Source organism: Amblyomma mixtum, chromosome 3 (assembly GCF_055824585.1).
Source record: "Amblyomma mixtum isolate Tamu chromosome 3, ASM5582458v1, whole genome shotgun sequence".
Taxonomy (NCBI): domain Eukaryota; kingdom Metazoa; phylum Arthropoda; class Arachnida; order Ixodida; family Ixodidae; genus Amblyomma; species Amblyomma mixtum.
In genome coordinates this window covers 62,241,523-62,380,947 of record NC_143014.1, presented here as the reverse complement: position 1 = coordinate 62,380,947, position 139,425 = coordinate 62,241,523, and the positions used below count along the sequence as shown (strand labels likewise).

General features: G+C 47.8%; 1 protein-coding gene across 1 annotated transcript; it reads right to left on the bottom strand.

Annotated features, from left to right (window-relative positions):
* Nucleotides 1–26,113: 26,113 nt before the first annotated feature.
* LOC149350399 (uncharacterized) lies at nt 26,114–129,275 on the bottom strand. The gene is made up of 11 exons (XM_089575527.1): nt 128,578–129,275; nt 127,693–127,835; nt 123,188–123,307; nt 121,901–122,039; nt 120,046–120,240; nt 119,497–119,708; nt 117,947–118,128; nt 114,394–114,560; nt 102,956–103,669; nt 29,999–30,236; nt 26,114–26,131 (listed from the first exon to the last, which is right to left on the bottom strand). Exons 1-11 carry the CDS (start codon nt 129,273–129,275, stop codon nt 26,114–26,116), a joined length of 2,826 nt encoding a protein of 941 aa, XP_089431653.1.
* Between the last annotated feature and the right edge of the window lie 10,150 nt (nt 129,276–139,425).

The window sequence follows — 139,425 nt, the reverse complement described above, 5'->3', positions numbered from 1 at the left end:
GCAGAGGCTGATTTTCTGGTGCACGGAAGGTTTGACTCAGGACCCACCTTTCTGTCAGCGAAGGGTCTTCTGGCAGGTACACAGCTTCTGCAAGGGATCCCCGCATGTCAGTTTTGGCGTGAGATGCGCGTGGCTCTTCGTCGGGTGTCTCTTTTCCATGCACGTGCCTTTCTGTTCGTTTCTCCTGGTAATGACGATTTCTCTCGTTGAACGACCGGGTGTTAGACCGGGTGTTGTCCGAAAGGAGGGACTCGTTTGAACTTTGATCTTCTGTGTATGCAGACTCGTGACTCTGGCTTCGTTCATGCGCCGTGTGCACAAGTCGTGCAGCGTGGATTCCGCAATTGCCACGAGTGTGTTCTTCAGCCTCCACCACATCTCGTGCATGTGGAGAATTGTTCTCATTTGTCCATCGCGGATCGTAATTTAAGCCTCTCGCATGACTGCGGCGTAAAGTCTCTTCCGCCCACTCATCACGACTGCAGCTGCTGCTGCTGCCGCTAGAGTGGTGGTTTACGAAGCGGCTGGGCCGTCTGTGCCCTTGCGGTGTTGAGTGCGCTGCAGGGCGATGCCTGCTGTCGTAGTCAAGCGGGGGAAACTCGGCAGCAGCGGCGACGGAAGCGCTCCTGCAGGGCGCCTCCACGCGGCTGGTGCACGTTCCGCGAGGCTGTTGAAGTCGCTGGAAGAGAAGAGACTCCATTGGCGTGCGCTTGGCGGCAGACACTTTGTGTTAACCTTACCCTTAGCATATCTGGCTCCCTTCGCGCGAGGTGGGCATGGTAGGCCGCCTGTATCAGCGTCGCCGCGGCATCCTGCGATTTTAGAGATTTTAGAGATCTCCGAATTTTAACGTGGTACACGGAGCGTGCTTCATGCATTCACCGTAGTTGGTAATTAAATGCGTGCATGGCTATGTCTGCCCGTGTGCAACAATCTTGCAGACTTAGCACCACCTCCTTGAAAGGCTTTCAGAGGCCCAGAATTTAGCTGAAATAATGAAAAGCAGCCTTTCAGAAAAGCGTACTTTGAGAAAGTTTTCCTGTTCCATTCATGTGTCGTCGCGGAAATGACAAATGAAACTCGCGCCTTTTGCTGTTTGGACAAAGCTAATCACGTTTAGAGGCTCCGGAAATCGGCAGGGTGCGTAGTTCCTCCCACGCGAAACACTTAAGGTTGCCAGCTAAACCTGGGTGGTAAAATGCGTTTCAATATGTCCAGCATGTATATCTCCAGCACCTTTGAATTGGGTGTCGTAAAACCTGGATCGTCGTTAACTAGGTGACGGTAAAGAGGAAAGCCACGGCGTAATGGACAGCCCCGGATTTCGACTGCATTGGGTTCTCACATATAATTGGTACACCACCTGCAAACGTGGCGCAGCGAAATCTCACCACACGAAGAATCTCTTTTTTATTGCAATGCGGGCATTGTCACCCAGCTCAAACCCGTGAAACCTAGAGCTCATTTAGCAGAACGCCAGAGGACAGCCACTGAACCACCGCGACGTATATGAGATGTCTTAGATAAACGGATAGAAATTGGAGAATATTAATCGCGCGAATACGATTGACATTCTGGCAAAATCATTTCTCGAAGAGCATGCATACTGATTTCGCAGCATTCTTCATGTCGGACGCTTCACTGTATGGGGCTGCGCAGCGGCGTTATGGCAACAGATAACCAAAGGCCCTGGCAAATTGCCCCAAATGCGTAGCGCTAAAATGACGAATGCCTTGCAGACCCCACCAGTCGCACAGGTAAAATATAGGGGCTGGCATCTCGAGGCGGAGTCATGGACAAAAGTTTGCGAGATGTGAGTTTCGAAAAAGATTATGTTTTTCCATGCAATCGAGCAAAGAATGTCAACACAAAACATTGAAGCACAAGGGCACAAGCGAGCTTTGTCCTAAAAAAGAATAATAAATGCCAGCAAACTGACCGCAGAGGCGACACAAAAATTAAGTTCCGTGACTCTGCATCCAGCAAACTTTTTTCTATGACTATGACCCTATAAAGTGCGCGTACATATCCAACTGCGAATTCCGGTCGCTGGCAGACTGCAGACAGCATGCTGCTTCAGTTACGTACGGCGTATGCTATGAGGGATTTTGGCGTCCTGAAGTTGCACACGGGCTATGAAAGGGAGTGCAACGGATTAATCCGACCACTGGCGTTTCTGAACAAGCAGCGATGTCGCTCAGTTCAGGGGTGTTCTTGCATTTCGCCTCCATCAAAATGCGGCCTCCGCGGTTTGGATTTCTCCTATACATCTTGTCTCTTACCTGATGCGGCTACTACCCGGCTAAGGTCTTGTAACGCGACTCTTTTGCCAGCCGCCATCTGATAACGAACGCGTCAAGGATGGCGCGATACCAACGGCATTTTTCCGCCGGAACCTTGCCACAGCAATATAAGCTAGCACTTAGTCGAAGCCTACACAGCGGAGACGAGATTCCTAGCTGCTCGCGGATGCTGTGGTTGTTGTTGCCTTAGTGATATGGCACATACCCATGACAGGGGATACGCCAAAGGTGTCATTGATGATGGCCAAAGGAAAAGGTCTAAAGATAATCGTTTTGCTTTTGATAATTATTCAGAATAATTAGATAAAAAAACAGAAAAAATAAAAACGGGAGAGAAGATCAGAGAATTGATTACATGAAAATTACTGAAAGATCTTTTAAAGGCGAAAATTTTGGACACAATTAGCAAGGGAATCAGCCGGTAGCTGTTATGTAATTGTGGACACATTCGCAAACTTGATGCAATGCTCTAGCGCTAGCACCAAAGGAGAGGCAGGACCGACAAAGTGAGTCCAAATTTTGTAATGAGAATTCCTAGATGCGTCCTTCTCTGATGTGCAAACCTCCGGATAGGGAGTAGGAAATGCTCCAATGTTTCTACTTCTCCGCAAGCCGCGCAAAGGTTTGTGGGACTGAACCCGCATCTACATGAATAAAGATTTAAGCGGGGGATCCTGCACTGCATGAGTTATCGCTACCTCACTCTGCCGGGATTTACACGCGCGAACCTTCCATGGGTACGTGAGATGTTGGTAGTCAACGGTAGAGCAAGAGATCGTTGCACATGGCGGTTATAAACTGAACATGCTGAATACGAGACATTCCGAAAAGGATGAGATAGAGACGCTACAGGCGACGGGTGCATTGGGAGTTGATTTTGCCAGGAAGGTGCTGCTTCATTTCGAAAAACATCGCAGTGTCCTGGAATCCAAACGAAGCGCACCTCATTCACCCATCCAGGAATAAAAGACTAGCGAGCGGCTTAAAATAGCGTCCCGTGTGGACTCCAGCGCCAACAACACCGAGAGACAATCTGAGAGGAACATCACCTGAGAAAATCTGGAAGAAATTTTCAAAGCAGCCGGCTCAAGAGCCATAAACTCCGCTAGAAATTTAGTAGTTCAATCCGGGTCTCGAACCGAAAAGCTCCAAGAGAGAGACTTTGAAAAATGATCAACCACTTCCTTCTGGCCGTAATGGACGATCTGTAGGAATCAGTGTGCTGCTTGAAATTTCCTAAATGGTCAAAGAGGAGACCAGTTAGTGCCCTGTCAGGCAGTTGCTTCGCATTAGGTGGCAAAATATAACCAAAAGCAATATCCACAGGGGATGTAGCGTAACCTACTCTACGTACAAAATTGAGATCCAGACCAATGTTCGATAAAAGGATCTAAGTAAAAATAACTTGAGGGAGGCGGAACCATGGCCAATGATGAGTGAGAAAGAGGGCTGGGTGGGAGGCAACAATATGTGCAGCCACACCGGGAGCAGACTCAGAGGTACGGAGGAGAGCCCGGGTAGTTAAAAGGTGTAAACGGGATTTAACGTCTGAAATACGAGCCTGCAGGTGCAGAACTGCGATGGAAACTGGTCGAGAGAGACCTGGGCAGAGCCGCATGCAGTAAGCGTCTTTCTAACAGCACCAACGGATGAAGGTTGCATTTCGGACCGCCAGAATAGGGCACGCAGCCAAATTCCAAAATGGGTCTCACATAGGCTTTGTAAAGAAGTAGGAGTGTGTCCCGGCGCGTGCCAAATTTCCTGTTACTTATTCGCAGTAGCCTACCAAGTGCCCGCTCACCTCTTTCAACGTTATGCTTGATGTGGGGCCGCCATTCTTTGCCAGCATACTAAATAACGCCTAGGTACCTAAAAGATTCCACCTGCGGTATGTTGTCCGAGCGATAGTTAACGATATACGGGTGTTTCGGCGAACACTTTCAAAAAATTTCGAAAATAGGCTTTACAAGTATGGCTTTTGTGGCATAGTATTAGCAGTGTTGGCGGGCGCTAGAAAACCGGTTGAGCGTCTTAACTATTAAGATGGTGAACTCATTTTTAATAGTTAACTTTTTAAGTATTAGTTTACGCGATTAGTTTCATTTAGAGATTAGTAGCCGGTCGTTACTTATAGCGTTATCAGTTGATAGAATTTCGATAACGACCTTACCCTCGCAGCTGTGGCTGGAGAAAATTCGGCTTTTTCGACAAGTTACGTGCATTGGATATGTTGCTTTGCCTGCATGCTTTCGAAAGCGCATGTATTTTCGTACGATGCAGCCATAGTTTGTCGAGTAACAGCGACGAGGGAGGGTAATCGCGTTTTCTAAATTCTGACAACTGATATGGCTCTTATTAACGACCGGCTACAACTCTCTAATTGCAACTAGGCACCGAAATCTACTAGTTAAAAAGTTAATTATTAAAACTTAGTTAACCAGCATACTACTGAAGACGATTAGCCAAGCCATATTTTTACCCAAGAAACCCTATTTATGAAAATTTTTGAAATTGTTCGCTGAAACACTGTATATTAAGGCATGTTGGGTTGGAAAACTAGCACACTGCGTTTGTGTCCATTTAATGTCAAGTAAATGCTATCCAGCCAAACCTCGAGTGCATTAAGGTAAACCCGGAGAGAACGATATAAAGCGTGAATGTCTGTGTCAAAGGCAAAGAAAGCTATGTTGTCTGCGTAAACATAAACTGTAACGTTAGGGTGTACAGGAGTGTCGCACATCAGCATACTGAAAAGAAGTGGCGAAAGCACAGAACCCTGCGGCACACCTCTGGTCTGGGCATAGGTGTCTGAAGTAAAGGAGCCGTCAGTACAAAAGAACTGCCGTCCTGCTAAAAATTCATGGAACCACGCATAAATGTAGAGTAGCGGGTGTAGTAATGCCAATCTGGTGCGAAGGATCAAATGTTGAACACTATCGTATGTTTTACCAGTGTCAAGCGTCACTAACGCTGAAACTGTTGTGTCGCATAGCAAGGAGGATTATGCTCTCTAAACCGACATGGGCAGACCATATTGAGCATCCGCGGTGAAAGCGAATCTGGGCTGTACACAGTGCGTTAGTTTCTGAAACATGCTTCGACAGGCAGCTGTGCACAATTCTTTCCACGAGCTTTAACAAATTGGATGTTAGAGCTATAGGCCGAAAGTTATCAAGATGGAATCCTTTTTTGAGTCTTGTAAGAGTAATTCTATTTTCGCCACCTTCCAGGGGTGCGGCAGCCATGCAGCTTCCAATGAAGCATTGACCAGATCGAAGAGGTCCTGAGTGAGCTCTTCAGCTAAGATTTTCAACACACCGACCGTGACACCATCCGAACCCGTAACCGAGGATTGTACCGAAGGAACTATAGTTAGTAGCTCTGCTTTGTCAACCGCAACATAGTCTGAGCAGGGGTAGGGGGCGAACAGAGGGACTCTACGCCGCTCCTTAAAACGAGATGCGAGCCCTTGTGCGATTCGCTCTCACACACCTTTTCCCTCATGTGGAGACAGCACAACCGAGCTTGTATTAAAATTCTGATAGTAGTCATCCTTTGCTGTTGCCATAGCTTTTCGAAACAAGGCCGAGAAAAATTTGTAGTTATCTAATTTTCAGGGCTCTTTTATGCGAAAGGCTCCTCCATGCTGCTTTAATGCGGCTGAAGGCTGTTTCACACGCACCGTTCCACCATGGGGTGGTATTTTATTACAAACAGCAGAGCGCACCGTAAACTGTGAACTCTCCGTAGTCATCAAAACTGAACACCCTCGCTGATCCTTGCCGCCCCTACATGAACAAGGATCAGATGTAAGGGAGGCGCGCAAAGAAGATTTGTAGGCTGCAAGATTAACTAGTTTTCGGTCAGATGCAGGATCTCGGAGCCGGCTCACCAAGGTGGTGAAAGTAATTGGCAAGTGGTCACTAGATGCACCAGAGTGAACTGTGGACCACGCCCCTTTGCCCATCCCTGCTGCTGCCAAGGACAAATCGAGAACTGAACGCGAATTTCTGCGGATGAAGGTTATGGCCCGATAATTGCAGCAACGCACTTCATTTTAGACATCCATGCCAATAACATCTGCTTATGTGAGCCAGTGTAGGTACCCCACACAACGTGATGTGACTTGAAGTCCCCTGCAATGATGACCCTATTATAGTTTGCAAGTAAGCTGTCTAGAATGTCCGTTCTTCATGCTCCGCCTGGAAAATAGACGTTAGCGACCGTGACAGTGGCGCATTGCGGTAAAGTGAGATCTACAGCGAAAAGCTCGAAGTCAGGAAGCATTAGTTTTTTTATTATTTGATTCCCGGTGGCACAGTTTCTAAGAAATCAGGGTCACTAACCCGCTGCCCCTACATTTATGCGGTCCGCTCGAAAAACAGGAAACCTTTTTAATGAAAATGACTTTACAGAGTAGAGCAAAGTTTCTTGTAAGATCACTATGTGTGGACTATGAGAAGATAAAAGTCTGGAAGAGAACATACAATAAAGCGGTAAATTCTGTTTGAGAACCTTTACACCTGCCATGATTACTATTCGAGAAAAGAAGCTCTAACAGCCCCTGGTAGCATACGAGGGGGTACCCAAAAGAAACCGGAATAATTTTTTGAATCGGCACAGCTTCTGTGGTACCGCGTTTTGCCGCTAGGAGTGCATAGAACGAACATTTCAGAGTCAGTAAGCCGAGTGCCGTCGCTGAAGGAGGTCAGACTAGTTTAGGCAGAGTTTTAGAGTGACGACTGTTTTGTGTGAGCGTCGTTTTTGTAATGGCTGATTTTCGAGAACAGCGTGCGCCGGTGAAATTCTGATTTTTTCTCTACAAAAGTGGAACGGAAACTCTTGAAATATTCAGAAAGACGTTCAAGGACGATGCTATGGGGACAACTCAAGTGTTCCTGAATTAAATCCTGAATCAAAGCAACAGTCATGCCAATGCAAAACTTCAAATTCACCTCGCCTCAAGAAAGCTCGTCAGGTGAAATCAAACCTCAAAACAATGCTGATTTGTTTTTTCGACGTGAGAGGAGTCGTCCATTCAGAATTTGTTCCTCAGGGTCAGACAGTTAACCAGGCTTTCGGCTTGTATGTTTTGAAAAGATTGGGCAACAGTGTTCGGTGGAAACGGCCTGATTTGTGGCAGACGGGTGACTGGTTTTTCCACCACGGCAATGCCGCTGCTCACACAGCCCTGTCTCTACGATAAATTCGGACCAAAATGGCATGACGTCTGTTCCTCAACTCTCATACTCACCCGACCTTGCCACGTGCTACTTTCTTTGTTTCGTAGAATGAAAAGACAGGTGAATGGAAAGCGTTTCGCTGATGTTGCTGAGGTGAAGCAAAAAACGACGGAGGGACTGTCAAGCACCACAAAAGATGAATTTAAACAATGTTTTGAAAAATGGAATGAAAGATTCGACAAACGTATCATTGTAAGTGGAGAGTACTTTGAAGGATTTTGAAGGTCTGTGCTGAAAATGTGAAAAAATAAGTTCGAACAAAAATAAGTCTGGTTTCTTTTGGGTACCCCCTCGTATCAGACTTCAAGAGACTTTAGAAGACCCCGTTTTAGTCTTGGCCAGGGGAACGGAGGATTTAGAGGGAGAGGTGGAAGCACGACGCTTCTGCATAGGGCAAGTCATTTCCACAGCAATAGTACAAACACTGTTGCGAGAAAGACTGACGGGTACGCTATCGAGAGTCGGCACGTGAGACGGCACTTTGAGTGATGACGTGCCAATTAAACATTCAGCGCAGGCTTGGAGTGAAGCTGATGCTGGTGGCACTGCAGGGTGTGATTGACAAACTACCTGACTCGCAACAACATCAGACAACTCCTGAGTGAAGCTGCTAAGCACACTTTTGAAAGAGCTTTTTCGACGCTTGACACGATTAAGGCAAAGAATGTGGCCTCGAGGTCAGGAGCAGTAGAGTGCACAAGGCTTGCGTAAGCGTATTTTTTTTTTTGCGATTAAGGAGTGCATCAGCGGCTGCTCGGCAGCAGAGATTCTGTTCAAGTAATTCCAATAAACCTTGCCCCTGTGACCCTTTTTACAAGTGGCATCATCGGCGCTTTGGACGTTACTGCATGAGCAACAGCTTGGCTGCCCAGCGGTGCAGCTGTCGGAAGAGTAGCCTTCAACACACAACCGGCTTCTAGGCGCCGACTTACAGGCTCCACCACTGTGTCCGAATCGCCAACAGTTGGCACATTGCAGAGGGCGAGGATGCAGTGGGTACACGGGATAGACAATTTGTCAGATTTTCAATTCCGAGGGGCATGTGCGACCAGCAAAAGTTGTTATAACTGACCCCGTCGCAACAGGCACGCCAGCAACCTCGCGAGAGCAGCGGTATACAGAAATTACACCCGCTCCGGCATCCTGAGTCCACTCTACGTATAACGGCTTTAGCACACGCAAGCTATTCTGGAATGAAGGCTTCAACCGGAATAGAAATGAATGTATTTCACTGGAGCAGATCCGACACACCCAATGCTTGCAGATTTGCGAACAATACCGCCACTTCCGAAAGGTTGCACTTCAGAGGTGTCTAAAGAGTGATTCGTTAGACTCTTGAGTTGTTGCTGCATCGTTTTAGGATTCTTCATTTTCAGCATTCCATCGACTAACGGCACAAACGCCACCGGAATTGTATGGATACCATTCTTTCGAAATGAAATTAGAGGCAAGCTTTCGACTGGCAGGCTGGCAAGCCAAGCTGCCGAGCCCCCTCCCGGGGAGGTGAAAGACGTGCCTACAAACAGCGCGATGGCAAGCTTACATCACCCAAGTCAGCAGAGCTACCCCGAAACCAGTCCAAAAACCCCGAAACGTAGAATGGCCTCACCAGAAAGAGACACCGGACAGTAGCAGGCGCCGGAGCTGACAGGCGGCGACGAGCAGGATCCCTGGCTCAAGGCGGCTCAAGGCAGCGAAAGGCGGCGAAAGGCGGCGAAAGGCGACGAAAGGCTCAAGGCGGCGATGCAGTGGGCCTTTGAAATTAGGGATTGTTTGCCGCTCAATTCACGCGACCTGCGCAATCGCGTGACCATCTTCCTCTTCGGTGCCCATGGATGCTGCCGCGTGCAGCGATTTTTTTTATAGCGATGCTTATTGCCTCAGGCCATCAAAGGGTATGTAATTATGGATGTCGAGGATGCTTCAATAAATGAAGAAAGGTTTCCTGATATAATGAAGTCGACGAGTAAACGATGATGTGGTCCCTGCATCCAAGCGATACGCGAATCAGGATTGTTCGGCGAGAGACCCGCTGCCGCCAAGTGCCGAATTCTTGTCGGGTTCAGCGCCAACAAAACCCACAGCAGGTGATGAAATTCAGCCTGAGTATTTCTACAGCCATGTCTTTTCTGCTATTGAAACTGCAGCGGTTCTATATCGCTCTGTAGAATTTAATTAGGGCGAGGGAAAACTGATATTACACTAAAAAAGAGCCGTGAATGATGCGATGTGTAAAAAGTGATTAAAGGTAACGGTACAATGATGCTGCTGCTGATGATTCTAGAGCGCTGTTGAGGTTCTAGGCGCACACAACGGACGTCTGTGGTTTAATTTTGACTATGTGGTGAGAGAATGCGCCCTCTCATTGCATGTAAGGTTCGTGGAGGATAACCCACCAAAAAGAAAAAAAGAATGTATAAGTAAAGCGCCAGCGCCAGTCCTGTTGTCTTGTGTTCGTCCTCGTCTATTCGCGCTGCTTCTTTTTATTATGCATTCTTACAAACAGGCCCAAATCAAGACTCTAGAAAAAGGAAACCTAGATCTTTTCGCTTCTGACTGGCACGTGTCTCGGAGGATGTGATGAAACTCATATCGAGAAAACACGCAGCATGAAGGGCTGGGACGGAGCGAGCGTCGGCACGACAGCACACCAACTCGCTGTCTTGACATGATTGGAATTTATGCTGGGGCTTCAGGACGAGACAAAACATGAAGGGCAATGAGGCGCTCCGTCCCGTCGTTCCGGCCTTGCGTCACCCTCGCGCCTTTTAACCATCAGAGGCGCGTAAGTTTGGTGCTTACAGAACTTGCAGGGACTGATGGCGGAATACCACTCAGGAGACATAAAGCCGTCGATAACCAACAGCAATCAAGCATGATCGGCCGTGATGAAAGGGCCGTACATAGGCTTCGTAAGAAAGCGATGTCGGGACGCTAGCAGCTAAGGCAGTGCGCGGAATGTGCACTAGGCATCGATGGGTGTTAGCTAGAGTGAAATCAACCAGAGGCCACTCAACGATCACATCAACCCCACTGTAAACGACGGGGATGGTGACGTCACTGCGGAGGGGTGAAGCTGGACGCGAGAGATAACACGACTGCAGTCTCAGCTTTGGCTGGCAAGAACAGTGAGTCAAACATGAGTGAAAACTTATCTCTGCAGTGTAAGTAAAGCTAGGAATGAAGACTTCTGGCATAATGCTAGTAATGTTGAATGCAGTCACACGCTTTATGAATATCGCGAACTGTTGCTCCGTCTCTGTTTCGGCTTCTCCATGCGGAGTGCTAGCGAACGCACAATTAAAAACCTGTGCTTCGCTACTGAACGCGCTTCAGTGGGTCTGTATGCTCTTGCCTGCTCCTTCGGCCAATTGGCTCACTTATACAATTATAACTCGCAAACTGCGAATAGTGGAGCCATTGATGGGCGGTCACAAAAAGATCTCGTGAACATTGTTGCAGTTACTGCCGTCACTTTCTATTCGTTTCTGGAAGCATAAATTGTTTCAACACTCTTTTTCCGAAGAAGCGTGTTTATCAAAGCTAGCTTCCGCCACTGCAGGCGGAGGTTGAGCTCGGTACCGAGGCGACGCTCTTCGAATGAACTAATGAACTAAGTCCCTGACGGATGCCTTGGACCTTGGCTACAAGGTAACCAAAGTAGCTAGCGTCGATGTCTCCTCCAGATCTGCGACCTAGCACAATGTTTGAAACTCCAAAATGTAATAGTCTTTAAACATTGCCGTCTCTGTTAGTGAACATCGATCTGTGAACACAGCCGAAGGTGTCATTTCTGAATACGATTTCTTGACCCTCAACGAGGAGGAAATGTTGGAAGGTCTTAAAGAACAAAGCACTACTGAAGTCCACCGAATAAACATCCGCAAAGGTGACAAGGAAATGCCCACAAAACACATGTATTGTCCTGACTTTTGCCTCCAGCCAGCTCCCAGAAATCATAGAATTAGATTGTCTGAAAGTAACTTTACGACCCTTTGTTCAGCTGTAAAAAATTCGGCCATGGCTCTCAGAGCTGTAGCGGCCGCAAAACCTGTGCGAAATGTGCATCAGATGATCATGAATACGAGATTTGCAACGCTGCACCACAGTGCGCGAACACTGAAGGGGATCACCCCCGTACTCGAGGTCGTGTCCGACCTGGAAGAAAGAAAAGAAATAATAACCATAAAAACAAAAGAAAATATGACCTTCAAAGAAGCACGTCAGAGATTCTGGGGAGCACAAGGCATAATATTCCTGTTCACAGCAAGTACAAATTTCGCCGATGTGGTGCGACGGGGCGGCGCACCACACCGCGTTTCGGCATCTGCCCAGGCCACGCACAGTGAGCCGAGGCAAGGCCATCCGCGCCCTGGGCAGACGTAGCGAAAGCTGCCCTGGCACACCAAAAAAGGGACAGCCGGATTCTGGGTTGGCCGCCCGCCAGGCTTGTTCCAGTCGTGAGAGGCATACCACACTCCGATGGACTCTCTGCGGGCCTCCAGAACCTGTATTGAGGTGATGGACGTAGCACCGAGCTCAACTCCGCTCCGGCGGCGGTGGAGTTCCCTTGAACGAGAAAAGGGAAAAATCCCAATAATGGGCCCCAAAGAAATGGGGTCCTAAACTTCCAAAATACATCCCCAAAAAATGCATCATGTCATTCCTAATACATTAGAATTATAGGAGACTATAAATAACTTAAGCGACATAAAAGACACTGTAGCCACATTCTCACCTGTTGCCTTGTGTATACAGGAAACAAGCTTAGGTCCCCACCAAACAAATATACGGAAGAAATATAAAGTCTTTCGTCGTGACCGAGAGAAGGCAAGCCGGCTCTCCGGTTAGGCCTGATTCTCACAGCCAGTCTCCTCTACGGCGTGTCGGCGACGGTGGCGGTAACCGCGGCCGCAATAGAACGGAGAGTTGTCCTAATCGAAAGAGGCGCCGGACACCGGCAGACCAGTTTGGGTGGGCGCTCGCTCCTTCGGCGGTGATGCACGGGTGCGTGGGGCGCGGGTGCGAAGAAAGTGCTGCTCGCTGCTCAGCGAAGGAGCAAACGCAGTGAGCAGCGAGCGCCCACCCAAACTGGTTTGCCGGTGTCCGGCGCCTCTTTCGATTAGAACACAAATCCGTCCCGTTGCGGCCGCGGTTCCCGCCTCCGTCGCCGCCGCGCCGCAGAGGAGACCGGCTGTGAGAATCAGGCCTTACGTACGTCACAGTATAAAGTGACGTTCCAGCTTCTGAGCTTTTACTAGAGACTAAATTTGAAGCCAAAGGACAGGGTTAATGGGAGAGACATGGGAGAGGCCTTTGCCCTGCAGTGGGTGTAGTCAGGCTGGTGGTGATGATGATGATGAAATTTGAAGCTGTAGCAGCCACTCTACTTACGCACTATATATATATATATATATATATATATATATATATATATATATATATATATATATATTGCTACGGGTCGACTCAGAGAAGATGAGGCCGACGAAGTGAGAGGGCGCTTGGCGCGTGCTCGGGCGCTGAATCCTGCGGTGGCTTGTGTCTTGGCGTCCGGTGCGCCCTGTGCTTGTGTTGTGTTCAGTGTGACTGCACCAGTGTTCTGCGGGGTGTGAACGTCTCCTGCCACGTAACATCTTGGTGGAGGTGAGGACTTTCCCCTTCCTCTCGTTCTGGCCTATTCCATCACGGAGCTTCGCAGCGGTCGCTACACCGGGACCGCTACAATGACGCAGCCCGGTGACTCGCCAAGTCCCACTGCCACTACATTCATGGTCATGGCTCATCCCCGTGACCCCGACATCTTCTCCGGTGCCTCAACTGAAAACGTCGACAGATGGATCTTGATGTATGAACGCGTCAGCGCCCATAACAGGTGGGACCCCACCGTCATGCTGGCCAACGTCATTTTCTATTTGTCTGGCACAGCGAGGCAATGGTACGAAACCCATGAAGACGAATTAACGAGTTGGGACACCTTTAAAGAAAAGCTTCGCGCTCTCTTCGGACCTCCAGATGCTTCGAAGCTCGCAGCCCAAAAACATCTCGACTCGCGTGCTCAGTCCACCTGTGAAAGTTACATCACGTATATTCAAGACGTCCTTGCCTTATGTCACCAGGTTGACAACTCCATGTCGGAATCGAAAAAGGTGGGCCACATCCTAAAAGGGATCGCGGACGACGCTTTTCATTTACTTCTCTGCAAAGGCAGTGATACCGTGGATGCCCTTATTAAGGAGTGCCGTCTCTTTGAGCAAGTAAAGAGCCGGCGCATCTTTCCACAATTTCAAAGACTTCCCCATACGGCCGCCACATCTTCGTGTGTTTTGCAGCAGCCGCCAACTAGCCCACCTCCCACTTCGCCTCTCAACATCAACGACACAGTCACCCGGATCGTTCGCCGCGAAATGGAGGCCTGTGCACCTGCGGCCCTCCAACCTACCATCCCCAGTCACCCCTTGCCCGATGTGTCCCTTATTCAAGCCGTCGTACGAGAGGAACTCGCAAATTTGAATCTCTCACCTGCCATCTGTTCCATCGGGAACTCTAGCGTCCGGCCACCTACCAGGAATGCTTACCGTCCCAGGGCTCCGAACTTTCGTCGCTACCGAAATCCAGCAGAGTGGCGCACGCCTGATGATCGTCCCATATGTTTCAACTGTTCCTGTGTCGGTCATATTTCCCGGCACTGCCGCAATAGATGGTTTCCGACTCCTCGCACCGAGCTCTCCTACGACAACCGTTCAGATATTCCCCGCCGTTTTCCGCCCCGACCACCTCATGACCAATCAGATTCGGCCAACGATCTCACCAGCTCCCGACCCCGTCGTTCTTCCCGCTCTCCATCTCCACGAGGCCGTCGCTTCCGATCCCCGCAGTCCCTTCGATCATCGGCTGCAGCCTCATACGACCGCTCTGACTTGGAAAACTAGCTGATGCAGCTCCCGGAGGTGACGCTGCATCCACGACCAGGCCCACAAATCCTCTACAGACCTCCCACTTGAACCAACTAGACGTTTGTGTTGATGGTGTTCCCGTGCGTGCGCTTGTCGACACTGGAGCGCATATCTCTGTCATGAGTGCACAACTTCGTCGTCGTTTACGTAAAGTTCTCACGCCAGCTCGGTCTCGAGTGCGTGTCGCGGACGGCGGAACAGTTAGTGTTGACGGACTCTGCACTGCACGCGTTAGTGTTGCTGGCCATGACCTTCCGGTGCAGTTCAATGTTTTGACCCCTTGTTCTCATGACCTCATCCTCGGCCTCGATTTCCTATCAGAACACTCCGCCCTGATAGACTGCTCGCACGGCATCCTCCACCTCGATCTCCCAGCCATCGATCCTGAACCCTTGCCTTCTCCCAGACTGTATTCGCCCGACCAAGTTTCTCTGCCCTCCCTAGCCGCCTTATTCGTTACCCTACGTCCTACCTCATCAGTCGCCGATGGTGACTACTTAGTCGCCCCTATTTCAGATGTCTTGCTGCACCGCAACGTTGCACTGCCCCATACTGTCGCTACAATCAGGGGAAACAGTGTGTCACTTCCGTTAACCAATTTCAGCTATTCAGCCCAAGTCCTTCCACCTGGCATATGCGTGGCAACGTTCTCACCTATTGGCTCCTGCCAAGTTGCCCCATTGGACACTGCCCATGCATCAGCTCCTGCAGCCCCTGCTCACGATCCTACTTCGACTGACGCGATCACGGCAATGATGCCCTCCGATTTGCTCCCTGCCCAATCTTGTCAGCTGCGTGCGCTTCTCGAGTCCTATTCCGACATCTTCGACCTCCACAACAGCGCCCTCGGCCAAGCTCTTACCGTTACGCACCGCATCGACACCGGCGATGCTCCTCCTATCCGCCGCCGACCATACCGGGTCTCCCATGCAGAACGCCAGGTCATCCAGGCGGAAGTGGCAAAAATGCTGGAGAAGAACATCATTGAGCCCTCTCACAGTCCTTGGGCTTCGCCCGTCGTCTTGGTCAAGAAGAAAGATGGCTCGTGGCGCTTTTGTGTGGATTACCGTCACTTGAATAAGATCACTAAAAAAGATGTCTATCCGCTTCCTCGAATCGACGATGCCTTAGACTGCCTCTACGGAGCCAAATTCTTCTCCTCCATAGACCTCCGATCTGGCTATTGGCAAATTGCTGTGGATGACCAGGACCGGGAGAAGACTGCGTTTGTTACTCCTGATGGCTTATATCAGTTTAAGGTTATGCCTTTCGGCTTATGTAACGCCCCAGCGACTTTCGAGCGCATGATGGACTCCTTGCTGCAAGGATTTAAGTGGTCCACTTGCCTGTGCTATTTAGACGATGTAATTGTGTTTTCGCCCTCGTTTTCGTCCCACATGGGCCACCTTTCACAAGTTCTTTCCCTCTTTCGCCATGCCGGGCTGCAGCTCAACTCTTCAAAATGCCGTTTCGCGCGTCGCCAGCTCAATATATTAGGCCATGTCGTCGATGCTACGGGGGTTCGTCCCGATCCGGACAAGATCCGAGCAGTAAAAGACTTCCCAGTACCCCGTTCGAGCAATGACGTCCGAAGTTTTTTGGGCCTTTGTTCTTACTTTCGTAGATTCATTCAAGATTTTGCCGACATTGCTCAGCCGCTCACCGATCTTCTTAAAAAGGATGTTAGTTTTTCCTGGGGGTCCTCCCAAGACCAAGCCTTTGCCCACCTTATAAGAAAGCTTACCACTGCACCGGTCTTAGCACATTTCGATGTGTCCGCTCCTACGGAAGTCCGTACTGATGCTAGTGGCCATGGCATCGGTGCAATCCTTTCCCAGCGTCAATGCGGCACACATCGTGTAATTGCCTATGCTAGCCGTCTCCTATCCCCTTCCGAGAAGAACTACTCCATTACCGAAAGAGAGTGCTTGGCCCTCGTCTGGGCTGTTGGCAAATTTCGTCCCTACTTATATGGCAGGCCATTCACAGTTGTGACAGATCATCACGCACTGTGCTGGCTTTCTTCTCTGAAGGATCCTATCGGTCGCCTCGGTCGTTGGGCGCTACGACTCCAAGAATATGACTACGCTGTGATCTACAAGTCTGGCCGGTTGCACAAAGATGCCGACTGTCTCTCTCGTTACCCTGTTGCCCACTCTAATACTGTGACGAGCGCAAGCACCATTGACCTGTTCTCTGTAACTCCGTTTACAACTATCGGCGAAGAACAGCGTCGGGATGCGGAGCTTCTCTCCATCATCGATCGCCTAACGTCCGCCCCAACCAACCCTTCACTGAACCGCTTTGCTCTCGTTGATGGTATTTTATACCGCCGGAATCTTCAACCAACTGGTCCTGACCTTCTCCTCGTCGTCCCGAAGCACTTACGAACAGTCGTTCTCCACGAACTTCATGACCTCCCGACTGCTGGCCATCTAGGCGTTACTCGCACGTACGACCGCATCCGCCGTCGGTTCTTCTGGCCTGGCCTCTACCGCTCAGTGCGCCGTTACGTTGGTGCTTGCGATGAGTGTCAGCGTCGCAAGCGCCCTGCCTCTGCTCCCGCTGGCTTTCTTCAGCCCATTGACATCCCTCCGGAGCCGTTCTACCGTATCGGCTTGGACCTTCTCGGCCCATTTCCTGAGTCCACTTCTGGGAACAGATGGGTTGCAGTCGCCACAGATTATGCCACCCGGTACGCGATAACGCGTGCGCTCCCCACGAGTACTGCCGCTGATGTCGCCGACTTTCTTCTTCAGGACGTCATTCTTCATCATGGAGCACCCCACCAACTGCTCACTGACCGTGGCCGCACCTTCCTTTCCGCAGTGGTAAACGACATTCTTCGCGCGTGCTCAACTAAGCACAAGTTGACGACCGCTTACCACCCCCAAACTAATGGCCTCACTGAGCGCCTCAATCGGACGCTCACCGACATGCTCGCCATGTACGTCTCCTCTGATCACCGAGACTGGGACGTCGCACTCCCATACGTTACATTTGCATATAACTCCTCCCGCCACGACACTGCCGGATACTCTCCGTTTTACCTCTTGTACGGCCGTGAGCCTCAACTGCCGCTTGATACATTGTATCGAACGTCTCCTCCCGCACATTCTGAATACGCCCGTGAAGCCATTGCCCACGCCGACCATGCTCGCCAAGTCGCCCGTTCCCGCTTGCAAGCCTCCCAAGCTTCTCAGCAAGAGCACTATAACCGCCGCCACCTGGACAGTGCCTTCTTGCCTGGGTCCCTTGTATTGCTCTGGGTGCCTTCTCGCCGTGTAGGGCTCTCGGAAAAGCTTCTTTCTCGATATGTGGGCCCGTATCGCGTGCTGCGCCAAGTCACAGCCGTCACATACGAGATTGAGCCTGCCTTCACCGAGTGCAATTCCCGTACTCCACCCTCCGATATTGTGCACGTGTCGCGCCTTAAGCCCTACCACCTACCCTCTTCTGACACTCGCTGAGCCGCACCGCGACGGTGCTTTCACGCCCGGGGGTCATGCTACGGGTCGACTCAGAGAAGATGAGGCCGACGAAGTGAGAGGGCGCTTGGCGCGTGCTCGGGCGCTGAATCCTGCGCGGTGGCTTGTGTCTTGGCGTCCGGTGCGCCCTGTGCTTGTGTTGTGTTCAGTGTGACTGCACCAGTGTTCTGCGGGGTGTGAACGTCTCCTGCCACGTAACATCTATATATATATATATATATATATATATATATATATATTGAGGAAGGATGGATAGCTGGGCGAGTTTGTAATAATACATCGTGGAAGGGAACAGCGCGAACAAAACGACAGGGGAAGCAAGATTACACTCTCATCTGAAAGATCATTGCCGCGATTGTGGGAAGGAAAATGAGAAAAAGAAACAGAAAAAGTGCCGCCCTTTGGTCACAAAAACTAAAATTTTGTTTAGACACCGGGATAAATTAACCAGGGAGATTATGGAAGCTTATTTCATACGGAAGAAAGAATCACAGTGTATCAGCCAGCCTTCTTTGGCATTAGTTGACAAAGAAGTATCGTTTTTAGATAATTCGTGACTTGTTTCATTTCGGTTCTCAGGGGTGCCTTTGTTCGGAGTTCACCACGTTGCATATTGTGCGTTTGGTGATCTTGATTCCACTAGACCAATGCTCGTTGCTCTGTTTGTTCACGTGATTATGATGTATATATGTTTTCTTTTTTCAATAAAAAATTCAGTTTCGAGTACAGCGCTCGTCTTTGTGTCATCTTGCTTCGTCTGTCGTTTTGTTCGCGCTGTTCCCTCCCACGATGTGTGTGTGTATATATATATATATATATATATATATATATAGTAATAATGTATGAGTTAAGAGACGTTTTAAAGCAGCTACCAGAGCCATATTTATTAGTTGGGGATTTTTAACTTTTAAGACTCATTCATTGTTTTAGCGAAGTGAAAAAACTGATTTCATGAACTGTATTATTACCGCTGCGCACCTATCTATTCCTCAGTCATCCGGAGTCGTAAAACAAAATCGCAAACTGTGGTATACGAAAGAATGTAAAGAAGCAAAAAAGAAACAATACAAAACCTGGGGCATTTTTTGTCGATACCCAACACCAGACAATTTCATAACTTTTAAAAAGGTGAGAGCGAAAGTCTGATATATCCATTGCCGAAAAAACTTCGTGGCAAAAATACATGTCGGCCATCAGTAGCTTAACACCTTCAAAACAAATGTGAGAGAAGGTTCGAAAGCTGACTGGCTGCTAATCCCTCTTCAAAATAGAAACACACCCTAAAAGCAAAGACTGCCGACAAGCGCCAGTACAAATGAACCTTACATTAGTTATAGTTCAAGGAATCCATACAGTATTGTCCGCTGGTGAAGAGAGTGCACCAGGCCCTGACGAAATACATTATCAAATTCTAGCCCACCCCTCTGAACCAGCTGTAGAGGCACTTTTATGATTTTTTAACAAAGTTTGGGTATCGGCGAAAAAACCTGAAGCATGGAAGAACGCTAGTATTGTTTTGTTTTAAGAACGGGAAGACCACCAACCTTTCCCAGTAGTTATAAGCCCATAGCCTTACCAGTTGTCTGGCGAAATCCTTTGAAAGTGTACTGAATATAAGATTGACTTTTGTCCTTCAATCCCGTGAACTTCGTGACGTCCATTAATGTGGTTTCAAAAAAGCATGCTCACCAACCGACCATCTGGTTCGTCTCGCAAACCTATTCCGAGAAGATTTTGTTCGCAAACAGCACTGTCTTGCTGTCTTTTTCGAGGCAGAGAAGGCATAGGACACAACCTGGAAGTTCGGGATCCTTCAAGATATTGCTGAGCTTGGCATCCGTGGCAGGATGTTGAAATGCTTAAAAAACTTTTTGTCTAACCATTCATTCCATGTACGCCTATGCTCAATCCTTTCAAGGAATTTTATTCAAAAGAATGGGATTCTTCAGGGGTGTATGCTAAGCACAAAACTTTTTATTCTAAAGATGAAATCTTTTCGCAAAATAATCCCAAGTTCCATTACGTACTCTGTCTATGTAGATGATCTTCAGATAGCTTGCACGTCCTTCAACATACCGACATGTGAAAGACAAATACAGATAAGGATCAATCAACTGGCATCATGGGCGTACAGAAATGGTTTCCGCTTTTCTCCACAGAAAACAGTCGCCAGCCTTTTCTCTCTCAAACGGGGCTGAGAGACAGATCCCACACAACACCTTAACGAAACCGAATTGCCAATAAAAAAACGAACACAAATTTTTTGGAATAACTTTGAGAGAAAACTTACTTTCCTGCCTCACACAAACGCATTGATAAAGAAAGCTTCTCAGTCCCCGAACTTACTCAAAGTCCTTTCACGCAAACACTGGGGTTCCGATAGGGCATGCCTTTCGCAAATTTATCACTCTGCTGTACGCTCGTGCTTGCACTATGGTTGCATATTGTGTGGTTCAGCAAGATCGTCATACTTGAAACGACTGGACCGAGTACACAACTTACGTTTGAGTCTTTCAACTGGTACATACAGAACGTCAGCAATAAACAGTCTGCATGTACAAACTAATGAACCACCACTTGCAGACAGATGAACAATGCTCACATGCTCATACGTTCTAAAAATCCGCCCATTGCTGAAAAATATCTCTTATCCAATAGTTTCAAAATTCCCATCTCGAACAATGTTTACCAATAAGCCCCAAACAGTCAGGCCACTTGTTCTCCGCTTAGAAGAGAAATTCCAATAATTAGACGTAATTGACACATTTCCTAATATTGCTCGGAAACCCAATCCTCGCCTGTCTTGGTACTGTCTGCTCTCCGCATGCGAGTTCACATTAACACCATTTCACATTAACACCATGTTCATGTACACAGCTCGACAGACTAAGGAATAAAGACTTCCCACAATTTTTCGATGAACAGGTCCCATTCCATTCCAGATTACTCTTAGGAGAAAATTCATTCATCGGAATTTCTTGCATTACATTGTTTTTAAAAGAAGCAAAACTTCTAACCCGATTGTAGTTTTTTTTTTAAGTTTTTAACTCCTGCCTACCAAACAAACATGACGGCCTTAGTTGCCTATGTGCATAAAACCAAGCACAAGAGAAAAAAATTCTCATATTTGTTACTATTTTTCTTACCGACGTCAGCAGGTACGGATTAGCGATGAGGTAACGATAGATTCATCTTGTTTGCACGAATATAACGCGAAGGAGGTTTTTCAGCCCTCAGGAAGATTCTAAAAGTAATATCACTACCATTGTAACGCTATCTCAAACTAAGAGGAAAACAATAGCTGAGTGCCCCCCCTCCTCCAAAAAAAAAGAAAGGAAACTGAGACAACACACTAAAATACGGAAACAACGGACAGGTCGACAATTTACGTAAGGCAACGTTCTATATGTGCGTGCCATAATCTGGTGAACAAAAGCCTCCAATACATTAAAAACGGGATACATGCGACGTTTTGATCGACGACATTCGCGCGGCAGAAAACGTCGCGGCGGCGCGACGCCCGGCTGGAGACGCAAGGGGCGTAGAAGCGGCGGCGTGCCGCCGCGTATCCCTCGACGCGAAAGCAAATGTGATCAACAAGTGGCAAACACCACTGTGCAAGGAGGTCTGTGAGAACAGCGACGCTGACCATTCTGTTAAAATGAGGAAAGTTTCACTTCGACACCATTGTACAAATTTTAGCACGCGCGCTTAAGTATCACTAAAGATTTGCGTGCTCGAATGCATGCCGTCGCGTACCTTTGGACGCCCGCTCAGCCGCGGACACCAGCGGCTGCGGTTTTCTTCGACACATTCGCTTCAGGGAGGGAGTGCAGGCATTCCGATCCAAGATTCGTCCGTGTGCTCGAAAAAAAAGCGACATTTCAAGTCTTATGAAGCGTTTATTTTCACGACAATAGCATTTCTGTGCCAAGAAAACTGCGTAGCTCGACGACCATGGCGGCCATGTTGGCGGCGGCAGGCAGAGGACCGGGAGAGCGGACATTCTGCGCTGCTATTGGCTAGCTTCAGCCGCCGCTTCCGGTCTCACTGGACGCCGCGCGTCAAAATCTAGCCGGTCCTGATCGGCGGCGGTGGGCGTTTTTCTCGACGCCGGGCGTCAAATCTGCGCCATCGGGCGAAAATCGACGACTCGCCGCGGTAAAAACGCTTCATGTATTCCGGCCTTTAATGTGCACAGTCACTGTCATTGAGATGCCGTCACTACACCGTGTTCCAAGCGGCGCAGTTCTGCGCCCGTTTGCCCTTCTTTCCTTTGCCTACTCCTCTCAACTATTTCAGTGTCTTCTCTTTCTCAACGAACCGTACCGCCTTCTTTCACCATCCACACCCAGATTCTTGGCACTTGCTTACCGCACGCCTTGCCCCAAGGTAACTGAAAAGCTGGGTTCTCCTTTGACTTGTGAGCTTAATAGCGAAGCTACCTTGTGGAGAAAAAGGACAATTCACACTACATTCATAACATAGTTCCAAATATAACGAGCGGTGCATTCGGAAGCATTAATTCTTTCCTCCCGCGGAATTTTCCTTTTCAGTTCACGGTACTTCACATTTTCCGCCACAGAGAGTTCCGGGCCTTAGTAATGATTATACCGCTCCTGCGCCGTCGCAGCAATTTCATGAGCATTTATGTCGTCTGTATTGAACTTCTCTTTATCCCTTCTATGTTAACGTAGTTAGAAACAACTAAATTTCTTTCAGTATGCCGCAAGTGCAAAAAATGTGAGCACTACTGGCTGGTGCAGCTCGAGGACGGAACGCTGGGGAGCATGTGTACGGACCGCCTGCGACAGCTGAGTGCGCGTGGTATCTTTTCAGACCACTAGGGGCTTTTTCCTGCAGCAGACACAAGAGAAAAAAAGCCTCCGTCTCCACTTCACCGATAATTAGGCTCAGAACCCTCCATAAAGCAACGTGAACTGACGGGCAAGTTGGTCTGATATGGTGAAACAGCGCAACGACACAAGGGCAATGAAAAGAAAAGCCCTAAGACAGCGCTGTGTTGTGTGATTTCTTTTCTATCTCCTTGTGCCGTTGCACTGTTTCACTTTACTCCACAAAAGCCTTGAAGTGTCAGTAGCCAAGAGCTACCAATTCTCACCCTCATCTTCGCCGGTCAGCTCTGGTGCGCAAACCCGTGAACTACTACAGAAACAGTCTTCGTCCCAGTGCTGTGCATGCAGCAAACTTCATAACGGAGGGAGGGGTGTAACAATTCGCGGAATCGACGGCCGCGACAACCCAGCGAGAGGTGATTCTGACTGCACCCGGAGTCGTGCGAAAGAAGCGGAATGGTGACGGCTATAAACACTCCCGCGTGTTTTTGTTTTTTTTTAATCAAAGAGAGAGTTAGTCTGTTTCAGGCTAGCTATGCGCACACTGTACTTTTTCGAGGCCCCCCGTTTCTGCCCTGACAAGGCTCCAAGGCTCGGCCAAATTACCAGGTGCCCCCGCTATATTCAGCCATATATAGCTGCTTTTTTTTTCTTTCTACTGTACTTTATTTTGGCTCTGCCAAATCGCGAAGAGTTTAGATGTGTATATTTCTGTCGTTCCCTGCCTTGCTGCTGTTGCCCTGTAGAGGGGGGCTGTGGGCCTTTGTCAAGCTGCCGTTTACGAGCAGCTTTTACCCACAACCTCCTCCATCATACCGATGAAAATACAGATTATTATTATTATTATTAATATTAAAATATGCCATGGAAAGATAGGTGGAGGCAAATTAACCCACATTACTGACCACTGAGGGCAGTTACTCTATTTTTGCATTTTGGCTAAACACATAAATAAAGAATGAAAAAAAGAGAACGTTTCAGCTTTTGCGTTCTCGGCGAAACTTCTGGCACCGAAATGTAAAGCATGCATGCCAAAAAACTTGTAATACATCAGTACCCTTCTAGCTGTGTGCTAGGGACTAGTTTTATTTCCTGCGTTGAAAAGAAAGCACGCGAATATGAGAAAAATCTCAAGTGGTCGCGTGCTGCGCGCCGCAACTGCAGTGCTCTCAAACGCGGAATTCATGAACGAAGCCGGTTTCGATCGGGCCACGAATGTCAAAGCGTGAAAACATGAAATGGGGGCTGGCAGCAAAATTAAGAGTAACTCATGCGACCCCGCCGTATTCAGTGGAGACAACAGCGGGAGTGCCAGTTCCTGGTAGCTATAAGCAGGCACAAACAAAGCAGAGTTCCTAGTCCTCGGTCGGCCGATTCATCTATATTCTGTGCCGGAGAAAAATTGGTGCTTTCAGAGGTAGACCCCTGCGTAGTGACAAAAAGAATTATTTTCAATTTGTGTAGTTAGGCCACATGCCAGTTAGCTGCGCTAGCAGTTCGGTTTTTCTCTTCGGTTCCGGTGTTCAGATCCAGTGTTCACGGATGGTAGTTGTTCGGACAGCTATAATGGGTTAACGTCCGTATAGGCGGCATTGGTCATTCTCGAGATTCATAGATCCCTGGAAGTATTCTCCTGGAACAGTGGTGCAGCGGTCAAGCGATGCTCCATTGCCCTTCTGTGGCAGGTGCTGCCATCGGGAGGACTTGGGTTGCTTGGGTTAGGGTGCGATGCAGGTTGCTCTTCACCAGCAGCCTCTCACGATTAATTGAGCAGCCCCCTAGCACCGCGGACAGGCTGCTCGGTGCGCAGGTGAGCAGCCTGCCACAAAACCGGTTTAACGTCCCGGCTTTGGGACGTTAAACCCCGATAAGCCTAAACCAAATATTCGCGCCATCATCGAACGAACGCGACTGTGTTCAGAAATTCCGCGTTGGAGAGCCCTGATATCACTACGAGCAAGGCATGGTAACACTGGCGTTTTTCGTATTTGGAGTGCTTTTTTTTTTCAAAGAGAGAAAAGATAATCTATGGAACACATGAATTAAAACTGCATAATTAGGCATTTTTTTGGCACTCCCAACATTTTGGCTTAGGAACCATCGCCGCAAACGCAATAGCTAATGTTAATTTTTGTCAATTTTGGAATTTTTCTGTTGAAGAGAATGCAGAAGTACTGTTATAAATTACATACGATGGTGAACAACGCACTAGAAATTTACTCCACATATCTTGCCGGGGTGTATTTAAATTTTTTGGCTCCAGATAGCTGGGTCATTTGTTAAGTAGCCCACCGTGTAACGGGGAATAGCCGTCAAGTGTGAGTGTTGATGTTGCGTCTCTTTTTTTTTTGTTTTTTTTTTCTTTTTTCTGGAAGAGCGAGAAGGGAAGGGGACGGACGGCAGCCCCCTTCTTCGGGTCTTGCCTTCGCTAAGTGCCTGGACCCCTTTTCAAAACTTTAGCTCAGGCTACAGTGACCGCTGGCAAACATTTTAGTTTGCTTTTATTTTCTGCGCAAGTAACATGACGGTCGCTATTTGTTGTTCACCTCTTTTAGAAGACACGCAAAGTTGTGCTTCTAGTTTTGTAATTCTACCGCTCTGAAAAGGACTTTATCGTCGGCGTCACTGAGTCGTAATTTTCTCCAAATGCACGCGTCCACTGTTCATCGCTCCGTTCTCACGCCGGCTGAATCTCAACACTATTCCAGTGATCTCTTCCCTCTCTCCGGTTTATTGCATTACGCCCTCGAACGAGGAAAGACTGCCTCATTATAAGAGCTTGCTCTCATCAACAAATAAGCGCGACTCAGTCGCATTATACAAAGGTACGAGTGGGTGTACACACGCTGACCACAGAAACAGACCTCCGGAACGACTCTATTTCTGAGTCACTTGAGGCGCCTTCCTCCAGGTCATGAATGGCAAGCAAGCACCTGCGCAAGAATGCGCCTTTTGCAGCGCATCTTCAGGATAGCTAACGTTGAAAGGAACTTTCGCGGTGCGAATCTGCGAAAAAGAGAACGACTGCATATGTGGGTCGCGTTTAACATTTGCGCAGTATGATTTTGTTGAAGCACGCTCTGTGTAAGGAGTTAGCGATTGCGTACTCTGCGGCATAAACTTTGAGATGGGTGTGTTATTACTCAACTTCCGTGACCGTAAACACACTTTCGTTGCGAGTAAGAAACTTTCAACTTTTTTGCATACACTATCACCTCGATTGCGACGTGCTGTACGCTAAGATCAATGGCTAACGCTGCACGCTTATCAGGCGTGCAGTTCCAGCTGCATGACATGCTCACGAGTTGGGAATTGCACACGTTGCGCTTGTGCAATGTGGCTAACGGGCATGGAGGAACCGAAAAGCGCACTGTAAGGCGTTGCGATTTCACAGACACTTGTATTAGGGTGCTTTCCATGTGTAAGTATGACAGACCGGCCAATACGATCGAAAATAATAATGCCTTTATTTTCCATCACAAGGATGAGGGAGGCAGAGAGAAAAAGCTAGGGGTGTAGCTTGACGAGCTCTCGCCTCCCCCAAAATAGATAAAAGATGTACAGGAAAAAATACGCAGACAGCATAACAGCATACCAGAAAAGGTAAAAAAAAGAAAGAAAACCCAGCAGTAATACTAAAGAAATAAAGGAAGCATGAACAGAACCTATTTTTTGACACAACTGTAACACATTGTAACGCGTAAAAATCAAACGTAAAGGTAAATTACACAAAAATTACAAATTGCAAAATTGTAATCACATAAATTTAAACACAATTACAGGAATTATAATTCAGAAGATACAAAATCACAACCACAAAAAAATTGTACAAAATTACAGAAATTAGAATTCAAAAGTTACACCCGGTTACATATATTTGAAACAAAGTTTTGCAACTTTTTTTTTCGAGTGGCTATGGTAGAGGTACCTCAGCATCTGTTTGCCATAACCGGTTCTGTATGCACAAATGTGCCATATTTCGTTGCTTCTTGTTTTATACGATGCGTGCTTTTTGCATAATGAAGCCAGTGGGGCAATGAAAGGAGTATTTTTATTGTCGGTTTTGTATTTAGAGAGTAAGCAGTGTACATATAAATCATTAATTGCCATTATGTCCCCTTTCTCAAAAAGTGGTTTGGATGGGTGGTCATATGCTACATTATATACTATTCTAAGAATTCTTTATGGTTGGGTAAGTAATTTTCGGAGGTTTGTGAAAGATGTATTTCCCCATACCAAGTGGCAGTAATTTAGATGCGAGCACAACAATGACTTATACAGAAGCATTTTCACATTTACAGGGAGAATGTTTTTGTGAGCGTAAACTGTTCCTATGACACGGGATAGTTTAGATGCTATGTAATTTGTGTGCTCTTCCCAAGTCATTTTCTCATTGAAAAATACACCTAGTATTTTGAAAGAGGTAACAACATCTATTTCATAATTATCAAGAAATATACCATTATTATTTTGGATGTTCTTGTTCTTAGGGCGGAAAATAATACTGCGCCACTTAACAGAAATATCGGACATTTTCAATCAATGCATGGCTGAGCTGCTTCACGTGCCCCCTGCCTTGGAGAAAGTACTACTGCACGGGCGGTTCTAGACCGTTGGTTCTCAGAACTGTCGAGGCACTCTATAGCATTGTAGTATTGAGTTCCATCTTTTCTCGAAGATGAAGTCGATACCATTGCAGAAAGTGAAATAGTAAAGCAAGCGAACTACGTTTTTCTGCGCTAAGTGCTTCTCATCACAAGACCGATGATTTCGCCTCTCCCCGCCAGGGGAGCCACGCCGCGCTGCTGTCCTGCTTCCAAACAAGACCTTCATAAAGTTAATGCATTGAGTTTGGGTCGCCTGCTTCCTTTTTGATCCAAGTCTACCAAAACTGTTGTGGAGTGTTCAGAGATTTTAGTACGTTTAGGAACAGTCAGTGCTGCCAGAGCTATCCTGACAAACCGAGTAACGGGCAGGGCTTCCGGGTAGCCCAGAACGACTAATCGGAGTGACCTGAGCAGACACGAGGAGAACTTGTATTTGTCGTATTTCGTGGCTCCGGGGCATTTACTTAATAGATCTGCGTGTGCCAGTTTCCGCTGTTGTGCTGTGCTGTAATACCTAGGTTATCGATGTGGCTTTGCTTGCCTACTAAACTTGTTTATTTTGTTGCAAGATCGCATCTGTCCTTCCAACGAGCGAAATGCGTTAAAAAAATGAACATGACAGCTTAAAAAATTTTCAGCGACATTCAGGTGGTTCGATGCAGTGAACTTCGTAAACAGAATGACCTTTTAGGAGAACGCTTTTACATTCTATGCTCTTTTATTTGATGCAACCCCCTAAGTCCCCCCTCCCCATCGCACTTATTCCTTCTGAGAGGGTGGTATGTGGACCGCTCAGCCCACCGGACAGAAACCCTGGACCAGTAGGAGACCACCCATGAGGCCTTTCTTTTGTCCAGTAAAGTTGCTTTAAGGCCCACGGCACTTCTGCTCTATCATACATACATTAAAGAATACGCATACATACGCTACATACACACACACACACACATACATACATACATACATACATACATACATACATACATACATACATACATACATACATACATACATACATACATACATACATACATACATACATACATACATACATACATACATACATACATACGTACGTACGTACGTACGTACGTACGTACGTACGTACGTACGTACGTACATACATACATACATACATACATACATACATACATACATACATACATACATACATACATACATACATACATACATACATACATACATACATACATACGCATACATTAAAGAATGAAAATGAATAATTTTGCCATCCATTCAACAGCCAATCTTAAACAAAATCTACTTCACAACCAAACGCGATGACCGCAATACTGGTATGTAACACATACGCGAACTAATTACGGTAAGCAAATGATTGCTTACACCCTACCTGCCATGCTCAATGCACTAATCTCAGAGAATATTGATGTTTTACAGGTTTCATTGTCTACTCTACACAATTATTTTTGCCACTAATATTGAGCGTGTGTTTATATTATAAACCATTGGGTTAGTCATCGTAAACCAGTACTATGTATGTTCCTTGCCTATTGTACTTTTGTGACTGAGTGAGTGATTATATTCATGCTGCTGTATTTTTGAATACTAACCTATGTAGCTTTGCAGATTCACCTTTTTGTTTGTTATTTTGTTTGTTTGTTTCTTTCTTCATGATTTGTGCTTTGTTTTGAAAGCACTGCCATCCCGCACTGCTGCTGCTGCCAACAAACGGGCTTTAGGACCTGTCAAGCTGCTTCCGCAGCTTTTTTCCTCAAACCTGTTCGTTCTCTATCTCTCATCTATTCTGCAAACGTCTCATCTATTTCTCATCTATTTTGCAAACGTAAAAATAAAGCACTTACTTACTTACTATCGCCGCCACGACACAGCAGATCACAAGGGGCCTTGTTCAGAAGAGCGACCGCTAGCGTTCTCGGAAAGGTGTGAATTTTAGGCACTTTATAACGCACTCGGTGGGCTGCTTCCCAATTTTGTGGAACAAAACCGTTTACGCTAATTGGCTACAACAGAAACGCAGCAGTGGAAGCGTGCGATGTGCTTGACGTCTTCAGATTTTTGTGAAGACAGCGCAAAGAAAAGACAGCATACGGAGCTGCGATACCAACACCTTTCAAGCGCCAACATCCAGCCATCCGATTGGCACTGCTGACTGCAGTAGCGCCATGCGCTGCCAACTTCACGAGATCCATTCGGGCCGATCGACAGTGCCATTTTAATCATCGTTTAGCCTCTCCGGCGGCTTTTTGATCCGCTGGTTTCTGCGCACCGGCGGCGGATGCGCCGGGGCAGCCGGTGCAGCAGGGACGGTGGCCTCCCGCGCGGCGGCGGTGGTGGCGGCGGCGGTAGCCTCCTGGGCGGCGGCGGTGGTGGCCCCCCGGGCGGCGGCGGCGGCGGTGGCCTCCCGGGCGGCGGCGGTCGTGGCCTCCCGGGCGGCGGCGGTGGTGGCCTTCCGGGCGGCGGCGGCGGTGGCCTCCCGGGCGGCGGCGGCGGTGGCCTCCAGGGTGGCGGCGGTGGTGGCCTCCCGGGTGGCGGCGGTGGTGGCCTCCAGGGTGGCGGCGCTGGTGGCCTCCCGGGCGGCGGCGATGGTGGCCTCCCGGGAGGCGGCGTCGGCGGCGGGGGACTCCGGGTCCGACTCCGGGTCGAACTCCGGGGCTGCGGCGAACTCCGGGGCTGCGGCGAACTCCGGGGCTGTGGCGAACTCCGGGGCAGAAGGGGCCGCTGGGGCCTCCTTAAGGGCCAGGAAGGCCGGGGGTGCTGTTTCGGATGGGGGCGAGGAACTCCTAGGGAAACGGATGGGACATGTGTAAACAGCAGTGCTGCATGTATGAGAAACTTTACCTCCCTTAGAGCTTGACTAGATGCATTTGAGACGTGACACGTCGTACTGCAATGCCATCTCTGCATTAATCTTCCATCCCGTACTTCGAACTCCAGCTGCTTTTTATAGCGTGAGCTCAGCTCAGTCTAAATAAGAAAGCTCAGCCTTGTGTGCGGCATCCAGGATTAAACTTGCTGAGGTGCTGTTCTGCTCCTCTCACGATGTCATTCTGGGCTCCGACTTTCTCACACTTCACCATGCGACCATCGACAGCGCCCATGCCATCATTGAATTGTCTGTTCTCTGGTGCCTTGTTGTGCTACACCTGTCCCCGAGTCGGTAAAATCCTGGTCGCTTACGGTACTGACATCCCTGCCTTCTCTAGAGCCCTGGTCCTCATCTCGTGGATCTGCGGTTCTGATTCGACTGTTCTCTTCATTTCGACTGATGCTGCCGACCGTCGCCACTGTTTCCTCCTTCCGTTGGCTCTTCTGAATATATGCGATGGCCACAGCGAAGTTACGAACCCTTTTCGTGCTCATCAACGCTTCTACATGGCGAATGTGGTGGTGGTGATGGTGGTAATGATTTATTTTTAAAAATAAGAAAGTGAAGCAAAGGAGTGTTGCCGGCCGCGGCAATTGCTATGTAATATCTTAAGCAACCGAGCTCCAGCCGGCGGAAATGAAAGGGAAAGGGAGAGGATAGTGAGGAGAAGTATAGAGGGGAGCGCTTGTCTGCGTCGTTTCCTTTCCGTCCCTTGTGTTCCCCTGTGCGCTATTTTTACATCATGAACGTTAGCCAACTTGCCAAACTTTCGGCTTTGCTGAGCGACAGCCAGAAAGGACAGGGGAGAGCTTTGTACACTATTTACAAAATGCAAAAGTAATCAAGTTCGCGCCGCTCGCGCGCTAATGTCTAAGCATTGTCCGAAAATAAGTGCGCGCGAGCGGACACTGCGCACAATCACTTACAAAAGAAGTAAACTGTATGTACATAGCCGCGCGCACGTAGTGTCCTGTCTCGGACTAATCGCGCGCGCTTCACACTGCACTAGAGGCCGGGGTTGGGCGCCCGGCAGCGTATACCGTCCGAGGTAGCACCCACGAAACGTTCGTGTCACTGGCGAATGTCCGCGACAAGTCGAATCAGTCGATCACATTCTTACATACTCCGTCTATGAAGATACGGCCCCACTCCAGATAGCTGCCATTGATTCGCTTACTGCTGCGCCAAACGAAGACTATTTTTTGTACTTCCGTTCGATCGATGCCAGCCTTTCGCCAGCCCAACGCGATCAACAGCTCGCATTACTTCAGCGTTTCCATCGGTCCCTCGACTTCCTGCTCTCCTCGCTTGGCCGCACTTCCGTCGTCACTCACTGCATGAAAACCGCCTCGCATGCCCGGTGCCGCCAGCGTGCGTATCGCCTGTCAGCCCTTGAACGCAACGTAATTACCAAAGAAATGGATGGCATCCTTCAGCGTCCAGCCTTTCCACAGCCCCTGAGCTTCCCTCGTTGTTTTCGTGAGGAAGAAGGATGGATCCATCTGCTTTCGAGTTGATTAGCATCAACTACACAAGGTTACGCGAAAGCATGTGTATCCACTTCCCCATATTGATGTCGCCCTCAACTACCTGTGAGGCGCGCAATTCTTTTCCTCACTCCACCTGTGCACCCACTACTGGCAGGTAGTTGACCATGGCTGCTGCTGACCGGAAAAAGCCAGCTGTTGTTACGCTCGACGGCCTCTACGAATTTAGCGTTATGCCGTTTGGCGTGTGCAATGCGCCGGCCACATTCGAGCCCATGATTCAATTCAATTTTATTCATCATGTTTATGCTGAGTGGGCCGACAAAAAAAATCCAGAGGAAAGGCTGGACAGAGGTCGACGCACCCTACAGTGATTTACGCCAGCACCAGTATGGCATACAGCATGTGGCATACATTCATAACAGTACCACTGAGATACATGAACATGGAAATAAAACGCATGTGAGGACCCAGGGGAAATACAAATTTTAAGTACAAATCTCAGCGGCACGAAGTGCTCACGGTACCTAAGTCTACATCAATTTAGATGCCTTATTTAAAGAGATCCGGATCATGACAGGTATATAAATAGAAGAATAAGACTGGGGTGGAGCCCATATGGCAGGCTCTCTCAGATCATGAAAGGCAGTTTACCAATATACCTCTAGAGAAAATTGCACAACAGCTGTATCTTTCCGGTACCCACTTATGGGGCAGAAACATGGAGGCGAAAAGAAAGGCCTCAGCTTAAGTTAAGGAAACGCAGCGAGCTATGGAAAGAAAAATGATAGGTGTAACGTTAAGAGGTCGGAAGTGGGCGGAGTGGGTGAGGAAACAAACGGGGGGGTAATTACAACCTAGTCGAAAGCAAGAGGAAGAAATGAGCTTGGGCAGGGCATGTAATGAGAAGGGAATATAACCGCTGGTCCTTAAGGGTAACGGAGTGGATCCCAAGAGAAGGCAAGCGTTGCAGGGGGCGGCAGAAAGGTGGTTGGATGAGACTAAAAAGTCTGCGGGGATATGGCGGCTGGAACTGGCGATGGACAGAGTTAATTGGAGAGACATGGGAGAGGCCTTTGGCCTGCAGTGGGCGTAGTTAGGTTCATGATGATGATTTAATGAGCACGGAAGGGTGTAAGAAAGCTTTTGGCGACCATAATTCGAGTTCTCAGCACAAACCACGTGATACCAGTACGGGTAGCGTACTTCAGTTCTTTACTTTTTAAGTTCGACAGGTGCACCATAAGTGAATTATTTTGTCTAATACTTATTTTATACCGCCTTAAAATTATAGATTCAAAGACTTGTGGTAGGGGGTGATGCCAGCGATGCAAAAATCAGTGCAGTATGTTCACATCGTGAAGTATTAACAATATTTCGAACAATTTTCTTCTCAAGTAAATGCTACCGTTTAATGTTCATAAATGATGTGCCCCAGACCAAAATGCAATAGTTAGCAACAGAACAAAATAGTGCATTGTACAGTATCTGCTTAATATGCTTTGAAAAAAACTTGGACTTGTCCCTGACTTTTTCAACGTGTTCATCCCATGATAAATTTTCATTAAAAAGCACTCCTAGGCTTTTGACCGTAAGAACTATGCGAATAAATGAGGAACCCATATTTAGGCAAATATGTCAGACACCAGGATCCTTATTACGAGGCCTAAAAGTATAGCTTTGCTTTTTTCTATTTATGATCAGTGAGTTCGACTCAGACCATTCGAGAAGTTGGTGCGAACAATCTGTAGCTTGCTGTTCAAGATCTCGCGCATGTGCCGCTCGGAAGGATAGAGTGGTGTGATCTGCGTATATGACACAAGTTGGAAGTTTACCTATGCAGAATATGTCGTTGACATAAAGGAGGAAAAGAAGCGGTCCCAATATACCGCCTTGCGGCACACCAGAAGGCAGACGTATAAAATTTGATGACTTGTCCACTGTTACTAGTTGGACACGGCAACTAAGGTATGATGCAATCAGTTGATGAAATTTTCTGCGAAAACCATGGTGTTCGAGTTTCGCCAAAATTGTGTTGTGATTGAAGCGATCAAACGCTCTCGAAAAGTCGATAAAAATGCCGAGAGTGAAAAATTTTTTGTTCAAAAGTTCTTATTGGTTTAGAAGCGCAGTTTTTGTTGAAAAGTTTTTTCCTGAAACCATGCTGTTTATTCGTAAGTATGTTACATTTCTCGCGGAAACTGGACATTTGCTTGTACAATATTAAAAAAAAAAAACACTTCGAGAAACAGGGGAGGGTATATATTGGGCGATAAGTTGACAGGTTATTTTCGTCTCCACCTTTATGAACAACGGTAACTTTGGCAATCTGAAATCGTTAGGAGAACACTGCATGTTCGAGACATCAATTAAAAATGTGCTCTAAAACTGGGCTAATTACGTCGGCTACATATTTTATTGGTTGGAGTTTAAGATCGTCAATGTCTCATGACCTGCTGTTACGGAGAGCCAGAAGGCAAGTTTTGATTTCACTGGCGTTCGTTGGCATCAAGAATGCCGTATAAGAAACCCGCGAGTCGAGGCATTTGATATTCTTGGGGGCGTGGTTGCCACCTACCAGTGGCACGAGGAAATCATTAAATTTTTCTGCAAAAGCTTCCCACTGGCTCGTGTGTTATCAACCAAGACTTCAAGCATGCCGCTGGCGTTTCGACCTCTGTTCAAAACTTCATTTATTGTTTATCATACACGGTCACGCCATTTAATTACTTCTGGATTAAATTGTTTTTCTATATACTTTTGCTTTGTTTGGCGAAGAGAAGAAGCGACATGGTTTCGATACGCCTTAAAACGCGCTAGGTCATCGAGGGATCGGCTTTTGATAAAGCAGTTGCAAATATGAGTTTTTTTTTTTCATTGGAAGGCATTCTTTTGTTATCCAGAGTTTTCGGCGTTTTTTGTAAGTCCCAAGTGGAAAACCGGACACGGACAGACTTAAATGTATTAATGACAGCACCTCTTGATCAGTTTTGCTGAGCACGAGATGCCAGTCCACGCCTGCGAATTCTGCCCGAAAGGAATTTTATGTGGCCTGCTTTTTACGCGGGAGCTTGCGTTGTTTTGGGGAGTAAGGGAATCTACAAACATGAATATAGGATGGTCACTTATCTGGTCATTAATGACTCCTGAATGAAGACAGTCAACATTATAGTTACTAATGAAGACGTGCATTGCCGTCGCTACCTGCGGTCGTGTGAGTTTGTTTATGAGATTAGTAAATTGGTTGCAGTGCAGTAAGTAGTCGACCTGACGTTTCTTTGCCGATTGAGATATAAATTCTATGGTAATATCACCGCCTAAAACTAGATTAAGCTTTTTTTTCTGTGATCCATTGCAGATATTCGCCAAGAAAGCCGATGAAAATAGAAACGCTGGATTTAGGAGGCCGGTATATGACGGAGAAGACGCTACTTCCGTTTTTCGACGACAGTATTTCATAGTCCTCGTGGGTTATAAAGAAGTCGGTAAAGTGGTGCATTTGAAAGTTTTTTCCGTTGCTATCAGGACACCACCACCTCTTCTACCAGTACGGTTTGCACATGCGCATTGTAGTAGGACAGGTGCAAAGCTTTGTTACTACTTTTATAAAACGTTTCTGTAATCATTATTACGTGGAAACGAAAGGTGTGTGCAAAAAAATGCATCTAACTCATCGCCCTTGCCTCGCAAAGATTGTGCGTTAATATGAAAGAAGGACACAGCAACACAAAGGTCAGAGGACTGCACCAATGTGCACACTTTGGGGAGTTGTTTTACTGTTAGGTATCAGAAAAACTGTGACATATCTACGCTAACTTATCTAGATCTCGCTGGAAGGCCATACGCACAATAATAGACGACTCTGTTTTCCCAGCAAGTATGTCCCAATTTCGCATCCAAATAAATTTCCACTTCTGCACCTTCATCCACGCTACTGCAATGCCCAGCAATTTCTTGAGCACGGGACACAAGTGCTCATTCACACACACAGCATCCGAGCCACTGCAACGGAGGTCTTCAGCTGCGAGCTTTGTCTTTTAAGCGTTTGCGAGCGCAGTGTCACGTTTTGCTCGCGTTTTGAACTTTAAAACTACATTCGAGCTAGTCTTATTCTTTGTTTGAACACATTGGCAAACATCAACGTAACTTTCCAGTATTGGCTCTTCAATAATTTCGCCGATTTTTCGCAACATGTCCAGCAGGCTTTTATTTTTCTGTGCTGGAAGTCCCTTTTTCTCAATGTTCTTATTTCGGGAATACTGTTCCAGGCCTATGAGTCGTTGCTCAAGGTCAAAACATCGCTTCTTCACATTGAGATGACACTGAAGCATTTTCAGATTTCATTCCCTTATTTTCCTCTTCCAATGATGAAACCTTAGCGAGCATATCATGTTTGCTGCAGTCTTCAAGACTTTCAGTTAATTCTTTAGTCATTGCGCAAGTTACTTTCTAGCGAGTTCCGCCTAACTGCAATCTCTTTCCTAAATTCTTTTCTCAGCTCGTCTCGAAGTTTTTCAATATCAGTAGGCGTAGTAAATAAGGCACTAGGTAACTGGCACAAGCAGCAAAGAACACAGAGCGCCCTAAAAGGGATAGCAGTGACGGCAACAAAGCGTAACAAGAATGCGATAAATCTAACCTACAAGTAGGCTGCGGTGTAAGCAAAAGGTGCGACGTGCTCACAGTGCCGTCACTGCTTCCAAGAGGGGCCAAGTGCACAGGGTCTATTTATGCAGCCAAAAAGCCGGTAGAGGAGCTGGGGAAGGAGACCAGGGCGCAGGCGCAGAGAGTGGGCGTAGTCGGTATCTGGTGCAGTCTGCTTAGTGAGCTCAAGGCAACTGGGCTTCGAGGCAGCTGCACGGATGTCGGTAGAGCTGCTAGGCGAAGATTCAGATGTGCTACAAGAAGAGAGGCTGCGATGCAAGCAAAAGGTGCAATGTGCTCACTGTGCCGTCACTGCTGCCAAGAGGGGCCAAGCGGACATGGTCTTTTTATGCAGCCAAGAAGCTGGTAGAGGCGCTGGGGAAGGAGACCAGGGCGCAGGCGCAGACAGTGGGCGTAGTCGGTATCTGTTGCAGTCTGCTTCGTCAGAACGAGGCAACTGGGCTTCGAGGCAGCTGCACGGATGTCGGTAGAGCTGCTAGGCGAAGATTCAGATGTGCTACAAGAAGAGAGGCTGCGATGCAAGCAAAAGGTGCAATGTGCTCACTGTGCCGTCACTGCTGCCAAGAGGGGCCAAGCGGACATGGTCTTTTTATGCAGCCAAGAAGGTGGTAGAGGCGCTGGGGAAGGAGACCAGGGCGCAGGCGCAGAAAGTGGGAGTAGTCGGAATGTGGTCCAGTCTGCTTTCTCAGCTCGAGGGAACTGGGCTTCGAGGCAGCTGCACGGACGTCGGTACAGCTGCTATGCCAAGATACCGATGCGCTGTAACTAGACAGGTTGCGATGTAAGCAAAGGTGCGATGAGGTCACAGTGCCGTCACTGCTGCGAAGAGGGGCGAAGCGGGGAAGGTCTTTTTATGCACCCAAAAAGCCCGTAGAGGCGCTGGGGAAGGAGACCAGGGCGCAGGCGCATACAGTGGGCGTAGTCGGCAACTGGTGCCGTCTGATTCGTCAGCTCGAGGGAACTAAGCTTCGAGGCAGCTGCACGGACGTGGGTAGAGCTGCTAGACGAATATACAGATCTGCTGCAAGTAGACAGGTTTCGATGTAAGCAAAGGTGTGAATTGCTCACAGTTCCCTCACTGCTGCCAAAAGCGGCCAAGCGGGAGCGGCCAAGCGGGGAAGGTTTTTTTATGCAGCCAAGAAGTGTCAGAGTCGATGGTGAACGAGACCAGGGTGCAGGCGCCGACAGTGGGCGTAGTTGGTATCTGGCGCAGTCTGCTTTGTCAGCTCGAGCGAACTGGTCTTCGAGGCAGCTGCACGGACGCCGGTAGAGATGCTAGGCGAAGATGCAGATGTCCTAGAAGTAGGCAGGCTGCGATGCAAGCAAAAGGTGCGATGTGCTCACAGTGCCGTCACTGCTGCCAAGATGGACACAATTCGCAGCGGACCCAAGCGGCACACATGTCTGTTACTTGGAGGATGTGGTCGCCTTTTCTCGAGGCTGATCGTCCCACCTTGTCCGCCTCGAGCGTGTCTTGCAATGTTTGACCGACGTTGTCTTGGAGCTGGACTTGAAGAAGTGCTGCTTCGCATTTCGGTGGCTAACCATTTGGGTCGCGTCGTCTCTAGAGAAGGCGTCCTTTCCGATCCTGCAAAAATGCGTGGAGTTTCCGAGTTTCCTCGACCACCTCACTGAAAGAGCTGCGTGGTTTCATCCGCTTGTGCTCGTATTTTCGCCGCTTCGTGCGCGATTTCGCTTCCATCCTGTCTCCTCTGACTGAGCTGGTTGCCGGCGACCCCAGCCTCTAGTCTTCGACACCAGCCTGTGATGCGGCGTTCTCCACGCTTCGGTGCTGCTTGTTTCCTTTTTGATCATTGGCCTTTCCGACCCCAGCCAACATACTAAAATTCACACTGATGTCAGCGACGTGAGCCTCGACACGATCCTGGCATAACGGAAGCCTGGCTTCGCAAACATCTTGTTGCGTAGGCCAGCCACACTTTGACTAAAGCCAAGCGGAATAATCCTGTTACGGAAAAGCAATGCTTGGCGATCATTGGGGCTATTGGAAAGTTCCGACCTTAAATCTATGGTAGCACCCTCTCTGTCGTTACCGATCATCGTGCCCTTTGCTCGTTGTCCTGCCTCAATATCCCTGTGGCCGTCTTGCTCGTTGGGTGTTGCGCTTACACGAATACGACATTGAAGTAGTCTAGATATCGATCTTGCCGCAAACATTCTGATGCCGATGCGCTATCCCGCTCTCCTCTACCCTGTGGCTTCGGCTCCACATCTCTCGTAACCACTTAATCCTCTTCCCTTGATATTGTCGACATGCCATTTGAACAACACCAGAGCCCCTGGATCGCATCCCTCCTCGCTTTCCTGCCTACACCATCTATGCGTCCTTCGGGCCGGACTCTTCGCCGTCACGCCCGCCACTTTGGAATACGGGGCGCCTACTTTACACCCCCACTACCTTCCCGACAGGTACAAATGGCTCCTTGTCATTCCTCGGCACCTCTGTTCCAACACATGTCCCTGTTTCCACTCCGACCCTCAGTGTACTCACGCCGGTGTGGTGAAGAACTACACGCGCCTTCGACTTCGCTTCTACTGGCGGGGAGTGTACCGTTTTAACAGACAGTACGTTCGCTCCTGCCGGGAATCCCAATGCCATACAACCCCTCCTCGTCGTTCCATTCCTGCGATGCAACCCTTGCATTGTCCTACGCGCCTATTCCACCGGTTGTCATCGATCTGTACGGGCCCCTTTGCATCCCAACGGGTGGATACCGTTGGGTCATAGTGGCAGTAGATCACATCACCCGCTACGTCGAAACCCCATCGTTGCCACCCATGTATGCGCCAGACGTTGCATCTTTAATCCTGCATCACCTCGTTCAGCGCCATGGTTCCCCTAAGGAACTTCTGAGTGACCGCGGCCGTGTCTTCCTCACAGACACCATGGAAGTCCCACTTTTCAGAAAAAGCAGCCCAAAAAAGACGCGGACAAAGACGAGACGACTAGGACGGGTGCTGACGACGGTTTGTCGTCTCCTCTTTGTCCACGTCTTTCCTGCGCTGCTTTTTCTGAAAAATATGTACCAACAAACCCAACTCGCCGCATTAACTGTCGTAGTCCTACTTCGCCAGCGTTGCATCGTTCCCCGCTCTACAGCGGCCTATCACCCTCAAACCAATGGCATGATTGAACTTTTCAATCACACATATAGCGACATGATGACCATATATGTTGCCTCTGCTCACTCAAATCAGAACCGCATTTCCGCCTTTGTAACATGTGCTTACAATACTGCCGTACAGAGCACAACTGGCTTTTCACCCTCTTTTCTTCTTCACGGCCGTGAGCCTACCTTTACTACGGATACCGTGCTTCCGCATTGGCCGCCCTGACGTGTTCGAATCTCTGATCCTTTCTCAAGCAGCGACATATGCTGAAGAATGCCGCCAGCAGGCCCGCCTCTTCCAATGTAGGACCTGAATCGCCAGAAGCACCTTCGCGCCCCTACCAGTCCTCTTCCGTCCTATACCCCAGACTCGCTCGTGTTGCTTTGCGTTCCGTCAACCGGTACCGGTCTTTCCGCAAAACTCCTTTCAAAGCACCAAGACTCGTGCCGTGTTATCTGCCGGACCCTGAAGTGTACTACATGACTGAACCACATTCGCCGCCCCGGGAGGCGCGCCATCGTGGCCGTGAAACAGTGCGCGTCGACCGCCTCAAGCCGTAGTAATAAGTCGCCAGGATGCCTCCTTTTTCGCCGGGAGGTATTTGTCGCGTAGTAGCCACGCTCGCTCACTACGGTGAACTGTGTGTGTGTAAAAGACGACGACGATCCAGAGGTATGAAGCTGCTAGCCCACAGTCCGAACGCGTGGCCTGAATCTTTGCAACCTTTGAAAAGCAACCTAGATTCTGCTGAGCCACAGCCCCTCTTACATTCCCAACTCCTGGGGTAGACCTCCATCACTAAAACTACAGAAAACACACGGTGGGAAGCGGAAACAAATTTCCTCGTGAAAACAGAAGTTACAGTAGTTAAGAAGATTTTAACCGTCAATTCCTCGATTTGCTAATCTGATGGCCTCCGGTGCTGTGTTTAAAAGCTTTTTTCCATTGCTATGTGCATTAAGTTATTCTGCTTTCCGGTGGGAATATACCTGCGTGGGCAATAGTAAGCATTCCGTATATTTAGGGCAGCATACCCCGCCCCTAACTCGGAGCACGCTAGGGGAGAGCTTACTGCTGCAATATAGGGTTGAGTGTAGAAGATGACATATTAGAGTATGGCCATAACCAAAGCACCGCTGTACCGTATGAAACGCGAGCTGGTAGATGACATCGCCTGTACCGCAGTCTTGACACGAACGCTCGAATGCGGGGCTTCGACTGACATTGGCGTCGCTCAGCGCTGGCCGCCGGAAGATGGCGGCGGCCGATGAAAGCCGGTGGCCTGCTGCCACTTTAAAATGGTGGACCTTCCGGCCAACGCTCAGTGCCTATAATTAATCACAGCCACTCGTTCGAGCGGTGGTGGTTAGTCTACGGGCGGAGGTACATCTGGATAGTTGGTTTTGCCTCTAAAGTTTTGAGCGTAAGTGAAACCTAAGAGCTCATTTAGCAGAACGCCAGAGGAAAACCACTGAACCACCGGGACGTATATGAGACGTGTTAGATATACGGATAGAAATTGGAGAATATAAATCGCACGAATGCGATTGACATTCTGGGAGACTCAGTTCTCGTAGAGCAGGCATAATGATTTCGCCGCATTGTTAATTTCGGACGCATTACTGTATAGGGATGCGCCGCGGCCTCATGGCAACAGATAACGAAACGCCCTGAACAATTCCCCCAGATGCGTAGCGCTCAATAACGAATGCCTTGCAGACCCCACGTAGCATATAGGGGCTGACATCTCCACGTGTAGTCATAGACAAAAGTTTGCGGGATGTGGGTTTCGAATTTTTTTTTTCAAGCGATTGAGTAAACAAGGTCAACACAAAACATTGAAGCACACGGGAACAAGCGAGCTTTATCCTAAAAAATAAAAATAAATGCCAGCAAACTGACCACGCAGGGAACACAAAAATTATGTTCCGTAACTGCGTATCCCGCAAACTTTCGTCTATGACTGTATCTCTTGAAAGGGCGCATAAGCATCCAACAACGAATTCCAGTCGCTGGCAGACTGCAGACAGCATGCTGCTTCAGTTACGTACGGCATATGCTATGAGGAGTTTTAGCGTCCCGAAGATGCACACGGCCTATGAAATGCGGTGCACCGGATTAATCCGACCACTGGCGTTCCTGAACGGGCAGCGACGTCGCTCAGCTCACGGGTGTTCTTGCATTTCACCTCCATCGAAATGCAGCCTCGGCGGCACGGATTTCTCCTACGTCTTGTCCCTTGCCTGATGCGGCTACTAGCCGGCTAAGGTCTTGTAACGCGACTCTTTTGCCAGCCGCCATCTGGTAACGAACGCCCCAAAGTTAGCGCGATACCAGCGGCATTTTTTCCTTTGGAACATTGCCACAGCACTATAAGCTGGCACATAGTTGAAGCCTACACAGCGGAGACGAGATTCCTAGCTGCTCGCGGATGCTGCGGTTGTTGTTGTTGCCTTAGTGACATGGCCCATACCCACGACAGGGGATACGCCAAGGTGTCATTGAGAACGCCCAAAGGAAAAGGTACCCAGCTAATTATTTTCTTTTGATAATACATCAGAATAATTAAAGAGAAAAAAAAACAAAAACAATAAAAACGGGAGGGAGCATCAGAGAATTGAATACATGAAAATTCCTGCAAGATATTTTAAAAGCGGAAATTTTGGAGGCAATTAGCAAGAGAATCTACCGGCAGCTATTATGTAATTGTGGACGTATTCGCAAACGTGACGCAATCCAAAACCTCTGGCGCCAGCGCCAAAGGAGAAGCGGGACCGACAAAGTGAGTCCCAATTTTGTAATGGGAATTTCTAGATGCGTCCTTCTCTGATGTGCAAACCTCCGGATAGGGAGTAGGAACAAACCGCGCAAAGATTTGTGGGACTGAACCCGAATCTACACGAGTAAAGATTTAAGCGGGGGATCTTGCACTGCATGAGTAATCGCTAACTCACTCTGCCGGGATTTACACGCGCGAACCTTCCATGGGTACATGAGATGTTGGTAGTCAACGGTAGAGAGCAAGAGATCATTGCACATGGCGGGTATAAACTGAACATGCTGAATACGAGACATATTCCAAAAAGGATGACATAGAGACGCTACAGGCGAGGGGTGCATTGGGAGTTGATTTTGCCAAGAAGGTACTGCTTCATTTCTAAAAATATCGCACTGTGCTGGAATCCAAACGAAGCGCACCTCATTCACCCATTCAGGAATAAAAGACTAGCAGCGGCTCAAAATAGCGTCCCGTGTGGACTCCAGCGAAAACAAAACAGAGAGACAATCTGAGAGGAATATCACCTGGAAAACACTGGAGGGGATTTTCAAAGGAGCCAGCCCAAGAGCCGTAAACTCCGCTAGAAATATAGGAGTGCCATCCGGGTCTCGAACCAAAAAGCTCCAAGAGGGAGACTTTGAAAAATGATCAACCGCATCCTTCTGGCCGAAATGGACGATTTGTAGCAATCAGTGTGGTGCTTGAAATTGCCTAAATGGTAAAAGTGGAGACCAGTTAGTGCCCTGTCAGGCAGTTGCTTCGCATTAGGTAGAAAAATATAATCAAAAGCAATATCCGCAGGGGATGTTGCGTAACCAACTTTACGTACAAAATTAGGATCCAGACCAATGTTCGATAAAAGGTTCCGAGTAAAAATAACTTGAGGGAGGCGGAACCCCTGACAATGATCAGCGAGAAAGATGGCTAGGAGGGACAGCCACACCGGGAGCAGACTCAGAGGTACGGAGGAAAGCCCGAGCAAATAAAAGGTGTAAACGGGATTTAAGGTCGGGAATACGAGCCTGCAGGTGCAGATCTGCGATGGAAACTGGTCGAGGGAGACCTAGGCAGAGACGCATGCAGTGAGCGCCTTTCTAAAAGCACCAACGGATGAGGGTCGTATTTAGGGGCGCCAGAATAGGGCACGCAGCCAAATTCCAAAATGGGTCTCACATAGGCTTTCTGAAGAAGTAGGAGCGTGTCCCGGCTCGTGCGAAATTTCCTGTTACTTATTCGCAGTAGCCTAACAAGTGACCGCTCACCTCTCTCAACGTTAGCCTTGATGTGTGGCCGCCAATCCATGCCAGCATACTAAATAACGCCTAGGTACCTAAAAGATTCCACCTGGCGTATGTTGTCCGAGCGACAGTGTAACGATATACCGGGTGTTTCCGCGAACACTTTCAAAAAATTTTCCAAAATAGCCATTTTTGGGTAAAAATATAGCTTTTGTAGCATAGTATTAGTAGTGTTGGCGGGCATTAGAAAATCGGTTAAGCATCTTAACTATCAAGCTGGCTAATTCTTAATAATTAACTTTTTAAATAATAGTGTTAGGCGTGTAGTTGCATTTTGAGATTAGTAGCGGGTCGTTAGTAATAGCCATATCAGTTTACAGAATTTCGATAACGTGGTTAACCTCGCAGCTGTGGCTGGACAAAATTTGGCTTTTTCGACTAGTTACGTGCACTGCAGGTGTTGCTTTGCCTGCATGCTTTTGAAAGCTAATGTATTTTCGTACGATGCAGCAATAGTTTGTCGAGCAACACCGACGAGGGAGGGTAATCGCGTTTTAGAAATTCTGAAAACAGATATGGCTCTTACTCACGACCGGCTAGAAATGTCTGATTGCAACTAGGCACCCAAATCAACTAGTTAAAAAGTTACTTATTAAAAATTAGTTAACCAGCACACTACTTAAGATGATTAGCCAAGCCATATTTTTACCAAAGAAGCCGTATTTCTGAAAATTTTTGAAAGTGTTCGCTGAAACACTCTGTATATTAAGGCATGTTGCGTTGGAAAACTAGCACACTGCGTTTGTGTACATTTAATGTCAAGTAAATGCTATCCAGCCAAACCTCGAGTGCATTAAGGTAAGCCTGGAGAGAACGATATAAAGCATGAATGTCTGTTGCAAAGGCAAAGAAGGCTGTGTGGTCTGCGTAAACAAACTGTAACGTTAGGGTGTACAGGAATGTCGCACATCAGCATACTGAAATGAAGTGGCGAAAGCACAGCACCTTGTGGCACACCTCTAGTCTGGGCATAGGTGTCTGAAGGGAAGGAGCCGTCAGCACAAAAGAACTGCCGTCCTGCTAAAAATTCACGGAACCACGCTTAAATGTAGAACGGCGGGTGTAGTAATGACAATCTGGTGAGAAGGATCGAATGTTCAACACTGTCGTATGTTTTACCAGTGTAAAGCGTCACTAACGCTGAAACTTTGTTGTTGCGCATGGCAAGGAGGATTATGCTCTCTATACCGACATGGGCAGACCATACTGAGCCTCCGCGGCGAAAGCCAATCTGGGCTGGACACAATGCGTTCGTTTCTGAAACATGCTTTGATAGGCGGCTGTGGACAATTCTTTCCATTAACTTTAACAAATTGGATGTTGTAAACATAGGCCGAAGGTTATCAAGATCGAATCTTTTCTTTGGATCTTTTGAGAGTAATACTATTTTCGCCACCTTCGAGGCGTGCAGCAGCCATGCAGCTTCCAATGAAGCATTGACCATATCGAAGAGGTCTTGAGTGAGCTCTTCAGCTAAGATTTTCAACACACCGACCGTGACACCGTCCGAACCCGGAGCCGACGATTGTATCGAAGAAACTACAGCTAGTAGCTCTGATTTGTCAACCGCAACGTAGTCTGAGCAGGGGTAGGGGGCAAACAGAGGGACTCCACGCTGCTCCTGAAAATGAGATGCGAGCCCTTCTGCGATTCGCTCTCACACACCTTTCGCCTCATGTGGAGACAGCACAACCGAGCTTGTTAACTGCATGGCTGAGGAGTTGACTTCCGGTTCCGTAAAACGATACAAAGCCTTCCTATTGTTTGAGTTTGAGAGATACGTATTAAAATTCTGATAGTAGTCATCCTTTTCTGTTGCCATAGTTTTTCGAAACGAGGCCGAGAAAAATTTGTAGTTATCTAATTTTCAGGGCTGTGTTTATGCGAAAGGCTCCTCCATGCTGCTTTCCCTCGGCTGAAGGATGTCGCACACGCATCGTTCTATCCTATGGGGATGGTATTTTATTACAAAAAGCAAAGCGCACCATGACCTCTGAACTCTCCGTAGTCTTCAAAACTGAACACCCTCGCTGATCCCTGTCGTCCCTACATGAACAATGATCAGATGTAAGCGAGGCGCGCAAAGAAGATTTGTAGGCTGCAAGATTAACTAGTTTTCGGTCAGATGCATGATCTCGGAGCCGGCTCATTAAGAAGGTGAAAGTAATTGGCAAGTGGTCACTAGATGTACCACAGTGAACTGTGGACCACGCCCCTATGCCGATCCCTCCTGCTGCCAAGGACAAATCGAGAACTTAACGCGAATTTCTACGGATGAAGGTGATGACCCGACAATTGCAGCAACGAACTTCATTTTAGACATCAATGCCAATAACATCTGTCTATGTGAGCCAGTGCAGGTAGCCCACACAACGTGATGAGAGCTAAAGTCCGCTGCAATGATGACCCTATTAGAGTTTGCAAGTAAGCTCTCTAGAAAGTCTGTTCTGCGTGCTCCTCCTGGAAAATAGAGGTTAGCGACCGTGGCAGTGGTGCATTGCGGTAAAGTTAGATCTACAGCTAAATGTTCGCAGTCAGGAAGCATTACTTTTTTATTAATTGGTGCCCGGTGGCACAGTTTTTAAGAAATCAGGGTCACTAACCCGCTGCTCCTACATTTATGCCATCCGCTCGAAAAACATGAAACCTTTATAATGAAAATGACTTTGCAGAGTAGATCAAAGTTTCTTGTAAGATCACTATGTCTGGGTTATCAGAAGAAGATAAAATAAGTTTTAAATCTGGAAGAGAACATGCAATAGAGCAGTAATTTCTGTTTGGGAACCGTTACACCTGCCATGATTACTGTTCAAGAAAAGAAGCTATAACAGCACCTTGTAGGATATCAGACTTGAAGACACTTTAGAAGACCCTTTTTTAGTCTTGTCCTGGGGAACGGAGGACTTAGAGGGAGAGGTGGAAGCACGACGCTTCTGCGTAGGACAAGTCATTTCCACACCATTAGTGCGACCACTGTTGCGAGAAAGGCTGACGGGGATGCTGCCGACAGGCGGCACGTGAGACGGCACTTTGAGTAATGACGTGCCGTTTTAACATTCAGCGCAGGCTTGGAGTCAAGCTGATGCTGGTGGCACTGCAGTATGAGATTGAGAAACTGCATGACTCGCAATAGCAGCAGACAACCCTTGAGTGAAGCTGCTCAGCACACTTTTGAAACAGCTTTTTCGACGATTGACACGATTAAGGCAGAGAATGTGGCCTGGTGGTCAGGAGCAGAGGAGCGCACAAGGCTGGCGTAAGCGTGCTTTTTTTTTGCTGTTAAGGAGTGCTTGAGCGTCTGCTCGGCAGCAGCGATTCTGTAAAATTTAATTGCAACAAACCTTGCCCCTGTGACCGTTTTCCACAAGTGGCATCATCGGCGCTTTGGACGTTACTGCATGAGCAACAGCTTGGCTGACCAGCGGTGCAGCTTTCGGAAGAGTAGCCTTCACTACACATCCGGCTTCTAGTCGCCGACTTACAGGCTTCACCACAGTGTCCGAATCGCCAACAGTTGGCACATTGCAGAGGACGAGGATGCAGTGGGTACACGCGATAAACAATTTGTCAGATTTTCAACTCCAAGGGGCATGTGCGACCAGCAAAAGTTGTTTTAATTGACCCCGTAGCAACACGCACGCCAGCCACCTCGAGAGAGCAGCGGTATACAGAAATAACAAGCGCTCCGGCATTTTAGGGCCGCTCCGGGTACAACGCTTTAACGCACGCAAGCTGTTCTGGAAAGAAGGCTTTAACCGGAATAGAAATGAATGTATTACACTGGAGCAGATGGGACACATACTCAATGTCTCCAGATTTGCAAACAATACTAAGCCTTCCAAAAGGTCGCACTTCAGAGGTGTCTAGATAGTGATTCGTTAGACTCTTGGGTTGTTGCTGGATCGTTTTAGGATTCTTCATTTTCAGCATTCCGTCACCTATCGGCACAAGCGGCACCGGATTTGAATGGATACCATTCTTTCGAAATGAAATCAGAGACAAGCTTTCGACTGGCAGGCTGGCGAAGCAAGCTGCCGAACCCTCTCCCGAGGAGGTGAAAGACGTGCCTACAAACAGCGCCACGGCAAGCTTACATCACCCAAGTCAGCAGAGCTACGCCGAAACCTGGCCTAAAACCCCGAAACGTGGAATGGCCTTACCGGAAAGATATGCCTAGCGTCACCGGGGCGGGAGCAGGCAGGCGCCAGGGTTCTCTGGCAGGCAGGCGGGAAGGCAGCTGAGGCAAGGTTCAGGATGGCTCAGGTTCAGGACGGCCCAAGCTTCAAGACCGCGAGGCCGAGCCGTTGCCCGCTGACTGCGCGCGACCTCCGGAATCGCGTGACCGTCCTCCTCTTCGCTGCCCATGGATGCTGCCGCGTGCAGCGATATTTTTTTTAAGGCGATGCTTATTGCCTCAGGGCATCAAAGGCTATGTAATGATGGATGGCGAAGATGCTTAAATAAATGAAAATATGTTCGCTGATGTAATGATGTCGAGGAATGAACAATGATGTGGTCCCTGCATCCAAGCGGTATGCGAATCAGGATTGTTCGGCGAGAGACCCGCTGCCGCCAAGTGCCGAATTATTGTCTGCTTCAGCGCCAACAAAACCCACAGCAGGCGATGAAATTCGGCCTCAGTATTTCTACAGCGATTCCTTTTCTGCTATTAAAACTGCAGCTGTTCTATGTCGCTCTGTAGAATATAATTAGGGCGAGGCGAAACTGATATTACACTAAAAAAGAGCCGTGAATGATGCGATGCGTAAAAAGTGATCAAACGTAACGCTACAGTGATGCTGCTGATGATGATTGTAGTTAGCTGTTGAGATTCTAGGCGCACACAACGGACGTCTGGGGTTTAATTCAGACTACGTGGTGAGTAAATGCGCCCTCGCATTGGATGTAATGTTCGTGGAGGATAACCCACCAAAAAGAAAAAAAGGAATGTATAAGCAAGGAAGTGACAGTCTCATAGAGCCAATGGGGACGTTTTTTTTTCGAAGGCGATGGTGGCGGCACCTGGGAAAGGCGGTAAACGCAGTCAATCCAAAAATCCAATACGGCGGCGCGCGTTTAGGCGGCTGGTTGTGGCCGGTTGCTCGCGCGTTCCTGGTGCTGGCGGCCGCTAGCTCGATCCAAGCTTTGTAAATACGGGTGATTAACTGCTCCTGCGCTGCATTCACGCTTGATTTCCTAAGTACTTACGGAATCTGCTCCCTCGCTTTTGTATTTCGATATGTCTGTTGATGTAGCATGGTGTATGGTTGAGAGCAGCGCGACTCCTTAGCAGCTGCTTAGGGCGCTCGCTCCAGAACGAAAAGCGCCAATGATTTTGTACAAAGAACAGTTTATTAAAAGAACATCCGCAGTGACAAGCTATGTTCAAAAAGTGATTTTAGGCATCAGTGGCGTTCCAGTATCAGTAACAGGCATCCTAAAAATCAAAATTAAAAACGCCATTATGTAAACCTAGAAAACATGAGCGCACTGAGAATATATAGAGGATAAAAAAAAGTATCAAGGCAGGTAGAGTATACATAATCAAATGCTGGATGACTGAATATAGGCTTGTACACGACTTTGTAAGAGATTCAGTTAAATAGCAGGGAAGTAAAACAACTGACATGTATTGAAATGCATCAGTCTGTGGCTATGAATAAACACACGCAGAGAAAGACAGCGAAAATTTTCAACCTTTGACTCGCGCAGAAGAAATCGCAGTGCATTGGGCTAGCGACAACATATGCTGCAGTGCTACTGCTTGGTATAAAGTCTCAAAGAAAAGCTCACTGTATGACTCGACATGACGCCAATGACGCTGCTGCAGTGAGAATGTCGCCGACGTCGCCGTTTTCGCTTGCGCAGCTGTCCGGGTGTCGTCTGCATGTCGTCTGTTGCCGCGTTACCCGCGGCGTCATCCTCGCAACTAATTTCTTTGGTATCTTATATTTAATACCGATGGCTGGTTATAATTTAGTTCATAAGCATGTTTTTGTTATTGATAGTAGTAAAAAAATTTCACTTTTAGTAAGAATAACTGCTGCCGCGTTTACCGCCGATACCAGGATCGCGGCAATCGTTTAGACCGTGGCGGCACCCTCGGCGCGGACGCGCAACTTGCAATATGCCACAGGCTTGGTATGCCTGTAGCAAATGCACCCTCGTATTGGATGTAATGTTCGTGGAGGATAACCCACCAAAAAGAAAAACGGAATGCATAAAAAAAGCTCCAGCGCCAGTCCTGTTGTCTTGTGTTCGTCCTCGTATATTCGCGCTGCTTCTTTTTGTTATGCATTCTGACCCACAGGCCCAAATCAAGACTCTAGAAAAAGGAAATTTAGTTCTTTTCGCTTCTGACTGGCACGTGTCTCGGAGGACGCAATGAAACTCATATCGAGAAAACACGCAGCATGAAGGGCTGGGACGGAGCGAGAGTCGGCACGACGGCACACCAACTCGCTGTCTTGACATGATTGGAATTTATGCTGGAGCTTCAGGACGAGACAAAACATGGAGGGCAATGAGGCGCTCCGTCCCGTCATTCGTGCCTTGCGTCACCCTCGCACCTTTTAACCGCCAGAGGCGCGTAAGTTTGGTGCTTACAGAACTTGCGTTTACTGTTGGCGGAATTCCACTCAGGAGACATAAAGCCGTCGATAACCAACAGCAATCAAGCATGATCGGCCGTGGTGAAAAGGCCGTACATAGGTTCGTAAGAAAGCGATGCCGGGACTACAGCGTCAAAGGCAGTGCGTGGAATGTGCACTAGGCGTCGTTGGTTGTTAGATAGAGTGAAGTCAACCAGAGGCCACTCGAGGATCACATCAACCCCACTGTAAACTACGGGGATAGTGACGTCGCTGCGGAGGGGGGAAGCTGAACGCGAGAGAGAACACGACTGCAGTCTGAACTTTGGCTGGCAAGGACAGTGAGTCAAACATGAGTGAAAACTTTTCTCTGCAGTGTAAGTAAAGCTAGGAATCAAGACTTAGGGCATAATATTAGTAACGATAATGCAGTCACACGTTTTGTGACTATCGCGAACTGTTGCTCCGTCTCTGTTCCGGCTTCTTCATGCGTGGTGCTAGTGTACGCATACTTAAAAAAACTGTGCTTCGCTATTGAACGCGCTTCGGTGGGTCTGTATGCTCTTGCGAGCTCCTTCGGCTAATTGGCTCACTTATACAATAATAGCTCGCAAACTGCGATTAGTGGAGCCATTGATGGGCGGTCACACAAAGATCTCATGAACATTGTTGTAGTTACTGTCGTCACTTTCTTGTCCTTTCTGGAAGCATAATTTTTTAACATTCTTTTTCCCAGGAAGCGTGCTTATCAAAGCTAGCTTCCGCCACTGCAGGCGGAGGTTGAGCTCGATACCGACGCGATGCTCTTGGAATGTACTAATTCCGTTTGCATCGCTCGAAGTCGACACCTCTTCTTACCGCTTTGCGAAACTCGCAAACGGTAAAGCAGTGCACTGTACGAAATTTTGTGCAACTTTTGCCCGACGTATAGATTGTTGATCTAAGAGCGGCGAGAAGGGGGTATCAAGAGCCTACGTTCCCATGAGAAAAACACAGTTCTCTTCATGTTTCGACGTGGAGGTTCTGCCTGAGCAACACGTTCTTTTCGTATGATTCAAAGTTGTAGAAACAAACGCAAGGCTCAGCTGTGGGCGATTGCATATCGATCACTACTGCAAACCTCGTCATGGAAGCGCTAGAGAAAGAGTGCTGGAAAGCTTCACTCCGACGCCCAATGTCTTCTACAGGTATGACGACAGCTGGTTTTGAATTTTTGCGGAAAAAAGACTCGTTGTGGTGTACAGTGTTGGACCAAGCTTGGACCAAGAGTAAGGTTTGAGTTTGAGCAAGAAAACCGCTTTCCCTTCCTGGAGTGACAAGGCAACTGCCTCTCCTTCTCGGCATATAGAAAGCCTACGAACACCGCCCGATACTTGGATTTTATTTTGAAATCATCCGGTTGCGCACACAGCCTCCGTCGTCGCCTCGCTGACTAAACGGGCGACTTGAGTCTGCAAGGAGCAAGAAGACCTCCTGAATGACTTCAGAAGAGTGCGCCAGTAACTTTCAGCCAACGGTTATCCGAGCCACTTTGTAACGAAGATACAAGAGCAGGTTAGAAATCCAGCGACCACTGATCGTAGGACGTTTCGACGCGAGCAGGCATTTCATAGGTGCGTGGCACCTGGGAAGCGCTTTCTCTAGGATTTTAAGATCAGACTTGCGCGTGGCTCACGTGCCATCGAACAAGCTGTAGAACAAGCTAATGAAAGTCAAAGACCGCCTTGCTTTCTGATTCACTTGGCACGACGCGTTGGATCGTTCGATGACGCGCGCTCGCTTTCGGCGCCACTCTTTCTGTCAGCGCACTCGGCACTCTTCTGGGGACGTCGCTGCACCCGCCTCTCCGCCTCCGCCGATGCAGTGACACATTCACGAGGTTGTTGTCTCCAGACCCATCATGCGCTGAAACGTAGCTTTGCATCACCCTTTCGTCTAACCATCATTTGAAACACCCCTTAGTTTTTCGCGGAATTGTGTGCTAAGAGCTACATTTTCACATCTCTTTTCCTCCTCTCCATCTTTCACCCTCCTATCTTTTTTGTCACAGCTGTTCTGTTTTCCTTAATTACTTTTTCTTTTTTCCAGGCGGTGAGGGTTAAAGGTGCAGCAAAGAGGAATCTGAACTCGTCTTTTTAGCGCGGGAACTCTATCTACACGTTCCGAGCATTCTTAGAAACTTCGAATAATTGTCGTGTGAGGCCGATTTCCCTAATTTAAATCGGATTAAACGTTCCGGCTCCCGCGTTTTTTTTAACTGACCGGTGAAGGTAGGAGGAGTCAATTACCACGTGGAATGCCTTTGAGGCAGTCATGTGGCGGCTTTGCTTTCGCTTTTATATTGTTTTTTAGGTTTCCATGAATAAAAAGATCCAGTCAGAGACAACATAGCTGAAAATTAAGCCTATGGGAATAAAAATACGCGCGGACTCCATGCTTTCGGCCGTCGCTACGTATCACTCCGCCAATGGCAGAGCGGCGAGCTGCCGCGAGATTGAGTGAAAGGTTGGATGACTCTTCCTACCGTCAGCAGTGAGGTCAAAAAAATGTGGGAGCCGAGACGTTCAATCCGATTTTAATTAGGAAAATTGGCCCTATATGGGAATTACGCTATGTTTCTAACGTGTAGATCGAGTTCCCACGGTAAGAAGATCAGTTCAGATTCCTCTTTAGTGCTTTTTTAACCTTCTGTGACGAAGTACACTGCGTTACATCATATTGGATTATGGTTGGGATGTACAGAGGGCGAGGGCAGGCCTTGCTTTCAAGTTCCTGCCCCGTCCCCTAGTTAGGCTGCCTGGTGGATGGCTGCCAACACGGTCGAGGAACACGTACATTCTATCGCTTCTCCTACCCCACAAAACGATCGCCCTCATAAAAGAGTGCGGACCAGGGTAACCGCTCAGTTGCTAACGAAAAAAGAAGAAACGTTCCCGAAGTATCATGTGATACACAGCGAAGAAGCAGAAATTCTAGGAAGGAATATATCACCATTCATAGCCTCGAAGTCCCTGACGGATGCCTTGGACCTTGGCTACAAGGTAACCAAAGTAGCTAGCGTCGATGTCTCCTCCAGATCTGCGACCTAGCACAATGTTTGAAACTCCAAAATGTAATAGTCTTTAAACATTGCCGTCTCCGTTAGTGCACATCGATCTGTGAACACAGCCGAAGGTGTCATTTCTGAATACGATTTCTTGACCCTCAACGAGGAGGAAATGTTGGAAGGTCTTAAAAAACAAAGCACTACTGAAGTCCACCGAATAAACATCCGCCAAGGTGACAAGGAAATGCCCACAAAACACATGTATTGTCCTGACTTTTGCCTCCAGCCAGCTCCCAGAAATCATAGAATTAGGATGTCTGAAAGTAACTTTACGACCCTTTTTTCAGCTGTAAAAAATTCGGCCATGGCTCTCAGAGCTGTAGCGGCCGCAAAACCTGTGCGAAATGTGCATCAGATGATCATGAATGCGAGATTTGCAACGCTGCACCACAGTTCGCGAACTGTGAAGGGGTTCACCCCGCGTACTCGAGGTCGTGTCCGACCCGGAAGAAAGAAAAGAAATAATAACCATAAAAACAAAAGAAAATATGACCTTCAAAGATGCACGTCAGAGATTCTGGGGAGCACAAGGCATAATATTCCTGTTCACAGCAAGTACAAATTTCGCCGATGTGGTGCGACGGGGCGGTGCACCACACCGCGTTTCGGCATCTGCCCAGGCCACGCACAGTGAGCCTGAGGTAAGGCCATCCGCGCCCCCGGCAGACGTAGCGAAAGCTGCCCTGGCACACCAAAAAAGGGACAGCCGGATTCTGGGTTGGCCGCCCGCCAGGCTTGTTCCAGTCGTGAGAGGCCTACAAACCACACTCCGATGGTCTCTCTGCGGGCCTCCAGAACCTGTATTGAGGTGATGGACGTAGCACCGAGCTCACCTCCGCTCCGGCGGCGGTGGAGTTCTCTTGAGCGAGAAAAGGGAAAAATCCCAATAATGGGGCCCAAAGAAATGGGGCCCTAAACTTCCAAAATACATCCCCAAAAAATGCATCATGTCATTCCTAATACATTGGAATTATAGGAGACTATAAATAACTTAAGCGACATAAAAAACATTTTAGCCACATTCTCACCTGTTGCCTTGTGTATACAGGAAACAAGCTTAGGTCCCCACCAAACAAATATACGGAAGAAATATAAAGTATTTCGTCATGAACGAGAGAAGGCAAGCCGGCTCTCCAGTTAGGCCTGATTCTCACAGCCGGTCTCCTCTACGGCGTGTCGGCGACGGTGGCGGTAACCGCGGCCGCAATAGAACGGAGAGTTGTCCTAATCGAAAGAGGCGCCGGACACCGGCAGACCAGTTTGGGTGGGCGCTCGCTCCTTCGGCGGTGATGCACGGGTGCGTGGGGCGCGGGTGCGAAGAAAGTGCTGCTCGCTGCTCAACGAAGGAGCAAAAGCAGTGAGCAGCGAGCGCCCACCCAAACTGGTTCGCCGGTGTCCGGCGCCTCTTTCGATTAGAACACAAATCCGTCCCGTTGCGGCCGCGGTTCCCAACTCCGTCGCCGCCGCGCCGCAGAGGAGACCGGCTGTGAGAATCAGGCCTTACACGTCACAGTATATATAAAGTGACGTTCCAGCTTCTGAGCTTTTACTAGAGACTAAATTTGAAGCCAAAGGTGGTCTGTTCTGAAAGTAGTAGGACTGGTTTTATCCTGGGCGAACGGGCGGACGAGAGGTGGTCTGCGCGTGCAGGATCGTTGAAGGGGGATATTGGGAATGCTGTGGAAAATCGGCAGTCGGCTCCCGGCCGTTAAAAAGAGGAGGTCGCTTGTACTGTGAACCCCTGTCGAAACGTCTCGTCACGCAGAATCGTCGAGCGTTTACTGCATCAGCGATACGCGATCAAATTTTGAGTAAATCTTGGTAAAACGGGCAAAGAGACTCACAACATGATTAAGGAGGCCTACGGTGACGCTTCCATGGGTAGATCAGGTGTTTTTGATAGGCACAAGCTTTTCCGAGAAGGTAAGGAAAGAGTGGAGGAAGACGACCGCTTCAGACGCCCTTCGACCAGCAAGACGAACGAAAATGTGTAGCGAGGGAAACATTTACTTAACAGTGATCTGTCAGAATGATTGCTGATGACTTGAGCATTCCTCAAACCCAAGTTTTTGGGATCGTGACAGAAAACTTACCCATGAGGAAAGCGTGCGCGAAGTTGGTGCCGGGAGTGTTGTCAGAGGAGGAACAGGCCAACCGGTAGGATCTTCTTCGTCATCTGAATGAGGACCCCGATTTTTTGTCCCGCACAAGGCGGCAACGCTGTCTCAGCCCCCCTACAGCCTCGACTTGGCCCTGCCAGACTTTTTTCTATTCCTGAGAATAAAATCGACGCTCGAGGGTAAACATCACGGATTGGTAGAGGTGGTTCAACAGGCCGTGACGAGGGAGCTGAACAGCATTCCGGTCCAGGCGTTCCTGGAGGCGTACGAAAATTGTAAAACTCATTAGCAGCAGTGAGTAGGTGCGGAAGGGTGCAAGGGTGCTATTGTAATCTTTTGTACTATTCTCTTGAATAAATTTTGTTTAAAAAAATGAGTCCTACTACGTTCAGAACAGACCATGTATATATATATATATATATATATATATATATATATATATATATATATATATATATATATATATATAAACGTAGTTCGGTTGACACACGGTAGAAAAACAACAACTTTATTCTAACGTTTCGACCAGGGTCTGGCCTTCGTCAGAGTCAAATGTTTATGTTTATGTTCTACCGGATCCATCCGATCTTCACCCCCTTCTTATATATATATATATATATATATATATATATATATATATATTGAAGAAGGATGGATAGCTGGGCGAGTTTGTAATAATGCATCGTGGAAGGGAACAGCGCGAACAAAACGACAGACGAAGCAAGATGACACTCTCATCTGAAAGATCATTGCCGCGATTGTGGGAAGGAAAATGATAAAAAGAAACTGAAAAAGTGCCGCTCTTTGGTCACAAAAACTAAAGTTTTGTTTAGACACCAGGATAAATTGACCAGGGAGATTATGGAAGCTTATTTCATACGGAAGAAAGAATCACAGTGTATCAGCCAGCCTTCTTTGGCATTAGTTGACAAAGAAGTATCGTTTTTAGATAATTCGTGACTTGCTTCATTTCGGTTCTCAGGGGTGCCTTTGTTCGGAGTTCACCACGTTGCATATTGTGCGTTTGGTGATCTTGATTCCGCTAGACCAATGCTCGTTGCTCTGTTTGTTCACGTGATTATGATGTATATATGTTTTCTTTTTTCAATAAAAAATTCAGTTTCGAGTACAGCGCTCGTCTTTGTGTCATCTTGCTTCGTCTGTCGTTTTTTTCGCGCTGTTCCCTCCCACGATGTGTGTGTATATATATATATATATATATATATATATATATATATATATATATATATATATATATATATATATATATATATATAGTAATAATGTATGAGTTAAGAGACGTTTTAAAGCAGCTACCAGAGCCATATTTATTAGTTGGGGATATTAACTTTTAACACTCATTCATTGTTTTAGCGAAGTGAAAAAACTGATTCAAGAGGCCAAATGATAGAGGGTTTTATTTTATGTAATGACATTTGCTTCTCAACCACTGGTGAACCTACATACTGCTCCACGACTTCGGGAAAAATGAGCTGTATAGATCTACCTTTTAGTTCTTCCTCTGCGTTTAGTAATTTTAAGGAATGTCATCGACAACCCATATGGGGTTGTCACCTTCTTGTACTAACCAACCTAACACCTCCACCAGAAGTGACCCCAACAAAACCACGACGTTGGAAACTTCATTTAGCCGACTGGGCACTTTCTAGAGAAAAGGCCAGCCTAGATCAAATATTTTTTCTATAATCTCAGTGCGGACGAACTTAATGAACATTTCATGAACTGTATTATTACCGCTGCGCACCTATCTATTCCTCAGTCATCCGGAGTCGTAAAACAAAATCGCAAACTGTGGTATACGAAAGAATGTAAAGAAGCAAAAAAGAAACAATACAAAACCTGGGGCATTTTTTGTCGACCCCAACACCAGAGAATTTCATAGCTTTTAAAAAGGTGAGAGCGAAAGTCTGATATATCCATCCCAGTGCCGAAAAAACTTCGTGGCAAAAATACATGTCGGCCATCAGTAGCTTAACACCTTCAAAACAAATGTGAGAGAAGGTTCGAAAGCTGACTGGCTGCTAATCCCTCTTCAAAATAGAAAAACAGACCCTAAAAGCAAAGACTGCCGACAAGCGCCAGTACAAATGAACCTTACATTAGTTATAGTTCAAGGAATCCATACAGTATTGTCCGCTGGTAAACAGAGTGCACCTGGCTCTGACGAAATACATTATCAAATTCTAGCCCACCTCTCTGAACCAGCTGTAGAGGCACTTTTAAGATTTTTTAGCAAAGTTTGGGTATCGGCGAAAGAACCTGAAGCATGGAAGAACGCTAGTATTGTTTCATTTTAAGAATGGGAAGACCACCTACCTTTCCCAGTAGTTATAAGCCCATAGCCCTTTCCAGTTGTCTGGCGAAATCTTTTGAAAGTGTATTGAATATAAGATTGACTTTTGTCCTTCAATCCCGTGAACTTCGTGACGTCCATTAATGTGGTTTCAAAAAAGCATGCTCCACAACCGACCACCTGGTTCGTCTCGCAAACCTATTCCGAGAAGCTTTTGTTCGCAAACAGCACTGTCTTGCTGTCTTTTTCGAGGTAGAGAAGGCATAGGACACAACCTGGAAGTTCGGGATCCTTCAAGATATTGCTGAGCTTGGCAGCCGTGGCAGGATGTTGAAATGCTTAAAAGACTTTTTGTCTAACCATTTATTCCACGTACGCCTATGCTCAATCCTTTCAAGGAATTTTATTCAAAAGAATGGGATTCTTCAGGGGTGTATGTTAAGCACAAAACTTTTTATTCTAAAGATGAAATCTTTTCGCAAAATAATCCCAAGTTCCATTACGTACTATGTCTATGTAGATGATCTTCAGATAGCTTGCACGTCCTTCAACATATCGACGTGTGAAAGACAAATACAGATAAGGATCAATCAACTGGCATGATGGGCGTACAAAAACGGTTTCCGCTCTTCTCCACAGAAAACAGTTGCCAGCCTTTTCTCGCTCTAACGAGGATGAGAGACAGATCCCACACTACACCTTAACGAAACCGAATTACCAATAAAAAAACGAACACAAATTGTTTGGTATAACTTTTCAGAGAAAACTTACTTTCCTGCCTCACACAAACGCATTGATAAAGAAAGCTTCTCAGTCCCCGAACTTACTCAAAGTCCTTTCACGCAAACACTGGGGTTCCGATAGGGCATGCCTTTCGCAAATTTATCACTCTGCTGTACGCTCGTGCTTGCACTATGGTTGCATAGTGTGTGGTTCAGCAAGATCGTCATACTTGAAACGACTGGACCGAGTACACAACTTACGTTTGAGTCTTTCAACTGGTACATACAGAACGTCAGCAATAAACAGTCTGCATGTACAAACTAATGAACCACCACTTGCAGACAGATGAACAATGCTCACATGCTCATACGTTCTAAAAATCCGTCCATTGCGGAAAAATATCTGTTATCCAATAGTTTCAAAGTGCCCATCTCGAACAATGTTTACCAATAAGCCCCAAACAGTCAGGCCACTTTTTCTCCGCTTAGAAGAGAAATTCCAATAATTAGACGTAATTGACACATTTCCTAATATTGCTCGGAAACCCAATCCTCTCCTGTCTTGGTACTGTCTGCTCTCCGCATGCGAGTTCACATTAACACCATTTCACATTAACACCATGTTCATGTACACAGCTCGACAGACTAAGGAAAAAACCCTTCTCACAATTTTTCGATGAGCAGGTCCCATTCCATTCCAGATTACTCTTAGGAGAAACTTCATTCATCGGAATTTCTTGCATTACATTGTTTTTAAAACAAGCAAAACTTCTAACCCGATTGTAGTTTTTTTTTAATTTTTAACTCCTGCCTACCAAACAAACATGATGGCCTTAGTTGCCTATGTGCATAAAACCAAGCACAAGAGAAAAAAATTCTCATATTTGTTACTATTTTTATTACCGACGTCAGCAGGCACAGATTAGCGATGAGGTAACGATAGATTCATCTTGTTTGCACGGACATAACGCGAAGGAGGTTTTTCAGCCCTCAGGAAGATTCTAAAAGTAATATCATTGCCATTGTAACGCTATCTCAGACTAACAGGAAAACAATAGCTGAGTGCCCCCCCTCCTCCAAAAAAAAAGAAAGGAAACTGAGACAACACACTAAAATACGGAAACAATGGACAGGTCGACAATTTACGTAAAGCAACGTTCTATATGTGCGTGCCATAATCTGGTGAAGAAAAGCCTCCAATACATTAAGAACGGGATTCATGCGACGTTTTGATCGACGACATTCCCGCGGCAGAAAACGTCGCGGCGGCGCGACGCCCGGCTGGAGACGCAAGGAGTGTACAAGCGGCGGCGTGCCGCCGCGTATCCCTCGACGCGAAAGCAAATGTGATCAACAAGTGGCAAACACCACTGTGCAAGGAGGTCTGTGAGAACAGCGACGCTGACCATTCTGTTAAAATGAGAAAAGTTTCACTTCGACAGCATTGTACAAATTTTAGCACGCGCGCTTAAGTATCAATAAAGATTTGCGTGCTCGAATGCATGCCGTCGCGTACCTTTGGACGCCCGCTCAGCCGCGGACACCAGCGGCTGCGGTTTTCTTCGTCACATTCGCTTCAGGGAGGGAGTGCAGGCATTCCGATCCAAGATTCGACCGTGTGCTCGAAAAAAAGCGACATTTCAAGTCTTATGAAGCGTTTATTTTCACAACAATAACATTTCTGTGCCAAGAAAACTGCGTAGCTCGACGACCATGGCGGCCATGTTGGTGGCGGCAGGCAGAGGACCGGAAGAGCGGGCATTCTGCGCTGCTATTGGCTAGCTTCAGCCGCCGCTTCCGGTCGCACTGGACGCCGCGCGTCAAAATCTAGCCGGTCCTGATAGGCGGCGGTGGGCGTTTTTCTCGATGCCGGGCGTCAAATCTGCGCCGTCGGGCGAAAATCGACGACTCGCCGCGGTAAAAACGCTCCATGTATTCCGGCCTTTAATGTGCGCAGCCACCGTCATTGCGATGCCGTCACTACACCGTGTTCCAAGCGGCGCAGTTCTGCGCCCGTTTGCCCTTCTTTCCTTTGCCTACTCCTCTCAACTGTTTCAGTGTCCTCTCTTTCTCAACGAACCGTACCGCCTTCTTTCACCATCCACAGCCAGATTCTTGGCACTTGCTTACCGCACGCCTTGCCCCAAGGTCACTGCGAAGCTCGGTTCTCCTTTGACTTGCCCGCTTAATGGCGAAGCTACCTTGTGGAGAAAAAGGACAATTCACACTACTACATTCATAACATAGCTCCAAATATAACGAGCGGTGCATTCGGAAGCATTAATTCTTTCCTCCCGCGGAATTTTTCTTTTCAGTTCACGGTACTTCAAATTTTCCGCCACAGAGAGTTCCGGGCCTTAGTAATGATTATACCGCTCCTGCGCCGTCGCAGCAATTTCATGAGCATTTATGTCGTCTGTATTGAACGTCTTTTTATCCCTTCTATGTCAACGTAGTTAGAAACAACTAAATTTCTTTCAGTATGCCGCAAGTGCAAAAAATGTGAGCACTACTGGCTGGTGCAGCTCGAGGACGGAACGCTGGGGAGTATGCGTACGGACCGCCTGCGACAGCTGAGTTGAGCGCGCGTGATATCTTTTCAGACCATTAGGGGCTTTTTCCTGCAGCAGACACAAGAGAAAAAAAAGCCCCTGTCTCCACTTCACCGATAATTAGGCTCCGAACCCTCCATAAAGCAACGTGAACTGACGGGCAAGTTGGTCTGATATGGTGAAACAGCGCAACGACACAAAAGCAATGAAAAGAAAAGCCCTAACACAGCGTTGTGTTGTGTGATTTCTTTTCTATCTCCTTGTGCCGTAGCACTGTTTCACCTTACTCCGCAAAAGCCTCGGAGTGTCAGTAGCCAAGAGCTACCAATTCTCACCCTCATCTTCACCGGTCAGCTCTGGAACGCAAACCCGTGAACTACTACAGGCACAGTTCTCACCCCAGTGCTGTGCATGCAGCAAACATCATAACGGAGGGAGGGGTGTGACAATTCGCGGAACCGACGGCCGCGACAACCCAGCGAGAGGTGATTCTGACTGCACCCGGAGTCGTGCGAAAGAAGCGGAATGGTGACGGCTATGAACACTCCCGCGTGTTTTTTTTTTTTTTTAATCGAAGATAGAGTTAGTCTGTTTCAGGCTAGCTATGCGCGCACTGTCCTTTCTCGAGGCCCCCCGTTTCTGCCCTGACAAGGCTCCAAGGCTAGGCCAAAATACCAGGTGCCCCCGCTATATTCAGCCAAATATTAAAATATGCCTTGGAAAGATAGGTGGAGGCAATTTAACTCATATTACTAACCACTGAGGGCAGTTATTCTATTTTTGCATTTTGGCTAAACACATAAATAAAGAATGAAAAAAAAAAGAACGTTTCATCTTTTGCGTTCTCGGCGAAACTTCTGGCACCGAAATATAGAGCGTGCCAAAAAACTTGTAATACATCAGTACCCTTCTAGCTGTGTGCTAGGGACTAATTTTATTTCCTGCGTTGAAAAGAAAGCACGCGAATATGAGAAAAATCTCAAGTGGTCGCGTGCTGCGCGCCGACACTGCAGTGCTCTCAAACGCGGAATTCATGAACGAAACCGGTTTCGATGGTGCCACGAATGTCAAAGCATGAAAACATGAAATGGGGGCTGGCAGCAAAATTAAAAGTAACTCGTGCGACCCCGCCGTATTCAGTGGAGACAACAGCAGGAGTGCCAGTTCCTGGTAGCTATAAGCAGGCAGAAACCAAGCACAGTTCCTAGTCGTCGGTCGGCCGACTCATCTATGTTCTGTGCCGGAGAAAAATTGGTGCTATCAGAGGTAGACCCCCGAGTAGTGACAAAAAGAATTATTTTCAATTTGTGTAGTTAGGCCACATGCCAGTTAGCTGCGCTAGCAGTTCGGTTTTTCTCTTCGTTTCCGGTGTTCAGATCCAGTGTTCACGGATGGTAGTTGTTCGGACAGCTATAATGGGTTAACGTCCGTATAGGCGGCATTGGTCATTCTCGAGATTCATAGATCCCTGGAAGGCTTCTCCTGGAACAGTGGTGCAGCGGTCGAGCGATGCGCCAATACCCTTCTATGGCAGGTGCTGCCATCGGGGGGACTTGGGTTGCTTGGGTTAGGGTGCGATGCAGGTTGCTCTTCGCGAGCAGCCTCTCTCACGATTAATTGAGCCGCCCCCTAGCACCGCGGACAGGCTGCTCGGTGGGCAGCTGAGCAGCCTGCCACAAATCCGGTTTAACGTCCCGGCTTTGGGACGTTAAACCCCGATAAGCCTAAGCCAAATATTCGCGCCATCATCGAACGAACGCGACTGTGTTCAGGAATTCCGCGTTGGAGAGCCCTGATATCACTACGCCCAAGGCATGGTAACAGTGGCGTTTTTCGTATTTGGCGAGCTTTTTTTTTTTTTTTCAAAAAGGGGAAAGATAATCTATGGAACACATGAATTAAAACTGCATAATTAGGCATTTTTTTGGCACTCCCAACATTTTGGCTCAGGAATCATCGCCGCAAACGCAATAGCTAATGTTAATTTTTGTCAATTTTGTAATTATTCTATTGAAGAGAATACAGAAGTACTGCTATAAATTACATACGATGGTCAGCAACGCACTAGAAATTTACTCCACATATCTTGCCGGGGTGTATTTAAATTTTTTGGCTCCAGATAGCTGGGTCATTTGTTAAGTAGCCCACCGTGCAACGGGGAATAGCCATCAAGTGTGAGTGCTGATGTCGCGTCTCTTTTTTTTTTCTTTTTCTGGAAGGGCGGGAGGGGAAGGGGACGGACGGCAGCCCCCTTCCTCGGGTCTTGCCTTCTCTAAGTGGCTGGACCCCTTTTTAAAAGTTTAGCTCAGGCTACAGTGACCGCTGGCAAACATTTTAGTTTGCTTTTTTTCTGCTCAAGTAACATGACGGTCGCTAGTTGTTGTTCACCTCTTTTAGAAGACACGCAAAGTTGTGCTTCTAGTTTTGTAATTCTACCGCTCTGAAAAGGACTTCATCGTCGGCGTCACTGAGTCGAAATGTTCTCCAAAGCACGCGTCCACTGTTCATCGCTCCGTTCTCACACCGGCTGATTTCCGACACTATTCCAGCGATCTCTTCCCTTTCTCCCGTGTATTTCATTACGCCCTCGAACAACGAAAGACTGGCTGATTATAAGAGCTTACCCCCATCAACAAATAAGCGCGAGTCAGTCGCATTATACAAAGGTACGAGTGGGTGTACACACGCTGACCTCAGAAACAGACCTCCGGAACGACTCTATTTCTGAGTCACTTGAGGCGCCTTCCTCCAGGTCGTGAATGGCAAGCAAGCACCTGCGCAAGAATGCGCCTTTTGGAGCGCTTCTTCAGGATAGCGAACGTTGAAAGGAACTTTCGCGGTGCGAATCTGCGAAAAAGAGAATGACTGCATATGTGGGTCGCGTTTAACGTTTGCTAAGTATGATTTTGTTGAAGCACGCTCTGTGTAAGGAGTTAGCGATTGCGTAATCTGCGGCATAAACTTTGAGATGGGTGTGTTACTCCTCAACTTCCGTGACCATAAACACACTTTCGTTGCGAGTAAGAAACTTTCAACTTTTTTGCAGACACTATCACCTCGATTTCGACGTGCTGTACGCTAAGATCAATGGCTAACGCTGCACGCTTATAGGCGTGCAGTTCCAGCTGCATGACATGCTCACGAGTTGGGAATTGCACATGTTGCGCTTATGCAATGTGGCTAACGGGCATGGAGGAACCGAAAAGCGCACTGTAAGGCGATGCGATTTCACTGACGCGTTCTACTAGGGTGCATTCCATGTGTAAGTATGACAGACCGTTCAATACGATCAAAAATAATAATGCCTTTATTTTCCATCACAAGGATGAGGGAGGCAGAGAGAAAAAGGTAGGGGTATAGCTTGACGAGCTCTCGCCTCCCCAAAAATAGATAGAAGTTGTACAGGAAAAATACGCAGACGGCATAACAGCATACCAGCAAAGCTTAAAAAAAAGAAAGAAAACCCAGCAATAATACTAAAGAAATAAAGGAAGCATGAACGAAACCTATTTTTGGACACAACTGTAACACTTTGTAACGCGTAAAAATCAAACGTAAAGGCAAAACTACATAAAAATTAAAAATTGCAAAATTGCAATCACATAAATTTAAACACAATTACAGGAATTATAATTCATAAGTTACAAAATCCCAACCACAAAAAAATTATACAAAATTACAGAAATTACAGTTGAAAAGTTACACCTGGTTACATATATTTAAACAAAGTTTTGCAACTCTTTTTTTTCGAGTGCTGAACAGTCATGTTGTGGCTATGGCAGAGGTTGAGATAGTACGGTATACTATACCTAAGCATCTGTTTGCCATAACCTGTTCTGTTTGCATAAATGTGCCATATTTCGTTGCTTCTTGTTTTGTACGAGGCGTGTTTTTTGTATAATGAAGCCAGTGTGGCAATGAAAGGAGTATTGTTTTTATTTTCGGTTTCGTATTTAGAGAGTAAGCAGTATGCATATAAATCATTAATTGGTATTATGTCCACTTTCTCAAAAAGTGGTTTGGATGGGTGGTCATATGCTACAATATATACTATTCCAAGAATTCTTTTTGTTTGGGTAAATAATTTTCGGAGGTTTGTGAAAGATGTATTTCCCCATACCAAGTAACAGTAATTTAGATGCGAGCAGAACAATGACTTATACAGAAGCATTTTCACATTTCCAGGAAAATGTTTTTGTGAGCGTAAACTGGATAGTTTAGACGCTATGTAATTTGTGTCCTCTTCCCAAGTCATTTTCTCATTCATTAAAAAATACACCTAGTATTTTGAAAGAGGTAACAACATCTATTTTAAAATTATCAAGAAATATCCCATCATTATTTTGGATGTTCTTGTTCCCGGGGCGGAAAATAATACTGCGCCACTTAACCGAAATATCGGACATTTTCAATCAATGCATGGCTGAGCTGCTTCACGTGCCCCCTGCCTTGGAGAAAGTACTACTGCACGGGCGGTTCTAGACCGTTGGTTTTCAGAACTGTCGAGGCACTCTACAGCATTGCAGTATTGAGTTCCATCTTTTCTCGAAGATGAAGTCGATACCATTGCGGAAAGTGAAATAGTAAAACAACCGAACTTCGTTTTTCTGCGCTAAGTGCTTCTCATCACAAGACCGATGATTTCGCCTCTCTCCACCAGGGGAGCCACGCCGCGCTGCTGTCCTGCTTCCAAATAAGACCTTCATAGAGTTAATGTATTGAGTTTGTGTCGCCTGCTTCCGGTTTGATCCCAGTCTACCAAAAACATTGTGGAGTTTTCAGAGATTTTAGTACGTTTAGGAACACTCACTGCGGCCAGAGCTATCCTGACAAACCGAGTAACGGGCAAGGCTTCCGGGTAGCCCAGAACGACTAATCGGAGTGACCTGAGCAGACACGATGAGAACTTGCATTTGTCGTACTTCGTGGCTCCGGGGAATTTACTTAATAGATCTGCGTGTGCCAGTTCCCGCTGTTGTGCTGTGCTGTAATACCTAGTTTATCGATGTGGCTTTGCTTGCCTACTAAACTTGTTTATTTTGTTGCAAGATCACATCTGTTCGTCCAACGAGCTAAATGCGTTGAAAAAATGAACATGACAGCTTAAAAAATATTCAGCGACATTCAGGTGGTCCGATGCAGTGAACTTCGTAAGCAGAATGCCCTTTTAGGAGAACGCTTTTACATTCTATGCTCTTTTATTTGATGCAACCCCCTAAGTCCCCCCTCCCCATCCCACTTATTCCTTCCGAGAGGGTGGTGTGTGGACCGCTAAGCCCACCGGACAGAAACCCTGGACCAGTAGAAGACCACCCATGGGGCCTTTCTTTTGTCCAGTAAAGTTGCTTCAAGGCTCACGGCACTTTTGCTCTATCATACATACATTAAAGAATACGCATACGTACGCATACATACATACATACATACATACATACATACATACATACATACATACATTCATACATACATACATGCATACATACATATATATGCATACATTAAAGAATGCAAATCGAATAATTTTGCCATCCGTTTAACTGCCAATCATAAACAATATCTACTTCACAACCAAACGCAATGTCCGCAATACTAGTATCTAACTCAGTCCAACTAATTACGGTAAGCAAATGATTGCTTACACCCTACCTGCCTTGCTCAATGCACTAATCTCAGAGAATGTTGATGTTTTACATGTTTCATTGTCTACTCCACACAATTATTTTTGCCACTAATATTGAGCGTGTGTTTATATTATCAACCATTGGGTTAGTCATCGTAAACCAGTACTATGTATGTTCCTTGCCTATTGTACTTTTTTGTGACTGAGTGATTATAATCATGCTGCTGTATTTTTGAATACTAACCTATGTAGCTTTGCAGATTCACCTTTTTTGTTTGTTACTTTGTTTCTTTTCTTTCTTCATGCTTTGTGCTTTATTGTTTTGAAAGCATTGCCATCCCGCACTGCTGCTGCTGCCAAGAAACGGGTTTTAGGACCTGTCGAGCTGCTTCCGCAGCTTTTTTCCTCGAAACTGTCCGTTCTAAAATGTATTTTGCAAACGGAAAAATAAAGCACTTACTATCGCCGCCACGACACAGCATAATCACAAGGGGCCTTGTTCTGAAGAGCGACCGCTAGCGTTCTCGGAAAGGTGTGAATTTTAAGCACTTTATAACGCATTCCGTGGGCTGCTTCCCAATTTTGAGGAACAAAACCGTTTACGCTAATTGGCTACAACAGAAACGCAGCAGTGGAAGCGTGCGATGTGCTTGACGTCGTCAGATTTTTGTGACGACAGCGCAAAAAGACATACGAGCTGCGATACGAACACCTTTCAAGCGCCAACATCCAGCCATCCGATTGGCACTGCTAACTGCGGTAGCGCCATGCGCTGCCAACATCACGAGATCCATTCGGGCCAATCGACTGTGCCACTTTAATAATAGGTTAGCCTCTCTGGCGGCTTTCTGATCCGCTGGCTTCTGCGCACCGCTGGCTTCTCCGCTGGCTTCTGCGCGGTGGTGGCGGCAGCGGTAGCCTCCCGGGCGTCGGCGGCGGTGGCCTCCTTGGCGGCGGTGGCGGTGGCCTCTAGGGCGGCTACCGCCGCCACCACCACCGCCGCCGCCCGGGAGGCTACCGCCGCCCGTGAGGCTACCGCCGCCCGGGAGGCAACCGCCGCCGCCGCCCGGAAGGCTACCGCTGCCGCCACCACCGCCGCCGACCGGAAGGCCACCGCCGCCACCGCAAGGAAGGCTACCGCTGCCGCCACCACCGCCGCCGGCCGGGAGGCTACCGCCGCCACCACCGCCGGCGGTGGCGGCAGCGGTAGCCTCCCGGGCGGCGGCGGCGGTGGCCTCCCGGGCGGCGGCGGTTGTGGCGGTAGCGGTAGCCTCCCGGGCGGCAGCGGCGGCGGTGGCGGCAGCGGTAGACTTCCGGGCGGCGGCGGCGATGGCCTCCCGGTCGGCGGCGGCGGTGGCGGCAGCGGTAGCCTTCCGGCCGGCGGCGGCGGTGGCCTCCCGGGCTCGGCGGCGGTGGCCTCCCGGGCGGCGGCGGCGGCAGCGGTAGCCTCCCGGGCGGCGGCGGTGGTGGCGGCGGTGGTGGCCTCCTGGCGGGTGGCGGCGGTGGTGGCGGCGGTAGCCTCCCGGCCGGCGGCGGCGGTGGCCTCCCGGGCGGCGGCGGCGGGGGCGGGGGCGGCGGCGGTAGCCTTCCGGGCGGCGGTGGCTGTGGCGGCGGCGGTGGCCTCCCGGGCGGCGGCGGTGGTGGCCTCCCGGGCGGCGGTGGTGGCGGCGGCGGTAGCCTTCCGGGCCGCCACCACCGCCGCCGCCCGGGAGGCCACCGTCGCCGCCGCCCGGGAGGCCACCGCCGCAGCCACCACCGCCGCCTCCCGGGCGGCGGTGGTGGTGGCGGCAGCGGTAGCCTTCCGGTCGGCGGCGGCGGTGGCCTCCCGGGCGGCGGCGGTGGTGGCGGCGGCGGTAGCCTTCCGGGCGGCGGTGTTGGTGGCGGCGGAGGCTTCCCGGGCGGCGGTGGCGGCGGTGGTGGCCTCCTGGCGGGCGGCGGCGGTGGTGGCGGTGGTAGCCTCCCGGCCGGCGGCGGTAGAGGCAGCGGGGGTAGCCTCCCGGCCGGCGCCGGCGGTAGCCTTCAGGGCGGCGGTGGCTGTTGCGGCGGCGGTGGCCTCCCGGGCGGCGGTGGCCTCCAGGGCGGTGGTGGTGGTTGCTGCGCCGGTGGCCTCCCGGGCGGTGGCGGCGGTGGCGGCGGGCGTAGCCTCCCGGGCGGCGGAGGCGGTGGCGGCGGCGGCGGCGGTGGCCTCCCGGGCGGTGGCGGCGGCCGGAGCCTCCCGGGCGTCGGCGCCGGCGGCGGGGGACTCCGGGTCGAACTCCGGGGCTGCGGCGAACTCCGGGGCTGTGGCGTACTCCGGGGCAGCAGGCGCCGCTGGGGCCTCCTTAAGGGCCCAGGACGACCGGGGGTGCTGTTTCGGATGGGGGCGAGGAACTCCTAAGGAAACGGATGGGACATGTGTAAACAGTGCTTGTATGAGAAACTTTACCTCCCTTAGAGCTTGACTAGATGCATTTGAGACGTGACACGTCGTACTGCAATGCCATCTCTGCATTAATCTTCCATCCCGTACTTCGAACTCCAGCTGCTTTTTATAGCGTGAGCTCAGCTCAGTCTAAATAAGAAAGCTCAGCCTTGTGTGCGGCATCCAGGATTAAACTTGCTGAGACGCTGTTCCGCTCCTCTCACGATGTTATTCTTGGCTCCGACTTTCTCACCCTTCACCATGCGATCATCGACAGCGCCCATGCCATCATTGAATTGTTTGTTCTCTGCTGCCTTGTTGTGCTACACCTATCCCCGAGGAGGTAAAATGCTGGTTGCTTACGGTACTGACATCCCTGCCTTCGCTACAGCCCTGGTCCTCATGTCGTGGATCTGCGGTTCTGATTCGACTGTTCTCTTCATTTCGACTGATGCTGCCGCCCGTAGCCACTGTGTCCTCCTTCCGTTAGCTCTTCTAACTATATGCGATGGCCACAGCGAAGTTCAAGTTACGAACCCTTTTCGTGCTCATCAACGCTTCTACATGGCGAATGTGGTGGTGGTGGTGCTTTATTTTTAAAAATAAAAAAGTGATGCAAAGGAGTGTTGCCGGCCGCGGCAATGGCTATCTAATATCTTAATCCCCCGAGCTGCAGCCGGCGGAAATGGAAGGCAAAGGGAGAGGATAGTGAGGAGAAGTATAGAGCGGAGCGCTTGTCAGCGTCGTTTCCTTTCCGTCCCTTGTGTTCCCTGTGCGCTATTTTTGCATCATGAACGTTATCCAACTTGCCCAACTTTCGGCTTTGCTGAGCGACACCAAGAAAGGACAGGGGAGAGCTTTGTACACTATCTACAAAATGCAAAAGTAATCAAGTTCTCGCCTCTCGCGCGCTAATGTCTAAGCATTGTCCGAAAATAAGTGCGCGCGAGCGGCCACTGCACAAAATCACTCACAAAAGAAGTAGACTGTATGTACATAGCCGCGCGCACAGTGTCCTGTCTCGGACTAATCGCGCGCGCGACACATTGCACTAGTGGCCGGGGTTGGGCGCCCGGCCGCGTATACCGTCCGAGGTAGCACCCACGGAACGTTCGTGTCACTGGCGAATGTCCGCGACAAGTCAAATCAGTCGATCACATTTTCACATGCTCCGTCTGTGAAGATCCGGCCCCACTCCAGATAGTTGCCATTCATTCGCGTACTGCTGCGCCAAACAAACACTATATTTATTTTATGTACTTCCGAGCGATCGATGGCAGCCTTTCGCCAGCCCAACGCGCTCAGCAGCTCGCATTACTCCAGCGTTTCCGTTCGTCCTTCGACTTCCTGCACTCTTCCCTTGCCCGCAATTCCGTCGTCACTGCATCAAAACCGCCTCGCATGCCCCGTGTCGCCAGCGTGCGTATCGCCTCTCGGCCCCTGAACGCAACGTAATTACCAAAGAAATGGATGGCATCCTTCAGCGTGGCGTCATCTAGCCTTTCCACAGCCCCTGAGCTTCCCTCGTTGTTTTCATGAGGAAGAAGGATGGGTCCATCTGCTTTCGCGTTGATTAGCATCGACTCCACAAGGTTTCGCGAAAGCATGTGTATCCACTTCCCCATATTGATGTCGCCCTCAATTACCTGTGAGGCGCGCAATTCTTTTCCTCACTCCACCTGCGCACCCACTACTGGCAGGTAGTTGCCCATGGCTGCTGCTGACCGGCAAAAGCCAGCTGTTATTACGCTCGACGGCCTCTACGAATTTAGCGTCATGCCGTTTGGCGTGTGCAATGCGCCGGCCACATTCGAGCCCATGATTCAATTCAATTTTATTCATCATATTTATGCTGAGTGGGCCGACAAAAAAAATCCAGAGAAAAGGCTGGACAGAGGTCGACGCACCCTACAGTGATTTGACAGCAGCACCAGAATTGCATACAGCATGTGGCATACATTTATAACAGTACCACTGAGATACATGAACATGAAAATAAAACGCATGAGAGGACCCAGGAGAAATACAAATCTCAGCAACATGAATGTCTAACGTTACCTAAGTGTACATCAGTTTAGATGCCTTATTTAAAGAGATCCGGATCATGACAGGTAAATAACTAGAAGAATAAAACTGGGGTGGAGCCCATATGGCAGGCTCTCTCAGATTATGAAAGGCAGTTTACCAATATCCCTCTAGAGAAAATTGCACAACAGCTGTATCTTTCCGGTACCCACTTATGGGGCAGAAACATGGAGGCGAAAAGAAAGGCCTCAGCTTAAGTTAAGGAAACGCAGCGAGCTATGGAAAGAAAAATGATAGGTGTAACGTTAAGAGGTCGGAAGTGGGCGGAGTGGGTGAGGAAACAAACGGGGGGGGTAATTACAACCTAGTCGAAAGCAAGAGGAAGAAATGAGCTTGGGCAGGGCATGTAATGCGAAGGGAATATAACCGCTGGTCCTTAAGGGTAACGGAGTGGATTCCAAGAGAAGGCAAGCGTTGCAGGGGGCGGCAGAAGGGTGGGTGGATGAGACTAAAAAGTCTGCGGGGATATGGTGGCTGTAACTGGCGAAGGACAGGGATAATTGGAGAGACATGGGAGAGGCCTTTGGCCTGCAGTGGGCGTAGTTAGGTTGATGATGATGATTTAATGAGCACGGAAGAGTGTAAGAAAGCTTTTAGTGACCATAATTCGAGTTCTCGGCACAATCCACGTGATACCAGTACGTGTGACGTACTTCAGTTCTTTACTTTTTAACTTCGACAGGTGCACCATGAGTGAATTATTTTGCCTAATACTTATTTTATACCGCCTCAACGTTATAGATTCAAAGACTTGTGGTAGGGGGTGATGCTAGCGATGCAAAAATCAGTGCAGTATGTTCACATCGTGAAGTATTAACAATATTACGAAGAATTTTCTTCTCAAGTAAATGCTACCGTTTAATGTTCAGAAATGATGTGCCCGAGACCAAAATGCAATAGTTAGCAACAGAACAAAATAGTGCATTGTACAGTATCTGCTTAATATGCTTTGAAAAAACTTGGACAACTTGTCCCTGACTTTTTCAACGTGTTCATCCCATGATAAATTTTCATTAAAAAGCACTCCTAGGCTTTTGACCGTAAGAACTATGCGAATAAATGAGGAACCCATATTTAGGGAAATATGTCAGACACCGGGATCCTTATTACGAGGCCTAAAAGTGTAGCTTTGCTTTTCTCTGTTTCTGATCAGTGAGTTCGACTCAGACCATTCGAGAAGTTGGTGCAAACAATCTGTAGCTTGCTGTTCAAGATCTCGCGCATGTGCCGCTCGGAAGGAGAGTGGTGTCATCTGCGTATATGACAGAAGTTGGAAGTTTACCTATGCAGACTATGTCGTTGACATAAAGGAGGAAAAGAAGCGGTCCCAATATACTGCCTTGGGGCACACCAGAAGACAGATGTATAAAATTTGATGACTTGTCCCCTGTTACTTGTTGGACACGGAGCTAAGGTATGATGTAATCATTTGATGAAATTTTCCGCGAAAACCATAGTGTTCGAGTTTCGCCAAAATTGTGTTGTGATTGAAGCGATCAAACGCTCTTGAAAATTAGATAAAAATGGCGAGAGTGAAAATTTTTTTTTTAAAGTAATTTTTGGTTTAGAAGCGCAGTTTTTCTTGAAAAGTTTTTTCCTGAAGCCATGCTGGTTAGTCGTAAGTATGTTACATTTCTCGCAGAAACCGGACGTTTGCTTGTACAATATTAAAAAAAAAAAAACACTTCGAGAAATTGGGGAGGATATACATTGGGCGATAAGTTGACAGGTTATTTTCGTCTCCACCTTTATGAACAACGGTAACTTTGGCAACCTGAAATTATTAGGGGAACACTGCATGTTCGAGACAACAATTAAACATGTGCTCTAAAACTGGGCTAATTACATCGGCTACATATTTTATTGGTTGGAGTTTAAGATCGTCAATGTCTCATGACCTGCTGTTACGGAGAGTCAGAAGGCAAGTTTTGATTTCACTGGCGTCCGTTGGCATCAAGAATGCCGTGGAAGAAACCCGCGAGTCGAGGCATTTGATATTCTTGGGGGCGTGGTTGCCATCTACCAGTGGCGCGAGGAAATCATTAAATTTTTCTGCAAATGCTTCCCACCGGCTGGTGTGTTATCAACCAAGACTTCAAGCATGCCGCTGGCGTCTCGACCTCGGTACAAAACTTTATTTATTGTTTATCATACATGGTCACTCCTTTTAATTACTTCTGGATTAAATTGCTTTTCTATATCCTCTTGCTTTGTTTGGCGAAGAGAAGAAGCGACATGGTTTCGATACGCCTTAAAATGCGCTAGGTCATCGAGGGATCGGCTTTTGATAAAGCAGTTGCAAATATGAGTTTTTTGTTTTATCATTTAAGGCATTCTTTGGTTATCAATGGTTTGCGGGATTTTTTGTAAGTATCAAGTGGAAAACTGGAAAACTAACCAGGGGTAGGGGGTGAACAGAGGGACTCTACACTGCTGCTGAAAATGAGATGCGAGCTGGGAGATGCGAACTGGATAGCGTTCAGTCGCGAAGCGTTTCGCGGCCCTGATGCGGCAGACGGCACATGCCCAGGGTCAGCTGAGGTGGGCGCTTGGTCACCACTGCCGTCGTGAGCGCTGGCAATCCATTTTTTTCGCTGTGGACGAATATTCCCCATATCGCGTTCTCCCACGAGAGGGCACGAGCCTTTCGTGAATACCCTCTCCGCCTGCTGTGCCTCGTTTCGCGGGAAAGATTGACGTCTGGGACGAGCATCGTCCCACGCGATTTTCTTCTGTCCTGCGTAAAACGCGTTCACCGTATGTGAGCGCTCTCTCCTTTCTTTGCCAACTTCTGTACCTCGCCCCATGTTCGCGCTGATACGACGGTCCATCGTTCCTGCAAAGCGGTATGCGGGTGCACTGCATTGGTCGCGGCCTACCTCTGTACGCTGCCCCGTGTTCTTGCGGATACATCAACCTGGGCAGATCATATTGAGCATCCGCGGCGAAAGCCAATCTCGGCGGGACACAATGCGTTCGTTTCTGAAACATGCTTTGATAGGCGGCTGTGCACAATTAGTTCCACGAGCTTTAACAAATTGGATGTTGTAGACATGCCGAAGGTTATCAAGATATCTTTTCTTTGGATCTTTTGAGAGTAATATTATTTTCGCCACCTACCAGGGGTGCGGCAGCCATGCAGCTGCCAATGAAGCATTGACCAGATCGAAGAGGTCCTGAGTGAGCTCTTCAGCTAAGATTTTCAATACACCGACCGTGACACCGTCCGAACCCGGAGCCGACGATTGTATCGAAGAAACTATAGCTAGTAGCTCTCATTTGTCAACCGCAACGTAGTCTGAGCAGCGGTAGGGGGCGAACAGAGGGACTCTACGCTGCTCCTGAAAACGAGATGCGAGCCCTTGTGCGATTGGCTCTCACACACCTTTCGCCTCATGTGGAGACAGCACAACCGAGCTTGTTAACTCCATGGCTGAGGAGTTGACTTTAGGTTCCGTAAAACGATACAAAGCCTTCCTATTGTTGGAGTTTTGAGTTTGAGAGATACGTATTAAAATTCTGATAGTAGTCATCCTTTGCTGTTGCCATAGTTTTTCGAAACGAGGCCGAGAAAAATTTGGAGTTATCTAATTTTCAGGGCTGTGTTTATGCGAAAGGCTCCTCCATACTGCTTTCCCTCGGCTGAAGGATGTCTCACACGCATCGTTCTATCCTATGGGGATGGTATTTTATTACAAACAGCAAAGCGCACCGTGACCTCTGAACTCTCCGTAGTCTTCAAAACTGAACACCCTCGCTGATCCCTGTCGTCCCTACATGAACAATGATCAGATGTAAGCGAGGCGCGCAAAGAAGATTTGTAGGCTGCAAGATTAACTAGTTTTCCGTCAGATGCACGATCTCGGAGACGGCTCACTAAGAAGGTGAAAGTAATTGGCAAGTGGTCACTAGATGTACCACAGTGAACTGTGGACCACGCCCCTATGCCCATCCCTGCTGCTGCCAAGGACAAATCGAGAACTGAACGCGAATTTCTACGGATGAAGGTGATGGCCCGATAATTGCAGCAACGCACTTCATTTTAGACATCCATGCCAATAACATCTGTCTATGTGAGCCAGTGTAGGTACCCCACACAACGTGAGGAGAGCTAAAGTCCGCTGCAATGATGACCCTATTAGAGTTTGTAAGTAAGCTGTCTAGATAGGCTGTTCTGCGTGCAACTCCTGGAAAATAGAGGTTAGCGACCGTGACCGCGGCGCACTGCGGTAAAGTGAGATCTGCAGCTCAATGCTCGCAGTCAGGAAGCATTACTTTTTTATTAATTGGTGCCTGGTGGCACAGTTTTTAAGAAATTAGGGTCACTAACCCGCTGCTCCTACATTTATGCGGTCCGCTCAAAAAACACGAAACCTTTATAATGAAAATGACTTTGCAGAGTAGATCAAAGTTTCTTGTAAGGTCACTATGTCTGGGTTATCAGAAGATAAAATAAGTTTTAAATCTGGAAGAGAACATGCAATAGAGCAGTAAATTTTGTTTCAGAACCATTACACCTTCCATGATTACTATTTGAGAAAAGAAGATATAACAGCCCCTTGTAGCATATCAGACTTGAAAAGACTTTAGAAGACCCTTTTTTAGTCTTGGCCTGGGGAACGGAGGACTAAGAGGGAGAGGTGGAAGCGCGACGCTTCTGCGTAGGGCAAGTCATTTCCACAGCATTGGTGCGACCACTGCTGCGAGAAAGGCTGACGGGGATGCTACCGAGAGCCGGCACGTGAGACGGCACTTTGAGTAATGACGTACCGATTAAACATTCAGCGCAGGCTTGGAGTCAAGCTGATGCTGGTGGCACTGCAGTATGAGATTGAGAAACTGCATGACTCGCAACAACAGCAGACAACTCCTGAGTGAAGCTGCTCAGCCCACATTTGAAACAGCTTTTTCGACGGTTGGCACGTTTATGGCAGAGAATGTGGCCTGCTGGTCAGGAGCGGAGGAGCGCACAAAGCTGGCGTAAGCGTGTTTTTTTTTGCTTTTAAGGAGTGCTTGAGCGCCTGCTCGGCAGCAGCGATTCTGTTAAATTAATTGTAACAAACCTTGCCCCCGTGACCGTTTTCCACAAGTGGCATCATCGGCGCTTTGGACGTTACTGCATGAGCAACAGCTTGGTTGCCCAGCGGTGTTGCTGTCAGAAGAGTAGCCTTCACCGCACACCCGGCACCTAGTCGCCGACTTACAGGCTCTAAGATTGTGTCAGAATCGCCAACAGTTGGCACATTGCAGATGACGAGGATGCAGTGAGTCCACGTGATGGATAATTTGTCAGATTTTCAACTCCAAGGGGCATGTGCGACCAGCAAAAGTTGTTTGAACTGACCCCGTAGCAACACGCACGCCAGCCACCTCGAGAGAGCAGGGGTATACAGAAATAACAAGCGCTCCGGCATTCTAGGGCCGCTCCGGGTACAACGCCTTTAGCGCACGCAAGCTGTTCTGGAAAGAAGGCTTTAACCGGGATAGAAATGAATGTATTACACTGGAGCAGATAGGACACATACTCAATGTTTGCTGATTTGCAAACAATACTAAGCCTTCCAAAAGGTCGGACTTCAGAGGTGTCTAGATAGTGATTCGTTAGACTCTTGGGTTGTTGCTTGATTGTTTTAGGATTTTTCATTTTCAGCATTCATCGCCTATCGGCACAAGCGCCACCGGAATTGCATGGACACCATTCTTTCGAAATGAAATCAGAGACAAGCTTTCGACCGGCAGGCTGGCGAACCAAGCTGCCGAGCCCTCTCCCGGGGAGGTGAAAGACGAGCCTACAAACAGCGCGACGGCAAGATTACATCACCCAAGTCAGCAGAGCTACCCAAAACGTGGAATGGCCTTACCGGAAAGATATGCCTGGCGTCAGCAGGGCGGGAGCAGGCAGGCGGCAGGGTTCTCTGGCGGGCAGACGGGAAGGCAACTGGGGCAAGGTTCAGGATGGCTCAGGTTCAGGACGACCCAAGCCTCAAAACTGCGGGGCCGAGCCGTTGCCCGTTGACTGCGCGCGACCTCCTGAATCGCGTGACCGTCCTCCTCTTCGCTGTCCATGGATGATGCCGCGTGCAGCGATATTTTTTTAAGGCGATGCTTATTGCCTCAGGGCATAAAAGGCTAAGTAAAGATGGATGGCGAAGATGCTTAAATAAATGATAATATGTTCGCTGATGTAATGAAGTCGAGCAATGAACGATAATGTGGTCCCTGCACCCAAGCGGTATACGAATCAAGATTTTTCAGCGAGAGACCCGCTGCCGCCAAGTGCCCAATTCTTGTCTGCTTCAGCGCCAACAAAACCCACAGCAAGTGATGAAATTCGGCCTAAGTATTTCTACAGCGATTTCTTTTCTGCTATTGAAACTGCAGCTGTTCTATATCGCTCTGTAGAATATAATTAGGGCGAGGCGAAATTGATATTACACTAAAAAAGAGCCGTGAATGATGCGATGCGTAAAAAGTGATCAAACGTAACGCTACAGTGATGCTGCTGATGATGATTCTAGTTAGCTGTTGAGATTCTAGGCGCACACAACGGACGTCTGGGGTTTAATTTTGACTGCGTGGTGAGCAAATGCGCCCTCGCATTGGATGTAATGTTCGTGGAGGCTAACCCACCAAAAATAAAAAAGAAATCTATAAGCAAGGAAGTGACAGTCTCATAGAGCCAATGGGGACGTTTTTTTTCGGAGGCGATGGTGGCGGCACCTGGGAGAGGCGGCAAACGCAGTCATTTTAAAAATCCAATACGGCGGCGCGCGTTTAGGCGGCTGTTTGTGGCCGGTTGCTCGCGCATTCCTGGTGCTGGCGGCCGCTAGCTCGATCAAAGCTTTGTAAATACGGGTGATTAACTGCTCCCGCGCTGAATTCACGCTTGACTTCCTAAGTACTTACGGAATCTGCTCCATCGCTTTTGTATTTCGATATGTCTGTTGATGTAGCATAGTGTATGGTTGAGAGCGGCGCGCATCCTTAGCAGCTGCTTAGGGCGCTCGCTCGAGAACGAAAAGCGGAAATGATTTTGTACAAAGAACAGTTTATTAAAAGAACATCCGCAGTGACAAGCTATCAGTAAGAGGCATCCTAAAAATCAAAATTAAAGACGCCGTTATGTAAACCTAGAAAACATGAGCGCACAGAGAATATATGGAGGATAAAAAAAGGTATGAAGCTAGGTAGAGTATACATAATCAAATGCTACATGACTGAATATAGGCTTGTACACGACTTTGTAAGAGATTCAGGTAAATCGCAGGGAAGTAAAACAACTGACATGTATTGAAATGCATCAGTCTGTGGCTATGAATAAACAGACGCAGAGAAAGACAGCAAAAATTTTCAACCTTTGACTCGCGCAGAAGAAATCACAGTGCATTGGGCTAGGGACAATATAATATGCTGTAGTGCTAGTGCTTAGTATAAAGACTCCAAGAAAAGCTCACTGTATGACTCGACATGACGCCAATGACGCTGCTGCAGTGCGAACGTCGCCGACGTCGCCGTTTTCGCTTGCGCGGCTGTCCGGGCGTCGTCTGCTTGTCGTCTCTTGCCGCGTTACCCGCGGCGTCATCTTTGAAACTAATTTCTTTGGTATCTTATTTTTAATACCTACGGCTGGTTATAATTTAATTCATAAGCATATTTTTGTTATTGATACTAGTCGAAAAATTTCACTTTTAGTAAGAATAACTGCAGCCGCGTTTACCGCCGATACCAGGAGAGCGGCAATCGTTTAGACCGTGGCGGCACCCTTGGCGCGGACGCGCAACTTGCAGCATGCCACAGGCTTGGTATAAGTAAAGCTGCAGCGCCAGTCCTGTTGCCCTGTGTTCGTCCTCGTCTATTCGCGCTGCTTCTTTCTGTTATGCATTCTGAACCACAGGCCCAATTGAAGACTCTAGAAAAAGGAAAACTAGCTCTTTTCGCTTCTGACTGGCACGTGTCTCGGAGGACGCAATGAAACTCATATCGAGAAAACACGCAGCATGTAGGGCTGGGACGGAGCAAGAGTCGGCACGACAGCACAGCAACTCGCTGTCTTGACATGATTGGAATTTATGCTGGGGCTTCAGGACGAGACAAAACATGAAGGGCAATGAGGCGCTCCGTCCCGTCGTTCGTGCCTTGCGTCACCCTCGCGCCTTTTAACCAGCAGAGGCGCGTAAGTTTGGTGCTTACAGAACTTACAGGGACTGATGGCGGAATACCACTCACGAGACATTAAGCCGTTGTTAACCAACAGCAATCAAGCATGATGGGCCGTGGTGAAAGGGCCGTACATGGGCTTCGTAAGAAAGCGATGCCGGGACGCCATCGGCTAAGGCAGTCGGTGGAATGTACACCAGGCATCGATGGCTGTTAGCTATAGTGAAATCAACCGGAGGCCACTTGACAATCACAGCAACCCCACTGTAAACTACGGGGATGGTGACGTCACCGCGGAGGGGTGAAGCTGAACGCGAGTGAGAACACGACTGCAGTTTGAGCTTTGGCTGGCAAGGACAGTGTGTAAAACTTGAGTGAAAACTTTTCTCTGCAGCGTAAGTAAAGCTACGAATGAAGAGTTAGGGCATAATGCTAGTAATGATGAATGCAGCCACACACTTTGTGACTATCGCGAACTGTTGCTCCGTCTCTGTTTCGGCTTCACCTTGCGTGGTGCTAGTGTACGCATACTTGAAAATCTGTGCTTCGCTATTGAACGTGCTTTGGTGGGTCTCTATGCTCTTGCCTGCTCCTTCGGCCAATTGGCTCACTTATACAATAATAACTCGCAAACTGGGATTAATAGAGCCATTGATGGGCGGTCGCACAAAGATGTCATTAACTTTCTTGCAGTTACTGTCGTCGCTTTCTAGTCGTTTCTGGAACCATAATTTTTTTTAACACTCTATTTTCCAAGGAAGCGTGCTTATCAAAACTTGCTTCAGCCACTGGAGGCGGACGTTGTGCTCGGTACCGAGTCGATGCTCCTCGAATGAAATAATTCTGTTTGCATCGCACGAAGTCGACACCTCTTCTTACCGCTGCGCGAAACTCGCAAACGGTAAAGCAGTGCACTGTACGAGATTTTGTGCGACTTTTACCCGACGTATAGATTGTTGATCTAAGATCGGCGGGAAGGGGGTATCAAGAGCCTACGTTCTCATGAGAAAAACACAGTTCTCTTCATGTTTAGACGTGGAGCTTCTGCCTGAGCAGCACGTTCTTTGCGTGTGATTCGAAGTTGTACAAAGAAACGCAAGGCTCAGCTGTGGGCGATGCTATATCAGTCACCAGTGCAAACCTCATCATGGAAGCGCTGGAGAAAAAGTGCTGGAAACGTTCACTCCGACGCCCAATGTCTCCTACAGGTATGACCACGACTGGTTTTGAATTTTACGGAAAGAAGACTCGTTGTGGTGCACAGTGTTGGACCCAGCTTGGACCAAGAGTAAGGTTTAATTTTGAGCAAGAAAACCGCCTTCCCTTCTTGGAGTGAAAAGGCAACAACTGCCAGTCCTTCTCGGCAATAGGAAGCCTACGAACACCGCCTGGTACTTGGATTTTATTTTGAAACCATCCGTTTGCGCACACAGCCTCCGTCGTCGCCTCGCTCACTAAACGTGCGACGTGAGTCTGCAAGGAGCAAGAATACCTGCTAAATGACTTCAGAAGAGTGCGCCAGTAAGTTTCAGCCAACGGTTATCCGAGCCACTTTGTAACGAAGATACAAGAGCACGTTAGGAATCCAGCGACCACTGATCGTAGGACGTTTCGATCATTCGAGGCATTCGAGGCATTCCATAGGTGCATGGCACCGGGGAAGCGCTTTCTCTAGGATGTTTAAGATCAGACTTGCGTGCAGCTCGCGTGCCGTCGAACAAGCTCTAGAACCAGCTAATGAACGTCAAAGACCGCCTTGATTTCTGATTTACTTGGCATGGCGCGTTGGATCGTTCGATGACGCGCGCTCGCTTTCGGCGCCACTCTTTCTCTCACCGCACTCGGCACTCTTCTGGGGACGTCGCTGCACCCGCCTCTCCGCCTCCGCCGATGCAGTGACACATTCACGAGGTTTGTTGTCCCTAGACCCATCATGCGCTGAAACGTAGCTTTGCCATCCTTTGAAACATGCCGTCGTTTTTCTCGGATTGTGTATTAAGAGTTACATTGACACATTCATTTTCCTCCTCTCCATCTTTCACTTTCCTCCTCTCCATCTTTCACTTTCCTCCTCTCCATCTTTCACTTTCCTCCTCACCATCTTTCACTTTCCTCCTCTCCATCTTTCACTTTCCTATCTTCTTTGTCACAACTGTTCTGTCTTCGTTAATTACTTTTTCCTTTTTCCAGGCGGCGAGGGTTAAAGGTGCACCGAAGAGTAATCTGCACTTGTCTTTTTAGCGCGGGAACTCGAATACTCGTTTCGAGCATTCTTAGAAACGTCGAATTATTGTCCTGTTAGGCCAATTTCCTTAATTTAAATCGGATTAAACGTCCCGGCTCCCGCCTTTTTTTTTTTTTCAAATCACCGCTGAAGGTAGGAGGAGTCAAGTAACACGTGGAGTGTCTTTCGGGCAGTCACGTGGGGGTCTCGCTCTCGTTTTTTTTTTGTTTTTTAGGTTTCCGTGAATAAGAAGTGCCGGTCAGACACAACATAGCTGAAAATTAGGCCCACGGGAATAAAAATACGTGCGGAATCTATGCTTTCGGCCCTCGCTACGTATCACTCCGCTGATGGCAAAGCGGCAAGCCGCCACGAGATTTGGCGAAAGGTTGGTTGACTCCTACCGTCAGTGGTGAGGTCAAGAAAAGCTGGGTGATGAGACGTTTAATCCGATTTAAATTAGGGAAATCGGCCGCACACTACAATAATTCGAAGTTTGTAAGGAGGCTCAGGACGTGTAGATTGATTTCCCGCGGTAAAAAGATGAGTTCAGATCCCCTTTATTGCACCTTTAGCCTTGTGTGACGAAGTACGCTGCGATACGTCATATTGGGTTATAGTTGCGTTGTACAGCTGGCGAGGGCAGGCCTTGCTTTCAAGTTCCTGCCCCGTTCACGAGTTGGGCTGCCTGGTGGGCGGCTGGCACCACGGCCGAGGAACCCGTACATTCTATGGCTTCCCCTACCCCAAAAAACGATCGCCCTCATAAAAAAGTGCGGACCAGTGTAACCGCTCAGTTGCTAACGAAAAAACAAGAAACGTTCCCGAAGTATCATGTGATACACAGCGAAGAAGCAGAAATGCCAGCAAGAAAAATATCACCTTTCATAACCTCGAAGTCCCTGACGGTCCTTGGGCCTTGGCTAAAGGGTGACAAAAGTAGCCAGCGTCGACATCTCCTCCAGATACGCGACCTAGCGCAATATTTGAAACTCCTAAACCTAACAGACTTTGGAAACATTGCCGTCTCTGTTAGGGCACATCTATCCCTGAACATGCCAAAGGTGTCATTTCAGATTTCCTGACCCTCAGCGAGGAAGAAATGTTCGAAGGTCTAAAAAATAAAGCGCCACTGAAGTCAGCCGAATAACCATACGCAAAGATGACAAGAAAATACCCACAAAACATATATATAGTCCTGACTTTTGCTTCCAGCCAGCTCCCAGAATCCATAAAAGTAGGATGTCTGAAAGTAGTTCTCCATAGAAGTAGGATGTATGAAAGTAACTGTACGACCCTTTGTCCCAGATCCCCGACGCTGCTTCAACTGCCAAAAATTCTGCCATGGCACTCAGAGTTGTCGCGGCCGCAAAACCTGTGCGAAACGTGATCATGAATTCGAGATCTGCAACGCTACACCACAGTTCACGAACTGTGAAGGGGACCACCCCGCGTACTCAAGGTCGTGTCCGACCTGAAAAAATGAAAGGAAATAATAACCATAAACACAAAAGAAAATATAACTTTCAAAGAAGCACGTCAGCGATTCAGGTAAACACAAGGCACAATATTCCTCTTCACAGCAAGTACAAATTTCGTCGATGAGGTGCGACGGGATGGTGTACCGCACCCGATTTCGGCACCTGCCCAGGCCACGCACAGTGAGCTTTAGGCAGGGCCATTTGCGCCCGGGCAGACGTAGCGAAAGCTGCCCTGCCACCCTAGAAAAAAGGACAGCCGGCCTCTGGGTCAGCCGCCCTCCAGGCTTCTGCCATTCGGGAGAGGCCTACAAACCGCACCCCGATGGACTCTTCGCGGGCCTCCAGAACCTCTATTGAGGTAATGGACGTAGCGCGGAGCTCACCTCCGCTTCGGCGGAGTTCTTTTGAACGAGAAAAAGGAAAAAATCCCAATAACAGACCCCAAAGAAATGGGGACCTAAACTTCCAAAATACAACCCAAAAAAATTCTTGTCATTCCTAATACATTGTAATTGTAGGAGACTATTAAATAACTTAAACAACATAAAATACATTTTAGCCACAATCTTACCTGTTGCATTCAGTATAAAGGAAACAAGCTCAGGTCCCAAACTCACAAATATATTCAAGAAATATAAAGTGTTTCGTTGTAACCGAGAGAATGCAAGCCGGCTAACCGGTGGCGTTGCACGTCGTAGTAAAAAAATGACGTTCCAGCTTCTGAGCTTTTGCTAAAGACTAAAGTTGAAGCCGTAGGAGCCACTCTACTTACGCACAAAACAATAATAGTGTTCATATATATATATATATATATATATATATATATATATATATATATATATATATATATATATATATATATATATATATATATATATATATTAAACCTCACGTTCTAGCAAAAACGGATGACTTAAGAGACTTTTTAGAGGAGCTACCGGAGCCATAATATTTAGTGGTTGGGGATTTTAACGCTCATTCAGTGTTTTGGCGAAGTGATGAAACTGATTTAGAAGGCCAAATCGCAGAGGATTTTATTCTATGTAATAAAATTTGCTTGCCAAACACTGATAAACCTACATACTGCTCCCCGACTTCGGGAAAAATGAGCTGTATAGATCTATATTTTATTTCACCCTCTTTGTTTAGTGATTTTAAATGGGATGACATCGACAACCCATATGGGAGCGATTACCTTCCTGTACTAACCAACTTAACACCTGCAGCAGGAGTGACCCCAACAAAACCACAATGTTGGAAGCTTCATTTAGCCGACTGGGCACTTTTTAGAGAAAAGGCCAGCCTTGATCAAATCATTTTTCTATAATCTCAGTGTGGACGAACTTAATGAACATTTCACGAACTGTATTATTACCGCTGCGCGCCTAGCTATTCCTCATTCATCCGGAGTCGTAAAACAAAATCATGAACTGTGGTATACGAAAGAACGCAAAGAAGCAAAACGGAAACAAAACAAAGCCTGGGGCATTTTTGTCGATACGCAAAAGAAGAGAATTCCATAACTGTTAAAAAGACGGGAGCGAAAGCCCAATATATTCGTCGCAGTGCCGAAAAAACTTCGTGGCAAAAATTCATGTCCTCCATCAATAACTTAGCACCTTCAAAATAAATGTGAGAGAAGGTTCGAAAGCTGACTGCCCTACTCCCCCTCCACACTTCCCCTCCTGACAGCCCCTGATATACAGACAGATATAAAAGAACAAGCAGACATACTGGGTGAATACTTTTCTGGGGTGTCCAGTTCATCACACTACACAGAATCATATTTAAAATACAAAAACACACCCTAAAAACAAAAACTGCTGACGAGCGGAAGTATAAATGAACATTGTAATAATTTAATTACAGTTCAAAGAATCCATACAGTACTGTCCGCTGGTAAACAGACTGCACCTGGCCCTGGCGAAATACATGATCAAATGCTAGCCCACCTCTCTGAACCGGCTGCAAAGGCACTTCTAGGATTTTTTAAGAAAGTTTGGGTATCGGCGAAAATACCTGGAGCATGGAAGAAAGCTATTATTGGTTCATTTTATAGGCCCATAGTAGTTATAGGCTCATAGCCCTTACCAGTTGTCTGGTGAAATCCTTTGAAAGTGTCCTGAATATAAGATTAACTTTTGTCCTTCAATCCCGTGAACTTCTTGACGTCCAACAATGTGGTTTCAAAAAAGCCTGCTCCACAACCGACCATCTGATTCGTCTCGCAAACACAGTCTGAGAAGCTTTTGTTTGCAAGCAGCACTGTCTTGCTGTCTTTTTCGAGGTAGAGAAGACATATGACACAACCTGGAAGTTCGGGATCCTTCAATACCTTGCTGAACTTGGCATTCGTGGCAGGATGTTGAAATGCCTAAAAGACTTTTATTGCGAAAGCAATACCACGCTCATGAACGGCCTTTCGCGTAGCGGCAACCGGTAGCCATGTTTGACCTTTAGAATGACCTCTGACATCATACCGGGGTGAGAGATGGGCTACCAAGTCGAGTCGTCGCGCAGCGGCGGCCGGTAGCCACGCATGACATTTAGAATTACCTATGACGTCATGTCATGCCTAGTGACGTCATAGCGTGACGTCATTCTAGGATGAGAGATGGGCTACCAAGTCGAGTCGTCGCACAGCGGTGGCCGGTAGCCACGCGTGACATTTAGAATGACCTCTGCCGTCATCATCATCATCAAAACGTTTATTTCCACCGAAATGAGACTCCTTTTTGGACCCCCCGGCACGCAGGCCTAAGGGAGCCCTACTTAGGAGCCTCGCAAACTAAGGTCTGGTGAAGACACATTGTCTCTTCACGGCCTCGGCCGCCAGGCGGATGGCTTGTTGCTGCTTAGCGGGGTCCTCGCTCCGCAGCAAGGTCTCCCAGGCTTCTCTATCTTCTATATTTTGCTCGGCGCCCGGGCTTCCAGCACATTCCCATATGGCATGGTCCAGAGTGCCCCTCTCCCCGCACGTTATACAATATTGGTCTTTCTCCTCTTTGGAGATTGTTACGTATACCCAGAAGGGGCTTATATGATTCCCCCCTTGCAATCTTCTCCACGCAGTTGCCTCCTCTTTTGCGAGGGAACGGTCGGGCGGCGGATAGACCCTTCTGCTCAGCTTATAATGTTCCGTGATCTCGTGGTATGAAATTAGGCTATCTTTCATGTCTATGCGGGAGGGCTGCTCTGCGGCCGCCCGGTGATAGAGAGCTCGGGCAAGCTCGTGTGCAGCCTCATTTCCTGCAATAGACTCATGCGCTGGGATCCATATTATCTCTATGTTACGTTCTATCGGCCTCGCCTCGAGGACATGTTTGGCCTCTTCCGAGATTCTTACTTTAGCGAAGTTTCTTACTGCAGTTTTGCTGTCACTTAAAATCATCGTGGCCTTGGTACCGACGCAAGCGAGCGCTATCGCCAACTCTTCCGCCGCATTGGCATCTCTCGTGCGGCTCGAAGCCGCTACCGTTTGTACTCCTGCCCCGTCGACCACAGCGGATACAGCCGCCCCGTGCTGTCCGCACGCCGCGTCTACGTACGCCACCTGGTCTGCCGGTCGCTCCTTCATCTTCCTCTCGTAGGCCTTAGCCCTATGTTCTCGCCTTTCCTTGTTATACACGGGGTGCATGTTCCGCGGCATAGGTGGGACGCATATCTTGGCCCTGATTTCTGCCGGGATGTTTACCATCTTGTGCGTACTACTTTATGGCCGGATTCCTACCCATTCGAGTATTGTCCTGCCCGTTTCAGACTGGCCGAGCCGTTCTAATTGGCGTCATGCCATGCCTAGTGACGTCATAGCGTGACGTCATACCAGGGTGACACATGGGCTACCAAGTCGAGTCGTCGCGCAGCGGCGGCCGGTAGCCACGCGTGACCTGTGGACGCGGCGCGCTGTGTTCCTTCTTTAGACGCGGCGCGCCGCGTTCCTTCCTTTAAAGGCACTGCGCTCGCTTTCGCAACCTACTAGGCTTAATCCCCCGCCAGTTTTTTGTCTAACAACTCCTTCCATGTACGCCTAGGCTCAACCCTTTCGAGGAATTTGATTCAAAGTAATGGGGTTCCTCAGGGGTGTATTTTAGGCACAACACTTTTTATCCTAAAGATGAATTCTATTCGAAAAATAATACCAAGGTCCATTATGCATTCGGTCTACGTAGATGATCTTGAGATAGCTTGCACGTCCTTCAACATATCGACATGTGAAAGACAAATACAGTTAAGATTATGAAACTGGCATCATGGGCGGACAGAAAAAGGGCTTCCGCGGTTCTCCACAGAAAACAGTAGCCATCCTTTTCTCGCTCAAACAGGGCTTAGAGACAGATCCCACACTACACATGAACGAAACCGAATAACCAATAAAAAACGAACACAAACTTCTTGGAATAATTTTGGACAAAAAACTTACTTTCCTGCCTCATACAAACGCATTGAAAAAGAAAGCTACCCAATCTCTGAACATACTCAAAGTCTTTTCACGCAAACACTGGGGTTCTGATAGGACATGCCTTTCGCAAATTTATCGCTTTGTTGTACGCGCCTGCTTACACTATGGTTGCATAGTGTATGGTTCAGCAAGAACGGCATACTTGAAACGATTGAACCCAACTTAGGTGTTAGTTTTTCAACTGGTACTTACAGAACGTCAGCAATAAACAGTCAGAATCAGAATCAGAATCATGTTTATTTAACATCATGTCGATGTTGAGTGCGTCGACAAAAAGCCAGTGAAAGGCTTGACGAGGCCGGCGCACCCCACAGAGGCATTGCAGTGGTACACAAACTTCAGAGCACTTTCGAAGAACAAACGAGCATACAAAAAACAAAATAAATAACAGATTTGGCATTAGCTATGCATCAATTCGGACTCCTTGTTTAATTGACGCGGGAGGGTGTAGCTCAGCATTTGAAAGCCGTAATTTGTTCTCATCCTAGGTACATACCATTTCGGTGTCGCTCGTGTAGAGTACTTTGGCTCTTTGCATTGTAAACCTGACATCTTTATCATAGGGCAATTATTTTTATTAACACTGGATTTATAACGCCGTAGAAGTAGAGTTTCATACAGCTGTGGTAGGCGGGTGATTCGAAGTTCATCGAAAATCGGTTCAGTGTGTCCTAGCCGAGGAGCATTCATAACATTTCGTACAGCTTTCTTTTGAAGAAGATACAAGCGGTTAATATTTGTATAAGACGTGGTACCCCACACTAAAAACAATAATATAAAACAGAAGAAAACAGCGCGCTATACAACATCTCCTTAATACTCTTCGGCATGAAATACCTCAATCGACACAAAATACCGACAACATTTGACAGCTTGTTCATCACCATGTCGACATGATCATTCCAGATCAGATTCTCATTAAAAATAACACCTAAACTTTTAACCGCTGGGACCATTTCGATAAGTGACTTACCGATCTTTAAACTGAGTGGTGGCAGATTAGTCAGCTTGTTACGAGGCCTGAAAAGCACAGCTTTCGTTTTTGCAGTGTCTATGTTTAATAAATTATTTTGAGACCATTCTTGGAGTGACTGTAAACATTTTGTGGCTTGTTTTTCGAGATCTGGCAACTGTGCAGCTATAAAGAATAAAGTTGTGTCGTCAGCGTAAATGACAAATGTTGGAAGATTACTAATACAAACGATGTCGTTAAGATAAATAAGAAATAGTAATGGCCCCAAAATACTACCTTGCGGAACTCCTGAAACTATGCGCTTAATATCAGATAAATCATTGTCTATTTTTACTTGTCGGGATCGAGAACTTAAATAAGACTGAATTATGTCAAGAAACTGTCCGCGGAAACCGTAGTGCTCGAGCTTAGTCAACATTATTTTGTGGTTTATGCAGTCAAACGCTTTTGAAAAATTGATGAATATACCAAGAGTAAGAAGTTTCTGCTCGAAGGACTCTAAAATTAGGTATTTTTGTGTTAGCAGCGTGGTTTCCGTCGAACAGTTCTTCCTAAAGCCATGCTGACTGGGCGTTATTATGTTATATTTGTCACAATAACTAGATATCTGCTTGAACAAAATCTTTTCAAAACACTTCGAAAAAACAGGTAGAATAGATATCGGGAGATAATTTGACAAACTGTTCTTGTCTCCACCTTTGTGAATAACTGTGACTTCGGCAAACTGCATTCTGCTAGGGAACACTGCGTGTTCGATACAGCTGTTGAAAATAAATTCTAACACTGGGCTAATTACATCAGCAACGTATTTTACTGGTGAAATTTTGAGGTCATCAATGTCAGACGACTTGCTGTTACGTAAAGCTAGGAGGCCGTTTTTGATTTCATTAGCATCAGTTGGAGACAAGAAAGCACTGGAAACAACCCGCGAGTCAAGACACTTAATATTCCAAAAATTGTAACTCGTATCTTCCTGAGACACAAAATAATTATTGAAATCGTCTGCTAGTCGTTTCCCACTCAGTGTTTCATTGTTGACTAATATTTCAAGTGCACTAGTAGCAGTTTTACCTCTGTTTAAGATTCTGTTAACATTTTTCCACACAAGATCGCTCCTCTATAATAAGTCTTGGTTGAACAGATTTTCCATGTACTCTTTTTTTGCCTCGCGAAGGAAAGATGTAACTGTGTTCCGGTATGTTTTAAATTGTTTATGGTCATCTAGTGACCTGGTTGCGATGAAACGGTTGTAAAGGTCCGTTTTTGTTTTTATCATTTTGAGGCATTCGGCGGTTATCCATGGTTTGCGGGCTTGGCGGGGTTTCTTGGAAGTTACAAGAGGAAAGCTTTGTTCATATATTGATTTAAATATGGTAATAAAGGCATTGTAAGCACCTTCTGGGTCCTTTGCGTTTTGCACAGCACTCCAGTCAAAATTTGATAGAGCTGCCCTAAAGTGATTCAGTGTGTCATCATTAATGCGCCGGTGTGAAATGCTTGGGAATACGCCATTTTTAGGGGAGGGGGGTCTTTCATCAATCAGGTATATTGGTAGATGGTCACTTATGTGGCCATTAATTGCTTCAGAAGTCAGATGATTTGGTGGGGAGTTAGTAAAAAAGACATCAATTGCTGTCGCTGCTTGTAATCGTGTAGGGACATTTGTAACATTAATAAATCCATTGCATTGCAATATCGACTCAACTTCTAACTTATTAGCTGAAGGCGAAAGAAAATCAATGTTTATGTCACCCCCTAAAACAAGGTTTAGGTTGTTCTCTGTGGTCCATTGTAGGTATTCATCAAGGAAGCTGGAAAAATTCGAAAAGTTACTTTTGGGTGGTCGGTAAAACACAGAAAAGACATTTCTACCAATTTGTAAGGAGAGTATTTCATAGTCATCATGAGTTAGAGTAAACTCGGCAAGAATACTGCAACTAAATTTCTTTTCTATCGCTATCATCACGCCCCCACCTCGTTTATCAATACGATTTTGAACGTACGTGTTATAGTTTGGCAACTGTAAGGCTTCACCGCTGTTTTGGTACCAAGTTTCAGTAACCATTATTATGTTAAAATGGAAGTTAAGTGCAGAAAGAAAACATTCGAACTCGTCACCTTTGTTGCGTAGGGACTGCGCGTTCACGTGAAAAAAGGACATGCTTCTCTTTTTCTGAGCAGCGCAGTGTTTAGAGCAGACGGCAGGAAGAACTGAGACTTTGTTTGGCTTAAAAGGGGAGGAGGCAGGTCCATTATGGGTACGAAGGGTGCACTTCCTAGCAAGGGCCTAGCCCCTAGAGCATTGCACCAAGTGTGCTTTCCTTTGAAATGACTATCGCTGGCATGCCATCAGAATTCCTCACCAGCACTTTCCCATTTGTGTGCCAGACATATTTGAAGTCGTGTTGCTTCGCCCATTCCTTCGTTTTCATCAGCAGTTCGCGCTTCTTTTTGGTCAGGTTCTCAAGCACGTGGACATTAATTGCTATCATCATTTGCTATCTTTTTCCTGTTTGCCCACAACAGGTCCCGGGTTTTTTGTCTTGTGAACCGGCAAATAATACCAGGAATCTTATCTGGTTTCGAGGGCAGTCGATGTATGGCATCCACGTCATCAGAGGACAGCTGCCGCAGCTGAACCTCAGCAGCGATGGCATTAATTTTTTCCAGTACGTCTTCTTTCTCGGAAAACGGTATTCCATGAAACTGTAGGTTTGCTCGCCTATTCCGCCATTCCAGTTCGTCAAGCTGAGGAATTCAGTGCATTCACTTCCTTCTAGTTTTTCAACCCTCTTTCTGATTTCTGTTATTTCTTGCTCATTTTTTTGTACACGTTCGATCAAACCAGTCAACTGATCAGACAAATTGCACAGCTCTTTCCATATCATCAACAGTACGTTCCAGCGGCATCAACACTTCCAGTTTTTTGTCAATGGCTTGCAGCATATGCCACATGTCCTGTAAGTTTGGTTCTACTGCTGATTTCTCAGGCGGGTTGGATTTTGATCCTCTGCATTTAGGACATCTCCAAGTTTTTCGATAGTCTTTTTTGGATTTTAGTGTCGCTTCAGACACGCCAGCACATTTGCCCACATGGAACACAGTGTGGCATACGCTGCAAGACACACCATTTTGATCTTCTACTACGGACTCGCACTCGGGACATTCTTTGTCGTCACCATTCATTGTAACATACTTGGCAGCAGCAGCAGCAGTCATACAACTGATTAAGAGATATGCGAGGAAAAATAGCACCAACCTGCGATAGTACAGGAGAAAAAATGTGTCACAAGGATGTCGCCGTGACCACCGCTGCCGCCAATGTGTCGCCCGAAGATGCCGCGGCGCCGCTTTTTATCCCAGGCCTGTCGATGGTAACGCCGCCAAACGGATCACAGACTTCTGGTCGTGATGAACAAGTTGGGGCGTGACGAAGGGCACGTGCACCGGCTCTTTTTCGTCGCAGACGGTGTTGTAGCTTGCGTCAGCGGAACTCGGCGTGGCATGGGCACACACACCGGCTCTTTTCTTTCGTAGACAGTATTGCAACTTGCTTCGGCGGAAATCTGCGAGAGTGCAGGGGAAAAAATGTGTCACAGGGATGTCGCCGTGACCACCGCTGCCGCCAATGTGTCTGCACGTACAATCTAATGAACCACCACTTGCAGACAGAAGAACAATGCTCACATGCTCTTACGTTCTAAAAATCCGTTCATTGCCGAAACATATATGTTAACCAATAGTTTCAAAATGCCCATCTCGAAGAATGTTTACCAATAAGCCCCAAACAATCAGACCACTTCTTCTCCGCTTTGAAGAGAAATGCCAGTAATTACACGTGATGCATTTCCTAATATTGCTCGGAAACCTGATTCTCTCCTGCCTTGGTACCGTCTGCCCTCTGTATGCGACTTTATATTAACACCATTTTAGAAAAAAACAAACGCCACATGAACAGGTATTACAAGCATTTTTTTTCACTCAAAGAAAAGTACAGCGAATACACTGCATTTTATACAGATGGTTAAAAATCAGCCCAATACGTTGGAAGTGCAGTAATACAAAACAAATGAGAGAAGACAGTAAGGCTGCGACAGTGTGCATAAATTTTCACCACGAAGTGTTACGCAGTCTCTGTGGCTGTAGAAAAAATAATAAATGAGAACATCACGAACAGCATAACTTACACCGATTCTTTAAGCATACTCACTGCACTTCATCCTAAGAATGCAGTTATGCCAATAACCGGCGATATCATACACAACCTAACACGAGCCATAACAAATGGACAAGGCATAAAATTTTGCTGGGTTCCGAGCCACGCCGGAATCAGTGGAAATGAGAAAGCAGATTTATGTGCTGCACAAGCTCGGCACAAAGAAATCAAGAGCTTAAGCATCCCCCACAGAGATGGAATGAAATTGGTACGGTGCAAGCTGAAAGACAAATGGCAGGCCAAATGGAATATTGAAGGTAAATTAACTACACAATGTAAAACCCTTCATAGGTGAATGGAAGTCATGCTCATACCAAGAACGTTTCACTGAAGCCATTTGATGTCGCCTCCGTATTGGACACACAAACCTTCCACACAGTTTTAGTCTTACAAAACAACAAAGACCTGCATGTGAGCTATGCGGGAAAGATATCAACATAAACCACATTTTATGTTCATCTACAAAGCTCGACAGACTAAGCAAAAAACAATTCGGACAATTTTTCGATGAACAGATCCCATTCCTTCCCAGATTAGTCTTGGGAGAAAATTCACTCATCGAAGTTTCCTGCATTACATTGTTCTTAAAAAAAGAAAAACTTCTAACCCGATTGTAGTTTTTTTAAACTTCTTAACTCCTGCCTACCAAACAAACATGATGACCCTAATTGCCTATGCGCCGTAAAACCCAGCACAACAGAAAAAAAAAATTCTCACATTTGTTACTATTTTTGTTTCCGACGTCAGCAGGCACGAAATAACGTTGGGGTAATGATGGATTAACCTTGTTTGCGCGAATATAACGCGAAGGAGGAGTTTCAGCCCTCAGTAAGATTCTGAAAGTGATATCATTACCCTTATAATGCTATGGCAAACTGTCAGGAAAACAATAGCCGAGTGCCTCCCTGCCCCCCCCCCCCCCAAAAAAAAAAAAGAAAGAAAGGAAACGCAGACAGCACACTAAAATACGTAAGCAACGAATACGTCGACAATTTATGTAAGGCAACGTTCTATATGTGCGTGCCATAATCTGGTCAAGAAAAGCCTCCAATACATTAATGTGCACAGCCACTGTCATTGTGATGCCGTCAGTACACCGTGTTTCAAGCCACGCAGTTCTGTGCCCGTTTACCTTTCTTTCCTTTGCCCACTCCCCTCAACTGTTTCAGTGTCTTCTCTTTCTAAGCGATCCGTGCCGCCTTCTTTCGCCATCCATAGCCAGCACTTGCTCGCCGCACGGTTTGCCCCAACGTAGCTGAAAAGCTGGGTTCTTCTTTGACTCGCGAGCTCAGTGGCGAGATACCTTGTAGAGAAAAAATGACAATTCAAACTTTATTCATAACGTACTTCCAAATATAACGAACGGTGCATTCTGAAGCATTAATTATTGCCTCCCGCGGTATTTTGCAGATTATTTCTTTTCAGTAGTAGTCGTAGCAGTATAAAACTTTATTCCGCACGATGGGATGGGGTTTAGGGGTTGGGGTATTGAGCAGCAGGTGGTGTTCCTAGGTACAGGATCCCATTGGTTCTTGCTGCCTACTCGGCCTGCTCAACCAGCGCAAGCTGATCTTGCGGGTCGGAGCTGGACAGAAGCTCCTCCCACTGCTCAACTGGCGGGTTTTTAATTTTGGGCTCTATCGGGCTCGCCCGACAGCCCCATGTGGAGTGGTAGAGGGTGGCTATCTCTCCGCACCACACGCATTCTGGAGTGTATTGCGTAGGCTAAATCTTACTGTATATGTAGCGACTTGGGTATGAGTTTGTTTGTAGCCGTCTCCGTGTAGTTGCCTAATGTCTTGTGTCTTGTGGGGAAGCGGGTATTTACGGCGTCCTAACTTCCAAAACATGGTGAGTTGTCCGTAGCTGTTCGGAGTAGCGTTGGTTTCCCCCTTGTCATCGGTCACTCGGTTTGTGTAACCTCGAACTATCGCGTCGACTTTAAAGTTTCCCTCTACTTCTCCGTGCACAGGGGCCCATACCACATTCTGCTCGTTTTTGAGTTTTGTCGCCTCCCTGAGGAGGGTGCCGGCCTGCTTGCTTATTCTTTCCCTTAGGAAGCGTCTGCATGCAGCCTGTGAGTCTGTTACTACTCTGTAGCTCTTGTTGTTTCTATTTGCTTCCGTGATGGCTAAAGCTATTGCCACCACCTGTGCCGTGTCTATATCCCCAGTCCTAATTGACATGCTGGATATTTCTTTGCCCTGGTTGTTAACCAGGTTGTTAACGACCGCCGCTTTTCTGTCTCTGTACGTGGAAGCATCTACGTATAGGACGTTTGATTTCTTTGCCAGGCTTCGGCCTAGAGCTCTTGCCCTAGCCTCCCTCCTCCCTGCGTTGTGCAGGGGGCTCATGTTTTTTGGTATAGGGGTGACCACGAACGTTTCCCTAGTGTTTTGTGGTATGTCAGTCGAATTCTTGATCTCTCTTATTGCGTCTCGGTGGCCAAGTCTCGTTAGTAGGTGCCTTCCTACCTTGGATTGTGCTAGCCTGACTTTCTGAAAGAATGTGGCCGCTTCGCTGTGTTCGTTATAGGTGTTGAATACTCCTAGTAACATGAGTTTTTGCGTGGACGATATGAGGGGAAGTCCTAGCGCGATCTTATATCCTTTCCTAATTTGGGCGTCAATTTGATTGATTTCCTCTCGGTTTATTTTGTGGTACGGCAAGCTGTACGTCAATCGTTTTATCACCAAGGCAATGACTATCCTGATTGCGTCGGCCTCCTTTAGCCTAAAGGACATTTTCGACCAAATATCGAGCTACAGTGAGAGCATAGTCCTGGCCATTGACTTGAAGGGTGCTTTTGACAACATCAGTCACAAGGCTATCCTCGAGAGGCTTTCCAGAACTAATTGCGGGGCAAAAACATTTCAATATGTAACAGCCTTCCTCACGGACAGAACTGCTACTATAGGTATCGGCAACATCCGGTCTCAACGGAAAAACACACCAAAAAAGGAAACGCCGCAAGGGTCAATTTATCCCCCTTACTATTCAACATCGCCATGATCTAACTGGCGGAAAAACTAGGCAACATCATGGACGTAGTTCACACCATATTTGTTTTAAGTTCACGGTATTTATAATTTTCCGCCACAGAGAGTTCGGGGTCTTAGTAATGATTACCCCGCTTCTGCGCCGTCGCAGCAATTTCATGAGCATTTAGGTGGTATTGAACGTCCCTTTATCCCTTCTCTGTTAATGCAGTTAGAAACAGCTACATTTCTTTCAATATGCCGCAAGTGCAAGAAATGTGAGCACTACTGGCTGGTGTAGCTCGAGGACGGAACGCTGGGAGCATGCGTAGGGACCGCGTGCGACAGCTAAGTAGGCGTGGTATCTTTTCAGACGACTAGGGGCTTTTTACTACAGCAGACAAAAGAGAAAAAAGCACCTGTCTCCGCTTTACCGTTAATTAAGCTCCGAATGCTCCACAAAACAACGTGAACTGACGGGCAAGTTGGTCTGCCACGGTGAAACAGCGCAACGAAACAAGGGCCAAGAAAAGAAAGGCCTTAACACAGCGCTGTGTTGTGTCTTTTCTTTCTCCTTGTGCCGTTGCACTGTATCACTTTACTGCACAAAATCCTCGGAGTGTCAGTAGCCAAGAGCAACCGATTCTCACCCTGATCTTCGCCGGTCAACTCTGGTACGCAAACCCGTGAACTACTACAGAAACAGTCTTCGTCCCAGTGCCGTGCATGCAGCAAGCTTCATAACGGAGGCAGGGGTGTGACAACTCGCGGAACCGACGGCCGCGACAACCCAGCGAGAGCTGATTCTGACTGCACCCGGAGTCGTGCGAGAGAAGCCGAATGTGGACGACTATGAACGCTCCCGCGAGTTTTTTTTTTTTTCTTTTTCATCGAAGATAGAGTTAGCCTGTTTAAACCTAGCCATATGCGCACTGTCCTTTTCCGGATCCCCCGTCTCTGCCCTGACAAGGCTTTAAGGCTAGGCCACAATGCCAGGTGTCCCAGCCATATTCAGCCAAATATTAAAATACACTATGGAAAGATAGGTGGAGGCAAATTGAACCATATTACTGACCGTTGAGGGCAGTTACTCCATTTTGTTTTGTATTTTGGCGAAATACATAATTAAAGTATAAAAAAAAACATTTCAGCTATTTTGCTGTCGGCGAAACTTCTGAAACCGAAATGTAGAGCGGGCCAAAAAACTTGTAATTCATCAGTACTGCTGTGGATATGTGCTAAAGAATAGTTTTTTTCCTGCGGTGAAACGAAAGCGTGCGAATATGAGAAAAATTCTAAGTGATCGTATGCTGCGCGCCGCAACTGCAGTGCTCTCAAACGCGGATTGAACGAAGCTGCTTTCGATGGTGCCACGAATCTCAAGAATGAAACATGAAATGGGCGCTGGCAGCAAAATTAAAAGTAACTCCTGCGACCCCGCCGCACTCAGTGGAGATAACAGCGGGTGTGCCAGTGCCTATAAACAGGCAGAAACAAAGCAGAGTTCCTAGTCGTCGGTCGGCCGATTCGTATATTATCTCTGCCGGAGAAAAATCGGTGCTCTCAGAGGCAGAACCCTGCGTAGTGACAATAAAAAATGATGGTCGATTTGTGTAGTTAGGCCAAATGCGAGTTAGGTGCGCTACCAGTTCGGTTTTAACTTCAGTTCCAGTGTTCAGATCTAGTGTGCACGGATGGCCGTTGTTGGGATAGCGATAATAGGTTAATGCCCATATATGCGCAATTGGTCATTCTCTTCATTCAAAGATCCCTGGAAGTCTTCTCCTGGAACAGTGCTGCAGTGGTCAAGCTATGCACCATTGCCCTTCTATGGCAGCTGCTGCCATCGGGGCAAATCAGATTGCTAGGGTTGGGTTGCGATCCAGGTTGCTCTTCGCGAGCAGCCCATCACGATTAATTGAGCAGCCCCCAAGCACCGCGGACAGGCTGCTCGGTGGGCAGCTGAGCAGCCTGCCACAAAACCGGCGTCAGCAAGACAAACACACAACGGCTAAATGTGGGGAATGGCCACAATAAATTCTAGCGCAATATAAGATGCCACATGTGAGGCGCCACGGCAGGAACGCTGTCCGCCGGCTTCTAACGGAGATTAGTGTTTCGGCCCGCGTATAACTACTGCAAAACTAGCACGCACGCTGTTTTTTATTCCGCACTGACCGCAGCACAGGTGTTGCATTCAATATTACCGCCTTCGTCCACTTCATTGTTTTCACGCCGTCACATTCGCGCCAACGAGCCGCCGCGGTGGCTCAGTGGTTGCGGCGCTCGGCTGCTGACCCGAAAGAAGCGGGTTCCATCCCGGACGCGGCGCTCGCATTTCGGTGGAGGAGAAATTCCAGAGGCCCGTGTACTGCGCAATGTCAGTGCACGGTAAAGAACCCCAGGTGGTCGAAATTTCCGGAGCCCTTCACTACGGTGTGCCTCATAGCCTAAGTCGCTATGGGACGTTAAACCCCGATAAACCTAAACCAAATATTCGCGCCATCATCAAACGAACGCGACTGTATTCTCGAATTCAGCGTTGGAGAGCGCTGCTATCGCTACGCGCAAGGCATGGTCACACTGGTGTTTTTCGTATTTGGCGCGCTTTTTTTTTTTCAAAGAGGGAAAAGATAATCTATGGAACACATGAATTAAAACGGTAGAATTAGGAGGCCTTTTTTTGACACGCTCTACATTTTGCCTTAGGAATCATCGCCGGAAACGCAATAGCCAATGTTAATTTTTGTCAATTTTATAATTATTCTATACAAAGGCTGACGAAGCTGCCCGTTCTGCCCACAATGACGGAATCCCCGTTAATATCCCCGTAACGAGAACTGACGCAGCGTGTGGGCTTCGTTCCTTGAGGTTTGAGCTCACACTTTCAGCGTGGAACTCTGGAGAGTTGTGCAACCGTCGCCTCAGGACATTGGACCCTGGACTGCGCCTCCGTCTTCCGTGTAATGTAGCGCGTCGTGAAGCAACACTACTGTGTCGTCTATGGCACGGTGCTGCCTTCACGAATAAGTATGCTTTCCGGATCGCGATGGCCGACAGCCCTTCTTGCGTGAACTGCGCCTGTGATGAGACAATCACCCATATCTTGTGTGAGTGCCGTGCCTTTGTAGCCGAAAGACATAAGCTGCGATGTGCTCTGGACCGCCTGGACCCTCGCCCTTTCACAGAGGCCAAGATTCTCGGTCCGTGGCCACAACAGTCAACTACCATCAAGGCTTACAAGGCACTCTTTCGCTTTTTGAGAGCGACTGCCTTGATTGACAGACTGTGATTATTTCCCGTTACTTCTCTCTTTCCTCTTTAATTCCCCTCATTCCCCTCCCCTGTGCAGGGTAGCCAACCGGAATCCTTTCTGGTTAACATCCCTGCCTTTCCCTCTCTCTCTCTACATACGATGTTCAACAACGCACAAGAAATTTACTCCACCTATCCTGCCGGGGTGTATTTAAAAGTTTTGGCTGAAGATAGCTGGCTCATTTGTTAAGTAGCCCATCGTGCAACAGGCAATAGCCGTCATGCGTCAGTGCTGATGTTACGGTGCTTTTTTTCTGTTTTTTTTTCTTTTTTTCTGGCAGGGCGGAAGGTGAAGGGGACGAAGGGCAGCCCCCTTCCTCGGATCCTGCCTTCGCTAAGTGGCTGGACGCCTTTTGAAAAGTTTAGCTCAGGCTACAGTGACCGCTGGCAAATATTTATTTTGCTTATTTTCTGCGCAAGTAGCATGACGGTCGCTAGTTATTGTTCACCTCTTGGAGAAGGCACTCAAAGTTGTGCTTCTAGTTTTGTAATTCTACCGCTCTGAAATGGACTTCATCGTCGGCGTCACTGAGTCGAAATTTTCTCCAAATGCACGCGTCCACTGTTCATCGCTCCGTTCTCACGCCGGCTGAATCTCAACACTATTCCAGCGATCTCTTCCCTCTCTCCCGTTTATTGCATTACGCCCTCGAACAACGAAAGACTGGCTGATTATAAGAGCTTGCCCCATGAACAAATAAGCGCGAGTCAGTCGCATTATCCAAAGGTACGAGTGGGTGTATACACGCTGACCACAGAAACAGACCTCCGTAGCGACTCTATTTCTGTGTCACTTGAGGCGCCTTCCTCCAGGTCGTGAATGGCAAGCAAGCACCTGCGCAAGAATGCGCCTTTTGCAGCGCATCTTCAGGATAGCTAACGTTAAAAGGAACTTTCGCGGTGCGAATCTGTGAAAAAGAGAACGACTGCATAAGTGGGTCGCGTTTAACGTTTGCTCAGTATGATTATGTTGAAGCACGCTCTGTATAAGAAGTTAGCGATTACGTCATCTGCGGCATAAACTTCAAGATGGTTGAATTATTCCTCACCTTTCGTGACCATCAACGCACTTTCATTGCGAGTAAGAAACTGTCAGCTTTTTTGCATACACTATTACCTCGATTTCTGCGTGCTGTGCGCTAAGATCAATGGCTAGCGCTCCACGCTTATCAGGCATGCAGTTCCAGCTGTGTGACATGCTCATGAGTTCGGAATTGCACATGCTTGCGCTTATGACATGCGACTAACGGACATGGAGGAACCGAAAAGCGCACTGTAAAGCGTCGGGGTTTGACTCACGCGTTCTGTTAGAGCGCATTCCATGTGTAAGTATGACAGAACGGCCAATACGATCGAAAATGCGCCACTTAACAGGAATTTCAGATATTTTAAGTCAATGCTTTGCTGAGCTGCTTCTCGTGCCTCCTGGCTTGGAAGAGGTACTACTGCAAGGGCGGTTCTCGACCGTTGGTTCTCAGAACTGTTGTATAACTCTAAACATTGCAGCGTTGAGTTCCATCTTTTCTCGAAGATGAAGTCGACACCATTGCAGAAAGTGGAATAGTAGCGCACGTGAACCGCGTTTCGCTGCGCTAAGTGCTTCTCATCACAAGACCGATGATTTCGCCTCTCCCCACCAGGGGAGCCACGCCGCGCTGCTGTCCTGCTTCCAAACAAGACCTTCATGGAGTTAATGTATTGAGTTTGGGTCGCCTGCTTTCAGTTTGATTCAAGTCTACCAAAAATAGTGCGGAGTGTGCAGAGATTTTAGTAGAGCTATCCTGACAAATCGAGTAAGGGCAGCGCTTCCGCGTAGCCCCGAACAACTAGCCCCGAACTAACATCATCTATGCTGATGATACCACACTCCTGTTTTCTTCTCATGATACCTCAGACTTATTAAGAATTGCTAATAAAGTACTAGAAAAACTACATGTATGGTCGATCAAAAACGGTCTCACAATAAATGCAACGAAAACAAAAGCCATATTATTCCAAGCCAAGAACAGAAACGCTACACTACCTGCAGGCATCACACTTAATGTGGATAAAATTGAACTAGTGAATTCAGTAAAAAGCTTAGGAATTGTCTTCGACCATGACATGTCCTGGAACAGCCATTCATCATCACTTGTAAGTAAACTATCCCAGGTAGTTGGATTAATTTTTTTCCCTTAGGTATCTTCCTCGAAATGTAAAATTGCTTATATATAAATCTCTCTCTATGAGTCACTTTAATTACTGCTGTCTTGTCTGGGGTACCACGTCTGCCACAATTGTAGGTCGGTTTTGCTTGAGGGGATGTTTGTAGCGCGACAAAAAACAGACAAGGGACAGAAGACGAACGGGACAAGCGCTAGGTCGGTTACTTGTCCTTCAGAAAAAATTTCTGCGCGCGATGTGCGATATGAACTGGGATTTCCCAAGTGAGCCTTTGTTCCAAGAGCTTAATATATTGAAAGTGCATAATTTATACAACTACATGTTAGTACACGCATACATTAAAGAATGCAAATCGAATAATTTTGCCATCCGTTCAACAGCCAATCTTAAACAAAATCTACTTCACTACCAAACGCGATGTCCGGAATACTGGTAGGTAACACACACGCGAACTAATTACGGTAAGCAAATGATTGCTTACACCCTACCTGCCTTGCTAAATGCACTAATCTCAGAGAATATTGATGTTTTACATGTTTCATTGTCTACTCTACACAATTATTGTTGCCACTAATATTGAGCATGTGTTTATATTATCAACCATTGGGTTAATCATCGTAAACCAGTACTATGTATGTTCCTTGCCTAATGTACTTCTTTTGTGACTGAGTGAGTGATTATATTCATGCTGCTGTATTTTTGAATACTAACCTATGTAGCTTTGCAGATTCACCTTTTTGTTTGTTATTTTGTTTCTTTGTTTTGTTTCTTTGCTTTGTGCTTTAATGTTTTGAAAGCATTGCCATCCCGCACTGCTGCTGCTGCCAACAAACGGGTTTTAGGACCTGTCAAGCTGCTTCCGCAGCTTTTTTCCTAGAACCTGTCCGTTCTCAAATGTATTTTGCAAACGGAAAAATAAAGCACTTACTTAACCGGAGTGACGTGAGCAGACACGAGGACAACATGTATTTGTCGTATTTCGTGGGTTCGTGGTCTTTTACTTCATAGATCTTTGTGTGCAAATACCCGCTTTAGTGCTGTGCTGTAATACCCAGTTTATCAAATTGGCTTTGCTTGCCTACTAAACTTGTTTATTTTGTTGCAAGATCACATCTGTCCTTCCAACGAGCGAAATACGTTTAAAAAATGAACATGACAGCTTAAAAAAATATTCAGCGACGTTCAGGTGGCCTAATGCAGTGAACTTCGTAAGCAGAATGCGCTTTTAGGAGAACGCTTTTCCATTCTATGCTCTTTTATTCGACGCATCCCCCTATGTCCCCCTCCCCATCCCACTTATTCCTCCTGAGAGGCTGGCGTGTGGACCGCTCAGCCCACCGGACAGAAACCCTGAACCAATAGGAGACTACCCGTGGGGCCTTTCTTTTGTCCAGTAAAGTTGCTTCGAGGCCCAGGGCGCTTCTGCTCTGGCGCCGCCACGACACAGGATGATCACAAGGGGCCTTGTTCCGAAGAGCGACCGATAGCGTTCTCGTAAAGGTGTGAATTTTCAGCACTTTATAACGAACTCGGCTGGCTATTTCCGAATTTTGTGGAACAAACCTGTTTACGCTAACTGGCTACAACAGAAACGCACCCGTTGAAGCCTGCGATGTGCTTGACTTCTTTATATGTTTGTGACGACAGCACGAAGAAAAGCGTGCGGAGCTGCGATACCAACACGTTTAAAGCAACATCCAGCCATAAGACTGGCACTGCTGACTGCGGTAGCGCCATGAGCTGCCAACTTCACGACATCCATTCGGGCCGCTCGACAGTGCCTTTTTTAATAATACGTGAGCCTCTCCGGCGGCCTTCTGGTCCGCTCGCTTCTGCGCAGCGGCGGCGGGGGCGCCGGGGCAGCCGGTGCTGCAGGGGTGACGACCTCCGGGGCGGCGGCGGCGGCGGCGGCGGGGGTGGCGGTGGCGGTGGCGGCGTCGGCGGGGGTGGCAGTGGCGGTGGCGGCGTCGGCGTCGGCGGGGGTGGCGGCGGCGGCGGCGGTGGAGGAGTCGGCGGGTGTGGCGGTGGCGGCGGCGGCGGCGGCGGCGGCGGCGAAGGACACCGGGACGGTGGCCTGCGGGGCGGCGCCGGCGGTGGTCTCCGGAGCAGTGGCGGTGGTCTCCGGAGCAGTGGCGGTGGTCTCCGGAGCAATGGCGGTGGTGGTCTCCGGGGCGGCGATTGCCTCCGGGGCAGCGATTGCCTCCGGTGCGGCGATGGCCTCCCGGGTGGCGATGGCCTCCCGGGTGGCGATGGCCTCCCGGGTGGCGATGGCCGCCCGGGTGGCGATGGCCGCCCGGGTGGCGATGGCCTCCGGGGTGGAGATGGCCTCCGGGGTGGAGATGGCCTCCGGGGCGGCGATCTCCGGCGCGGCGGTCTCCGGCGCGGCGACCTCCTGCGCAGCGACCTCCGGGGCGGCGGCAGGGGGGGCCTCTGGGGCAGCAGGGTCCGCCGGGGTCTCCCGAGGCGCCAGAAAGGCCGGGGGTGCTGCATCGGCCGTGGCAGAGGAACTCCTAGGGAAAGGGATGGCACACATGTAAACAGCAGTGCTGCTTGTATGAGAAACTTTACCTCCCTTAGAGCTTGACTAGATGCATTTGAGACGTGACACGTCGTACTGCAATGCCATCTCTGCATTAATCTTCCATCCCGTACTTCGAACTCCAGCTGCTTTTTATAGCGTGAGCTCAGCTCAGTCTAAATAAGAAAACTCAGCCTTGTGTGCGGCATCCAGGATTAAACTTGCTGAGGTTCTGTTCCACCGCTCTCACGATGTCATTCTGGGCTGCTACTTTCTCACACTTCACCATGCGAACGTCGACTTCGCCCATGCTAGCATTGAATTGTCTCTGTTCTCTGCTGCCCGGCCGTTCTACACCTCTCCCCGAGCCGGTAAAATGTTGGTCGCTGAAGGTACGGATATCCCTGCATTCTCTACAGCCCTGGTCCTCCTCTCGTGCACCTGCGGTTCTGATTCGACTGTTCTCCATTTCGACTGATGCTGCTGCCCGTCGCCACTGTTTCCTCCTTCCGTTCGCTCTTCTGACTACATGCGATGGCCACAGCGAAGTTCATGCTACGAACCTTTTCGTGCCCATCAGCGCTTCTAGATGGCGAATGCCCGCGATAAGTCGAATCAGTCGATCACGTTCTTACATACTCCATCTATGAAGATCCGGCCCCACTCCAGATATATGCCATTGATTCGCGTACTGCTGCACCAAACAAAGACTCCATTTATGTTTTGTATTTCCGATTAATCGATGGCAGTCTTTCACCAGCCCAACGCTCTCAGCAGCTCGCATTACTCCAGCGTTTCCGTCCGTCCTTCGATTTACTGCACTCCTCGCTTGGCCGCACATCCGTCGTCACTCACTGCATCGACACCGCCCCGCATATCCCGTGTCGCTAGCGTCCGTATCGCGTGTCGGCCCCTGAACGCAACGTAATTACCAAAGAAAGGGATGACATGCTTCAGCGTGGAGTCATCCAGCCTTTCCACAGCCCCTGAGCTTCCCTCGTTGTTTTCGTGAGGAGGAAGGACGGATCCATCCGCTTTTGATTTGATCTTTATTCAAAATTAGGTGATTGACTAGGCCAGGGAAATATTGCTTGACCCCTTTTACAGCAGTGGTGGCAATATTTCGTTACACAACATGAATACAGACATCGATAAAATACAAACGGATAGGGCAATGGAAGATTACACACCATATATAAGCCACTCGTATACACAATGGATAGATGAACAAAAAGAAACAAAATATAAAACGCTTACTTCTGTATATGGAGAAAAAAAAAGAAAAAGATACAGAAGAAGCAGTACAAGTGGAAAACACGTGCGTTATCTAAGTAAACATATCACGCAACTTTTGCATGGATATTCTCGTAGCATCTATGTCATTTTGTAGTAGCTGATTTACGGTAGTTAGCAAAGTGAACTTTAGGATCTGTTTTCCATAATGGGTACGACATTTGGCAACTTTCCAGAATCCAGGATGACGTGCGGTGTATGAAACTATGTTTCTATTTAATTCGGCTAATTCAGCCAGGGTTCGGATGTGGTTTATGACGTTCGACCTGTAACATTCGCATAACCTAAAGCCATGCAAGGAGTCCACGCGAGTAACGTTTAGTTTTTTTAATAAGTCAGCTGTACGACATTGGTAAGGCACTTTATTTATAATTATTATGGCATGTTTTTGCTAGACGACCAACTTGTGCATGTTTTCAGTAGTTGTAGTTGCCCACACTAGGATGCCATGGTTAATCAAAGACATGAAGAGCAATTTAAAAACGAAGGCGTTAACGGATGTGGGGTAAGTCGGGGAGTAGCGACGTATAAGACCGATGGTGCTAGATAATTTACCGGACAAATGTTTAATATGTCTATCCCATGATATGTTTACAGTGAAGTAAACTCCTAAAGTTTTATAACAGGGTACAACTTCCAGTACACTTTCGTTGAGCTGGAGGGGAGGCTCTTTAATATTCGTGTTTCGTGTATCAAATAAAACTACTTTAGAATTACTGGTGTTTCTTGAAATAGTTGTTATATGACCAGTTATTAATTTTCGAAAGGGTGCCATTCGCACGAGTACTGAAGTCTGAGCCTTTGCTTCCCGAAAAGAACATTGCTATATCGTCTGCATATAATATGCATTTGTCACGTTCACCTACGCATACAATTTCGTTAATATATATCATAAAAAGAAACAGACCAAGAATACTACCTTGGGGAACGCCTGTAGTCACCATTTTAACGTCTGATAAATTTCCATTTATATCAACAAACTGTGTGCGATGCTGTAGATACGATGTTAATAATGATAAAGCAAAGTCACGAATCCCATAGTAGTTAATTTTCTGGAGCGATATTTGCTGGTTAACGAGGTCAAAAGCTTCTCAAGTCAAGAAAAATACCTAATACTATACGTCTGCTTTCAAAGTTATCCAATATGGATTCTTTTTGAGAAAGAAAGGCCATATCTGCTAATCTGCTTTTTCGAAAGCCACATTGTGACGGGCTTATGATACTGTAACGGTCGGTGAAGGATGTGAGACACTCGAGAATCATTTTCTCAAAACCCTTTGAAAAGGCTGGCAAAATTGAAATGGGACGATAATTTGGTAAGTCGTGTCGGTCACCTTTCCTATGTAATACTGTCACTTTGGCGGATTTCATGCACCGAGGAAAAGTTACCTCTGAGATGCAGATGCTGAAAACATCAACTAAGCAAGGAGCGATTAGATCTAGAACATAGTTGGCGTGCTTGATCTGAATTCCAGATGCGTCGCAAAATTGGCTATTTTTTTAGGGCATAAATGCAGCTACCACTTCATTATGGGAGAGACTATTAAAGTAAACTGTGATTTATGGCATCCACATCACAGCTTAGACCATTGTTGATTGTCGGTGTGGAGCTGATGGACAGAAAGTAATTATTAAAGGCATTAGCTAAACCTTTTCTTTTTAGTTCGATGCCATCTCTTAGGAGGCTTGCAATTGGTAGAGGGGCACAGTCTAACACAAATTTCAATTTTTTTTTCAAACAGAATCCGACCGCCTTTCAGTTGAACTGAATAATTTGACATAGTAATTGTTTTAAGCCACTCGGAGCTTCGAAGTCCTACTTCGCCAGTGCCGCATCGTTCACCGCTCTACAACGGCCTACCACCCTCAAACCAATGGCATGATTGAACTTTTCAATCGCACATCGAGCTACATGATGACCATATATGTTGCCTCTGCTCACTCAAATCGGAACATATGCTTACAATACTGCCGCACAGAGCACAACTGGCTTTTCACCCTCTTTTCTTCTTCACGGCCGTGAGCCCACCTTTACTATGGATACAATGCTTCCGCATTGGCCGCCCTGACGTGTCCGAATCTCTGGTCCTTTCTCAAGCAGCGACATATGCTGAGGAATGCCGCCAGCTGGCCCGTCTCTTACAATGCAGGACCAGAATCGCCAGAAGCACCTTCGCGCCCCTACAGTCCTCTTCCGTTCTATACCCCAGACTCGCTCGTGTTGCTTCGCGTTCCGTCAACCCGTACCGGTCTCTACACAGAACTCCTTTCAAGGCACCAAGACTCTTACCGTCTTAACTGCCGGAACCTACAGTGAACAACATTACTGAACCACTTTCGCCGCCCCCGGATGCACGCCATCGTGGCCGTGAAACAGTGCACGTTCACCCCCTCAAGCCGTGCTACGATCCGCCTCTCGTGCGTGCTCCCAAGTCGGCAGGATGCCTCCTTTTTCTCCGGGAGCTAATTGCAGCGTAGTAGCCACGCTCGCTCACTACGGTGAATTGTGTGTATGAAAAAGACGACGACGATCCAGAGGTGTGAAGCTGCTCGCTCGCAGTCCGAACGCTTGACCGCCTGAACCTTCGCAACCTTTGGAAAGCGACCTAGATTCTGCTGAGCCACAAGCCCCTCATACATTCCCAACTCCTGGGGTAGATCTCCGTCACTAAAACTACGGAAAACACACGGTTGGAAGCGGAAACCTATTTCCATGTCAAAACAGGAGAAGTTACAGGAGTTGAGAAGATTTTAACCGTCAATTCTACGATTTGCTAATCTGAAGGCCTCCGGTGCTGTGTTTAAAAGCTTTCTTCCATTGCTATGTGCATCAAGTTAGTCTGCTTTCCGGTGGGAATATACCTGCGTTGGCAATAGTAAGCATTGCGTAAATTTAAAGCAGCATACCCCGCCCCTAACACGGAGTGCGCTAGAGGAGAGCTTACTGCCATTTTACTGCAATATAGGGTTGTGAGTGTAGGAGATGACATATTAGAGTACGGCCATAGCCAAAGCACGGCTGTACCGTTTGAAACGCGAGCTGGTAGATGACATCTCCTGTACCGCAGTCCGCAGACTTGACACGAACGCTCGAATGCGGGGCTTGGACTTTCATAAGCGTCGCTGAGCGCTGGCCGCCGGATATTTGCGGCGGCCGATGAAAGCCGCTGGCCTCCTGCCACTTTAAAATGGTGGACCTTCCGGCCAACGCTCAGCGCATATAATTAATCCCAGCCACTCGCTCAAGCGGCGGTGGTTAGTCTACGGGCGGAGGTATATCTGGATAGTTGGTGTTGCCTCTAAAGTTTTGAGCGTAAGTTTTTTTTTTTTTTTTTTTAAATACAACCGCCGTTAATATGGGCTGCTCGAATACTTGAGAGTTTTGCTGGAGACCAAATTTTAATTTTTACAATATATTAAGTCCTGGGAAATATGGAAACTCGCTCTCCAGACAATGGAGAGGCTGAAATGCACATCGCCTGTTGTGGCCAGTGTCTTTTAGTCGCGTTAACTGCACAGCAATGAAAGCAACCTAGACTGTCCCCACCAGACCGTTCGTTTCCTGTATTTTGAGTGGAGTACATAAGAGGAAGGTAGTGTGAAAGTGCATGTGTGATGGCCTTTCTCTTTTAGTGGTTCGATGTTTGGCAGTGCCCCGAAATTTCCGGTCGACGCGACTTACCACGTATCGTACTGCATGAATGACATTGAAGAAACTGCCTCTGCCGCTTGTGCTGGGTCAAAATCCGCATTTAGCAGCTTTAAGCCGACTTTTAATGTAATTTTGAAAGAACTTAAACGACTGAAATACTGAGAAAATGACCTTTTTTGTGCATAAAACACTGAAATTAATGCTTAAAATTGCAACAAAAATTTCGCCTTCACTGCAGTATATTTGCCGCAGTTTTGTTTCGCGGCACATCTCCTCCAGCCATTCGAAAGAAAGTGATCAACAGACAGTGCTCGAGCATGAGGGCATGCTCAATTCAGCGTTGAGTAAAGCAGAAATTTGGGCAAGTTGGTACGTATTCCACCTGTATTGGCTAACATTTTTTTGAGTTTTGTGGACAGGGCGATTGAGCAAGCTTCGAAGGAGTTAGGGGTGCGTATTTTTCGTTATGTTGACGACTATTTGGTGTTTACCCCGCCAAGCAGCCTGCCTAGAATGATAGTCGATGTTCTTAAGGTGTTTAATGAGTACGGACGTGGGCTAAAGTTTACAACAGAGGTACCCACGAACAAGGAACTGCAGTTTCTAGATTTGGTTTTGTTTTCCCGAGACAATCACGTGTGCTGGTGTTATCGGCCAAGATCGGCTAAGCCCTTGTTAAACTTCAGGTCAGGTCATTCCAAGCTTATAAAAGAAGGCATTATCTTGTCTTGCCTGCAATCTTCACTCAAGAAGTCCTGCCATGAAATGATTGGGGAGAGCATTGCAGCCCAATCAAACAGGTTACGCGCGAATGGCTATCCGGCTCACCTCATTTCAAGGGCAGCGGAGAAATTGCTTAGGCAGGTGAAGTATGGGGCTCGGCCGAGTGCAAGAAATGAAAATAAAAATAAAAGATCGGCAGTGGTTCCATATGCGCACAGCATGTCCCATGGGCTCAAAAAAGTGGCAGGCAGATATGGCGTTGACGTCGTGTTTTCTGCCCCGAAGAAATTAGGCAGGATGTGCAAACAGGTAAGGCAGAGGCAGGAGAGAAACAAAAGGGCTTGTCAGGTGCGCCATGTTTCCCCTTATGTACCTTGCGAGGTAAAGGTAGTATACCAAATTCCCTTCTCGTGTGGCGCCACATATATTGGCCAAACAGGAAGATGCATCAACAAGCGACTCATGGAACATGAGAACACCAGAAAAAAAGACCCCCTGTCACACGTGGCGGTCCACTGCAGAAAGTGCAAATGTAAACATGAAAAAGATTACGAAAAAAGAAAATCAGAAGAAAACCCTCTCGCTAAATGTGCCTTCCGTTGCAAGAAATGCAAATGTATCCCCGACTATAAGAACACCAATATCGCGTTCCGCCATAGTGATAAGATGACGCGAGAAGTTATTGAAGCTTTTCTTATACGTGAGAAAGGCGCAACGCGCATTAGTTGCCCATCGGTCGCCCTTTCCGAAGGGGAGATTGGGTATCTGGCGTCACATGTGGCATGAGTTGACTATGGTGGCGGTTAATCTTTCCTAACTCTGTTTATATATTTGTGTGTTTTTTTTCAATAAACCCAGTTGTTAGTCAGCGCCTGTTTCTCTTTACCCCTCAGTTTCCACGTCCCGTCTTGTTGCGCTGTTTCAAAAATGAAAAAATCAATTCAGCGTACCTGTTGGAAAGCTACCAGCACAACTGTCTCCAAATACCACGCACTGGTTGGGCACGCTAAAGAACCCCAGGTGGTCGAAATTCCCAGAGCCCTTCACTACGGCGTCTCTCATAGCCTGAGTCGCTTTGGGACGTTAAACCCCATAAACCAAACCATCTTTTCAGAGTTCTTGGTAATGCTTTGGCCACTTGATACAAAGCGTGCGTTGCTTATCGAGCGGCCGTAGTAGTGCCTGAAGTATTAATCTGAAAAGTTCAAGAAAAGGAGTCGAACGTAATAACTTGTGCGAGGGAGCAGGTCTAGCAGCTGAAAGGTTGCATTGGTGTGCTACTCTCTGAACAGCGCACCAAGCACTGCGCCGCACCGATCTTCGCATCACGTTCGGGTTTCTTTTCGGGCGCGTCTCGTTTTTTCACCTTCCGACCGGTTTGAAGCAAATGAAGCAGCGGCGTGTAGATTAAACGGAAAGTGATACCCATAGACCTGGCGCCAGATGGTCGGACTCGTCGGGCAATCTTACGTGTTTGGCTGCGAGGCTGAAGGTTTTCAGCCATCCGAATTTCTACTGCGTTAAGCCTGAATTCCAAATGAGTCTCCTTCCCACCTCTAAATGGAAAACTTGGAGGTGAAAAAAAAAAAGGGGGGGGGGGGGGGGGATTGTCGACGTTTACCCTCGTCCACTGCCGGCACGCCGAAACGACGTCGTTTTCAAAATCCTTCGCAGTCTCGTGTAAATGGATAAATGAAGACACACGTCGTGTTTCTTATGGTTCCTGTATGAGGTAGTGCTACTCTTTGGTGGTGCTGCCCTTCTCGCTTTAGCACTTTCTTCTTTCGCTGTCTTCTGCATCTACGAGAGGCTCAGTCCGCCCCCAAGAAGTCATCGCTCGGACTATAGGAGTGGTTTTTATTTGGCGTCGGAAACGAGCAAAAATTTCACCGCATGTGCAATACATGGCCGCGTCGTAACCAGTCGCATGAAGGATTGCATGAGCCATTAACGACTGGCTGGAATGGAGCTCATTGTAAACTGATCATTCTGTAAACGGGGCAAAAAACACCAGCAATGCTTCGCGTTACTGACATCCGTAGAGAAGTTTCGACCCTTATCGGAGGTGCTCGCAAGCAGTAGAGCGGCTCGAGGAGGTTAGAGGGAATGTCACTACCATCTCAGTCAGAGGTTGTTTGTCAGGGAGCTTCTTTGCCAACTCGTCCCTTTGTGATTCCCTACCATCGTCCTGTTGCGAGACGCCATTTGTGCCTCAAGGATGGCGTAGCTCTGGGGTATGGATGTGAATCCCTATAATTTATGCCTGAGACAAGACTGATATGCATACGTGGAAGCTTGGTTGGGGATGCTCGTGGCCCAAACTATCGAAAGCGTCGCAACTTGGTATAGAGGGAGAAAAGATGCTCGTTGTTGTCAGGAAGGTTGCGGAGAGTGTAATAAGTGATGCCACCGTCAACGGGAGCAGATTGAGTGGCGTTAGAGAGAAGTGAAACCTCAAGTTCGTGCAGATGAAGAGGAATGCGAGGTCGCTGTTTTTGAAACCTGCGTGAACGGTAAGAGGGGCTGAGAGGAAGGGGGGTAAAGATGCTCAAGGGTTGCGATGATCTATGTGCCCTTTATGCCAACCTCTCCTACTGTTTTTTTTTTTTTTCTCCTGGCCGGATGCTCTGCTAACGGGTTTCTTTCCCATCCCCTCCCACACTGCTGGGACCTGGCTGGACTGGCTTGGAGCGTGAGGTGAAGACGCCCAGCGTCTGCTCGCGTAGCAGGCCAACGACGTCTCAGGCACCTAAGTTTTGTGCCCGAATAGAGTACCATACTTCTACCACTACACCAAGGCGCCAAAAAATTGTGCCCGTGGAAGAAAATGACGCAGTTGACGTCACCTAAAATTGTGAAACAGGGAATCGAAACTTCTTAGCGTTTCCTTGTGCCAGGCGGTTCCAGGCAGCGGAAACAAGGCAAGCAGCCAGCTATAATAAGGAGCCATGGTGGCATGGCGGCAAGCTTTGACCTTTCCCGGAGCTGCTCGCAAGCAATAGTGGGCAGAGCGGCTTGAGAAGGACAGAAGGAATGTCACTGCCATCTCAATCAGGGGGTGTTTCTCAGGGAGCTTCTTTGCTCTGTTTGGGGAGGCCATTTTGTGTCTCAAGGATTGCGTAGCTGTGTAGTATGGATGCGATAATTTATGCTTGAAACGAGACTTATATGCCTGGATGGAAGCTGTGTTGGGCAATCTCGTGGCCCAGACTGTCGAAAGTGTCGGAAGTCGGTAGAGAGGGAGAGGATGAGCTCTTTTTCTTTGTCAGGAAGGTTGCGGAGAGTGAATAAAGTAATGCCATCCTCAACGGGAACAGATTGAGTGGCGTTAGAGAGCAGTGCAGCCTCAAGATCGCGGAGTTGAAAAAAGGACGTCGAGATCGCTGTTTCTGTACCCTGCGTATGTGGGGTAGAGGAGCAGAGAGGAGGGGGAGGTCAAGATGCTCAAGGGTTGCGATGACTTAGGTGCCCATTATGCCAACCTTTCTCTCTATTTATTCTCCTGCTCGGACGCTCTACAATTGGTTTTCTTTCCCGACCTCTCCCACACTGTCCGGACCTGGCTGAACTTGCTAGGAGTTGAAGGTGAAGAAGACTAAAAGCGTCTGCTCGTGCAGCAGGCGATCGACGCCTTAGCGCCTAAATTTTTTGCCCAAATAAAATACCATCCTTCTACTAGTGCACAACGACGCCAAGAAATTGCGCCCATGGATGAAAATGACGCAGATGACGTCACCCAAAACTGTGATACTGAGCATCGAAGCCCCTAGCATTCCTTGCGCCAGGTGGCCCCAGGCAGCGGAAGGGAGCAAGCAGCCGACTAACTATAAGGAGCCGTGGTAAAAAAACAATTTGAGAGACCGTGACGTAACACGCTCGGCCTCTGCAAGCCACAACCCTCTGTCGCCGTTGCCTTCTCTCCCCGAGGGCCCTTTTATGTGCTTAATCTCGGAAATTAGGGCTTTCATAGTTACCACTCTGCAAGCCATGGTTTGATTCATGGACGTGCATGCGCCGGCGTAGCGCCTGTCCGACGGTTCTGCGGAATTCATATCAAGGTCGTATCAGGTTCCATGGGTTGCGCCGGATGCGCGTCTCAGATTTCAAGCGCAGGCGTCACGCTGAGCAAGGAGCGAAAGTGAAACTTGACTAAGAGCTCCCGCTGCCCCGTCACGTGACGGCCTATTTTCTATGACGTTCTCCATTATACATTTTATGACTGGGCTTCAAAAATGTCACGATGCGCTGCCTCCTCACTTTTTTTTCCTCCATGTCAGGAACCGCGCACCAGCCTTTCTCAGATACATGGAGGAAAAATGAGGAGGTAGCATCACGTTACATTTTTGAAGCCTAGTGAAAAAATGAAACGAGACCCCACGTGACAAGGCAGCGGTACCTCCTAGCCGGTTTTGATGAGGTTCGCGGCGCTGGGGTCAAAATTTGAGACGCTCAGCCCACGATGGGCTGTGCGTGGTTCTGTCACGTCCAATGCGCCACGAAATGCCGCGTGCCAAGAACCACATGAAAGAGCGCCGTCGGCAGTTTTCGTTTTTTTGACAAACCAGTTGATTGAAAGATTACCAAGCAGTTTCCTCCAGTGCTTCTAAAAACACCGAGAAGAATGAAACTTTTGTAAACGAAGCAGTTCAGGTGAGACGAAAAGACACGAAACCGTTTAGACCACTTCTGTACGCATTCAGCCGGAGCCGTTGGAGCAGGCACGTTCACTAAAGAACACCGCGAACCAAGTTGGCTTGCAGTCTGGTAACTACGGAGGGCCTAATTCCCAAGACTCAGTGCGAAGGGGCCCTCGGAGAAAGAAGGCAGCGTCGTGAGAGGAGGATGGCCTGCGGAGCCTGAGCGTGTGACGTCGCGCTCCATCCCGGCCGTCATTCAAAACCCGAGAGCCAGTTCTCAACTTCAGCAGCGCGAACAGGCAGAAAGAGAGAGGCACCGCATCATCGTGGATGACGCAAAGAGGTGGCGCGACTCAGCGGTGCGCAGCATTTTGTTCTGAGTGGTGCTGTTGTGCCTCGCGTGGAACTCACCCGCACTCTAGGAAAGCCTCATCCATGCTGTCCGCCATGCCCAGGTTGGGCTCCATGTCAGGCAGCGCCTGCTGCCCCCGGTACAGCGCTGCTCCGGAGACCTGGGCGCCGCCGGCGTAACACTGAATTTCCGCCACCGGTGTACAGCGGGCAGGGGGAGGCCGGAGCTGCGTGTCAGTGAGAAAACGAAATTCGGTGTTTGCCTCAAGGAGTTCCAGTGCAGAGTTCGCGACAGGAGCAGAGCCACAGTGCGGTGGGCAGAAGAGTGCGAAACCTGTGGGAACGTACAGTCTTTGTCAAAAGTAACCAGGCTGCATGATTTGCTTCTAGCTCGTACAGTGGAGCCCTTGTGGCTTTCCTAAATACCAACACGGGCTGGAAGGTAAGAAGACCCCCAGTCCTTCCCTTTAACCCCCATTTCAGCTTCAGGGAAGCTGTAAGGGCTCCACTGTAGGAGCCAGAAGCAAACCATGCAGCCTGGTTACTTTTGACAAAGACTGTACGTCTCAGGTATGCTCTCGGGGGCTCGCTTTTAACAGCATTTTGATGAGGAAGAGAGTTTTTATCCAAACCGGATTACTACGCCTCTCTGCTGCTATCCTGTGAGGCAACAAGTGCTGTCTAAATTTCAGTTCCTGTGCTTTGGTCAGGCGAATTTATGGGCCACAGGTTTTAACCATGTATTTAATAGACTGTTCTGCACAGAAAATGAGATCCTGCATGATTTTCCATTCGCATATTTCCCGCTCGGGGGAGAAGTCTCCCTCCTCGTCAAATCGCAAATGGAAATGATCTAGCTACTGAAATATTTGAATTATAAATTGTGGGTTTTCACGTCTTGAGGCGACACGTGGGCTGTAAGGGATTACGTATACTGAAGGACTCTGGATAAAATTCGATCACATCACACACAGCACACGGGAGCCCTTTGGGTTGGTCCGACAGATATGACGTTGCGAACAGTAAACCGCAAATCATCGTTGCGTGAGCCTCTCATATTGACAGCTTCAAACGCAATAAAATCGTGCTTTCTATCCTTGATGTCGCGTGGCTAAAGGATATACTGCGCAACAGAAAGAATAAAATGGCGCGGGAATCAACGAAGCGCCGTACACGTTTTTTATTCCCCTAAAATTTTTTCCTGGCTTTGAAATCTGAGAGATATGGCGTTTGAAAAACAAAAGGGGTTCACGACAACTTAGTGGCGTTTTCGAGCGTAGAGCGTCGTGGTTCTGAACCTATATCAGCTTCTGCCTTGTGCGGTTGCTGCCTAATCATGGACAGGTAAGCCTTTTGGAGGAGCCGCCGTGGTGGCTCAGTAATACGTTGCTCTGACCATGACCTGAAAGAGGCGGGTTCAATCCCGGTCGTGGCGGTGGCATTTAGATGGAGGCGAAATTAGAGACACGGGTACTGTGCGATGATAGTGTACGTTAAAGAACGACAAGTGGTCGAAATTATCCAGAACCCTCCACTACGGCGTCCATTATAGCCTACGTCGCTTTGGCACGTTAAACCCCTTAAAAAAAAACCAAATCGAACCTCTTGAATGAGGGTCGCCGCTCCCTTTTCTGCCATCGCCTTTTTTTCCGCCTACGAACCACATAAAAATGACAAGTAGAAAAAATAAGGCCGATTTGCTGCAGGCAAACATAGCGACAGACAGCAGAGTCTGATGATGAGGAGGCTTCTTATGTTAAAAAAAGCAAACTATGAAGGCTACGAAATTGTGCTTGCTGCTCAGGCGGCAGGACGGGACAGCTCTAACACGTCGGCTGTCGGACGGCTCTAAGGTGAAGAACGGCAGCGTCCGAAAAGACTGAACAACTAGAGAGCGCCATGGACCAAAATTTCGCGCACCCCGAGAGTTTGCCCCGCCACGTCCAGAGTGCGGGAAGAGCTTGCATGCTAGCAATACTTTTGCGCAGTTTGCAATATCAGAAGCGTCCTCCAAATTGTTTGGGAACATGTTTATTTAAATTTCAGGGACCCCTAAATATCTCTTTCTTGATTACGAGAAACCTTTTGGAGTGCTTAGGGTGCATCCAGAGCAACTCATCCCGATCTATCTTTTTTTTTTTTTTGTCTGAGCGCCAGTCAACCAACACACCAATTGAAAGTACACCGCCTGACTTCTGCCCTTTCTGCAACACGCATCGCTTTTTCCTTTTGCTTAGGCCTGCCACTCTCAGAGACAGTTACAGAATAGCCTAGAGCAGTCGCCGACGAAGTGGCCTAAAGCGGTGGCGATCAGGATGGATGGATCCCCCCTTGATAGGCCGTACTGGAAGAGTACAGAGGGCAAAACGCATGTCTAGAACACGCTCTGAGTGGGTTTCGGGCGTAACACGCGATAACTAGCGGTAAGATTTGGTTAAAAAGGGTCTAGTTGTAAACATGTGCTTTTAAACTCATAGAATTTCATCGTCATTTTTTGCCTTCCTTGTCGCAGCGGCTTTGGGAGCGGCGGAACACAGAGTTTGGTTGTTCTAGGCATGTGTTTTGCCCTCTGTACGTGCGGGGGCAAGTTCGAGCAACAGCAATCAAAGCTTACTAGTGCAGATTGTTGGCCAGGTTGGGGAAGCGAAATAATCAAGAAAACTTTGCGCAAACCGAGATGGGACTCGAGCCAGAAGCGAGGTGTGTGTGTGTGTGGACTCGAGGTGTGTGAGTGTGTGCGTGTGCGTGTGTGCGTGTGTGCATGTGCGTGTGTGTGTGAATGCGTGCGTGCGTGCGTGCGTGTGGGCGTGTGTGTGGGCGTGTGCGCGTGCGTGTTGCTCGCTCGAATCCCGTCTTGGTTTGCGCAAAGTTTTCTTTATTATGATCAAAGCGATGTTCTGCCGCAGATGATCCGCTGATGAAAAAATCAGGACTTCTCATTGCATGTGCTCGCCTAAGCCAATCCATTAACGCGAGATGACCGCACCTTGCAGGCTGAAAAGTGCTAGTAAGGCTGTAAGGAGCTCGAATTATGCGTTCCATTTGCGAGCGCTGCGGCCGGTGTAATGTGAGGGATGTCCAAATATTATCAGTGCTCTATCATCTGTGTGCTTGCTCGCCACGCTCACGGGGTAATTCACAATCCTCTTAATTCATTACGTTTCGATTATTTGGTTAGCTACAAGTAAAGAAACTGCTGATGTAGAACAGCCTGCGATACCTCTACTCCAATTTCATCCTCGGACAACATGCCGGTCTTATTTTTCACCTCAGTGCGTTTTTGTTTTTGTTTTTTTCAATTGCAATTAGCTTTGTTGGGACGACCGCTACACGTCATGCGTTTTGTTGACATTTTTTAAAAATCTACCGTTATGAGTCCTGGCTGCCGCAGTTCTCTGTCGGCGGTTATCAGTTGAACCGCTGATGGGAACTGCAAGAAGCACTGTCGTCTGGGATATGCCACCTGAGAGAAAAGCGTTCCACTCTTCCACTAAGAATATGAATTCGCAAGCGACTACTGATCATCAAGGAAGCTTGTTTTGATTGGTCAATGCCGTAGAAGCCGCGTGGAACAAGTCATGCCGCCATCGAAACGCGCAGTAGCCAGACTCACCCACGTCCTCCGAAACAGCCTCGTGTCTGTTCCGCCGGGAGTCACGGCGGTGGCGGCGCCCGCCAAGCCCCTCGGCAGCAGTTCACTGCTGCTGAAAGTGCCACTCAAAAGGTCGAACATGACCACGTCGTTGTGCGGGAGGCGGTTCTCGCCTTGGTCGCCAGCAAGGGACGGTCTGGGACCTGCGCGTGGTGGCGAACTTTTGCGCTCACGTTCTCAGCCATTGATATATACATACAGGTCGCGACGATGAATAAGAACGATAATAAGAACACACCGGCTGCGCTGACACTGAGAATCTGCGTAAGCGACGCCTTCCACAGCTCCTACTTTTGGAACGCTGTCGCTGTCGGTGTTCGCATAGTCTGCTGTACGACGCGAAAACTCGCCATATCAGGCGATATTCAAGAGCTGTTATCAAGCGGTTCGACCTGATCAGAAAAAGCCGTCAGAATATTCCCAGATGACACTCAATAACATCTTAAGTACTGCACTAAATTTAGCAGGACAATGTTGCTTGCTTCGCGGAATTAGTGCTAGATTTACCATTGGAGGCCTACAACTTCCTGTTTAACGAGACATTTTTATCAGTTACGGGCAGCTGCGTACCTTCCAAATGTAAACTATACAAGAGTGCAGCAAATAGCTCACGGTGCTAGCAGCACGTGTGCTGTCAGATATTGAGGTCAGTTTAACTCCTTTAAGTGTGACGCCCCGTCCATAAGGCGTGGTTCTGGCGCACCCCGTTCCAAACAACACCAATTAGCCGAGGTAGTCGATGAGAACTATTTGTGCCCTGGCTTGTCTTATGCCACTAAAGCATGCTCTGTGCATCCGTTGTACTGCACGCTTAACAAGGTAGGTTAATGTGGCTAACTATAACTACCAGTGCTCCGCAGTCTTTTTTCTTGTATTCTCGTAATTTTTCCTTTTTCTAGGAAACAGTTAACATGTCGGCAAATCGTAATAAAAATACACGTAAAGGTTAAGTAAAACAATGTACAGCGTACAAAATAATGGGGCGAAAAGCCCCAATCTTGATTGTTTCGTCTCCAGCAGCGTTTCGTTCGCTGAAGAAATTCGTCAAAATGGGTGTGACAGGGGATAGAGTACCGACAAGTGAGCCATAAGCAAGCGTTGTCACAACTACTGCGCCGAGCAAGTTAGTAGATCACGAGCGGTTCTTTCGAAGCAACCACTCGAGCGCTTCAGTTCGAGTCATGCGACAGTTTCGCTCGGACTACAGACAGGTTTGGTTTATTTGGTTTATTAGAATTTGACGTCCCATAGCGACTCAGGCTGTGAGGGACACCGTAGTGAAGGGCTCCGGAAATTTCGACCACCTGGGGTTCTTTAATGTGCGCTGATATCGCACAGTACACTGGTCTCTAGAATTTCGCCTCCATCGAAATTCGGCCGCCGCGACCGTAATCGACCCCCCGTCTTTCGGGTCATCAACCGAGCGCCGTGAACACTCAGCCACCGCGGCATTATCTGTGGAACTCAGGTGGCGGAATGTGCTTGTCGGCGGCTGCCACTGGCCCACTCACCTGTGTTCGCCACGCAAACCGAGTGCCTGGGCGATGCCATCTCAGAGCGTCGCTCAATGGTGGACGAGTCCAGCCGGGGCACGTCGATGCGCGTGGTGCACCTGACCTCGGGCTTCAGCTGCACGACGCCACCTACCAGCCAGAGGCCACGTTGTAGGGGCACAGCCGTGCAGAAGGCCCTCTTCTCAGTCATTGCGGGCAGCTCGGCCCAGCTGCAAAACACGGCATGTTTGCCTTTACTCAGCGCAGAGGAGCGCCTGTCTGCCACCGATTCTCTAATGCGGTTCGGACCGCGGCAAAAGAAAAAAAGAAAGAATGGAACGGTCGTGTACTTCCCAAGTTTCCTTTTGAATTGAGGCTCAAAGACGCGACTTTTTCTGCAAGCGTGAGGCCTTTGTGCGCTCAATTTTACGCATTTTAGTTTTATTTGACGGGTTACCCCCCCCCCCCCTCCACACACACTCACATACGCACGCACACACATTGAAAAATAAATAAAAGGTGAAAATTCGCCGTCAGACCGCTCCATAGCGTGCAGTGGGCACTCACGAGTCTCTGCTCGGCTCGAAAACGTAACTCGAGTCCCGGAGGGCGTCCCCGTCGGGGCCAGACGTGATGCCGCCCACGATGTAGACGCGCGTGTCGATGGTGACGGCAGCCATCCCTATGAGCGCCATCGGCATTGGGTGGACGAGTGACCACTGGTTCGTATGGAGGGAATAATCTTCTGCGCTGCTGAGCATCCTGCAGAAAGACCGTCGTGTTCAACTGACCACGTCGCTAGGTAAGCAGCCTACCGTGCCTCACGCACGACAGTTCTCCCTATCTCCCACACAAGCAGCACCACTTCACAGCAGGGAGACTCCGGCTTACTCCTCTTTCCAGGCCAAAGCATTCGTCCGCGTACTTTCAGAGAGTTATCCAGTTGGCACTTCACTACTCTGGATTCGCTTATTCGTTGCCAACACTTCGAAGCTCGTAATGTTTTGGAATGATCATATCGCGTTAATGATTAGTTTACCGTGGCTGCTTATTTTTTTTATCTGAGAATGCTTAGACATTAGTCGTATCCGTCAAATTTCTTTACGAGCAGATCGCTCAGCCACTTTCATGGTCTTAGCTTAGGCATATATCCAATCGGGCTGATCGTGCGCCTTTCTCGGCCTGTTCGTGTGTCTTTTTTTTTTCGCTATTGATTCTTTGAACCATTAAAACAATCTTCAAGTATTTGTACAGAAGGCCTTTCTACATCCTGATTCCGTAATACCAGCATGACTGCTCAGGTTTCCACTTAGTGAAATGCTTTCTCGTAATCTACATTTTTACAATTTAATCCAATGCAAATGTCGGAAGTTTCCACAGTATAAAAAAAAGCAAAAGAGTGTTCTGTTCTGGCCATCAAATATTGAAGAAAAAATATAACTCGTTTTGCCCTCGTTACTGCTGTATAAGTTGTATAATCGAAAATGATTTCCTGCGAATGCAATACAATTCTAGAGCCGCGAAAAGTGCACTTGTAAGGCACAAGCGATGACTTGTGCGCTAAACTACAGAACAGTGTGAGAGATCGGCGCAGAGAAAAGCATTACCACCTAAAAGAATTATTGAGAGCTCTTCAATGTAAATGTCCTTTATTAATAGCACAGTCTGGAACGTTTCATTTTTTGCTCGAGGATGACGCATGCTTTGTTTTTTGTTTTTCCGTAAAGCCATTGGCTGCTGTGGAAATATTAGCAGGTCGTCATTAACAATTCCATACGGACCTTTTCAGAGGTAGCTTAAATGTCTCGGAATTTTCATCTCTTTCATTATTTGCAAAACAGCACACAATAGGAAATATTGCTGAGAAGCTGGATATCTGAGCGATGCATATCTATACCTGAAAGAACGTTTCGTCTAGCGTCGGATTCACCGCTCAGCGTTTGTTTTCAAGCCAACAATGCAGCGAGGATTCCAGATGACAGGAAGGGTCGCGGTTTCTTGCAGAGTGCCATTCAGTCTGGTTTGTTTATGGTGCGTTCGAAGAAGCGGCGAATGAAACGGCTGAAACCTGGCATGCATGGAGCATTTTTTTGCGCGCGGCAACGCACCGCGTGTGGCACCAAGCGGACGTGCCGCCACCATCACGTGTGCAGGAAGCGGGCGCGATGAACGCCCGTGACAGGGAAAGTTCGGCGTGATGGCCGCGGGCGTCTGACACGCGGCGCGTTTCCCTGTGCAAAAAAAAAAAGTGAGAAAAATAAAAAACGCTCCATGCAGACCAGGCTTAAGACGAGCCCGTGCTCGCTCAAAAAGTGCAAGCCAGCTGAAAGAACTGCTTCATGGCTCTTCTTTGCAATCGTCACCTACTGTCGCGGCCGAATGCAGGCTGTCGCACACTCTGAATTTGCAGTGGTGAGCTCACCGGCCGGTGCGATCGGCTCCGCCGAAGACAATCACGCGGTCGTGCCAGCCGACGGTGGCGTGGAAGGCGCGTTCCGGAAAGGCATTGCTCGATGGCTGCATGTGGCCACTGCTCGTCACGCACAGGGGGTCCAGGCCGCCTGCACAGAGGACGCAGTCACACTCAACTATGCGCACAGCATATATGACGAGTCACAGCATCGGAAGCATAGGCCGCGCAATTGCAAGCATCCGCCGCATTGCCTGCGATGCGCGCCATGCTGTTGCGTATACAAAGACCGACGCAACGAAACAAAGAGCAGAAAGATCCCAGAAGCCTGTTTCGTGTTTAGCGCCACAGGGCATCGTGGGCGTCCATCGTGCTACTCCGACGGTGTGTGACGATATACGTCTGTGGCAAATATAATAATAATAATAATAATAATAATAATAATAATAATAATAATAATAATAATAATAATAATAATAATAATAATAATAATAATAATAATAATAATAATAATAACAACAACAATAATAATAATAATAATCTGTGGTTAGAGAACAAGACCGACTCTGCATACGACTATCCATGGGACGAACGTCACAGATACTGGCACTCTGGTCGCTCTTCTAACTTGTGCTGTGTGTGTTGTTTTGGGGTTTTACGGCGTTTAAGCAGCTAAGGCTATCAGCGCCAAAGACGTGTTTAGGAATGTCAGTTTATGAAATTTTTGAAAGTTACAATTTATTTCTCCTTCTTCTATGGACCCGAAACCCCACGAAGCATCTACAACTGCATTTTCTATTAAAATCAATGTAGTGTTAAATGGAATGTGAGGGACGTAAAACTGCGCGAAATGTCTTGCGTGGCTTCTGATGTTTGCATGGAAATAGGGTGTGGTTTGCTCAGAGCTCGCCACCGCATGCTTAACATGGAGGTCTATCTTGTTTCGCGAGTATGAACCTTTTGTGTAAGGCGTGCGTAAAGTGCACGTTGGATTCTCTTCTAACACGGGTGCTCGAAAGGGTGACATAAAGGTAAAGCTAAAATAAAAATGTTCTGTTCGCATTCAAGGATCATATCAACTTTCACTACCTCAGAGAGCTTGATAAGTGCTAGACGGATCACTTGTACAGAGGAGAGCAATTAAAAGTTTGTGTATGACACACTCATGCTTGGAGGCCAATAGATGACTGAAAGCATGTCCTTTTATGCGGTTTGTAGCTCTGTGTAACACTGCGTGGCGGGCCGCACACAACCGTCGTTAACGTTGATTTTCTAGCGGCCGTTTTACACTGAACTCGCCTGCCACCATGACGTCGTTGTTACCCACGATTACAGCTGGGTCGTAACACCTCGGCTCAATCATGAACCCTATGGACCTCCAGCTATTGTCGTCCGGGTCATAGGACAACACGGAGGCTCCTACACGTACCACGTGTGCGCTGGAATAAGCTTCCTTTTTATTGCGAAAGCAACACTACGCTAGTCGCCGAGACATTTCGCGGAGCCGAGGAAAGGCTATTGCGCGTGCGCGCGAGGAGCAGTAAAGTCGCACGGCGCACAGCTGGCGCGGCCGCCGTCGCTGCGCGGGTGATTCAGAGGTGCTGCCGCCGCGCTCGCCAGTTGCGCATGCGCAGTAGCGGCGCATAGCTAGCATGCCGGGGCCGCCGCCGCAGCCTCGCGCTCTCCATCGCCTCCATCTCTCTCTGTCCTCTCCGATTCGCAGTAGCAGTGCACAGCCAGCGTGCCGGGGCCGCCGGCACGCCAGCTGAGCTTAGTGACGCCACTTGCTCCTCGCGCATGCGTAGTGTGGGCGTGCAAGAGCACGCGAAAAGGCGAGACTGTGGGCAATGCAGCTCACGCAACAGTATATGGCTGAGAAGGGTTGTTTTCTAGGCCAGTTGGTCATACATATTTCAAAAAATGCTTCGGCGCGGCAGACAAGGACAAAACGTAGAATAACACCACAGAGCGCCAACTAACAACTGATTTTATTGGAACCCGCGTCAACGAATATATGCTTTGCGCTCCTCAATGACAAAAGAAAAAAAGAAAAAAGATAACATGCAGTGAAGACAGCATTAGGCAAGAAATGATCAGCACCCATGGCACGTGTGGCACACGTGCCATGGGTGCTGATCATTTCTTGCCTAATGCTGTCTTCACTGCATGTTATCTTTTTTCTTTTTTTCTAATTCTAATTCTCTCTTGAGAAGCGTCACTGATGGATTGCTCACGCATGTGTTTGTCCCCGAACAAAGGATGACTGCTGCTTCAAAAATTTCTCTTTGAAACTTGTCTTTTCTGCGGCCTAAAATAACTACAGCTGAAGAGCGGGAAACAGCCACATTCTTTGCAGTGCGCCGGCAGGTGCTCCCCAGTGCGGTTCTTGAGAGAGTTTGAGTGTTCTCTTAGCCTGTCATTTATGCACCTGCCGGTTTGTCCAACATAAAACTGACCACAGGTGAATTTGATTTTGTAGATCACGCCTACTGCACATGGGATGAAAGGATTTTGGTGTTTTATGCCGCAGACTATTCTTTCTGATTTCACCCTGCCAACCATCGGGCATAGTGTTGACAGTTTACAAGCTGCCGTAAAAACCCATGCTGACACCATGCTTCGTAGACACCTTTTTAAGGTTGTGTGAAACCTTGTGTATGTATGGAACAACCTCAAATTTCTTTTCTCTTGAAGGTTCCAGTGATGTGGCCGCTCTGCCTGGGTTCTTCAACTTTTTGAATAATGATTCCGCGGCTCCCTCCATCAGGGATGACTTGTAGCCGGCCATGCGAAGACGCTCTGTTTGAGTTGTAAAACTGTCGCTAACTTTGTGCTCGCAAGACTTTATAAGGGCGGATTTAAATAGGGAAACCACAAGACCGCGTTTTACAAGTTTTGAATGGCAGGAATTGAAAGGCAATGGAGCCTTCTTACACCGCGGGAGATACTGCCAACAAATGTGCTCTTTGTTATCAAAAGATAACCTTAAATCCAAAAATTGAATGCACTGCGAAGATGGCAACTCAGAGGTGAAACAGAGGGAGTTAGACACGCTAGAAAAAACAGACAGAACGTCTCCGGCTATATCTTCAAGAACGTCTGCTTGAGATATCTTTAAAATAATCAAAAAATCATCTACATATCTCAGAACTTTCACGACGCAACCATGTGTCAAATTAAGCGCAAGTTGGCGGTCAAACTTAGCAAGGAATATTTCAGAAAGAACAGGGGCAACACAGGACCCAATGCAAATTCCTTTTCTCTGTACATAAAATTCCTTTTCTCTGTACATAAAATAAGTTTTTGCAGTCCCATCTGAGTCATCTTAAACCAGAAGATCCGTTCAAAATTTCCAGCTCTAATTGTGTGGTTGACATTCTCAAAGAACGTGCTCCAGGGGCCAATTCTGCCTTTTCGGTGCATGTGGAGGAACTTTTTTATTCAGTTCCGCACGGTGATCTTTTCGTTGCTGTAAAGGAGTAGATAGATCAGTCGGGTGCTGTTGCCTTTCGGAACACTTGCGGTGTCTCCATTGAATCTTTTCTAAAGCTTCTAAAATTTTATCTTGAGTCGACAATTGTCAAATTTGAAGACGGATTTTATGTACAGAGAAAAGGAATTTGCATTGGGTCCTGTGTTGCCCCTGTTCTTTCTGAAATATTCCTTGCTAAGTTTGACCGCCAACTTGCGCTTAATTTGACACATGGTTGCATCGTGAAAGTTCTGAGATATGTAGATGATTTTTTGGTTATTTTAAAGATATCCCAAGCAGATGTTCTTGAAGATATAGCCGGAGACATTCTGTGTTTTTTCTAGCGTGTCTAATTCCCTCCGTTTCACCTCTGAGTTGCCATCTTCGCAGTGCATTCAATTTTTGGATTTAAGGTTATCTTTTGATAACAAAGAGCACATTTGTTGGCAGTATCTCCCGCGGTGTAAGAAGGCTCCATTGCCTTTCAATTCCTGCCATTCAAAACTTGTAAAACGCGGTCTTGTGGTTTCCCTATTTAAATCCGCCCTTCTAAAGTCTTGCGAGCACAAAGTTAGCGACAGTTTTACAACTCAAACAGAGCGTCTTCGCATGGCCGGCTACAAGTCATCCCTGATGGAGGGAGCCGCGGAATCATTATTCAAAAAGTTGAAGAACCCAGGCAGAGCGGCCACATCACTGGAACCTTCAAGAGAAAAGAAATTTGAGGTTGTTCCATACATACACAAGGTTTCACACAACCTTAAAAAGGTGTCTACGAAGCATGGTGTCAGCATGGGTTTTTACGGCACCTTGTAAACTGTCAACACTATGCCCGATGGTTGGCAGGGTGAAATCAGAAAGCATAGTCTGCGGCATAAAACACCAAAATCCTTTCATCCCATGTGCAGTAGGCGTGATCTACAAAATCAAATTCACCTGTGGTCAGTTTTATGTTGGACAAACCGGCAGGTGCATAAATGACAGGCTAAGAGAACACTCAAACTCTCTCAAGAACCGCACTGGGGAGCACCTGCCGGCGCACTGCAAAGAATGTGGCTGTTTCCCGCTCTTCAGCGGTACAGTTATGTTAGGCCGCAGAAAAGACAAGCTTCAAAGAAAAATTTTTGAAGCAGCAGTCATCCTTCGTTCGGGGACAAACACATGCGTGAGCAATCCATCAGTGACGCTTCTCAAGAGAGAATTACAATTCCTATCAGAATGATTAGATTTGGGGGCATGACGATGTACGCGTGTGCTACACGTGCTATGTGTGCTGATCATTTTTTGCCTAATGCTGTCTTCACTGCATGTTATCTTCTTTTTTTTTTTTTTTTTTTCATTGAGGAGCGCAAAGCATATCTTCGTTGACGCGGGTTCCAATAAAATCAGTTGTTAGTTGGCGCTCTGTGGTGTTATTCTACGTTTTGTCCTTGTCTGCCGCGCCGAAGCATTTCTTGAAATAAGTATATGGCTACGCGCAGATGTTGCTTTCGCAATCCTCCAGGTTTAACCAGAGCTGAATCACAGCCAATTTTTTCTTCCACATTTTACGAGCACTTCACACTGAAATGTTCTGCCTGAAGGCCTCATTGCAGCGTGCGAAGAAAGGTTATAAAACACGCTCCGTGATTCTGGGGGGCATGTGCGAGGACCCCTCTAAGCAGTTATTTAGGCAGCGTGTTTTTCTAGAGTGAATAATAATACGTTCAAACAATGTGGAACAGAGTTACAGAGTGCAAATGAAGCCCAATTTGGGCGTGCGCTTTCTTCTGTCTTTTCTCCGTATCGTTCCCCACTTTACTTATCCTTGCGATCCTGTCCCTTCATTTCCGCCGGCCGCAGCTCGGGAGCTTAAGATATTAGACTGCAGTTACCGCGACTGGCAACACCTTTTTATTTCTTATTTTTTGTTTTGCAATAACTAGTACTACTACTGCATTGCTACTACTTCGAATATTCCGGGCGTATTTAAGCAAGGGGCGGAGAGAAAAATGGAAACGAGTAATACCTCCACGGAGTCAATGTCATGCATATTTAACGCACACCACTGACTGCATACCGATAATGAAAGTCTTCGTCTGGTTAATCTCGTTTAGTAACTCGTTAATTAAGCTTTCCATTGCGCGCTTTCTCTCAAAGACGTTTAAAGCAATTTCGATGTTGTTTATAACACTGAGTTTTCACTGTGCCAGCACTGAACTGGGCACGAACGTTATTATCGCATAATCATCATTGCCAAGCGAACGGAGCTGCCTTAATAGCTCACGTGTGTATATCGACGCAAGCTTTGGCCAACTCTCTGCCCGCGTGTTCTGATTCAAGGGCGGGTTACCATCACCATAGCCGGTTGGCTGGGTAGGAGATATGCCACCGATGAACATCAGGTTGCGACAAGGCCCGTTGAAGGTCAGCTGAACTGGCGTCATTAGGTCGCCGTAAAACGGGTCGTCGAAAAAGGAACTTAGGATTTCGTTCCTGGGCACAGGAAAAAAAGAGAAGAAAAGTAAACAAACTGTAACCTAAATTCATTGCCACCACCTGCTGTTTCCCTCAGTGCGTCCGTTTTCGACACCCACACACTCACAGGCATTGTTAAGTTTTGCCGCTAAACTATGTTGTGAGAGCTTGATGTTCGACAAGCAGCCCATCTTTGCTTTGCGTCGCGTTTGGATGCCGCGTGTTCCTACAACAATTTATTGCTGTCATCCAACTCTGACGGAGCATGACAGCTGAAATCGAGCTGCCTATTATATTAGTTGAGTTCTCGACACCTCTTGGTGCGCCCGCCGTTAGAAAGCCACAGAGGGACACATCGCAGCTGGATGGGGGAACAAGCCGGGAAACGAGGGCCGAGCAACTGCGTAACATGCATATACAGAACGCAACGTTAAACGCGATATCGATATCGTGATTTTGAGCGTATGCACGTGTTATGGGGGGTGACGCGACTCAAAGAGCGCTAAGTGGAGCTTCCCTCATCGGATAGACGGCGCACAGGGCAAAGCACAATGCCGACCAAGGGGGAAGGGGGGTCAAGCTGTCGACCAGGACGGTTGTCTCAGCGTCTGCAAAGCAGAAATGCCTTACCTCTTAGACGCCTAGCTCGCCATTCTGCATCTTTCTTACATATATTTCGCACCAAACCGGGCAAAACTTCCATGGTGTGTTAACTTAAAACGGCGCACAAATGGACGGCCTGGAAATAAATTTTACTCACCGCTCGTCGGCTGTCTTTGTAGTCAGCGGCGGCAAAATATTGCTCAGAGGACTCCAGTAGAACGGGTCGTTTTGCTCACTCGCAGCCAGGCAGTTTAGCGATGTGTGGCATGCGCGAAACTCAGTCTTTTTTTGCTCGCGAGCGGCGTCTTCCAACTGGGTAGCGTTTAGGCGCGAAGCGTTTCGCAGCCCAGATGCTGCAGACGGCACATGTCCAGGGTCAGCTGAGGTAGGTCCTTGGTCACCACTGCCTTCGTGAGCGCTGGCAATCCATTTTTTTCGCTGTGGACGAATATTCCCCATATCGCGTTCTCCCACGAGAGGCCACGAGCCTTTCGTGAACACTCTCTCCGCCTCATCTGCCTCGTTTCGCGGGAAAGATTCACGTCTGGGACAAGCATCGTCCCACGCGATTTTCTTCTGTCCTGGGTAAAACGCGTTCACCGTATGTGAGCGCTGTCGTGTGTGTTGTCCAACTTCTGTACCTCGCGCCATGTTCGCGCTGATATTGCGGTCCATCGTTCCTGCAAAGCGGTATGCGGGTGCTCTGCATTGGTCGCGGCCTACCTCTCTACGCTGACCCGTGTTCCTGCTGATACAACGGTCCATCGCCGTCGCAAAATAGAGTCCAGGAACTCCGCATTCGTCAAGGCCCCCTTCTGAACGCCGCCGTCTTTCCTCGCCCATACGATGGCCCATTGTTTCAACATTGTCAGCTACCGGAGGGCTGCACTCGTCGCGCCCCACTTCTGCACGCCCTCCGGTGATCTGGCTGATGTGAACATCCATAACTTCCTCAAAGTAGGATACAGGGGATCTATGTACAAACCGGAGGTACTTCCTCTCCAGCGGTGGTGAAGTGTCTTCGGAAGAGCCGTCGACGGAAGCTCCTTGTACATTCGCCACAGTTCTGTTCGGTGTTTTTTTTTTATCAAATTTCGGGGTTGACGTCATGGGTGGCGAAGCAGGGTACCCAAATAAGAACACGGAATCAACCGCGCTTTCATCCTGCAGAGGTTGACTTTCTGGTGCACGGAAGTTTTGACTCAGGACCCACCTTTCTGTCAGCGAAGGGTCTTCTGGCAGGTACACAGCTTCTGCAAGGGATCCCCGCATGTCAGTTTTGGCGTGAGATGCACGTGGCTCTTCGTCGGGTGTCTCTTTTCCATGCACGTGCCTTTCTGTTCGTTTCTCCTGGTAATGACGATTTCTCTCGTTGAACGACCGGGTGTTAGACCGGGTGTTAGACCGGGTGTCGTCCTGAAGGAGGGACTCTTCTGAACTTTGATCTTCTGTGTATGCAGATTCGTGACTCTGGCTTCTTTCGTACGCCGTGCGCACAATCCGTGCAGCGTGTCTGCGGGAGCATGCTTCTTCGCTCCTCGTGAACTCCCTGCTGCGCATGCATGTGCCTCCACGAAGTTGTAACGGAGAAATAAAGGCGTTCGTGTTCGAGTGGTCACCTTCATACCTTTCTGTTCGTGGGTAACGAGCTCGCGATTCATCAGTTAAGGGGCGCTCCAAACCACGGGCCATATTAAATGCACCGCAGAAAATGCACAAAAATCCCTCCCTTGCGGAAGGTTCTGAAGAGCTGCTCCGATTTAGTTTCCCGGCTTTGCGGCCCCTAGTTCTGACGTTACCACCAATGTCGCTCCCTGCTGAGCGAGCATGCTCTTCAGAGTTCACCGCATCTCGTGCATGTGGAGAATAGTTCTCATTCGTCGGTCGCGGATCGTAACTTGTGCCTCTCGCACGACCGCGGCGGAAAGTCTCTTCCGCCCACTGATCCCGACTGCAGCTGCTGCTGCTGCCGCTAGAGCTCGGAGGGTTCCACCGCCGATAGTGGTTTACAAATCGCCCGTAGCGCCTGTGCCCTCGCGGTCTTGAGAGCGCCGCGTGGCGATGGCTGCCGTCGTAGTCGAGCAGTCCGAAGGCACCAGCGGCGACTGAAGCGCTCCTGCCGGGCGCCTCCACGCGGCTGGTGCGCGTTCCGCGGTGATGCTGTAGCCGCTGGAAGAGAAGGGACTCCATTGGCGTGCGCTTGGCGGCAGACACTTTGTGTTAACCTTACCCTTAGCATAACTTCCTTCCTTCGCGCGACGTGGGCGCGGTAGGCCGCCTGGATCAGCGTCGCCACTGGGCGCTGCGATTTAAGAGATTTTAGAGATCTTAGAATTTTAACGCGGTATACGGAGCGTGCTTGAGGCATTCAGCATAATTGGTAATTGAATGCTTGCATTGCTAAGTCTGCCCGGGTGTAACAATCTCGCATACTGAACACCGCCTTGAAACTCTTCCGGAGGCCCACAATTTAGCCGAAATAATGAAAACAAGCCTTTCAGAAAAGCGTACAGTGAGAAAAGGTTTTCCTGTTCCGTTGATGTGTCGTATCGCGGAAACGACAAATGAAACCCCCGCCTTATGTCGTTTGGACAAAGCTAATCACGTTGAGGGGCTCCGGAAATCGGCAGGGTGTGGAGTTCCCCCCATAGGAATTAAGGTTGTCCACTATAGTGGTAAAATACGCTTCAATAGGTCAAGGGTGCTGTGACGATTCCCGAAGTCAGCGGACGCGAAGTACACCGCAGGCGCCGTCTCCGCGGCACCCAGCTGCACGGGGAAGAAGGGAAAGGGAAATAAACGCTCCCTCGCTTTTCAAGGAGAGGAGCCAGTTTGACTCCCGCCAGCAACGTGTACTGTCGGTTTACGGGCGCCCCTTCCCGCGCCCTCTTCAGGGCACGTCGGTGACCCGTTTTCGGCATTCGCTTCCAAGCTCGCCCCTTACAATACTATAACAATTCTGGCGACGAGGTAAAAAGTTTTCCGGCATCGCATCATCTGCAACCATGCCGACCTACGGAGCATTGGAGCCATTCCACGGGAAAGGAGGAGCCTGGACAGAGTACTTGGAGCGAGTCAACCTCTTCTTCGACGCCAACAGTGTTCCAGAGGAGAAGAAAAGGTCCGTGTTCCTGACATGCTGCGGGTCCAGCACCTACTCCTTACTACGGAGCCTGCTGACGCCTAAGACTCCAGATCAAGTCTCCATCGACGAGATATTCACCGTGCTGTCGGGCCACTACATTCCTAAGCCTTGCGTGGTGGTCTGCCGCTTCAGATTCAACAGTCGCTCTCGTCAACCGGATGAATCTGTCAGCGACTACATAGCATCACTGAAAAAGCTTTCAGCAAACTGTGAGTACGGCACCTTCCTTCCTGACATGCTGCGGGACAGACTCGTTTGCGGCATTAATGACGCGCCAATGCAACGGCGCATGCTTGAAGAGCCAAACCTGACGTTCGAGTCTGCAGTCAAGGTTCTAGCTGCAATCGAGACGGCGAAAAAAGACTCAAGCATGTTGATGCAAGCCCAGGGTATGGCCGAAGCGCAGCCAGTTCACAGTTTGATGCGAGCGCAAATGAAACAGACGATAAGTTGTTATCGCTGTGGAGAGCCGCACTACGCTACAGTATGCCAGCGCGCAAAATCCCGGTGCAACGCATGCAGCAAGATCGGGCATCTGGCCAGAGTATGCCGCTCAAGAGCTACCGACACGAAGCAAAAGAACGTGTCAAGAAAGTACAATACGCAGAGGCAACAAAAGCAGCCAGTTCACAGCCTTGCAGAGAGTGGAAATCTTACTGAAATCCAGTCACAGGTCTACGTGACGTGGCAGATGAAAAGCGACCAAACAATTCCTCCGTTTGTCGCAGTTTTACAAGTCGCAGGGAGACCTCTTAGAATGGAGCTGGACACGGGGGCCAGTGTCTCCGTAATGGGGGAGACCGCATTCCAACAGCGGTTTCCTGAGCTCTCAGTAGATCCATCAGACGTTATTCTGAAGAGTTATTGCGGAAGACTAACACCCGTTAAGGGCAAGGTTACCGTTCCAGTCCAGTTCGGGCGAAGAGAGGCAACACTGCCTGCGACTTGTAAAACTGCTACAAACGGTTAAACAGGTGAAGCTAAACAATGAAGCCACGCCGTAATGGACAGCTCTGGATTTCGACTGCATTAGGTTCTCAATTATAATTGGCACACCGTTCGCATACGTGGCGCAACGAAACCTCACTACACGAATAATTTCGTCTTTATTAAAATGCGGGCGTTGTCATCCAGCTCGTACCAGCGAAGACTAAAGCTCCTTTAGCAGAACGCCAGAGGAAAGCCGCTGAACTACCGCGACGTATATGAGACGTGTCAGATAAACGGATAGAAATTGAAGAATATTAATCGCATGAGTGCGATTGACATCCTGACAAACTCAGTTTTCGCAGAGCAGGCATAATGATTTCGCAGCATTGATCATTTCGGACGCATCACTGTATGGGGCTGCGCCGCGGCCTCATGACAGCAGATCACTAAGGGCCCGGACAAATTCCCTCAAATGCGTATCGCTCTATAACGAATGCCTTGCAGACCCCACCAGTCGCACAGGTAACATGTAGGGGCTGACATCTCAACATGCAGTCATGGACAAAAGATTGCGGGATGTGGGGTTCGAAAAATGTTTTTTTTTTTCCTTGCAGTCGACCAAAGGAGGTCAATACAAAACATTGAAGCATAAGGGCACAAGCGAGCTTTATCCTAAAAAAGAATAATAAATGCCAGCAAACTGACCACCGAGGCAACACAAAAATTATGTTCTGTGACTCCGCGTCCCGCAAACTTTTGTCTGTGAGTGTACCTCTTGAAAGTGCGCGTACGCATCCAACTGCGCATTCCAGTCGATGGCAGACTGCAGACAGCATGCTGCTTCAGTTAGGTACGGTTTATGCTATGAGGGGTTTTAGCGTCCCGAAGTGTGACACAGGCTATGAAATGGAGTGAACAGGTTTAATCCGACCAACAGGCTTTCTCAACGGGCAGCAACGTCGCTGAGTTCAGGGGCGTTCTTGCATTTCGTCTCCATCGAAATGCGGCCTCCGCGGCTCCTTCTCCTTCTCCTAGGTCTTGTCCCTTACCTGGTGCGGCTACTAGCCGGCTAAGGTCTTGTAGCGCGACTCTTTTGCCAGCCGCCATATGGTAACGAACGCGTAATGGATGGCGCGATACCAACCGCATTTTTCCGCTGGAACCTTGCCACAGCACTATAAGCTGGCACATAGTCAAAGCCTACACAGCGAAGACGAGATTTCTAGCTGCTCGCGGATGCTGTCGTTGTTGTTGTTGCCTTAATGACATGGCACATACCCACGACAGGGGATAGGCCAAGGATTTTTGGAGGATGGACAAAGGAAAAGGTGCCCAGCTAATCGTTTTGCTTTTGATAATAAATCTGAATAATAAAGCGAAAAAAAGACAATAACTATAAAACCGGAGAGAAGATCAGAGAATTGAATACATGAAAATTACTGAAAGATATTTTAAAGGCGGAAATTTTGGATACAATTAGCAAGAGAATCTACCGGTAGCCATTATGTAATTGTGGACGTATTCGGAAACTTGATGCAATGCAAGACCTCTGGCGCTAGCACCAAAGGAGAGGCGGGACCGACAAAGTGAGTCCCAATTTTGTAATGGGAATTCCTAGATGCGTCCTTTTCTGATGTGCAAATCTCCGGATAGGGAGTAAGAAATGCTCCAATGTTTCTACTTCTCCACAAGCCGCGCAAAGGTTTGTGGGACTGAACCCGCATCTGCATAAATAAAGATTTAAGCGGGGGATTCCGCACCGCAAGAGTATCATTGCAACCTCACACTGCCGGGATTTACACGCGCGAACCTTCCATGGGTACGTGAGATGTTGGTAGTCAATAGTAGAGCAAAAGATCATTGCGCATGGCGGTTCTTTATTTATTTGTTTATTTATTTACAATTACTGCAGGCCCTTCTCGGGCCCATGCAGGAGTGAATACAAAAGAGACAATAGAGGGGAACAATACAAAATAAGAATTCATCATCATAGCGGCATCGTGGTGCTAATGATGCCAATTCAGGGAAACGAAAATAGCGGGTTCAGCACAGCAACAAATATAGTTACAAAAAATACAAAATGAATTCATGTAAATATACTGAACATGCTGAAAACGAGACATTCCGAAAAGGATGAGATAGAGACGCTACAGGCGACGGGTGGATTGGGAGCTGATTTTGCCAAGAAGGTGCTGCTCCATTTCGAAAAATATCGCAGTGTCCTGGAATCCAAACGAAGCGCACCTCATTCACCGATCCAGGAATAAAAGACTACCAGCGGCTCAAAATGGCGTCCCTTGTGGACTCCAGCGCCAACAAAACAGAGAGACAATCTGAGAGGAATATCACCTGGGAAACACTGGAGGGAATTTTCAAAGCAGCCAGCCCAAGAGCCATAAACTCCGTTGGAAATATAGGTGTGCAATCCGGGTCTCGAACCGAATAGCTCCACAAGAAAGACTTTGAAAAAATATCAAGCGCTTCCCTCTGGCCGAAATGGACGATCTGTAGCAATCAGTGTGGTGCTTCAAATTGCCTAAATGGTCAAAGGGGAGACCAGTTAGTGCCCTGTCAGGCAGTTGCTTCGCATTAGGTAGAAAAATATAATCAAAAGCAATATCCGCAGGGGATGTTGCGTAACCAACTCTACATACAAAATTAGGATCCAGACCAATGTTCGATAAAAGGTTCCGAGTAAAAATAACTTGAGGGAGGCGGAACCTTGGCCAATGATGAGTGAGAAAGAGGACTGGGTGGGATACAAAAATATGTGCAGCCACACCGGGAGCAGACTCAGAGGTACGGAGGAAAGCCCGGGCAGTTAAAAGGTGTAAACGGGATTTAAGGTCGGAAATGCGAGCCTGCAGGTGCAGAACTGCGATGGAAACTGGTCGAGGGAGACCTGGGCAGAGCCGCGTGCAGTGAGCGTCTTTCTAACAGCACCAACGGATGAAGGTTGTATTTAGGGGCGCCAGAATAGGGCACGCAGCCGAATTCCAAAATGGGTCTCACATAGGTTTTGGAAAGAAGTATGAGCGTTTACCGGCGCGTGCCAAATTTCCTGTTACTTATTCGCAGTAGCCTACCAAGTGCCCGCTCACCTCTCCCAACATTAGTCTTGATGTGGGGCCGCCAATCCATGCCAGCATACTAAATAACGCCTAGGTACCTAAAAGATTCCACCTGCGGTATGTTGTCCGAGCGATAGTGTAACGATATACCGGTTTTTCGGCGAACACTTTCAAAAATTTTCTACAATAGGTTTTTGTGGTAAAAATATGCCTTTTGTAGCATATTATTATCAGTGTTAGCGGGCACCAGAAAACCTGTTAAGCGTCTTAACTATTAAGCTGGTTAGCTAATCTGTAATAATTAACTTTTTTAAGTAATAGTGTTAGGCGTCTGGTTGCATTCATATTAGTGGCTGGTTGTTAGTAATAGCCATATCAGTTTATAAAATTTCGATAACGTGATTACCTTCACAGCTGTGGCTCGACAAAGTTAGGCTTTTTCGACTAGTTACATGCACTGCAGGGGTTGCTTTGCCTGCATGCTTTGGAAAGCGCATGTATTTTCGCACGATGCAGCCATAATTTGTCGAGCTACAGCGACGAGGAGGGTAATCGCGTTTCTCAAATTCTAAAAACTGATATGGCTCTTACTCACGACCGGCTAGAAATGTCTGATTGCAACTAGGCACCGAAATCTACTAGTTAAAAAGTTAATTATTAAAGATTAGTTAACCAGCGTACTACTTAAGATGATTCGCCAAGCCATATTTTTACCGCAAAAGGCCTCTGTTTGAAAATATTTGAAAGTGTTAGCTGAAACACTCTGTGTATAAAGGCATGTTGGATTGAAAAACTAGCATACTACTTTTGTGCACATTTAATGCCAAATAAATGCTATCCAGCCTAACCTCGAGTGCATTAAGGTAAGCCTGGAGAGAACGATATAGGGCACGAATGTCTGTTGCAATGGCAAAGAAGGCTATGTCGTCTACGTAAACATAAACTGTAACGTTAGGGTGTACGGGAATGTCGCACATCAGCATACTGAAAAGAAGTGGCGAAATTACAGAACCTTGTGGCACACCTCTGGTGAAGCATGGGTGTTCAAAGTGAAGGAGCCGTCAGTACAAAAGAACTGCCGTCCTGCTAAAAATTCACGGAACCACGCATAAATGTAGAACGGCGGGTGAAGTAATGACAATCTGGTGAAAAGGATTGAATGTTCAACACTGTCGTATGCTTTAGCAATGTCAAGCGTCACTAACGCTGATAGTTCGTTGTTTCGCATCGCAAGGAGAATTATGCTCTCTAAATCGACCTGGGCAGATCATACTGAGCATCCGCGGCGAAAGCAACGCTGGGCTAGACACAATGCGTTCGTTTATGAAACATGTTTTGAAAGGCGGCTGGGCTATATTCTTTCCACGAGCTTTAACAAATTGGATGTTAGAGTATCGGCCGAATGTTATGAAATGGAATGCTTTCTTTGGATATTTTAAGAGGAATACTATTTTCGCCACCTTCCAGGAGTGCGGCAGCCATGCGGCTTCCAATGAAGCATTGACCAGATCGAGGAGGTCCTGAGTGAGCTCTTCAGCTAAGATTTTCAACATACCGACCATGACACCGTCCGAACCCGGAGCCGAGGATATTATCGAAGAAACTATAGTTAGTAGCTCTGATTTGTCAACCGCAGCATAGTCTGAGCAGGGGTAGGGGGCGAACAGAGGGACTCTACGCTGCTCCTGAAAACGAGATGCGAGCCCTGGTGTGATTCACTAACACACCTTTCGCCTCATGTGGAGACAGCACAACCGAACTTGTTAACTGCATGGCCGAGGAGTTGACTTCCGGTTCCGTAAAACGATACAAAGCCTTCAGATTGTTTGGGTTTGAGAGATACGTATTAAAATTCTGATAGTAGTCATCCTTTGCTGTTGCCATAGTTTTTCGAAACGAGGCCGAGAAAAATTTGTAGTTACCTAATTTTCAGGGCTGTGTTTATGCGAAAGGCTCCTCCATGCTGCTTTCCCTCGGCTGATGGATGTCTCACACGCATCGTTCTATCCTATGGAGATGGTATTTTATTACAAAAAGCAAAGCGCATCATGACCTCTGAACTCTCCGTAGTATTCAAAACTTAAGGATACCCTCGCTGATCCCTGTCGTCCCTACATGAACAAGAATCAGATGTAAGCGAGGCGCGCAAAGAAGATTTGTAGGTTCCAAGATTAACTAGTTTTCGGTCAGAAGCAAGATCTCGGAGCGGGCTCACCAAGATGGTGAAAGTATTTGGCAAGTGGTCACTAGATGTACCACAGTCAACTGTGGACCCCGTCCTATGCCTACCCCTCCTGCTGCCAAGGACAAATCGAGAACTGAATGAGAATTTCTACGGATGAAGGTTATGGCCCGATAACTGCAGCAAGGCACTTCATTTTAGACATCCACGCCAATAACATCTGTCAATGTGAGCCAGAGTAGGTACCCCACGCAACGTGATGTGACTTGAAGTCCCCTGCAATAATGACCCTTATAGAGTTTGCAAGTAAGCTGTCTAGAAGTCTGTCCTGCATGCTCGTCCTGGAAAATAGACGTTAGCGAGCGTGACAGTGGCGCATTGCGGTAAAGTGGGATCTAAAGCTAAAAGCTCGCAGTCAGGAAGCATTACTTTTTTGTTAAATAATGCCCGGTGGCACAGTTTTGAAGAAATCAGGGTCACTAACCCGCTTCCCCTACATTTATGCGGTCCGCTCGAAAAACACGAAACCATTTTAATGAAAATGACTTTACAGAGTAAAGCAAGTTTCTGGTTAGATCACTGTGGCTGGGGTATGAGAAGATAAAAAGTTTTAAATCTGGAAGAGAACATGAAATAGAGCAGTAAATTCTGTTTGAGAACCGTTACACCAGCCATGATTACTATTCGAGAAAAGAAGCTATAACAGCCCCTTGTAGCATATCAGACTGGAAGAGACTTTAGAAGAACCTCTTTTAATCTTGGCCTGGAGGACGGAGGACTCAGAGAGAGAGGCGGAAGCACGACGCTTCTGCGTAAGGCAAGTCCTTTCCACGCCATTAGTGCGAACACTGTTGCGAGAAAGACTGACGGGTACGCTATCGAGAGGCGGCACGTGAGACGGCACTTGTAGACGGCAGGCTTGTAGTCAAGCTGATGCTGGTGGCTCTGCAGGGTGAGATTGACAAACTGCCTAACTCGCGACAACATCAGACAACTCCTTAGTGAAGCTGCTAAGCACACTTCTGAAAGAGTTTTTTCGACGGTTCACACGATTAAGGCAGAGAATGTGGCCTCGAGGTCAGGAGCAGTGGAGCGCTCAAGGCTGGCGTAAGCGTGTATTTTTATTTATTTTTTTTTTGCGGTTAAGGAGTGCATGAGTGTCTGCTCGGCATCGGCGATTCTGTTCAATTAATTCGAGTATACTTTGCCCCTGTGACTGTTTTCCACAAGTGGCATCATCGGCGCTTTGGACGTTACTGCATGAGCAACAGCTTGGTTGCCCAGCGGTGTTGCTGTCAGAAGAGTAGCCTTCACCGCACACCCGGCTTCTAGTCGCCGACTTACAGGCTCTAAGATTGTGTCAGAATCGCCAACAGTTGGCGCATTGCAGAGGACGAGGATGCAGTGGGTACACGCGATAGGCAATTTGTCAGATTTTGAATTCCGAGGGCCATGTGCGACCAGCAAATGTTGTTATAACTGACCCCGTAGCAACAGGCACGCCAGCCACCTCGCGAGAGCAGCGATATACAGAAATAACACCAGCTCCGGCATCCTGGGTCCACTCTACGTATAACTGCTTTAGCACAAGCAAGCTGTTCTGGAATGAAGGCTTTGACCGGAATAGAAATGAATGTATTACACTGCAGCAGATGGGACACACACTCAATGTTTGCA

What these genes read in the sequence shown, in the direction of transcription:
- LOC149350399 (XM_089575527.1), bottom strand. Translation starts at nt 129,275, where the DNA reads ATGGGCCATCGTATGGGCGAGGAAAGACGGCGGCGTTCAGAAGGGGGC. An exon ending in GCCAACCGGCTATGGTGATG is followed by an intron (nt 123,308 to 127,692) that starts GTAACCCGCCCT and finishes TGGTACGTGTAG; the next exon opens with GAGCCTCCGTGTTGTCCTAT. An exon ending in GGCTGTTTCGGAGGACGTGG is followed by an intron (nt 114,561 to 117,946) that starts GTGAGTCTGGCT and finishes ACTGACACGCAG; the next exon opens with CTCCGGCCTCCCCCTGCCCG.